Here is a 137,945-nt window from a genome sequence, read left to right on the forward strand (position 1 = left end):
GACTTCTTTGCCAATCTCTCGCTGTGGCGGATGGTGAAGTCTTGTGGTTGCTATCGTGAACGCCGTCGTGGCGGCGAAGCGACCAGCACGGGTGGGGGAGCCTCCGTACTAAACCATCATCCCTCCATATTGACCTTATCTCAACCTCGCTTGGGCAAACCTAGCTACTTTGATGGTGATTTTTTCTTTTCGCTAGCATACACCGGATCTTTTCGTTTTGCTATATCTAGTTGAGGTGGTTAAATAACTAGACCACACGTGCGCGCACCACACTCACATAGGTGCGTTGTGCGTAACTATTGAGCATCAGAATTTGAATTTTGATTCCTCTTAATGAAAAATGTGTTCAGGCATGATCATCAGAAAATAATTTGAACTTTGGTGATTGGAGTAGTACCCTCACGCCTACACCAAGGCGCCTGAGGCACCTGATAGGGGTAACGCCACGTAGCTTTGATTTGGACCTTTGTGTTTGGAACAGGGGTTGAGATAACAAGGTTGTTACCTTAGCTTATCCTCGCTTGGGCAAACCTAGCTAGGTTGATGGTACAGATTTTATCGTTTCTGCTAGCATACATGGGATCTTTTCGTGACCGTGCCTGAACACGCATACACGGGATCTTTTCGTTTTGCCATATCTAGTTGAGGTGCTTAAATAACCAGATCACAGCACCACACTCGCATAAGTGCGCTGTGCGTAACTATTGAGCATCAGGATTTGAACTTCGCTTCCTCTCAATGTAAATCATGCTCAGGCATGGTCGTTTTTTTTTTTTTTTTTGCATTTTGGTGATTGAGTAGTACCCTCATGCCTCCACGGCTCCACCAGACCACCACCAGGGCACGAGGCACTTGGCATGTTAAGTATGTTTGCTTATTTCACATTTACATAGAGCTCTGCTCCTCACTCATACATATATTGGGTCTTTTACATACCCGGCCTACTTCCATGTAATAGTAGATCTTTTACCACATGGTCCCTCCATATGTGCGTTCCCTTAATCACTACAAGCTCTAGCTAGTAATAAGTATCGATCATGACTCGCAACAATAGAACTTCGGCAGCACTACGGCCGGTGATGAGTCCGCCGGTTAGTGGTGCTTTTGTCCGTGATATGATCCCGGCTCAATGCTGGCTGTCCATCCGGCCCATACTATCCGTGTTTGGTGCCCGTCTGTCAGAAAGAGACGGCCAATTAAGCTGGCACCGCCGTGTCACCTCCTCATTAGTTGTGCGCGGGCTCCACCCTCCTCCTTCCTAGGATTCCCATTGGAGCCCACCAGGTGAATGCATTGTGCCAAATCTACTGCCATTTGCTTTACAAAGGGAAACTAAATCCGTAGAAGCAAAAGTGTATCTTTTCAATTTGCACCGGCAGTGTTACAGAGTAAAACAGTGCACACTTCCTCCGCTTGAAATTGTATATATGCCGTTTTTTATTTTTCTCATAACATTTGCTATTCCTACGCTATATCAAGATATATAGAAAAAAATATCAAAACATCTATACTTTAAAGGAATAAGTCCATTTACACCCCCCAACTTTTCAAGAATCCGGATTACCCACCTCAACTACAAAACCAAACATCTAGCCCCCCTCAACTCCTAAAACCGGGCAAATCACCCCCTGGCTGGTTTTCACGGTGGTTTCGCTGACGTGGCGGTGGCCCCACATGTCAGTCCTCCCTCTCTCCTCCTCTGTTTAGCCGCCGGACCTCTCCATCATTGCCTCTCCAGCCTTCGCCCCGCCACGCCGCCGCTGCCCGCGCACGCCGTTGAACAGCTCTGCTCCGCCGCGTCGTGCTCCGCTGCTCCCCGGCGGTGCACCGGCCGACGCGCCCGCTGAGCCGCTCCGCCACGCAGTGGAGGGTGGGTGACGGTGGCGGAGGGAGGTGCTGCGGCGGCGGATCCCGTGCTCGCGGCCCTCTGCCCCTCCCTCCCGTTCCTCCTTCGCCGGCTCCCCTGCTCCCTCCGTCCCATCCCCTGCTCGCGGTGGTCGGATCCCGCCGGCCGACGGGGGAGGAGCGGGCCGGCGGGCGGGCTGGCTCGTGGAGGCGGCGGCAGAGCCTCCCTCTCCCGCCACATGCGTGGGGCGGCTGGGCAAGGGCGGCCCTGGCGTGATGAGCACCAAGATCCGCAACGACGGCGGTCGGCGCGGCCGCCGGCCCGCTGCGGAGGCCAGGCGTGGGGGCGCAGTGCAACGGGCGGGGTGCTCGCTAAACAGAGGAGGAGAGTGGAGAGAGGGAGGACTGAGATGTGGGGCCCACCGCCACATCAGCGAAACCACCGTGAAACCCAGGCAGGGGGTGATTTGCCTGGTTTTAGAATTTGAGGGGGGGTTAGATGTCTGGTTTTGTAGTTGAGGGGGTAATCCGGATTCCTTGACAAGTTCGGGGGAGGGGGTAAAATGGACTTATTCCTAATTTAAAACGGGGAGAGTAGTACTAAGGTGGGGGATTCAGATCTGTTGTCAGAAATGGAACGCAAACCTCGCTGGCGACAGAGGGAATCGATCGGAAAGGATGGAAGGGGGTAGATATGCATGTTTTTTTTTGAAGTTAATCTTGAACTATGCCAGGAGCACTGGCCCATCATATAAGACTCGACAATGAGCACCCACGCCGATCGCACGCTCGAACGCAGGTGAGGCTGTCCAGCTATCTGGAACGCGCCTACTGAGCAACTCACTCCCTAACCCACCTAAACACACGCACACCCACTGCTCAGTCTCCACTGGGGATAAACCCCGGCGCAGCACCCGGTCGATCCCGATGGGATTCGAACGCGGGCGGGTGGGTTCCCAGCCGGGCGACCACACCGCCGGGCTATCAGCCCGTCTGCGTAGATATGCATGTGGAGATGCACATATCGATCGATCGCCTCATTCAATTCCTTCCCGACGGCGTACGTAGCTGCTGGTGCAATCGTGCAATGCACATGCTATTGATGGCTCTGTGTGATCATACGGTCGCCTCATTCTGCTCGTATGTTGGCAGTGCAGACCAAATGAGTCAACGACGTTATGTACTTGCGGGAGCCCGCTATCTGCTGGTAATCAGGTCGGGCTAGAAATCATCATGCCATGGAATCTGGTGAACCTCGTCCTCTCCTTCCCTCCTTCCTCCTCAAATTTGCAGAGGGAGGTTAGGAGGGGCTCTATAAATTTTCTAACGGTAGGAGGGGCTCAGAGCCTCAGACCCACCACTGAACCTGGTGGCAGCAAGTATGGAAGGTTGGAAGATGCGCTGCGACTGCGAGTGTTCTTTTTTCCCTGACTTTTTCATAGACAACAGGGCTCGAAATTGTGTATTATTGCCATTCGAGAGTGTCTGATTCTTGATGTATAGGCTCTTCTTATGGCGTGTAATGTAATCATATGCAAATCTCTGAGATTTAGTATATCTGTTCTGCTCAGGTTTGGATCGATTAGTCGCTCGATTATTCTCCATGTGGTCGCGGTTAGCCGGTCGTTTCCAATGGTGTGAGCTGAATGATTGAGAACTTGTCAGTTCTGGGTATTGGAACTGGACGGTAAACTTCTAGTTCAGGTGTGTTCAGAGTACGTAGCATAGCAAGCTGTAAAACTCTGGAACGATTAGTTTCCCAATAAAAAAATAAAAAACTCTGGAACGCTGTGAAAACAGGGGATCGTATCAATCAAGCCCAGCCGTGCCCGCTTGTGCTCTGCCGGCCCATCTCCCCTCCTGCTGCTGCTGTGTCTGTCCCACGTTCTATCTTATCATGGGCTAGATTTATGCCGTAGTGGTGGGCTGCATACGCATAATCTTTTGGGCCGCCGAGCCACCATCGACGACCGCCTATTCTCCGTTGCCTTGCCTGTTGCCTCATGAGAGCTATCACTTGCCGATTAAACAGCCGTGCGGCAAGAACGGTGCTAGCAAAAATTTCATTGCAGGTGGCAGCTTTTTCCGGTGCTGGTATCTTGTTTATACGGGCTAGTTTATGACCATACTCTGAACTGAACAGTGAACTCTAGTTTTTGTTTGATTCCCATTTAGTACCAGCAGGACTCAAGTTGACCCCAACAGCGAGGGCAATTGCCATGACCCAACCACCATGCACCAGCAACGTTCCGGCCGCTTCCATCACGCCCAAGGCATGCACGCGCGCACCCGCCACCGCACGTACAAATCAATCCCCTCCATCCTCTCGCGCCAATTCGAGCCCGCAATCCCCCCACCAAGTACCTATGGGCCATGCGTCCTCGCCACCGCCGTCGTCACCCGCCGCCGTGAAGGCGGGGGCGATACTGATATGCGTGCTGCTGCTCCAGCTGCCGGCCGCCGCGGTCGCGCAGCAGGCGCCCGCGGAGGCCTCGGCGGCGGCGATCAACGCGGAAAGCGACGGCAACGGCACCGCCCGAGGCGGCGGCGGGCGAGGCGGCGGCGGCGGCTCGCGGAGTAAGCTGGTGAGCAGCATCGACTGCCAGATCTGCGAGGCGACGTGCCGCGTCAAGTGCCTCATCAACAACCTCTTCCAGTGGGGCGGCTGCTACCAGCGGTGCAAGGCCGACAACTGCAACGACTGGTGCAGGTAGCGGGTAGGAAATGAAGCCCAGTAGTAGCAACTGCGCCCTGCGTGCTCACGTCCATGGACAGGGTGCGCGTACCACGAGGATCTGCCGGGCCGGACACTCTTCACTCGACAGTGGTCGATCGGTTAGTTGATCGGACGGTTCAGCCCGTGCCACGTCGTACCCAGCCTTCTTCAGCAATCTAAGATCCACAGTACATAGTATATACATAGAGTCATACACGTATATAAACGTGCCGCTGGGCACTCATCTACATGTATTTCATTATTATCCAGAGTTTGTATTTGTACTACTATTTTTGAATAACCGTACCGGTCCAGAATTATACGTACGCAATTATTTCTCTCTTTTTTAAAGAACTGTACGCAATGATTTCTACGTGACAATATTAGTGAGTTGACATTAGAGTAGTACAGACATGCCAAACGCGTGGTATCGGTCTGACTCAAGCTATATGCAAAAGCATATATAATATGCTCTATATTTATTTGTTGTATAAGATCATTTTTTTCCATTTTAAAAGAGATCAATATTTATTCTACGTTTTATTATCAACAACCACAGGTCCACAGCTAAGTATACTACATGCATCACTACTATATTCTTTTATCAGGAGATCAAGATAGTCCCACTTGTGTCCCAAATGCAAGTAGAATACTAATCTACGGATCAAGAACCGTACGTAGACCAGCTAGCTAGCGTAAATTAATCACGACAATTAAGCTGCAGGTTGCTCCATAAACTATACGGCCATACGTATGGTGATCGTTGAGCCACATCTGGCACTAGCAGGTAGCCTGCTACACGGTCTACTACTAGCACGGAACTATCGCAACAATTCACGGCCCTTCTATGTATCATCGTCATGTCAGACTTTTCTTTCCAAGACTCAAGTCTACACTAAATATTTTTAGACTTTTGCACATTGCACATAAAATATGCATGGATTTGGACAAATTTTTAATCATATATCTAGCAAGCGCAAAAGTCTAAACCTCTTACGAGACACTTATTCTTGAATAAATGGTTTGATTCAAACACGCTGGTGTCACTCATCAAGCCCAGCGACAAGGTCGTAAACAAATGGAGCAGCTGCTAGCACCACGGGAAAACTTACGTTTGCCGAGTGTCTAATGGTTTACCGAGTGCATTCTATCGGGCACTCGGCAAATAACACATTCGCCGAGTATAAAAGATAAAACACTCAGCAAAATAAAAACACTCGGTGAAGTCAAGGATTTGCCGAGTGTATTTTACACTCGGCAAAAGATCACGGATACTCCGACGATGGAGTCGATACTCCGAGACCAGACGATGCTGGTCTACACACGTTAAGCAATTGACACGTACGGCATAGATGCCAAAGCAAAGAGAGATTGCGAGGACTGACCATTGAAAGACGCACGCCACTGTCAGTGTGTACGATGAGTTCATTTCTGAAAGGGAAAACACAGTTAATGGCCGTGGCTTTTCTTCCTGCCCTTTTTTCAAAGGGGCTGACGTGGCGGCGTACACATCCCTCACTAATCATCTTGGACACAAATGATGCTTGCAGTTGGTCTAGATACTATCTACTAGTGTGTACGACCTCACCAGGGCACCTCACTGTCATATTCCCGTATCTTATTTGGAAGCGGGGGCCTAGGGGCAGCTCAAGACTCTGGACTCGAACAATGGCTAGCTAGAACGAAAAGGAAGAACTAGTATTGTAGTACGAAAAGTTAGTTTCGTAATCGTTTCTCCGATTCACGCTCTTTTCTCTTCCATTGCGTACAATATTAATATTCATTCGACTTATTATGAAACAGTATAAAATGCAATTTGGCTGGCTATTATGGTCACGAGAGCAACTTCAGCAACCTATTATGAAACAGTATAAACAGTATAAATTTGGCTGGCATGTGCTCTCCTCCCCTACTGTTGCGCCGCCCCCTCGCTATGCTGCCTCGACGCCCTCCGCCTTGCCGTGCCACACGCCCGAGCGCCTGGCCACCCTTCGCCCACCACGCGTGCGCCCTTCGCTCGCCGCGCCCCGTGCCCGAGCGGCCGCATGAACTGAGCTTCGGCCGGCCTCTGCCCGCCAATGCCATGCGAGCAGAGCTCGAGCCGCCGCGGCTCGCTTTTGCCGCCGACCCCGTCGAGGCACACCGCTACCACTGCCTGTTTCCTTCTTCTGTTGTCGGCCCTGTCGAGGCACCACGCCACCACTGCCTCTCTTGCTCAGCCAAATCTGCCGCCGCCGCCGTGGGAGCCGCCATCAAAGCGGCGGTGCCACCAGGGGGGAGACGAGGAGCAGGTCGCACGAGGAGGAAGACAAGTATTTATATTTTTAATTTGAATTTTGTTCATAAAGAAATTGAAAAGAAAAATGCATGGGGGTGAAAATATGGGGACTCTTGCTTTACTTGGATGCATTATTTGAAGACTGTGGGATGGGGCCGCCAACCCCCAAGATTATAGAGGGCTGTGATTTGAGAGCAATTGCTGGAGATGCTCTTAGAGCAAGACCCTCTAAACAGCCCTCTATCTCAAGTTTTTGAGGGTTAAACAGAAAAAAAAAACTACACTCCAGCAGACTCTCTACTAAGCACTTTATATATTTTGGGGAGGCCTCCAAATTCCCTCCTCCACCCTCGATTCCTAGGGGGTCTCTAGGGAGGCCTCTATTATAAATTAGAATTGAGGGCTATTGCTAGAGTTGGATCAAATTTGTAAGCCCATGAAAAATAGAAACAACCCCTATTTAGCATTTGAAGGGTCTGATTTATGGGTCATTGCTGGAGATGTTGAGTCCATAATGAATAATGAACCACGAACAAAGATTACATCATGGTACATTGGTACTCACTATTCGCCCCTACCGAGGATAATTTCGAATATGAGTATGTGGAATACGGAGAACCTACACCTTCTTATGTTTCTTTTTTTTTTTGAGATGAACTGTAGGAATGCTTGATCATGAATTTGAACAAATAATGTCGAGAGTCCCATGTGTTCCTCGTTGCAACATATATATTTGTATACCTAATTTTCTCCTTTTAATAATCTCCCTTGTAAATTAAGCAATAATAATTCGTTTTCCGTCTGAACTGAAACTTTTTGTCCAACCACCATGTGAAGACTTGCATCGGGACCCCCGGCACGTGCTGTTTGTTTTTGTTCTTGTGACGGCTCTGACGTATCTCTCGTGAGCTCACTGATCTTGATGTCTGACCAAACAGCCAATGGGAGTAATTAGTTTTGACTAATACTGTCTGTTTCTTTTTTCCAGGTACTTTAAGGACCTGGCCTAATCAAAACCTTACGAGAGACTGACCATTGATATGATCGTTTCAGTTCAAGTAAAACACGCAGAATTGAGTAAGTTTCTAATGAAGTTAATTGGCGGTCCTTTACTTTCAGGTCGTTTATCTAGTCGTACAGTGACAATGTGGACAAATACCAATTCGTAACAACTTGGTTGCTGAAGCATTTGAATTGAAATAATCAATTATAAGAGTAGATGATGGTTGCGGAGATTGTAATAATCTCAGTGAAAGTTTTGCTGGAATTCTATAAAGGAAATTCTATAAAATACAGAAATTATTATAGCCATGAACTAACCTGGAATTTGGCTCTCAGCCATCTTCTTCTCATTTTCCTTTCAGTGCCATACGGTTTAAAGTAAAAAAAAGAAAGAAAAATATAACCAATCCAGGTTAGTGATCTAACTACAGACTCCCGTAGTAGGATAATTGTTAAATTTCATCGATCAAGAAGCCATTTGATCAAAATTCCAAATGAACTTTTCAAGAATTCACGAATCTTATACTTCTCTGACATGAATGGATGCATGCATGCATACATCAATCATTCATTTATTATTCTCTATTTTCCTTCTCCAGCATGTCGTCATGGGAGAAACATTATATATATTGAACCAACTGTGGACGCATGAATGCTTGGCTTTAATAGAATGTCGAATCCATGAATGTGAGAGATCGTGATGAGAGAAAAATTCTTGACAAAATAGTGTACAGTAAAAGACCCGGTAGTTGATCAATCACAAGCATGCAAATGGAACCCTATTTGTTTCAGTTTGATTTCCCCCCTCTCGCTGGTCAGCATATATAATATAGATTGAACATGATCTGGTTATTTAATTTATTTGCTTCAAGTTAATTTCGTTCTGAGAGCTCAAATAGGGTACCGTATCTCAAAACTCGAGTGAGACGGTCACGGAGATGTGGTAAAAAAGCTTGTCCAAGGGTCAAATTTCAAAAGGGAACCAAAGACCATTTGGTTTTTTTATATGTTTTGGTCAGGGGTTTGTTTCATTGAATTCAATGGTGAAAAAACACCAGAGTTTCAACGTCATGAGAGAAGAACAAAACAGAACAGCAAACGAACATCCATGCCGACATGCCACCAGAACCGAGAGGAGAAAAAGGCTACCATACCAAGATGCATGAAGTCATGAGAGCTGAGCTAAAAGGAGGCGCCACTTTTAGCTACTAGTAGCTAGTAACCGGCATATGCGGCAACTTGGCTAGAAATGTCAAACAAAGATCTCGTCTTATTAACTCTTACTTGAGCCCGGTATAGTAGCTAGACCAGTCGAGTAATCCACGGCAGCACGGCATCTACAAGTAGCCGGGAGCACCTCAGGTTACAGCGACGTCTAATTAATATATACTCGTGTTCATCAAGCTAGCACTACACACTTGTGGTTTAGGGCACGCTAATTGTGGGCCGTTAGATCCGGCTCTCTCATCGAATCCAACGCGGCATGCATTGCTTTGCCACCGGAGGAGTACTCTGACAGCGTTCATCAGCTACTCCTTTCGTTTGTAGATTATTTTGGCAAATCTAGATTCATAATTTTTGTTATATATCTAGATATAGTGTTTATCTAGATGAATAGTAAAAATTAAAACGGTATACAATTTGAAACGCGCATACAATTCGGAACGGGTGGAGTACATCAAACCACACGTCCTGGCCCGCTGGCCGGCCGGATCCATGGCACTGAAGGAAGGCGCAAAGACGACGACGACCCCGGCCGGGCAGTCATCCATGACACTGGTCGACGCAAAACACCAGCGGCACGTCTCGTTAAAAAGGGTTTTCTTGGACTTGTTCTCGCGCGCGCGAAACGAAAGCGAGGCAAAACGGGCGAGAGGCACGCGCGCGCGCGGGGATGGAACGCCGTCGACTTTGACCGCCGACGAGAGAGCTGCGTGCGGCCTGGTTGTTTTTGCTCACATGCGGCGCGCCCTCTCACTGCCGCGCGGTCAAACCTACCCCTTGCGGCCAGCGGCCATGTCGTCGTCCACGCCCATATATCCAGCGAGCAACCGGGCCGGCCGGACATGACAAGCCGCTAGCGTACAGACAGCCCATTGCTGCATCCATCTCGCCATCGCCAGTATAGTAGCTGCTTGCATTGGAGTTTGGACATGGCCAATGGTGGAGGGTGCCTCCTGGCGCCGTACCTCTGCGCGGCGCTGGTGTCGCGGCGGCGGCGGGCGGCGCGGCTGGTGCTGTGGGGCGGGGAGTCCCGGGCGGCGCGGCGCGGGAAGCTGGCGGGGCAGGTGATGCTGGACTTCGCGGGCACCGTGGTGTGCCGCGCCGACGGCTTCTACCTGGGCCGCCCCGCGCCCGTGCTGGCCATCGAGGACCGGCTCGTCGCCGGCACCACCTACCTCGTGCTCCCCGTGGAGCGCCTCCCGCAGGGCTACGACGCTCTCACCGCGGCGTCCCTCGCCGCGCTTTCCTACGACAGGGCCGCCGGCGGCGGGTCGTCGTGCATCGCGGGGGGGCCCAAGAGCCCCTTCGAGTACGTCAAGGGCGGCGACGGCCGGACCGTCATCAAGGTCACGCCGGAGTTCCTCATCGGGGCCGTCACGTCCAGGGCCGGATTGGGATCCAAAGAGCCCGGCGGCGAGGACGCGGAGGCGGCGTGCGCCGGGGCGGCGCTGTGCAGCACCCCCGAGCTGCGGAAGCACTACGAGCAGCTCGTGGGCGCCGCCAGGGGCCGCGCGTGGTCGCCGCGGCTGGACACCATCAAGGAGCGCAAGGGCAGGATCAGGGGCTTGGGCGCGGTCAGCCCCGGGAGGCTGTCGCCCGTCGCCGTCAGGCTCCTGGGCCTCGACGCCAACAAGGGGGAAAGATAGCAGTAGCAGCGCGCGCGGCGGGCCGGGACAGCCACGAGATGCAAGCTACTTGGGGAAGCTTGCTCGATCGATCGCGCCGCCGCTTCTTCGATCGGTCGTCGCTGGTGAAACGAAGCAAATTGGATCCGGAGGGAAGAAGCTGGCGATGCGCGCGCAGCCCGCAGCAGCAGCTGCTGCTAGACAATTATTAGCTGGTAGTTTAGTGCGTCCTAGGCATTTGGTGATTTGTACTGTGTGCAGAGCGCAGCTGCAGCAGGCCACTCTCTCTTAGCTTGTTTCGTTGGAGGAAATTAACTGTGTATAGATGTCGATCTGAACTTGATGAATGGAACATACATACAGTACATGTACAGCCATAGAGCGAGGCAGGCAGGCGGGCATGTGAGCATGTCGTCTCTGGGATCTAGTGGAATCCCAAGTCGTGGCGTCATTGATAGTACCATCCATCCATCGAGCATTCGAACAGTACTCTGAAGCCATGCATCCGATCGACGCTCCAGTACTACTGTAGCATAAGTTTTTCTTTCTTCTTTCTTTTGATGAGAAGAAGAGAGAGGGGACGAGATGCTAGCTATATACGCGTCGTTGTACTATTTGTAGAGTAGAGTAGAAAACAAAAAGAAGGGGATGCTGCTGTTACTGGCACCGTCGTCTCGCCGTCTCGGACGCGACGGCACGAACATACGGATCAAAATGGAAGGGCAAGCAAGGTGAGGCGCCAAGGTTTGCTACTTTGCTTGGCGCGCTCGGACTCGGACTCGGAGTCGGGGAAACAGGCCAGGGGCGTGCGTCCGGTCCGTCTAGCTCCGGCGGCCAGCGTGTGGAGCCATGCTTGCATGGGATGAACAGAGCATTTCCAGCAGACTACTTATGTCTTATATTCTATATATTTTTTCTCTATTATTAATAATATTTTTTATATTTTTAATAGCAACTGCTGTAGCAGATTACTTAAAGGATAGGGTGAAAGAAGAAACTCCCTACATTTGAGGAAAAGTGAGGTATGTTTTGTCGATTGCCAAATTTTTTTTTGGTGTTGACGATGGAATTGACAGTCGGCTGGAGCACCTCATATTGCCTAAAAGGCAAATTTTTTATATTAGAGAGCACCTCATATTGCCTAAAAGGCAAATTTTTTATATTAGAGAGAGATATGTAGTCTGTTGGAGATGCTCTAACATAATACCAAACCTCCGGGAGAGTTATGTTAACTTACGCTCAATGCCTTCGAAATTAATGTAGGCCCTGGGCCCACTACCAGTGACTCTGCCAGAAGCAGCTTGCGAATAAGTGTGATACTCCCTCTGTTATGGTATGTAAGGCATTTTGCTTTCTCCTAAGTTAAAATAAATTTGATCAAATTTATAAAAAATAATATTAACAATTAACACATCAAATAAGTAAATTATAAAAAATATTTTATAATGAATCTAATTATTCTCATTTGACATTCAAAGTAGTATTACTTTTTTTATAAATTTGGTCAAATTTAGACTACTTTCACTTAGAATAAATTGGGGCGGATCCAGAGGGCTGGGCCCGCCCCTACTGCTGATGCATCAATGGAAATATGGGGAGGGTGACGAAGAAGAAGAGGTGAAAGAAAGAAGAAAAAAATGGAGAGATAGTGGAAGAAGAAGAAGAAGAAGAGGAGGAGGAGGAGGAGGAGGAGGAGGAGGAGATCAGCCTCCTCTTCAATCCTGTTCTGCATCCGCCACTGAGAATAAAGCAAAATGCCTTGAATCGAGAGAGTATATTATTAGGAGAAAGTACCAGTATCTATACCTATTACTAAAGCGAGTAAAGTTTCCACCCAATTTTTTAGTTTGGTTGTTTGGTTTGGTCCGCCTATGTTATTGACAGGTGGGCCTTAGTCCATCCTGTATGCGAGTCGGATCAACCCCCTCCGTCTACGACTCGATCACGTAGATCCTTATAAATTAATATACGGGCATCAATATGTATCCGATACTTATACTAATTTTTTTCGTAGCAACACACAGACATAATTGCTAGTATATATATTATTCGCACAATTTAGCGCGGTGGTTCCGAGAAGGCAGGAGTCGATCGAGCACCGTAGGTGCATCGGGGGAACGACCAGACCCATCCAGTCCGCAGTTAATTAAAGGCCGTGCCGTGCTTAATTAGCCCGCCGCTTGTTAGTTGCATTATTGCGGCTGTATTTCACGCGTATATGTATATCTACTCCGGATTGATTAGCACGACCTGTAGTCTGTGCGCGCGCGAGCGTTAAATGGCCAGTCAATCACCTGTGGATCGGAGCGAGCGACGACATTGTTGTGGGTTCTCCGATCCGTTTGACAACACGATGCATTGTATTGTGTGTTTTTTTTATTCTATTCCACCAATACTTTCTACACGTGGGATACATGCTCCCTCTTCTCTATATATAGGCTAATAGTAATAGGCGGTTGCTGCTATGTGCTATGGCAGGGGTAAGTAATTTGGCTGGCTTCGGGTGCAAAATACGTTCGACGTCAGCTCGTTTTCTATATGCTAAACTGCTACTCCCTCCGTTCCAAATTATAAGACATCCCAAAAATCTTGGAGAGTCAAAGCAATCTCAAATTTGACAAAAAATATAGAGAGAAATATAAAAATTTATAATATCAAATTGATGTACTATTAAAATATAACTTATAAAAATCTAATAGTACATAGTTTATATAATAAATATTATTATTCTATTATATAAATTTGGTCAAACATAAAATTTTTTGACTCTAAAATTGTTGGAATGTCTTATTATTTGAAACGCGTGGAGTAATATATGCGCACGGCCAACGCAGGTCGTCAGAAACAGGCAGCTTATTAGCAACATCAGCAGATTGAAGAGTGTGGTTCCAATACTGTTGATTAAAAAAACTTTATTAAAGTAGACGAGCGCCCCTATCGGTTCGTGCTTCTCTTGTCGCACACCGGAACTGTACGTGGCGTGCGCCACCCGCGGCTGCGGCGGTGCTAGCTGGTAGCTGCAGCCTGCAGGCTGGCCCCTTCTTGCATTGCTAGCTGCTTCATCGTCTGACTACTGTCTGAATCCGACTTGAGCGCACGCGTGCGCGGGCGAGAGAGAGCGCCTCGTGTGCGCTCGATCGTGTCCACGTAGGACCGACGCTATCGGATAACGATCTGCTAGCAGCTCATGTGAACAGAAGGTACTGGCAATTGGAATGCGCCGCCGGGCAGGAAGCTGGACGCCGAAGCACGTCTCTTTTCGCCAATAGTAATGCCATTTTGTCAGGAGGTTGGTCACCTCCCGAAGATCGGTATCGGTTGCTGTTGGCGCAGCCTCCTGCAACGTTTGATGTTTCCGACCTACGGAGTACATCGACGGGAAGATGCATCTTCCATCGGCTCTCCCACCGACTGCAGCGTAGAGCAAACAGAGCAGCACCGGGTGAGTCCGGATTCCGGAACGAACACGCACACACTTGATTCAAAAACACACACGCACACACAGCAGAAGAATAAAGGGCGGGCGCTCCACACGCGCAAGGGCCTGCGTGCCTTGCGTCACGGGCCGACCGGGAGAATCGACTCCGCCGAGGGCTGGGAGCCCATCGAGTGGGGGAAAGGGGCCCAACGGGAAAGGCTCACGTGATCATCGCCCCAACCCAGCCTGATGCACAAAAATTAAGAATCACACGGGTGACTAGCAGCTAAATTATCACACAAAATTTAATAATTAATTTTTATTTCAAAACAAATTTTTTTTGTTGCTGGAACCATTATTATTGTTCGTGTAAAAAATTATTTTTGAATAAATTTTTTTATTTCAAAACAAATTTGACTTAACCTATTTGCTGAGCCGATTTAGACCCAAACTCTAAAACGGGGAGGGAGTTGTGCGACTAGGGGTGGTAAAGGGCCGGGCTCTAATCCTATGCAATTTTGAGCTAAAAAATTTAAGAGCTTTAATGGGCTATAAAGAAACCACTAGGACCATGACCCATTACCACCCCAGTGTGTGCGACAGATGGGCGGGGGTAACGCGCGTTATCCCAGCGCCCCCCGCGCGATGACCTTCACACCCCGCTATGATGCGCGCGCACTGTAACGACCATCCGCGAGAGATACTGTAGTTGGACCAGAGTAACCAGGTCCCAGCAGGACAAGCCCTAGCTTGCTAAATCTCAGTCTAGTATCTGCACGGCTGCGGCGCCATCCATCAGCTACAACATGGCTCCAGAGTGGAGCGACCTCCCTAGCTAGCACCACTACAGTTCTACATCGTCTTCCTTCCATTCCAGGGAACTTTGTACGACAGCCACGATCTAGCAACAGCAAGGATGGGTCACTTGAGTCTCTATCCTATGTACATCATCATCCTCACGACCGCGCTCCTGGGCACTGTTCTCGTCGCTGCCGAGCGGCGGCACCACACCGGTGGGATTGGGTCACTTGTCCGTCACCTCAACGCCGATCCGCTCAGCCACCTGCACCAAGAGCGCAAACACGTGTAAACAAAGGCCAGACCAGGCGCCTTGCGTTGCTGATTTTATTTCATCCCAAAAGAAGCTAGTCCCTCCATCAAAAAATTGTAGATCATTTTGGCAAATCTAGATACATAGTTTTTATTATGCATCTAGATATATATAGTAAAAATTATGCATCTAAATTTGCTAAAATCCTAAAATTTGGAACGGAAGGGATACCTGCCCCCAACACAGAAACGAATATCTGAAGATAAGTGCGGGAAAAATGTTAATTCTTGCATGAGCAGTTATCCAGAATCTTTTTTTCCCCAAAGATAGTTATCCAGAATCTCATCAGGTGCCGGTCCCATCGGGACTATTCTTTAGGCCGTGGCAAATGGAACTCACTGGGCCACAAATGTATCCATCAATTCCCTCTAGTGTGTGACAGAGCTGCCCATTACCCTTCACCAACAGTCCAGTGGGACCTACGCCCGTACTGGCAATAATCCTTACTATCGCTACACCAAACAGCGAACTAATTTCGATACCTCTAGAACAACCGCAGGAACCCATGCCACCAGCAGAGTGGTACCAATTGCGAGACCACTTGCAAGGTACAACTAACATACCAAGAGAAGGGGGGCTACTTTGCCCAGGAGAAAAATTCAGCTGAAGAAATGGTAAATGCTGGGGGTAAGGTGTACAGAAGAAACAGAAGTACCTCCTTGAAAGAGTGAACGTCGCTGCCCCAGAGCCAGGCATCACAGCCGGCATCTCTAGCTCCCCATATATCGTTTCTGCGATCGTCACCAACATGCACGGCTTCTTCAGGCTTCACACCTAAAAGCTCACAGGCCTTCAAAAATATTGTTGGGTTCGGCTTCTCCGCCGCAACCTGTTTGTAGAGTATACAGAAATGAAGAGATTTCAACACAGAAAATTGCCTGGAAATAATGACTATACGGCAATAATATTTCAAACTGAATATACAGGTTTTTGCATAGAAACAAGAACACTACATCACTGGATCACAACAGCAGAAGGTAATAGCATATAATACAAACATGATAACTTGCAGTTGCAAGTGCATCTGTTTCTAACCGAAGCTGAGGAATGACAATAGAAGTCAACAAACCTCTGCTGAAACAGCAACTGCATCAAACCAGTGGTCACATTTCAAGGTCTGCAGAAGTGGCCGTAGACGGGTATCGAAATTGGAGACAACGGCAGTTTTAACACCAGCTCTCCTTAAAGCTTTAAATACATTTTCAGCATCAGGATCGCAAAGCTTCCAAGCCTAGTAAGCACAAAAGGCTTCTCATTAGTCTGGTTAAGTCAGAGACAACAAAAACAACATTTTAAGTTATTTCTATTTGACGACTACATAGTTAATGTAACCTTTTCTGTCATAAAGTATTGATACAGTTCCTCAAAGTATTGTGCATCTGAACAGCCTGTAGAAGAAGTTACTATGTGCTGCCAGAAGGGTCTCCCATCATCCACATACCTGCTCCATGTTGTGCAATAAGTTAATCTCTAAATGGATCAATGATAATATAGAGAACAGACATTCTATAAAAGGATAATTTAGAGAATAGCAGGAACATGTAATACTACAGCAGAACAAGTATGAAGTATAACAATAATAGTTAGGTTTGCAATGAAAACATAAAAAAATAAACAAATAAAAGGCTTGCAATGATCAGCACAGGCCCACATCCAAACATGTCTAGAAATAACATTATCTCTGGACGATTTCCAAAAAAGGGTGCTGCCCATAAGTAATCACAAAAGAACAGATGAGTGCAAGGACAAAAGAGGGCCCATTTTATCAACAAAAAAAAATCTATGTATATAAATATATCTGCAGTACCAAGTATGGGGAAACAAGAAATAAAAATGGAGCCAGATTAAATTGGTCTATGGATGCACCTTTGAGGTAAGGTTCTCATCCAACTATCTGATTGGGAAACACGGCATATAAATGTGTTTACATAGAATAAGATTAAATAACACTGTAGTCCTGCTCTAAAAAGCTAGAAGTGATGCTGGGGCACAATTTCTTTTGGAAAAGAGTAATTTTGCAGGGCTTGTTGTCTGAGGATCCATAAAAGACATGTCTAACTTTATGTGTCTGGGGACAAAGAGATATGGAAGCCTTAAGCAGCAACCCATTTTTTTTGTGAAAATAGATCTTAAGGATGCAGCTTGATACTAAAATAAACAAACCCAGAGAATGAAAAGTAATGCAATAGCTTGCCTCATCTAACCGCTTCACTATTTTAAAGTCTTCCTTTTTGCCAATTTGTCATTATTTGAGAATCTAGGGCTGCTAATAAGTAGCAGGTGAACCGAGAGCCACTATCCGTACAAGTGATTTTTTTTCTAATTTGTCGTTATTTGTGAATCTAGGGCTGCTAATAAGTAACAGTTGAACTGAGAGCCCTTGTGCGTACAAGTGGCAAGGCAGTTGTGTACTAGGAGTACTTAATCCTTGTATGAACTGAGCACTGTTAAATGTTGTTTTGCGCAACATGCATGGCACCGCACACCAATTTTCATGCAGGGTCATATGGAGTTGACAACATAGAAAACTTGCATGAAAACAAATCACTGAAAAAGGAAGAAGAGTAATCTCCAACGTCAGCAAATTGACCTTTCAGCTAATCAACTAGCATCACACCAACAAAAAGTCACTAAGTCTAACCAAAAGAGTACACAGACAGGGAACAGGGCAGTATGGCATAACCAGAAATTCCTACACAGGCTGACAGGCATCACCACATCAGAACAGAGTAAGACAAACTGCCAGTAAATGGCATATTTAAGCATCAGAAATTCGCACCTGAGACGAGATCCGCCCCATGGTTGCTCATATGCCCGCCTGTACCTCATCAGGATCTCATCTTCAGAATACTTCACTCCATACTTCTCACCAATGCTCTTATACACCTAAGCAGAGGGAACAGACAAACAATTCAGAAAAAAAACTTTTACAGACAAATTTGAACCACAGGAGCCACATTAACGCAGTATAAAATCGACACCAACAATTCAATCCGAACAGCATTGATCAGAAAGACTATCGTGCTACAAGAGCGCAGCTCAATCGCCAACCAGACTGCAAATCACAGTATCACGCTACACGCCTACATACACCCTGAGGTAAGGATCACTGACTGACGCTGCGAGTCGCGAGAACACGAAGAAGGGGCCTTGAAGAGGAAGGAAATGGCAAATCTCACCGACCTGTGCCGTGGGCTGGGCGGGGACGACGAGGGTGCCCACGGCGTCGACGAGGAGGGCGCGATGCGTGACGTCGCCGTAGATGGACTTGCGGTAGTCGTAGTACTCCCGCGCCGCCGAGAGCTCCCACCCGGTCCTCTCCTCCTCCTCCTCCTTGTCCCTCCCCCTCCCCCTCTCCCTCTCCCTCTCCCTCTTCGCCGCGGACGACGTCCCCAGCCACCGCCCTCTCGAGAGCGCCGCCGCGCGCGCCCTCGCAGCCGCCGAGCGCAGCGCCGGCGCCGCCATTTCCGCGTGTGCAGGTGGAGCTGGTAGGCGATGGGCGTGGTCGCGGGGCTCGGGCGCTCGGTGGCCGGCACCAGGAAATGTGATGGGCAGCGGCGCTGGGGATGGAGATGTGTGATGTCAGATGTGCGCGGCGAAGCGAGGGAGGTGCGGGGGCTTGCGGCGGCAGGAGGTGGCTTTTCTGTTGCTCTTTCCTTGCTAGGAGTGGTGGTGTGTACTGCTTCTGTTTTCTTTTCTTCTTGGCAAGGGTTTTCCGTTTTCGTTTGGTTTTGGACCATCACTTGGGCTCGGGGGGGCCTTCTGGAACATGTTCATCAGGCACTGCCGGTTGTTCTGCTGAACCCTTTGCATCTTTGGTAAGCTTGGAATGACAAGTTGACAACGATGACAGACTGATTTTAAAGCATTTTCTTCATAGCCAATGCAAATATTTGGGTAGAAGATTACCGGTATATTATCTTAAAATATCACCGGGTGGAAAATTCATATATAGTAGAAAAATCGACAGAAGGTAAAAGTTTAGTAGGAGTCATTGCTAAAAATATATATATTCTTGTGCAAGCAATTATGTTGTAGTTATCAAACTTTATATAATGAAATCCAATATGGTTGGAGTAAACTTGCGAATTCTATACTAAAGTACAAACGTCCCATCAAAATTTTGATTGTGATCAAATTCTCAAGAGACGGATTTCATGACTTATGGTTGACATCGCCTTAAGTGTCATTTTCAGGACCACACAATGTGTAGTAGGGCATGTCATCCTACATTTGACGCTGATGTTTAGATTTAAAATGAGGCCTTGTTTAGCATCCTTCAAAATTTCAAAACTTTATAAGATTCTCCGTCACATCGAATCATTTAACACATGCATGAAGTATTAAATGTAGCTAAATAAAATAACTAATTACACAGTTTGTCTATAATTTGCGAGACGGATTTTTTAGCCTAATTAACCCATGACGGAATAATAATTACCAAATACAAACAAAATTGCTACAGTGTTTTACACCCAAAACTTTACGCATCTAAACCAGGTCTGAATACAAAGACTCGCAGCATGAAATGCTATTACTTTTATTTTTATCGTTATTATTTTTATACTAATTAGTAGTCAGTTTCATTTATAGTAGTATAGATATTTCATTTCAGAGTCTTGATATAAATATACCTCTAAGATATAGGAGTTTTTCAGTCCAGTTTTGTACCGAATAGTTAGCTAGTTCAAAAAAAATGTGTAAAAGAATGTTAAACAATATGCAATCAATGGAAATGAATTTCTATAGAGTACCCGAAAAATGATCTAATAATCAGAAAGTAATCACTTCATATAAGACACATCTATGTACGCCATGAATATTGAAGTTCCTACACCTTGATTGGTAAAAATTGAAGCAATATAACATTTATAGGATAGCCAAGAACCATGGCTACAACCAAAACGCTTATTGTCGGTACCCTGTAAAAGGGATACTCACTCTTACTGCGGCAAGGCAGGACCCGTGTAGTTATCCATAACTGCGCACAAAGGACGGAGTAGCCAGGACCCACGGGCCAGGCTCTTTCCTCACCAGGCCAATGGCCCCGGACCCGTTTCCCGCCTGGGGATGGGTCCGAAGACACCACGTGTCCCTAAGGAAGGAAAGTTCCGAGTTGACAGCCGAGGTCTCGGACCCCCAATAGAGGTCCGGGGCCTCCTGCGTCCATCCGGACCTTCCTTACCGCGTGGGGGTCCGGAGCCGCTACGTGTCCCGGAGGCACGGGCGCGGGCTCGTGCGCGAGCCCTCCGCTCGAAGACTCGCCCACCCACCGCATTTAATGCAGATGGTTGAGGCGTGCTCTGTCGCCGTGGCACGCGGGACAGCCTTTGTCAGGCCTCACTGTGCACCGCGTATTACCAAGGTACACAGTGCAGCCGCCTGTGCCGCACCCGCGCAGAGCCCGTCTGCCGCATTAATTGGATACGATGGCACGACGCTTTTCCATCATGCCGCCTACGCCGCAAGCTACACGGCCCGTTCAGCTACGTGGCAGGCAACGCCGCTAGCTATGCCCGGCGTCGTTCCGACAAGGCAGCGCCTGGACACGCCGGACAGAGGATTCTGGGAGCAGGCAATGGAATCCAGGAGAGGGATCTCCTTCGCCTGCGACGCCATAATTATGAACAGTACGTTATCTTGTACTACATCATTGGGCCCACCTGTCGGGGTCTCAACGGCCATGTACACGTCCCCTTGAGATATAAAAAGGAGGCGCTCGCTATACACGACACACAAGCTCTCGCGGACTCTCTCGAGGCAAGGCAATACAACACACAGTGGACGTAGGGTTTTACGCTCCGGCGGCCCGAACCACTCTAAATCCTGCTGTGTTCATCGTGTTCTTGAGCGAGATCAAATTAGGACTAGCTAACCCCCGAGTACACACCCTCTGGGCTTAGGCAGGTGCCTTCCGCCACCCGGCTGTGGTTTGCAGCACCACGACACTTATGTTACACTATATTTGAGCACAGAGAAGGGAAATGATATATCATACCTCAAAAATAGAAGGATAGAGTGGAATTTGTAACTTGCAAATGTTATCATCATTGGTATACAAAGGCAAGGTGAGCTACACCAAAATTACAGTAAGTTGATCGTAGTATGGTATTGAGAACATTTTGTTTAAGACAAACAGCTATCTCATTTTTGTAATCGCTCATATTAATTCTATTTAATGCCGATGGAAGAAGATGGTTGCTAGAGGGAACATATACAATTCGGAAGAATTACACACATCCTCATAACATTTATTTAATATTACAGCCTATCTCTTGTAATATTACTACCTCTCCACTTGTCTTATGATAAGCTCCCGGACAACTAATTAAGTTTGTAAGATACTTTATCATAATACATCAACACATCTCTATATGTCCAAATTACTGTCGAACAATACACACCGATAATTTCTCTCCCTGCACTTAGAGCATCTCCAAGAGTTTACTAAATTTTACTTGGCAAATCTTGTATTTTGCCAACTTCTAAAAAGATATGCCAAGTAAAACAAGAACTCATCTTCAATAGTTTGGCATAATTCACTTGCCAAACCCAGATATAACTTACATCAAGAACTTGAGAGAGAAACAAAATTATGTTTATGCATTTCCATCTTATGAAAACTTACATCAGGAACCCTGAGACAGAAACAAAATTATTTTTCGACGTCCAAAGCAAGTTTTGTTTCTCCTGACTTGGAAATAATATCTTGGAGATGCACTTAAATAACACATGCTTTTTACTTACCGCGAAATAATATCTTACTCGACATCAAAGCAAGTCTTCTTCGACGTCCAATGTTTTTTTCTAACTACATCCGGCAAAATACACGTATGTTGGTCAACAAATACTACAGGGACTTCTCTTCTTCTGATACAGGCCGATCCTGCTCAGCGCGTTAAGTTTGGTCACACGGCCACTCATTCGCTGCCTCACTAAGAACAATTTTGATGGGGTTTTTAAATTTGGGTGAGCAAATGCTCATTAAAAGTGCACTTTTAAATTTTACTCACTCAAATATAGGCCTCCACTCCAGCAGACTGAGTAAATTGTGCTTCCAATAATTGGCAGCCCAAATAGATGGCCATCAAATTAGGAGGGTGTGGGGAGAAATTTGGAAGACCTATCAAAATGATAGCCCATTTGCTCCCCTGTTGGAAATTAATTTTTGATGTCTACCAAATAAATCTTTATATAAAAGTACATTTGTTCTTTCTACTCGAGTTGCGTTAACAGTTTTTTTTTCTTAGCCACCAAGGCTACCTCGGGTCCATTCCTCTGCCACGCCGAAAACCCCGTATAAAACTCGCACCGCCCTCCCACGGATCAAACCACCCTTCGAAAAGCCGCGGAAAAGGACAGGAAAAAGGAGGAAGGGAGGGCGGGATGGACGCGTTCATGGACTCGGTGGGCTCCATCTTCCGCGGCGGCGACGTCCTCCCCTGGTGCGATCGCGACATCATCGCCGTAAGCTCCTTCGTCCGCCCAGCTCCACGCGCCCCTCTTTCCCCTCGCTTCTCACCGGGAGACCATGGCTCGGCCTCGGCTGCCTCCCTGGGGAGGCCTGGTGATGAGTGCCCCCCCTCCCCAATTCGACCCTTTCTTCCAAATTTGGGGGGGGGGGGGGGTTGGAATGCGCGCGAATGGTTGACGAATCGGCGTGGATTTCGCTGCCCGCGCTGCTGAGTCGTTTGTTCCCGACGAACTCTGGGACAGGTTTCCGTGCAGGGACGTGGAATTCAGTAACCCCACGGTAGATGTCTTCTGTTGAGAATCAATGAATCAGCTTGCATTCCACCGTCGCGCAGCTGCGACCATCGAGGATTACTAACCAATTTCCCGATTGTATCATGTTATCTGGTCAAATTGCGTTTGATCGCCGACTTGTGGCATAATCGTTGCCCTGCATTCTTATCATCAATATTTCTTAGCAGGGTTTTGAGAGGGAGATTGCTGAGGCAGCAAATGAAGAACAGAAAAATGAGAGCCTTATGAGGCTTTCCTGGGCGCTGGTTCACTCTAGACAGCCTGAAGATGTCAACCGGGGCATCGGGATGCTTCAAGGTGATATATGCACATCCTGTTAACCTCCCAATGCATTAGTTGTTGGGAGTTTGTTTGTGAAATATGACTTAAAAATTGTTATTACTCTCAAGTGAACAATACAAGAATTTACTTAGTACGCAGTAGTTTAACCTGAATAAAAAAGCTCCGCCAAAATGGTAAAAGAAATTGTTTGCATCCCATGTTTGTTTTCTTCATTTCTCTGATTTCCGACCATTTACCCATGTGGAAGGAAAGGCCTACATGCCATGTTAATGGTAAAAGAAATTGTTTGCATCCCATGTTTGTTTTCTTCATTCCTCTGGTTTCCGACCATTTACCCCTGTGGAAGGAAAGGCCTACATGCCATGTTATAAGAATTAAGAAGGGTCTTACACATAGATTTCTGTTCAATCACTCCCCTTCCTATACTCACTTCTCTGGAGAGACCCAGTTGGCACTGTCATGAACATGGGGTTTACATTGCTGAAATTGGAAGCTGTGAAATTTGGAGGAACTAGTACAAAAGTGTTACGAACAATGAAATCTGCTATTCTTTTCAGTCTAGGCTAACTCTCATCCTAGGCTCAGAACCTTGCATAATTCAATCTAGGTTAACTCTCATCCTAGGCACAGAACCTTGCATAATTCACTTGAACCAAGTCATCCTTGACTCCTGTTCACCACAACGTATTTTTTCTTTGCTGCCCCTTTAAACTTTCAGTCTGACCTTCCTGCTTTCACCCACTGGGAGCTCATGATGTTATCTGTTGCCAGCTTCATTGGACAGGCCTAGCAGCCCGCTGCAAACAAGGGAGAAGCTCTATTTGTTGGCTGTTGGACACTACAGAACTGGGGATTATACAAGAAGCCGGCAGCTTTTGGAAAGATGCTTAGAGGTTTGATCACAAAATTGCATTCTCTGTTGTTATTCTCTTGAGATCTTCCATTTTTGTTTTTTATCTAGTCATGTATCGTTACCCAAACACTCCTGATTTTTATGCCTGCATGTTGACTAAGACATTTTCACATTTTCTTCAGATTCAACCTGACTGGAGGCAAGCCCTGACTTTGCAAAGGCTCGTTGAAGAAAAAACAAGAAGAGGTAGGTGTTGTATTTATGCTGTCCATTTTCAGGGTAGGAAAATGATTGTCCATTGATTCATTTTTTCCATTCCCTACTATAATGGCCACTATCAAGTTAGGAAAATATTTGCCTAGCATTTCCTACTGTAATGCCCATTGACAGGAGATCAAATATCAGGATAGAATTTTCAATATGCCCCAATCTGGGACCTCCCCACCCACTGTTGTCAGCTGGGGATCCAGAAAAGTTAAGATCAAGACAAAATATCTTAAACATATATAAAAGTTGCATATAGCATGTTTTACATATTATAAAAGAACGATAAATCAAAACACCTATATTTTTGCACTGTTTATTGTTCTTCTGATCTGGGCTAACATTACTTGGTTGGTATTGGATGCAGATGGTATGATTGGCATGGCTATCATCACTGGCGCCTTTGGACTTGTGGGGCTTGTTGCTGGTGGTATAATTGCGGCTGCCTCATCGTCATCGTCGTCCAGGAAGAAATGAGGATGTCTTGTGAAGTTAATAAGAAATCAAGATGGGCAAAAACTTGATGACAAGCAGACATCACTTTTGTGCTTCTTGTGAAGTTTTTTTTTTGGGTACTCTTTACGTGTCACACCAGCCTTGCATTGTGTTCATACGAGAGAGATGTATTGTTAACATGATAGTAGTCAGTAGAGGATGAGGCCCTGTGAATTGGTGATCGTATTGTTCCAACATTTGGACTGTTGTACTTTGTTGCCGCAGAACATGCTGTCACCATATATAATAAGAGAGTACAGTCATACACAGTAACTTGATCCTAGATTCGTTCATTCCTCATCGCAAAAAAATTTCCATACAGTCTTAAAAATGTAAACTAATTCTTTTTAAATTAGAAAATATCAAATTGGTACCAATTTAAAAAATATATTCCATCTGTTCATACTCGATTTGGAACTTATTTATTCAAAAATCATAGCCATAACTTCAAGCAAAAAAAAACTAGAACATGAAAAAAATGGACCCAAATAACTAACAATTAGAGTACCAACAGATAGGCTACATTTTTTTAAAAAAAATATGAGCACTCATTTAATATTTTTTTAGTTTAAAATGAAATACTTATGAACTTTTAGTTTAAACTTGAATGTTTTAAATTTCCGTAAAATGAGAAACCACCTTTGAAACCACTTAAGAGGTCAAATTTGTTCAGTTTTAATAGTTGGATAGTTCTTCTTATCCGGTTTTGTAGTTCTAGGTTGAAAATCAGACTTTTGTGATAATTCAAAGATGCAAACTGGACTTTTCTCTAAAAAATAATGTTTTGGGAGATCTGAACAATATGCACCATTTTCTAATCTTGAAAAAAGAACCGATGAATGTGCATCTTCGAAGTTCCATGTTTACAGTGCATAACAAGTCCTTAATAAACACACAGCATGAACTGTTAACCATGCACTCTGGATCTCTGATTCAACCTTTTTGTTTCGTGGTTGCGGATACATGCACATTCCACAACATGTGCCCAACCGAAGCAGGCTGCCTAATCTTCACTCTCCACCAAGGTCAGCAAGAAGTCCTTGTAATACCCGGAGGTGTCCCCGACGACATCGCTGGTCACCGTGGTCTTGAACCTGGCCTTGTACTCCTCTTTGATCCTCTCCATGCCGATCTCGGCCCCGGACACGATCGCCCTGGTAAGTGTTTCCTCGTCCGTTCCAAATCCTAAGATGGAGTATCTGATAGCCTGATGAACAAAGATCCAGTACAGTTACAGCATTTCGCCCAAGCCTATCATCAATGTCGATGATAATCTTTATCGCAGCCAGGTTTACCTCTGCAAAGTGCTTCTCCGGCGACGTCAGGCACCAGACGGCGCTCCTGAGGATCTTGGAGAACTGGCTGCTGCTGTGCTTGGCGATGTCCTGCAAGCAGGGCAGCAGGAATCGGAGCCCCCGGTTCAGTAATCAGTAGCTGCTGTTCATCGACGGCGAGTGGTTGACGGATGGGGTAGCTGCAGGTAGGTACCTCGTCGATGCCGGCGCCGTGCTCTTGCTCGTACCGCCGGAACGTGGCCCGCAGCTGGTGCTTGCTCCTCGTGCTGACGATCCGTATCACCTCGTCGCCGTGCGGCTGCTTCCTCCTCCTGATGGCCTCGGCCAGCTGCGCCGCCTCCACCCCCGCGACGCCCTCGTCGACGAGCTCCGCCTCGCAGCGGTACGACCGCACCAGGCTCACCAGCAGCTGAAGCACCGAGCGGGAGATCAGAACCGAGTCAGATACGCCATTGCCGGCAGCTGATGAGGCTTGTCTTGGAGGTTTTGATTGGTTACCTTCCTGAGCGCGTCCTGGAGCGCCGGGCAGGCGGCGGCGTCCTCCTCGAGCGAGCAGCCGAAGAGGGAGCGGTACGCGCGGCGGACGGCGACGAGGTGGTCCGGCACGGAGGCGCAGGCGACCTCGACCAGCGCCCAGGCGTGCTGGTCGCTGATGGCTCTCTTGGCGGCGGCGGCGGCGAGCGCGGCGTTGGCCAGCCGCGCGCCCCGCTCCGCCGGGTCCATCGCCCACAGCACCATGGCGGTCTGGATTGTTCGGGGGAGAAGTCAGAAGAGAACACGCATCGACGCGGATGGATGGAAGATGAGCCGTGGATGATCGGTCGGCTGGTGACGCGTTCAGAGAAGGAAATGAAGCTGCGCGCGCTCGCGTGCACGTGCGTACCCGGAAGTCGCCGGAGAGCTCGGAGCGGAGGCGGTCGAGGAGGGACTCCCGGTAGAGCCCCGCGTAGGCGCGGCGTACATCGGCGCGCTGCGCGGCCGTCCGCCGGCCGAGGATCTCGATCAGCGCCCGCTCGTCCGTGCCCCACCCGGCTCCGAGCCAGCCAGCGCCGCAGGGAGGAGCTCGATCAGAGGCTAAATAAGAACGACGAGAGATCGGGGCGAATACGCCTGACCCGTTCACCTTGCACGGCCTTCCGGAGGCCCTCGGGGTCCGCCGCCGCCTGCGCCGGGCTCGGGACGACGGCGGCGTCGGCCACGGGCGCCATCTCTTCTATCTTTTTGCGCCGAGCAACGTGGGTCCCGACGCCGGTAGATCTGTCCAGGTTGGACTTGCGCGAGACGGGGAGTTGCATACTTGCATTCGCGTGCTCTGGTCTGGTCTGGTCTGGTCTGCCGCTCTAGTTGCCGTTGCCAACCTGGCCCTGGCCGTGTTGCCAACCTGGCCCTGGCCGTGTTGCCAACCTGCCGAATCAATAAACGCCATGAATGTTTCCATTAATTTCCGCAGTGTTTTTGTATCTGAATTGATTTCTGCAGCGTGCAATTGGAAAGTTTTCAGATACGCGAGCTATCAGTATAAATGAACAGGCCCCCTCTGACATTGACCAACTCGTACCTTGACTGGAGAGCCGTGGGCGCGGCGAGCTTTGCGTAGGCGATGCCGCAGCAGGTCCTCGCGCAAGCCGGCAGCAACAGCTCGCCGCCGGCGTCGCCCCAGGCGCCGCGTGCCAGGCAGCAGGCGCCGAGGAAGCAGGATCAGAGGGAGCCGCAGCAGAGGGAGGCCAGGGAGGCGCCGCCGCCAGCCATAGCCGCCGCCGACGAGCATCAGGACCTCACCAGGGCCTTCGCAGGTTGGTTCCATGGGTTTTTGTAGGGAGATGTTCGTGTGCACGTGCGCGCGGAAATGGAAACGGCTGACACGAGTCCAAATAAATTGTACCAAGGCATGGGCGGGCTGGGCGTGGACGAGGCGGCGCTGGGGCGCTGGCGGCGGCAGCCGGAGCGGCGGGCGCAGTTCCGCCGCTGCTTCCCGGGCTTCTTCTCCGCGAGCGCCGGGATCGAGCGGTGCGAGGACGAGTACCTGCGGCACATCGAGGACGAGTTCGCGCGCTTCCGGGACGCCGCGGTGCTGTGGGCGCTGCACCCCTGAGAGCGCGACGCGCGGCGGGCGCACCAGGCCCTGCACGGCGCGGCGCCCGCGCACCCGCGAGGCGCCCTCCTCGTCGAGGTCGCCTGCACCCGCGCCGCCGACGACCTGCTCGGCGCCCGCCGCGCGTACCAGGCGCTCCACCAAAGCTCCCTCGATGAGGACGTCGCCTACGGCGTCAAGGACGCCACCGCAGGCGTGCGTGCGTCCTGCTTGATCATCGCTCCCCCTTCTCCTTCTCGGAGCGCTCGCACTTTCTTGTTTGGTTCGTGGCACGACGCTGGCATGCACGCTCACAGCTGGTGTTGGCTGCCTGGCTGCAGCTGCTGGTTGGGCTGGTGACCGCGTACCGGTACGAGGGCGCGCGCCTGAGCGAGGAGCTGGCGACGGAGGAGGCCAAGGCGCTGGCGGCCGCCGTCAGGGCCGCGCCGGCGGCGAGGCTGGTGCAGAACGAGCAGGTGGTGAGGATTCTCGCCACCAGGAGCAAGCCCCAGCTCAGGGCCACCTTCAAGATCTACAAGGAGCTCCACGGCAAACCCCTAGAATAGGTCTCTCTCCTGCTCCATTCTAATTTCTAAATTGCCCTTTTTTTCTTTGAACAAATGCTTATTTCTTACACGCTCGACCATTAATCTGGGCAGGACTTCGCCGGCGAGCCGTGCCTGCAAGAGGCGGTCAGGTGCCTGGACTCGCCGCCCAAGTACTTCGCCGAGGTGATCAGCAGGGCGTTCCGGGACGACGCGGACAAGCATGCCAAGGCGGGGCTCACCCGCGTCGTGGTGTCCCGCGCCGACGAGGACATGAAGGAGATCAAGGACGCCTACGCCAAGCAGCACGGGGCCAAGCTCGCCGACGCGGTGGCCAGGAACACCCACGGCCACTACAAGGACGCGCTGCTCGCCATGATCGGCAAGTGATGGAAGGCAAGGGGGATGTGGCCGCTAGCGCCACGCGTGAATAAGAGATGTTCCTTTGACGAAAGAGTTGAATAAGTTTCCACCCATCTTTTCCTAAAATGAGAACAGTTTGTACTCATGCATCTTCTTTATTTCGGCTGAATGGAAAAAAAAAGAACAGCATGCAGCTTGTCCATGAACCATGGGATATGGAACAACCATTGCAAGTGGCAGGCAGGAATTCATAATGCTTGCACATGAGAAGTAACCCAACGACGCAAACTGTTTGGCGGGAATACACCCTCCAATTTAACAAGTCAAGAATTTTTCGGAAACTGGGGTCCTCTTTACATTTTCGCCCCAACACCCCCTCCTTCCAATGTACCTTATACACCTCTGATGAAATTTACAAAACATCCGAAAGAATCATTCTTCCTCAGAGTACACGGGCCAAAAAAAAGCTCAGGCATTCCGTGTCAAAATATCCAAAACTGCCTTACTAAATCTCAGAGTAGATCACTGTAGAACTTGCGCACGGAGTGGCCAAAACAAAAACATGATATCCAGTTCGCCACACAAGAAAACTAGAGACGTGGCAAACGGCTAGATGAGAATGGAAGCAAGCAGTTATACATCCACTTCAGTCGTGACACAACGACCATCTTGTCTGGCATTCCCATGTTGAGCTTTGCCAGATCAAAAATGTCTTCTCTCAAGCTGCATTTAAACAGTTCCATACACATCAGATCAAAACTAACAGAAGAGGGGTGAAGGAGTTTGCACGGGGAGACTGACCTTAACCATTCGCCTGTTTCTTTTGCATGTGACTCAACAGCTTTGCATAGCCTATCAAGGGTGTAAAGTAGTAATCCAAACTTGTACCGTGCCTCTTCCTCCTAGAAGACATCAAAATCAAGGAATTTTTGTGAATGTAACAAGATGAGGCAGAAGAACTAAAGTCTAAAACGCTGTAAGTATAGTAGTAAGGCTAAATGAGCCCTACACTGAAAAATAAATATGTTAAAACTCATAAAACAAGATCACAGAGAGTTGAGAGGGCTAATTTCAGATGTAGATGAAATTACCATTCCCTTATCCCTGTAATGCTGAAACTCCATAAGCCTTCTCTCTACATCGACAAGGAGCAGCCTCCGTTGACATCGTGCAATATTACCTCTGCCCTCTGCACCATGGTCCTGTTGAACAAGTACATGATTAGTTAGTCGAATTTAACACTGTCCTTCCTAGTTTCTACCTTCCATATCCATTTTCATGCAACATAAACCATAAAGAGAAGCAACACTAACAGGTTAAAGAGAGAGAAAAAAAAACAAAATCCGGTAGGCCTAAAGCTACTGCAAATATTCCAGAAGTGAATTTGTGAACGAGAAAATGTTTTTGATGGTTTATATACATACATGCTGAATCCATGTTCGCAGTAACATAAGCAGCAGAAGCGAAAGACCAAAAGCAGGAAGAGCTGCAAGAACAGCGAAGTTTATAGCATTTGCCCTAAGAATCTGATCCATTTCCAGTAGTCCCCTGTGTAAGATCACTTTAATAATCAGTAACAGTGAATAATAGACAGGACAAAATATATCCTTATTTAATTTCATCAAAAAATTTAGACAGCGATTAGTTAAACTTACGATTCAAGATCCAGCTTAAGCTTTTGAATCTGAAATATCAAAATTGGAGATCAGTGAAACACTCAATTTCAATGAATGTACATGAAAAACAGTAAAGAAGAGAAAGAACCTGAATAAGCATGGCACGGGCTAATTCTCCACTGAACAGATTCTGAATCGGGTGGATCAATTCCTTTTCATATCTGCATAATGCACGTAAAAATATAATACACTTCATCGCTTAAAGAAAATGATCAAAATAGGGTAGTGAAAATGAATGCGGTCCCATAATTTCATCACACAACAGGTTAACAAAAATGTAAACGTTGACCTCAGAAAGAAGACTACCAAACTTAATGTGTAACTAGTCATCCAAAACCAGAGAAACTCATAGCAGCCAGGTGACGCAGTAGAAGTACAGCAGCTAAAAAAACGTACTTTCATAAATAATCCAATCTTGCAATGCCAGATATAGTTGTGCAATCATGCTAATTAGTCATAAGAAATGGCATGATTAAGACTAAAATTTGACATTAACAATCCTCTAATCATTGAAGCAATTGCATATATGGTGATGTTGGTGGTCCCTAGCTTACTGAAGTGTAACATCCCTAGAATAATTATAGGTTCATCATGACATCATATGCATCATCAAATATTTTCAAGAAAGGGTTATCCGGATAAACCCGGAGTCTCTTATACCATATTTTGGATCAATGAAGTATATGTGTCTTGTTTGTGCATGAGTTACTATATGTATCCTTATTTGCTTAGAACCTAATTGATGCATTACCAACCTTGCTTAGGATATTCCCTCATAGTTGAGTATGTTTGTTAGGTGTCACGAATTACATGCTTAGACATGCCTAGCTTCGGTACAAGACGAGGGGTGGCAAGGGCACCACCACTCGCGAGCTATAGGATGTATGTTTAATTTTACATGATTAGTCAAGAATGGATAAAAGATGAGCAACTATGAAGAATGATTCGGACTTGGGCGAGTATTGTAGGGCCATGATAGGATGGAGCTCAAATGGTTAGACTTGCCTGAGTTGGTTAAGGACCGTCTCTTTGGTCGCCGGTTTCTTGAGCACTTTTTTCGTACAAACCACATGCTTAATGATGGAATGGTAAGCTAATTAGCATGAGTCACACCTTGCCTTGATCGGATTCGGTGCGAGTTGTGATGGAGTGTGATCGGCGGTTTCGTTGCACTTGTCCTTCCCGACCGTTCGCTCATAGCCGGTTGTGTTTGTGTGAAAGGTTGAGACATGAATCAATACTTATCCTTGGCCGTGGGTATGGTCGTTGGTCTTATTCTCGTGTGGGAAAGATTGTACACCCACGCAGGGTTAATAATTTATTGCAATAGCCGCGCTCTCGGTCATGAGCACGCTCTTTGAGGTTCGCTCCAACGTAGAGTTCGTGAAGGAGTTCATGGAAAATTGAGCTTATGATTTATGAACACTTTACCTATGCAATTGTTTGATGCATGCTCTAGAATTTATAGATGCTATATCTTTTACTTATTACAACTTGATCAAAATTAGATGCTTTTATGCGAAAGTTAAATGCTTTACCCTATCCTTGCTACTAACCAAATGCATTCTCCTTGAGGTCGGGCAAGTATATACCCATATCGGATAAGACCTGCGAGTATCTTTTGTACTCATGGTGCTCTCGTTAAAGTTGTTGCAGGTGAGGCGCAGCCGGAGGCCGTGTTTGGGTACTTCTACACCGCGGACGGAGGTGCGGGTGAGGAATAGATGGCCGGTGGCTATTAGAAGGGCACTATTGGCATATAGTGTTAACTTTCTTATTTTGAGCTATGTATGGAATTGATACGGCAGGATCTTTATTTATGGAACTCACGAAGACAGCTTACAGATAGAAGCAAGTTAACCCAGATCGCCCTCCCTTGGAGGCTCTGATCTCTTTAGGGTTATCTTCTTGCTTACAGACTCCGACTCACACACGACTTATATAGATCCTAACAAACCTGATCCTGCCAACAACTAAGCAACTAACTCCCCTACTCAGCCGGCGCAGCAGCTGCTGATCCTGCAACCGATCCCGCATCCTTTGGGCGCTTGCGCCTGGAGTATGTGCGCCCAACAAACACGTCCACAACACTTCCGCCCTCCTTGCAAAACAGCTCGTCCTCGAGCTGGAATTCCGGATGCTCCTGCGTGAACTCATTGACCATCTCCCATGTTGCATCTCCTGCAGGACGTCCAATCCACTGAATCAAGACCTCCCAGTTGCCTCGGTTCAGCATGGCGCGAATGGCCTTTGCTGGAGCAGGAAGAACTCTGCCGTGGTTGATGGCCGGCAGCTGGACAATCTCCGCCGGTGGTGCACACTCGTACTTCTTCAGGAACACCACATGGAAGACGGAATGAATGCGGGAACGCGGAGGCAACTCCAACCTGTAGGCCACCGGACCGATGCGCTCCAGAACGCGATACGGCCCATAGAATCACGGTGCTAACTTGCCCGCAGACTTGTCAATGATGGAGGCAGCGAGGCGCTGGTGAAGCCGAAGCCAGACCCAATCCCGCACCTGGAACTCGACTTCCCGATGATGACGATCATGTTGTGCCCGCATCAAGTCCTGGGCGTGCAGAAGCCGGTCCCTGATGTCTGCGAGGAACTCGTCACGGTCCATGAGCTGCCTGTCCACAGCAGGCAGCTTGGCGAGCCCCGGCTCATAGGAGAGCAGCGATGGTGGGGGCCGGCCATACACCACCTGGAATGGAGTGGTCTTCAAGGCCGTCTGGAAGGATGTATTGTAGCAATACTCGGCCCACGGCAACCACCGCAGCCAGCTCTTGGGCTTGTCACAGGCGAGGCAACGGAGGTAGACGCCAATGATCCTGTTGGTCACCTCGGATTGGCCATCCGTCTGTGGATGGAAGGCCGTGCTCAGGCGCAGCTTGACGCCCACCAAGCTGAACAACTCCATCCAGAATGCACTCGTGAATACAGGATCACGGTTGCTGATGATGGAGCATGGCACACCATGGAGGCGCACAATGTTGTCGAAGAAGGCACGTGCCACCGAGATCGCCATGTACGGGTGGCCGAGGGCGATGAAGTGCGCATATTTGGAGAAGCGGTCGATGACGGTGAGGATGACGGACTTGCCACCCATACGCGGAAAGCTCTCGACGAAGTCCATGGCGATGTCCGCCCAGACCGAGCTCGGCACCTCCAGAGGTTGAAGAAGGCCGGCGGGATGGAGGTGTTCTGTCTTGTTCCGCTGATAGACCGAGCACCCCTTGATGTAGCCGCGTACCAGGCGCATAGCGTGAGGGTTGTAGAAGGACGAGCGAAGATGATGAAGTGTCTTCTGAATCCCCTCATGGCCAGTGCCATGGGCTATGGCCAGTGCCATGGGCTATGGCCAGGAGCTGGGGCCAGAGCGCGGACGACGTCGGCACGAAGATGCGGCCGTCGTGGAGCACCATGCCATCGACGATCGTCCAGGCCACTGATGCCTCGCCTTGCTCGATCTGCTGCTTGGCGGTGATGACCTCCGGTAGTTGTTCCGCCTCACGGCAAAACTCGTCGAAGATGAGGAAGGTCGGGAACGACACAGCGCAGGCGACCGCGGCGTCCTCGTCTCGGCTCGACAAGGCATCCACCACTATATTGTTCTTGCCTGGATTGTACTCCACAGTAAAATCATACCCAAAAAGCTTGCTTACCCAAGTATGCTGTGGGATGGTAGACAGGCGTTGATCCAAGAGATACTTGAGGGAGTAGTGATCCGTGCGCACGACGAACGGTCGCGCCCACAGATACGGATGCCAGTGCTTCACCGCCTTGACCAAGCCGATGAGTTCGCGTTCATACGCCGCGAGTTTCGCGTGCTGGGCGTGACAGGTCGACTGTAGAACGCAATGGGCCCGCTGTCTTGGTGCAGCACCGCACCAAAACCAGACCCGGAGGCATCACAGTTGACGACAAAGCTTTGATCGAAGTCCGGCAGCTGGAGTGCCGGCCCCCTGGTCAGCGCGTGCTTGAGCGTATGGAAGGCTGCATCGGCCACCTGCGACCAGAGGAAAGCCTCCTTCTTGAGGAGCTTTGTGAGGGGCTGCGCGCCGCCGCCGTAATTCCGCACGAATTTGCGGTAGTAGCCGGTGAGGCCGAGGAAGCCCCGCAAGGCGCGCACCGTCGTCGGGGTCGGCCAGGACACAACCGCCTCAACTTTTGCCGGGTCCATAGTCACGCCATCGCCGGTGATGATGTGGCCGAGGTAGTGCACCGCCTGCTCCCCGAAGGTGCACTTGCTTTGCTTGATGGCGAGGTGGTTCACGCGCAGCACGTTGAAGACCGTGCGCACGTGCTGAAGATGTTCGATCCAAGTGGCGCTGTAGATGAGGATGTCGTCGAAGAAGACGAGGACGAAGCGGCGCAGGAAGTCGTGTAGGGCGCCGTTCATCATGGCCTGGAACGTGGAGGGGGCGTTGGTGAGCCCGAACACCATCACCACGAACTCAAAGTGTCCATGGTGCGTCTGGAATGCCGTCTTGGCGATGTCGTCGGGGTGCATGAGGACTTGGTGGTAGCCACTGCGCAAGTCAAGTTTGGTGAAGAAGCGCGCACCATGGAGCTCGTCGAGGAGCTCGTCGACGACCGGGATTGGAAACTTGTCCTTGACGGTCTTGGCATTGAGGGCGCGGTAGTCGACGCAGAAACGCCACGTGCGAACGAGTAGCACTGGCGACGAGAACGGGGATGTGCTAGGGCGGATGATCCCTTGTCGGAGCATGTCGGCGCATTGCTTCTCGATCTCGTCCTTGAGCAACTGCGGGTAACGATAGGGGCGCACCGCGACCGGGGGCGTGCCTGGAAGCAAGTGAATGCGGTGATCTGAAGCACAGGCCGGCGGCAAACCTTGCGGAGTCGCGATGATGTCGGCGAATTCGGCGAGCAGGAGTTGCAGCAGGTTGCCGGGGTCGAGGGTGCGGACGTGGACGCCGGTTGGCGCGTTGAGGCCGTGCCACTGCACGCGATGGTCGACGCGCCAGATCGACATGGACTGGCGCTCAAAGTCCCAGAGCACGGGTCCTAGGGTGCACAACCAGTGGCAGCCCAGGACCATCTCGTGTCCTCCAAGTGCGATGATGAAGAAGTTGATGGAGAAGCGCTCGTCGCCGATGAGGACTGGAATAGCAGTGTAGACGCCTGCGCAGGGAAGCGGTCGCCGTTCGCGACGCCAACAGTCATGCCGGGTCGAGGGGTCGGAACGAGGCCGATGCGATGGGCCGCCTCTTCTGCAATGAAGCAGTGCGTGGAGCCGGAATCCGCAAGCGCACGCAGCTCGCCGGAGGACAGTGCGACGCGGAGCTGCATGGTCTTGCTGGAGGCGATGCCGGTGATGGCGTTGGCGGAGATCTGCACGTTGTCGCTGTCGGAGTCGTTGAGCTCCGTCTCGCCTTCGACCTCCAGTAGGTAGATGTCGTGCATGGTGCACTCCTTGAGATGCTCGCGCGTGAATTTGGCGGGGCAGTTGAAGCAGAGGCCTTCCTCCCGCCGCTTGGCCATCTCTTCAGGGGTGAGCCGCGAGAAGCGAGCGCCGGGTGCTGGGCATGGACGAGAGCCCTACTGCGGTGTAGGGTTGGGCGTGGTAGCCGGCGGCGAGGTGGCGAAGCGTTGGGGCGACGTTGTCGATGATGTGGAGCGTGACGGCGCGGGACGGCTCGAATCGTGCGTGGCGGCGGATGGCGCCGCGTCCGTGACGGTGAGCCGGCGCTCGAAAGCGTTGGCCCATGGCGTCTTCCAGGGAGGAAGGTCGCTGGAGTTCTACGTCGACGCCGAGAGGGTCGCCGAGGCCGGCCGTGAAGATTGCGATCTGTTGCGGCTCCGTCACGTCGGCGCAGCGGGCGAGGAACGTGAGGAATTGCTCCTGGTAGTCGGCCACCGAGCCCGTACGCTTGATGTTGATGAGCTCGCCCAGTGGGTTGCTATGTGTCGGAGGGCCGAAGCGGAGGTTGACGAGCTCGACGAAGCGCGGCCAGGTCGGCACACCTTGGTTGCGCTCCAGATGGTAATACCACTGTTGGGCGATGCCCTCCAAGTGGTAGGTGGCGAGCTAGACCTTGTCGTCGTCGGTGGACTGGGCTTGACGGAAGAACTGCTCACAACGATGAACCCATGTGATCGGGTCTGACGTTCCATCGAACATGGGGAAGCAAAGCTTGTGTGGTGCTGACGGCGAGAAGGATTAGCCGACGACGTTCTTGCCCTTGGCGCCCACCGCGGCTGATTCGGCGTGCTCCATCCGCTTGGACTAGACGTTATTGATGGCGACGTGGAGGCGGGCTTGATCGACCTTCAGCGAGGACACCTCGCCTTCGACGGCCGTGACCTTGGTGAGGACGCTGTTGATCAACTCCTTGAGCTCGGAGTTGGAGGGCTCAGCCATGGCGGCCGGGCGTGCGCAGATGAGGGTGGGATGGGTGGGAGGCGTGGGGAGGGGGGAATTGGCTCTGAATACCAAAGATGATACAGAAGGATCTTTATTTATGGAACTCACGAAGACAGCTTACAGATAGAGGCAAGTTAACCCAGATCGCCCTCCCTTGGAGGCTATGATCTCTTTAGGGTTATCTTCTTGCTTACAGACTCCGACTCACACACGACTTATATAGATCCTAACAAACCGGATCCTGCAAACAACTAAGCAACTAACTCCCCTACTCAGCCGGCGCAGCAGCTGCTAATCCTGCAACCGATCCCGCGTCCTTTGGGCGCTTGCGCCTGGAGTATGTGCGCCCAACAAACGCGTCCACAACAGGAATGAGCGCGATATAGAACTTTCCGCTGCAAAACTCAAAGACTTGATGTTCTTTCACTTGAATCTCTTTTATGTAATCTAAACTCTATGTACAGTTGTGCTTGTGTGATGATGTCAACATGTTGTGCAAGTGGAGTGTGTTTAAATCCTGGGCGGTGCTCATGACACATTCCAAGGACTACCGGGGTTGGCCTTTTTTAATCTAGTTGATCAATGGACGATGACTTAACTAAATGGGATCAACTTGGGCTGGTTCCTCACAGTGTGGCATCAGAGCTATGGTTGCATTCCATGCATGGTTATCACTAAAATTTTGGTGTGAGGCACGTTTAGGAACAAAATGGTGATCACTAATAATCAAGTACTTGTAAAATTTTGCTTTTCCTAAGGCTATATTTTTTATATTGTGTATATATCTCTTATCTTCCATAGAGCTACTTTTCTTACCTTATGGGCTGCACATTAGTTATAATAAACATGTTCACTAACTCATCTTGTCTTGCTCATGATAGATGAACAGGAACTTGGGCCAATTAGTCATGGTGACTCGGGCCGAGGAGGCGGAAGGCTTTCCTCCACTCCTGACCGAGATGCTTTGGAGAGGCAACTTCTCGCGGAGGCCGGAGTATTCGGTCTTTGCGAGGGGACTAGGGCCGGGCATGGTGGACTATGTTGCCACCGTGTTCATCCCAAGACGCTTTGTTGAAGGGGTCACGGAATCTCACAACATTTCAGCTCATGAAACTTCAATTGAGATGGCAATCCAAGAAGTGGCGTACAAGGCCATGGCAATTCTCCGCCAAGAAGTGGTCGAGTTGGAGCGTCACCCATTCACTCACTTCCCAATTCAAGCACCATTGCAAGGTGTGAATGTGTTTGAGATGGGAATGGAAGGTGCTAGCTTGTATGAAAGGCGTATGTCCGAGTTGGTGGCGGCACAAGACCGAAGCCTCCGTTGCATCCGAGCGGAGTTAAGGGAGACAAGACGTCGGTTCAATGAGCTGCAACGCGCCGTGGAGATGTATGTTCGCATGGGCCGTCTGCCTCAAGATGTGCTGTATGAACCCAATGATTACACCCCACATGAGGTGGCACCCATTGGAGCTTCGCTTTCGTTTAGTCCAAGGCATATATCTTCCTCAACATGTGGTGGGGCAAGCACATATGTCTAATGGGCTGCGTGTGCGCCGCTTCGCACCCACAACTTTGACTAGAGAGATCATCTTTGGTGGTGAACATGCACCCCTCACTCACCCGGAGAACCCCAAAGACACCGGATCCCCTCAATATCACCTCCTTGATGACTTCCCACCATACTTCGCAAGAGGCCCCTATGGTCCCTTCTAAATATTTATGTAAACCTATGGCGGTTATGAGACTCCTCGAGCTATGTGACTCATTGTAATGTACCGCCTATTTTATGTAATCGAATAGTTAATTGGTGAGACCATGTGAGACACTAGTTAGCTATATGCCTATGTAATGTACTACTATATATTATCTACGTGGACCTCCGTTATGTTAGTTGTGTGCCGTGTTATTTGTGCGTATGGCCGCGACATGTCATCATTTATCATCATTCATGCATGTTTCTTTTGAGAATATGTGGGGTACTAGATATTTGATTATGATTACTTCCTATGGGTGATTCTTAGTGCTGTCCAAAATTCTTTAGTCTCATTATTCCTTGATCCATCATATCTATGATGTCAAATTTTGTTCTCACACATTTGTGGTTGATATCTTATATAGTTGTGCAATTTTTCTTTGTGCAATTGTACTATATCAAATTTTCTTTTTCCCGGCCGCTAACCTCATTTGTGGTTGGCGGCAGGATGGTTGAAAACTCTTGTGCCAGTGCCGGTGGTGGTGATGGTGACGATCCGCCTCTCCCTGCTCCTCCTCCTTTGCACCCAACCCTTGTGGAGATCCTTAGAAGGTCGGAGGAGAGTCGACAAACACAAAATCAGATTATGCAAGCCATTGTGCAGCACTTGGGTGGGCAAGGACATGGTGGTCAACGTCATGGTCATTCTGCGTTTATGGCCACCGACCCGCCTATCTTTCATGGGTCGGAGCCTTTGGATGCTGATTTTTTGCTGCATACCATAGAGCAAAAGTTTGATCTTATCCAATGCAATGATCAAGAGAAGGTTAATTATGCGGCTCATCAACTTCGTGACGCCGCGGGAGTTTGGTGGCATGGATACAAGGCACAAGTTGGAGAAGGTCACCAAGTGACTTGCGCTGAGTTTCGTGAAGCTTTTTGTGCATATCATATTCCCAAGAGTATTCTCAACATCAAGAGGGATGAATTCCACAAGTTGCGCCAAGGCAACAAGTCTGTGATGGAGTATGTGAATGCTTTCAATTATCTTGCCCAATATGCTTTGGAGGATGTCAACACAGATGAGAAGAAACAAGATCATTTCATGAATGGGTTGTCTTTGAAGCTGCAATCTTATCTCTCTACCACGGATTTTTAGGATTTCAATGACATGGTTAGCAAGGCAATCAAGGCCGAGTACAAGATGAGTGCATTTAAAATGAGAATAGCAGAATTGAAGTGGAGAACCGCAAGCGGGCTGCCTCTTCTTCAACTGGTGGTAACTCGCAGCGCCCCCGCACAGGACTTCCTCCTCCACCTCGTGCGCCGGGTTTTGGTGCTCCTCAACCCATGTGGATGGCACGCCGTCCTCCGGCTTCCCAAGGTCAACCTCCTCGTGCTCCGGGGCAGCCAGGAGGCAGTGGTGGAAATACCTCTCGTGGGCCATGCTTCATTTGTGGCGGGCAAGGCCACATCTCTCATGAGTGTCCCTCTCCAAGAAAGAGTGGAGCCGGCAATGCTCCAAACCCACCAACTCCTCCTCCTCGCCAAGATGGAAAAAATTGTCAAAATTCTAAGCGTGGCAAGTTGAATCATATCACGGCGAAGAAGCTAGTGAGGACATGCAAGTTTTTATTGGTATGGTTTCTATCAATTCTAAACCCACTCGAGCATTATTTGATTCCGGTGCATCCCATTCCTTCATGAGTAGAAAATTTACCATAGAACATAATTTTTCTATCCTGATAGTACCTACTCCTTTTATCATTGATGCTCCCGGAGCAACATTAGTTTCTAAGGAAGTGGTCAATTTAGCTTAACTTGAAGTATCGGGGCTGATGTTCATAGTGAACTTTGTCGTCATTGATTTAGAAGAATTGGATGTCATTATTGGGATGAATTGGATGACTAAACATGATGGGTTTATTCGGTGCAATCCTCGCTCTATTGAATTTAGGCACAATTCCGGAGTGCAGGTTGATCTTTATCTCCATGAGAAACTTGGTTCTCAACTTCATGCTCTTAATGCTACCATTTTGCCGGAGTTAGAGGCAATTCTGGTGGTATGTGAATTTCCGGATGTTTTTCCCGAAGAATTGCCGGGGATGCCTCCCGACCGGGAAGTGGAGTTTGTGATTGAGCTACTCCCCGGGACGGCCCCGGTATCTAAAAGACCTTATCGAATGTCTTCCAATGAATTAGTTGAATTGAAGAAGCAATTGCAAACTCTTCTCGACAAGGGATTTATCCGTCCGAGCTCTTTTTGTTAAGAAGAAAGATGATAGTCTAAGAATGTGTGTGGATTATCAACCATTGAATGAAGTGACCGTGAAGAATAAATATCCTCTCCCTAGGATTGACATCTTATTTGATCAACTAGTTGGTGCTAAATTCTTTTCCAAGATTGATCTCCGTTTGGGGTATCACCAAATTAAAATTCGAGAGGAAGATATTTCCAAGACGGCTTTCTCTACTCGATATGGACTTTATGAGTACACGGTTATGTCTTTTGGATTAACCAATGCCCCGGCATATTTCATGTACTTGATGAATTCTATCTTCTTTGAAGAGCTTGATGTCTTTGTGATCATTTTCATTGATGACATTCTCATTTTCTCCAAAACCAAGGAAAAGCATGCCAAACATATTCGCATTGTTTTTCAAAAACTTCGTGATCATCGTCTCTATGCCAAGTTTAGCAAATGTGAATTTTGGCTTAAGGAAATAGCTTTTCTTGGACATGTTCAAGCAAGGTGAACGATGTGCTTGATTGGAAGCAACCCACAAATGCTAGTGAAATCCGGAGTTTTCTTGGACTTCAGGTTATTACCATAGGTTCATTGAAAATTTCTCCAAAATCTCAAAACCTATGACTGAGTTGACAAAGAAGGGTGTGGAATTTAAGTGGACTGATGCTTGTGACAATGCCTTTCAAACTCTCAAAACCAAACTCACGATTGCTCCTATTCTTACTCAACCGGATATCACCAAAGGATTTGATGTCTATTGTGATGCATCTAGAATTGGACTTGGTTGTGTTCTTATACAAGAAGGCCGAGTTATTGCTTATGCTTCACGCCAATTGAAGCGCCATGAAGAAAATTACCCTACCCATGATTTTGAGCTAGCGGCGGTTGTACATGCTCTTAAGATATGACGTCATTATCTTCTAGGAAATTCTTGCAATATCTACACCGATCATCAAAGTCTCAAGTATATCTTTACTCAATCGGAACTCAACATGAGGCAAAGAAGGTGGCTGGAGTTAATCAAGGATTATAAATTGGAAGTTCATTATCATCCCGGCAAGGCCAATGTGGTTGCCGATGTATTGAGCCGAAAGGTGCAATGTCATTGCTTACGTACCCATTCCGGATTCAACACACTTTGTGCTGATTTTCGAAAGCTCAACCTCTCTATGGTAGAGCATGGGTCACTTGCGTCTTTAATTATCACTTCCAACCTCATTGATGAAATCAAGAAAGCTCAACATGAGGACAAAGGCATGATGAATCTTAGAGCTAGAATCAATGAAGAAAAGCTCAAGTGTTTCAAACTTGATGAGCATGGAATTCTTTGGTTTGGGAAACGTTTGGTGGTTCCCAAAAATTCTGTGCTTAGGAAGAAAATTCTTGACGAAGCTCATGAATCTCAATTTTCTATCCATCCCGGTAGCAACAAGATGTATCAAGACTTAAAGCAAAAATTGTGGTGGACTCGCATGAAAAGGAAAATTGCAAGATATGTAGCCGAATGTGACGTTTGCTAAAGGGTGAAGGCTGAACATCTTAAACCGGCCGGAACTCTCCAACATCTTCCTATTCCTTCTTGGAAATGGGAGAATATATCCATGGACTTTATCACCGAATTACCTCGTGCTCTTCATGGATACAATTCCATTTGGGTCATTGTAGATCGTCTCACAAAATCAGCTTACTTCCGTCCGGTGAGAGATAGATATACCGTTGACAAATATGCTGAAAATTATCTCACCAAGATTGTTTGTCTTCATGGAGTTCCTAAGTCCATAGTGTCCGATAAAGGTCCTCAATTCACTGCTCAGTTTTGGAAGAGTCTTCATGATGTCATGGGAACCGAGCTCACATTTAGTACCGCCTACCATCCTCAAACCGGTGGACAAACCGAGCGAGTAAATCAAATTCTTGAAGATATACTTAGATCATGTGCCATTATCTATGGGAAGAGTTGGGATGAATGCCTACCCTTCACCGAATTTTCCTACAACAATAGTTATTAAGCAAGTATTGGTATGTCACCATTCGAAGCTTTGTATAGGCGGAGTTGTAGATCTCCTCTCAATCCGGAGAACAAGTATATTTTGGTTCGGACATTGTCACGGAGGCTGAGGAGAAGGTGAAAACCATTCAAGAATGATTACGAGAGGCTCAATCTCGCCAAAAACAGTATGCAGATCGCCGTAGGAGAGAGCTATGTTTTCAAGTTGGTGATCATGTCTATCTCAAGGTCACACCTTTTAAGGATACTCAACGATTCCAAGAGAAAGGTAAGCTTGCTCCACGCTATGTTGGTCCAATCCGGATTTTGGCAAAGCATGGGGCTGTCACCTATCAATTGGAATTACCACAGTCTCTATCAACCATTCATAATGTGTTTCATGTCTCTCAATTGAAGAAATGCCTAAGAGTTCCTATGGAAGCCACTAATTATTAGGATCTTGATGTTCAACCCAGTTTATCTTACAAAGAGCATCCCATCCGAATTCTTGATCGAGCTGAGCACAAGACTAGAAACAAGACTACCAAATTTGCGAAAGTCCAATGGAGTTGCCATTCCGAGCGAGAGGCAACTTGGGAGCAAGAAGATCAACTTCGACAATCTTATCCCGAATTATTCATGGATGAGTATGAGCACTTATGATCTTTTCTAAGGTTCCATCTTGTTTATAATCTCCTAGTGATTACATGATATATGTTACATTGAGATGTTTATTTGGATAGAACTTTCTACCGTAGATAAGACCACTAAACTGAGTTCTTTTCGGGCAATCTTTGTCTCTTGCGGACAGCCTACCATCTTTAGATCCGTAGTGAAATCTCGGGATGAGATTTTTCCAAGAGGGGGAGAATTTGTAACATCCCTAGAATAATTATAGGTTCATCATGACATCGTATGCATCATCAAATATTTTCAAGAAAGGGTTATCCGGATAAACTCGGAGTTTCCGGGCCTATACCCGGAGTTTCCGGGCTAGCAACCTAAACCCGGAGTTTCCGGGCTTATATCCGGAGTTTCCGTGTTTGGCAGGATAGGTCCGTGTCAAACGCGCAGAAACTTAGCGCCACGTGCCCCCACTCGGGCCCACGCATCAGCCCGAGCTCTCCTTCACCAGAGCACCCTCCTGCTCTCTCTCTCTCTCTCACTCCCATTCACTCCACAACTCTCTCTCTCTCTACTCTAAGCCATGGAGGAGCTTCACCCTCTCCTTCACCATTGAAGCCCCTCCACCTCGCCGGAGGACGCCGGAGGACGCCGGAGATCGACGCCGACGAGCTGCACCGCCTCATCTTCTTCCTTGGAGCTAGGAGCTTCCCCAAGCTTCACCTCCATCTTCTTCCTCTTCTTCCTCAAGCTTCAAGCAAGAAGGATGACCTCGAGCTTCACCAAGCCCTCTACACCATCTCGAAGCCCTTGCCGGTGTTCCATTCATCGCCGGTGAGCTTATCCCATCCCCGATCTACTCCCATTGCCATTTGGAAGCCATGAAGCTCTCTAGAGCATTTCCACCATGGATGACCTAGAGCTTTGAAACCCTAATGCATGCACGTTTTAGTTACCAAGATAGACTCCCCACACTCCCAAGAACCTCTAGAAACAAACCCCACCCCAAACCGTGGCCCGAATCACCGGCAATGGTCATTTTCCCTTTTCTACACAAAGAAGCGCAGAAAAACCTGGAGTATCCGGGGCTATACCTGGAGTATCCGGGCAACCCGGAGTTTCCAGGTTTTAGCTATCCGGACACATATCCAGAGTATCCGGGCACCCATAGAACACATCCCACTTTTAATTGTTTAATTGTATTGCACTTACCTAAGTCTAATACACATATGTACTATATGTCTAGACTCTTTTATCATGGTTTTGCAATGTTAACGCAAACTTTCTCATATCATTTGCATATCATTGCAATCATTCATGGCATAGTTATTTATCAAGCATCATTGCACTCGTGTAGAGACCGTGACGCCGGAGCAAGAGGAGGTTGAGCCGGAGATCGTTGGAGACGATACATCCGTTGTGAATCAAGGCAGGCACCTATGCATCTCTGATACCCTATTTTGGATCAAAGAAGTATATGCGTCTTGTTTGTGCATGAGTTACTATATGTATCCTTATTTGCTTAGAACCTAATTGATGCATTACCAACCTTGCTTAGGATATTCCCTCATAGTTGAGTATGTTTGTTAGGTGTCACGAATTACATGCTTAGCCATGCCTAGCTTCGGTACAAGACGAGGGGTGGCAAGGGCACCACCACTCGCGAGTTATATGATGTATGTTTAATTTTACATGATTAGTCAAGAATGGATAAAAGATGAGCAACTATGAAGAATGATTCAGACTTGGGTGAGTATTGTAGGGCCATGTTGGGATGGAGCTCAAATGGTTAGACTTGCCTGAGTTGGTTAAGGACTGTCTCTTTGGTCGCCGGTCTCTTGAGCATTTTTTTCGTACAAACCACATGCTTAATGATGGGATGGTAAGCTAATTAGCATGAGTCACACCTTGTCTTGATCGGATTCGGTGCGAGTGGTGATGGAGTGTGATCGGTGGTTTCGGTGCACTTGTCCTTCCCGACCGTTCGTTCATAGCCGGTTGTGTTTGTGTGAAAGGTTGAGGCATGAATCAACATTTATCCTTTACCGTGGGTATAGTCGTTGGTCTTGTTCTCGTGTGGGAAAGGTTGTACACCCCTGCAGGGTTAATAATCTATTGCAATAGCCGCGCTCTCGGTCATGAGCACCCTCTTTGAGGTTCGCTCCAATGTAGAGTTCGTGAAGGAGTTCATGGAAGATTGAGCTTAAGATTTATGAACACTTTACTTATGCAATTGTTTGATGCATGCTCTAGAGTTTATAGATGCTATATCTTTTGCTTATTACAACTTGATCAAAGTTAGATGCTTTTATGCGAAAGTTAAATGCTTTACCCTATCCTTGCTACTAACCAAATGCATTCTCCTTGAGGTCGGGCAAGTATATACCCATATCGGATAAGACCTGCGAGTACCTTTTATACTCATGGTGCTCTCGTTAAAGTTGTTGCAGGTAAGACGCAGCCGGAGGCCGTCTTTGGGTAATTCTATCCCGCGGACGGAGGTACGGGTGAGCAGTAGATGGCCGGTGGCTATTAGAAGGGCACTATCGGCATATAGTTTTAACCTTCTTATTTTGAGCTATGTATGGAATGAGCGCGATATAGAACTTTCCGCTGCAAAACTCAAAGACTTGATGTTCTTGTACTTGAACCTCTTTTATGTAATCTAAATTCTATGATGGTTGTGCTTGTGTGATGATGTCAACATGTTGTGCAAGTGGAGTGTGTTTAAATCCTGGGCGGTGCTCATGACACATTCCAAGGACTACCGGGGTTGGCCCTTTTTAATCTAGTTGATCAATGGGCAGTGACTTGATTAAATGGGATCAACTTGGGCTGGTTCCTCACATGAAGCATGCGGCAACTATTAGTGTGTGGTCACAAACTCAAAGTTGAGAAAGTTTCCACAGGACGTGTATAACCAAAAGCTTTTAAAAAAACCTTGACAGGAAGGGCAGACCGGCCCCTGCTTCGATATCAAGAGGATGCAAGTCTCGAACCTGGGTCAGCTGCCTAAGAGCGCATTCCAGTCGCCACCAGCCCGTGAGAGCTAACCCAGGTTGGATGACTAAGTTTTTTTTAACCAAATTTTAAAACAAACTAATGTCGGATAAAACTCGATAGCATAACCTTATTCTGCTATTCAATATTCAAATCTGGGATCAAATCAGCTTCAAATCGATTTTCAGAATATGATGAGGTCACGCCCATTTTGAATTTTTGATATCTTCGACATTAATTTAAATCCACTGTGTGCTTGTAACTTTCAGAAAGGAAATTATTGTATCACCAGTTAAATTTGGATGGCTAACAGTTTCCAGCTCAGATAGCACTAAAATGAGTCAACCAAGAATTTGAAAGGGGCAAGTTGTGAATTGTATATACAAGTTTCTGGTCAATTATTGGCTTTAGTTACTGAAACATACAATAATATAGGTTCATAAAGCAACTAGAACTCTAATCAGATATATAACATATATCATGCACCAATTTTTCCTTTCATAAACAAAGGAAAATAGATTCCTTTAAAGGTGGTAGAATTTAAAATTTCTTAACCAAACGTACGGAACGGTAAAATTGCTCTCTTGAGGACAAGGAAAACATAATTGAAACCTGGAGCATATGAAATATTACTGAGATTGGAAATGGCAACAGCTACAGCTAATGAGACGGGTTGTCAGGTTTGTCAAACAACATTTGGCATAATTCAAACATTTTTACCTCTTCGTGAGTCTCCAACATTGCCTGCACAGCTACAGCTAATGAGACGGGTTGTCAGGTTTGTCAAACAACATTTGGCATAATTCAAACATTTTTACCTGTTCGTGAGAGTCTCCAACATTGCCTGCACAGGTAAATCTTCTGGCAACTTTCGACCTTCTGTTTGCTCACAGAAGGCTACTAGCATCCTAAAAATGACAAGGGCACGATGTACAATGTAACTATTGAGATTAATAAATTCAAATATAACTTCATGAGAAGTAATAGCTATTAATTCACAGACAAAAGAAAGAAAGACATTAATTCAGGTGCACATGTTTATATGAACACTGTGAAAATAGGTATACTTGGCCTGAAACTGTTACAGACATACGTGCAAGTATTTGAATTGTAAACCAAAAGTACCCATTAGGCCACAACAGCAGTGGCGGAGCCACGTATCGGCCATACTGGGCCATGGCCCCCCTTACCTCAGATGAAATTATGTAGGTCTAGTTGTTCTGGTCTTCAGGAGCCCACCAAGCAATCGAGGAGTCCACGGTCCAGGCATCTAGTCCAGGAAAAGCAGCAGCAACGAGTTCCTGAATGCGGCCGTAGCTTGCTCCTTGCTGCCTCGCTGCCCGCGGCCTCGGCGGTCGGCGCGCAGCAACGCGGCAAGGCAGACTGCTAGAAGGTTGGTCCCGGTCATCGCTGTCCTCTGTGACTTCCGCGGCTCCGCGCTAGTCGGCGGCTCCGCGCTCTCCGGCTATCCGACAGTGACGACAGGCTCGTGCTGGTGCTGCAGTCTGGCTCCAGGTAACTGGTAGGTTTGCGAACGAGCCAGTGGCTCAGTGGTAGCGCTCGCAGTGGCGAGGCTGCCCACCCAGGTTCGAACCCCGTCGGGGCGTCCTGGGTGTCGCACGGGGATTTAATTCCCAGAGGGGTAGTGGGGCTCGGGTGTGTGTGGGTGTGTGTGTGAGCCCCCAGGCGCGTCCCAGACTTCTCGGCAGCCCACCTGCGTTTGAGCGCGCGGTCGACGTGGGTGCCCATACGAGTTTTTAAATGATTCCCTAGTGCTCCTGGGTGCTTTCAAAAAAAAAAGTAACTAGTAGGTAGGTTTGGTTTCTTTCTCCAAGTGTTTCTCTTTTTTTTCCTCCCAAATTCTTCTATTTCTAGATTATACAGGCCAGAAGTGGCTTTTGCCTATTGGAATGCTATTTTGTTGTTGATTTGACATAATTGTTGATTTATTTCTTTGGTACTTGTATACATATTGATTCACATTCTACAAATTGGCCCCCTCTACTATTTGGTGCAAGCTCCGCCACTGCACAACAGCAAATAAGACCAATTAGACAGAGGGAAACAACCTAATAACCTTTTACATGCAGAAAAATATAATAGTTGCTTAAAATCAGGGGTGGTAAAGAGCCCAAAATTTTAGCCTAAAAATTTCAAGGATCGGGCTCAAAAAGGGGTGGGCTGAAAAATTTTATATGCTTGTGCGACAAAAATCGATCAAGGCCTGAGTTGGATTGTGAAAGGACATTAGGGCCACGATCCATTATCAATTTATCACCCTGCTTACAATACTATTTGCCATTTTCCCCACTGTATTTGCTTAAGACATGTATGTTTGGTACAACATTGAAATGACATATACTAATAAATTGATATGCCCATTTGTAAAATCATAAAACAAGAATATAAAACCATCATAAATTTATTCAAATATTTATTTATTTATTAAAATATAACAGTTGATGCTTAAAGTAGGTCAAATAGATAGCAAGACACCAACATTGCTGTATTTTTATTTAATGGTTGAGTAAAAGCAGACATTGGCTTCAAGAAATGAGCATGTCCGTAAAAATTAGAGAGACCATTTGATGGATAACCTGCGCAATGAATCTTCAGTTAGTTGGACCTCTTGATTTTCCATTACACCTTTATCTCTTTGTTTGAATGTCTCGAAAAGCTCATCTCTAATGGAAATGATCTAATAAGTGAGAAATGCAGAGAAATCAGCCACACCGTGAGTACAGTAGTAAAACCAACTTCAAAATTTTAGAACTCCATTTTATCTTCAATTAGAAGTTAGGAATTCACAGCTAAAATGGACCAACCTGCAGGAACGGTCTCTAAATTCAATCGCACAAAACGTACACTACAACAGTTCACGTTTACATCAACTCTTCAATTAAGTTGCTTGTATGCACATATACTCCTTTAAGGAAAACATGGATTTACTGACATGTCATCCTATACCATACTAACAAAAGACTACAGCCAATAATACATAACAAAGCATGCTTCTTAGTTCTCTGAGTAATCCTCTGCATTTCCTTGTTGATATTTCCAGGAACAGACTAATACAATCTAGCTTCCTCTAGTAACTCACATAACTTCTTATATATGTAAATGTATAGACAATCAGAAAAGACTCTTTGCTGTCTTCCCACTTTTGATTTACTTTGGTGACTTACACTAGGGTACTGGGAAAAAAATACAAGTGCATATATACAAAGTATCTTACTGGATTCTCAACATACTCATCCCAAAATCCAGCCAGAGACTCCTTAGCGTCTTGAATCCAATTATCGATATCAGGACTTCCCATCAAGCTGCTATGGCGTAAAAGCCATAGAGAACATACAGAAAGACCCAATGCCCCACATGTGTAGGGTAACCAGTATATGGTCAATCTGTTTGGTTTTTAATGGCTTGAGAGCTGCAATACAGAACTTCTTTTCAGTTCAGACAGTTAATCAACAATTAAATAGATTAATAAGGAACATACATATCTAAAATTCTAAAGCACTATAAGATTTCAGGAAAAGGAACAACAGTAGCAATTTAGTGGTCAAGCCAAATTTATTTCTGGCAAGTAGCCAAGTATCACAGAATAAATAATCTATAACAGCAATAAAAAAGCAGGAGAAAGTGCTAATTAAAAAGGTCCATAAAATGATTCACTAGTATGCTAATAATGAGATACAACTATAGAAAACCGACTCAAAAGCATGATTGTCAACTTATATATTTTAATAATGGATGTTGATGTTTCATCACTTGTCCAGTGTGTTTGCTCATAGCTTTCACTGATGGACTATGGATAAAAGCCCCCACCCCTCCCACTATAACACTTGGGTTTTATGGTCGGGTTGGCTAGGTGGGGTGCGCTAACATGGTATCAGAGCCGAGGTCCCGGGTTCGAACCCACCCGGCCACGCATTTCCGCTGCACGATTTCCCCTGCGCCTCTCGTGTGCTGAGACCTGCTGCGGGCTACGCCGGGCACTAGAACCTGTTGCGGGCTACGCCGGGCTCACACGCCGTAGGGGGAATGATGGACTATGGATAAAAGTCCCCGCCCCTCCCACTATAACACCTGGGTTTTATGGTTGGGTTGGCTAGGTGGGGTGCGCTAACATTCACTTTGAATCTACCACCAATTCTAATCAGCAAAGTCATTGACTTCTGTGTTCATTTAAACATTATCTACAGGCAGAACAAACAGGTAGCGTCAAAACTCAAAACTTAGTATAACTACAGATTAAATATGATGCATTGCATTCATTTCAACAATAAAGAACACCGATCTTGAACCTAAGCAGAAGTTTCACATGTGTGGTTGTCTTAGCTTACCTGAGAGGTCAGAAAACTATCTAACTTCTGAAGGTTTTGATAGATTAAACTTAAACCATCTGTTAATAAGGACTCTGTCCATTCTTGACTCTCTAAATCAACTTCTGGTAATTTCCCAAACAGTTCATATGAGTTTCCATCATGTGTGAATAGTTCATCTTGCCCCTGGAAGTGCTTAATTAAATACAACAAGAAAGTTTGATGTATATAAAACACCAGCATATACAAAACATAAGCATTGCATACCTCACCAGCATTTCTAAGTGATACCTCCAGCTTGGAGAATGCGGTGTTTAAAACAACGAATAATGTATGTAGTGATTTATCTGAGTTTGCAGTTAACCCTTCTCTGCATCTATCAACTTCAGTGTGAATCTACACAAGAGGCAAGTAGAGTTTATTTAATCTGTGTGATATTGTATATGCCTGTAACACAATGCATTATAATACCAAGATGAACATAGTGAGTTTGAATTTCGATCAGAGCAGCACAGCAGTTATGTTTGAATGTACCCAAAAAGTTAACACTGAAATCATTTTACTCCACTAGACATAAGCAGAGCTATCAGAATTATAGGATTATTACTACTGGTCTGTTATAATAATTGCACTTGACGAAGTGAAGTAAACAAACCTCAGCAAGAAAAGCAGCCAAGCAGTGTTGCATACTTGCAAGGGCAGCAAGTTTCGTTGACACCATATCAGATGCAGAATGCAAAATGTATTGGACTGGACGTCCATTGCTCCCAAGTCTAGTGAGTGTTTGATATGTTGTGTCAACAAAGGCCCTTGGACCTCTCTCAAAGATCATAAAGTACACTTTCTGAGAATTTGTTCCCTGAGAAGAAGCATTCAGCAGGTAAAGTAGTAAATAACACAAATAATAAGATGCACCTCTCAAAATACTTTATTAAAAATACTTCAAAGGCCAATGAGTTAACTTAATGCCTCAGCCTTGGCCTGCCAAAATAGTAAGCTTTTGTGAATACTGTGCAAATTAGTCAGGGTGTGTTGCACAACATCATCTAAGATGACAAAGGCTTTGGGCATCTCCCCAGCAATCCTAGAAACAATAAATAATCAGAAAGAACTTAAGTAATCCTGCTTCATCACGGTGGCATACAAAAACATAATAGACCAGGGTAAATAGGTCAACAAATCCTTAGCTAAAGAAAAACCATGGGTTGGGTTGGCTTTTGCTTTTACTGAACAATGGCTAAGCAATCATTCCGAATTATATATGAATCCACAACCTGTAATAGCCCAAAACTCGCACAAGTTTGAGTGCCTAGTTGACACTCGACACTCTGCAGTTTAACATAAGAACACACGCAAAGTGAAATCCCACAGAAGCGACGGTCAAAGCAAAGCCTCACCTTCTTTGTTGTTGTCCCCCCCCCCCCCCCGCCACCCCGAGGGGCGACTCGGGCGGGCCGCCCCCTCCGCCGCCGCCACCGGCCTCTCAGGCCTCCCCTGCCCCTCGCCGCCGCCGGAGCAGCCGGCGGAAAGTCCGCGCCGCTGCTAGGATGGCGGCGGCGGGGCCCCTTTCCCTCGCCATCGCAGCAGCCCTCATCCCTCTCGCGGTCGCTTGCGCCGCGTCTCCTCGCCGTCACTCGCGCCGCCCCTCCTCGCCGCTGCGGTGGTCGTCGTCCCTGTGCTGCCCCCTCCCTTCGTGGATCTAGGGCCTGCGGCGCCGTCGGCCTCCTCCTCCCCCAGATCTGGGCGGGGACCCCCTCTGTGCCCGTCATGGCCGCCCCCCTTCTCTGGCACCGTGGCGGCGGGCTCCTCCTTCCCTGATCTGTGCGAGGGGCTCCCTCTCGCAGCCATGGCCACCATCAAGTCCTGTGGTGGCGGTACCAACGCCGGCACCGGGGGCTTGGAGACGGCGGAGGCGGCAAGGGGCGGCAGATCCGGCGCCCCCGGGGCCGGACCTTCGCTATGCGGTGGCCGCGGGGCGCTGCAAGCTCCTGCGGCCTGGCGTCCTCGCGCAGGCATGGCAGGGGCGCCCTTTACGGGGTCTGACGGTGTTGGGACCGCCCAGTCGCCCCACGTGGATCTGGTGGAGCAAGGCCTGCTTCGCCAGTGGCGGTGGGGCCTTTCTCTCCCCCCAACTCAACAGCAACTTTGGCTCCGGGAGGACTTCGATCCCGAGGCCGTGCAGGTGCTCAAGGAGCCCAAGGCGAAAGCCGTGCCCGACATGGTGTCGGTGCTTTCGACGGCAGCGTCCGAGGACGTCGCACACCTCCTTGGAGGCGTCGACTTAGCTCTCTCCTCCCTGCAGGCTTCGTCGCGGAGGATCCCCGGTGTTGGTTCTGGTGCAAGACTGCTTCAAGCTGTGGTCCTCTTCGTGGATCGAGTGGGTGTCCTCCATTTGGCACCTCTGCTTCGTCGACGCTCTCCCTGCTAGCGGTGCCATCAAATTTTATGCCGGGTGTTTCCACTCTTCCGCCGTCCCACTGCGAGGTTTCCTCCCCTTGTACGGTGTTGGTCGGTGGTTCGTGGGAGCCCGGATGTGCTTTCAGGTGGCTCCGTCAGCATAGAAGGGGGGTCGCCGTTTTCGGTGAGCCTGGGTTTGCGCCCCTCCCGCCACCTTTAGTCCCCGTTTCGTTGGCCTGACCCTTACGGGTGACAGCGGAGCGGCGTAGCTACGAGAGGTGGTGTGGAGGTGCAATGACTGCGGGGCCTCCGGCGAGTATGCTGTTTGGTGGTGGCTCTCATCGACGATCGGTGGCCGCCTCTCTTGCTGGAAGGCTGCTATGAATCTCTCTGCCCTGTTATCTTCCATGATACTTGGTTGCATCGCCTCATCTAATGCCGGGTTGCGAGACCATGATCCCATCTCTTGGATCTCCTCGTTTTCCTCTCCTCGGCCCTCCCCCCTTGAGGATTCCTCCCCTTAATTGGCATTGGCGGTTCGTCGATTGGATCCTGGATATACTTCATAGGTGCTGTAACCACGACCGACGTCTGTTGGACTCAACTCCAAGCTTTACGGTCGCCTGTGGAATGGAGATCGCTGGAGTATAGATGTTTGGATGTAGCTTTGTTCAGTATTGAGCGGTTTGCCTTTGTTTTGGTGGACAATTGTTGGTCTTGTACCCCATCTCCTCTTTTATCTTTTCCTTTTTCTCATCTCATTCTCCTTATGTTGTACAACCCCTGGTATGCCGGGGCGTACCTGTATTGGCGACGCTTTGCCTCTCCGATTAATATAGTAGGTGGGGACCCCCCCCCCAAATTATTCGGAAAAAAAATCCCACAAAAGCACCTGAGCGACATTGTTCAAGCAGAAGCTCGCAATATATACTTCCTAAATGATCGATCTCGGTCAGCTAATAATTCAGTCTTCGAATCCCAAGCACGCGGGTAGTTAGGAACTGTTGCATACTCTATCGCACAGTCATTCTTCAGTTAGTTTTCTTTAGCAGTTCTGTTAGTCAGTTAGAGAATAAAGAGTGGGTCAGCTGCCGCTCCAGAGCCCCTGCGCGGGCCCGTCGGGTCATGGCCATGTTGCCCGGTTCTTTCTCCTTGCATGTAGATGCACGACGCCGCACGTATCTCGCTCGTGGGATGGCACGAGCCGGTAGGAGATCGTGGCCGCGATCACACCTTGTACTTTCTACTTAAGTTGATGAAATAGAGTCAGAAAAGCTGCTACTTCCGCAGCACCAAAACTCTCTCTCGCACTAGCTCCGCCCTCGTCGCCGGCATTCTGACGCCCGGTGAGCTCCAACATCTGGCATCAGAGCCAAGGTTCCCATCGACGCCGAGCATGTCACGCAGCTCCGCACCGGGTCGCCAGCAGCAGCTGGGCCACACGCCGTCTCCACCGCGCCGCTTTCGCCGCCGTTCGCCATCGCCACCGCCACGACGTCCGCGCCACCGAGCCGACACCATCACCGAGCGCGTCATCGAGAAGTCGACCTCAACTGTGGTCTATCCGGTTCTCGGCCGCAACGACTACACCGACTGGTCACTTGTCATGAAGGGGAACCTCCAGGCGGCGGAGCTGTGGGACGTCATCGAGTCCGGCGACGGCGACTTCCCTACCGACCGCAAAGCTCTGGCTGCGCTCCTTCGAGCTGTGCCTTAGGAGATGAGGGCGGGGCTGGCCGTCAAGGAGACTGCGCGCGAGGCGTGGGACGCGATCCGTTTGATGCGGATGGGCGCCGATCGAGTCAAGGAGGCAAACGCCGAGAAGTTGAGGCAGGACTTCGCCGACATCACATTCAAACCCGGTGAGCTTGTAGAAGATTTCGCCTTGCGTATTAACACCTTGGCAAATGAACTGGGAGTTCTCGGGGATCCCGTGACGGAGAAGGAGGTGGTGAAGAAGATGTTGCATGAAGTGCCGGAGAGACTGGAGAGCGTGGCGATCTCCATGGAGACCCTCCTCGATCTGAACTCTCTGTCGTTGGAGAAAGCCACCGGACACCTGCACGCCGTCGAGCGTCGCAAGAAGGTGTCTGGAGGGAAGGACAACGCCGGCCGCCTGCTTCTCACGGAGGAGGAGTTGACCGCCCGCATGAAGAAACGTGACGGCAGCAGCTCCGGCGTAGGATCCGGTGGCCGCGAGCGACGGAACAGCGGCAAGCCGCCGCGCCGGCGTGGTCAAGACGGCGGCAAGGCGTCCGCATCCAAGGCAGGCCCAACGGATGTCTGCGACTACTACGGGAAGAAGGGCCATTGGGCTGTTGAATGCCGCAAGAAGAAGCGTGATCAGGCCCAGGCCTTTGTGGCCCAAGAAGAAGAGGAGGACCAGGCTCTGCTGATGGCCCATGCCGCCGTCCTCAACACCGATCCGCCCTCGGGTGCCCAGGCTCCAACGCCGCCGCCGCCCGAGCGCGTCGTCTGCTACTATTGTGGGAAACAGGGCCATTCAGTCGCTGATTGCCGCAAGAAAAGGGGCACCGATTTGCCCCCAAGTGCCCAGGCTCCGCCGCCGCCGCCGTCGGAGCGCGTCGTCATCATCGAGCAGAAGGTCCACGCCGATCTGGGGCCTAGGGAGGAGGGAGATGATCACCTCTGGGTCCTGGACACTGGGCCACAAACCACATGACCGGTTGCCGCCATGCCTTTGCCGAGCTTGACTCCAAGGTGTGCGGCAACGTCCGGTTCGGCGACGGCTCCGTGGTGGAGATCGAGGGGCGCGGGACCATTGTGTTCATATGCAAGAACGGCGAGCACCGAGCACTGACGGGGGTCTACTACATCCCCAAGCTCAAGGCGAACATCATCAGTCTCGGTCAGTTGGAGGAGACGGGCTGCCGCGTCGTCCTCGATTCCGGTGTGCTGACCATCCACGACCCCAGTCGTCGTCTTCTCGCCAAGGTGACCCGGAGTCCGGCGCGCCTCTACCACCTCCACCTCAACATTGGGCGTCCCGTGTGCTTGTCCGCGCGCACCTCCGACCAGGCGTGGCTCTGGCATGCATGATTCTGCCACCTCTGCTTCAGCTCCCTTAAGAAGATGGCGACGCAACAGATGGTGCGCGGTCTGCCACTCCTGGATCAGGTGGATCAGGTGTGCGATGGGTGCCTCATCGGCAAGCAGCGGAGCACATCATTCCCGGCGCAGGCGAAGTACAGAACAGAGCATGCCATCGACCTTGTGCACGACGACCTCTGCGGCCCGGTCACTCCGGCCACCCCGAGCGGTAACAAGTACTTCCTGCTCCTTGTTGATGACATGAGCCGGTTCATGTGGCTGCGCATGCTCTCGAGCAAAGATGAAGCCCCTGCTGCTATCAAGAACTTCAAGGCGGCTGTGGAGGTGGAGACGGGGCGCAGGCTGAAGACGCTCCGCACTGACCGTGGGGGGGAGTTCACGTCCGTCGAGTTCGGGCAGTAATGCGTCGAGCATGGCGTCGAACGCCACCTCACCGCTCCCTACTCTCCCCAACAGAATGGGGTAGTGGAGCGGTGCAACCAGAGCATCCTCTTCATGGCGTGCTGCATGCTGAAGACCAAGGGTCTGCCGGGGTACTTCTGGGGCGAGGCGGTGTCCACCACTGTCTTCATCCTCAACAGGGCGCCCACGCGCGTGCTCGACGGCCAGACGCCCTACGAAGCATGGCATGGCGAGCGGCCGGCGGTGCACTTCCTGTGCACGTTCGGCTGCATCACGCATGTCAAGGTCACACGCCCCAACCTGAAGAAGCTGGACGACCGAAGCCAGAAGACGATCTTCGTCGACTACGAGCCTGGCTCCAAGGCCTACCGGTGCTACAACCCCGTCAGCCGCCGCGTCATCATCAGCCGTGACGTCGTCTTCGACGAAGCAGCTCAATGGAGCTGGGGTGGTGAAGCCGGGGAGTCCTCTGTGGATGACGAGCCCTTCACCGTCGAGCACATCACCGAGGCCACGATGATGACCACCGCGCCAGCAGCGACACCGTCTCCGTCTCCCGCGCGTGCATCGTCGCCTGCGTCAGCCTCTCCATCAACACCGCACACGCCACCGGCTACTGCGCCGCATGGGGATTCTCCGGTGCCAACAACCTCCCCAGTACCTCCTGCAGTGCAGCTGGCCACGCCACCAACTGAGGTGCTCGATGATGATCTTGATGTAGAGCACGACGACGACGTTCCGCTTCGGTTCCACACCGTCGACAACATCTTGGGTACGACGACATCCTCAACCTCGCCTCTGTCGATGAACCTACAAGCTTCCGTGAAGCAGAGCAGGAGGAGAGCTGGCGCGAAGCAATGCGTGCTGAGATCAAGGCCATCGAGGAGAATCGCACCTAGGAGTTGGTGGAGCTCCTCGCCCGACATCGTGCGATCGGCTTGAAGTTGGTGTACAAGATCAAGCGCGACGAGAACGGCGATGTCGTGCGACACAAGGCGCGCCTCGTCGCCAAGGGCTACGTGCAGCAGGCTGGGGTTGACTTCGATGAAGTCTTCGCCCCAGTCGCTCGACTGGGGTCCGTGCGCACCATGCTGGCTCTGGCGGCGCACCAGAGGTGGGAGGTCCACCACATGGACGTCAAGAGCGCGTTCTTGAACGGCGATCTCAAGGAAGAAGTCTACGTCGCGCAACCGCCTGGCTTCGTCATCTCCGGCAACGAGAACAAGGTCCTACGCCTCCGCAAGGCGTTGTACGGTCTTCGTCAAGCACCCAGGGCCTGGAATGCCAAGCTCGACGACACCTTAGTGTCCCTTGGTTTCCAGAGGAGCGGCGCTGAGCATGGCGTCTACACGTGCAGCAGAGGCGGCCGCCGGTTGATCGTTGGCGTCTACGTCGACGACTTGATCATCACCGGTGCCAGCGGGGACGACATTGTGACGTTCAAGAAGGAGATGAAGACGAAGTTCCAGATGAGTGATCTTGGCCTTCTTTCCTCTTATCTTGGAATCGAGGTCAAACAGGGAGCCCGATGGCATATTTCTGTGTCAATCGGGCTACGTCGGCAAGGTGCTCTAGTGCTGTGGGATGGCATCTTGCAACGCCAGTGCTACGCCCATGGAGAGCCGCCTCAAGCTCAGCAAGTCAAGCCCAGAAGAGAAGGTGAATGCCACGGAGTACAGGAGGGTTATTGGCACCTTGCGATACCTGTTCCATACCCGGCCAGACCTTGCCTTCTCGGTCGGGTATCTGAGCAGGTTCATGGAAGACCCTCGTGAAGACCATCTCACTGGCGTGGAGCGTGTGCTGAGGTATGTTGCAGGCACACGGGGTTATGGACTCCACTACACCAGGCAGGGAGAAGAGAAGCCTAAGTTGGTCGGGTACAGCGACGCTGATCTGGCCGGCGATGTCGATTCGCGCAAGAGCACCAGCAGCATCATCTACTTCCTCGCCGGCAACCCCATCACCTGGCAGTCGTCCAAGCAAAAAGTTGTGGCCTTGTCTTCGTGTGAATCGGAGTATATCGCTGCATCTGCCACGGCTTGTCAGGGAGTGTGGCTCGCTCGACTCCTGGCCGATATGAGGGGGGGTGAGTTTGGCGCGCCAGAGCTCTTGGTGGACAACCAGTCTGCCATAGCTCTCAGCAGGAACCCCGTCTTCCACGACCGGAGCAAGCACATTGATGTCCGTTACCATTTTATCCGGGAGTGTGTTGATGAGGGCCGGATTGTCCTCAGTTACACGGAGACAGAGCAGCAGCTGGCTGATGTCCTCACTAAGGCGCTCGGGCGTGTTCGTTTTCAGAAGCTGCGGGACATGATCGGCTTTCAAGTTCCAGGTGACCGTGCTCAAGATTAGGGGGGAGAAATGTTGCATACTCTATCGCACGGTCATTCTTCAGTTAGTTTTCTTTAGCTGTTCTGTTAGTCGGTTAGAGAATAAAGAGCGGGTCAGCTGCCGCTCCAGAGCCCCTGCGCGGGCCCGTCGGGTCATGGGCATGTTGCCCAATTCTTTCTCCTTGCATGTAGATGCACGACGCCGCACGTATCTCGCTCGTGGGATGGCACGAGCCGGTAGGAGATCGTGGCCGCGATCACACACCTTGTACTTTCTACTTAAGTTGATGAAATAGAGTCAGAAAAGCTGCTACTTCCGCAGCACCAAAACTCTCTCTCTCGCACTCGCTTTCTTTCGTACTCGCTCCGCCCTCGTCGCCGGCATTCCGACGCCCGGCGAGCTCCAATAGGAACCAGCATCAAGCGCAACTGCGCAAGCCAACCGTCGCAGGGAATTCTCACCGAGCAGAGTGCGCGGCCGCAGGGCGAAGCGGGAGCGGAAGAGCTGCGCATCTACGCCGGCGGCGGGGGGGGGGGACGCCGAAGTAGAGGCGCTGGAGGTCGGAGACGGCGGCCAGGAGACCGGAGGTGTCCGGGAGGGAAGGGAGGCGCGAGACGAGGGATCTCCAAGCGCGCGCGGGCATGTCGAGCGCTGCGGCGGCGAGGGTGGAGGCGTCGGAGGGGTCGCCGGAGCTAGGGTTCTGCGGCAGCGATGTCGCCATCGGGGTCGGGGATTCGGGCGACGGCAGTGGTGGACTGGTGGCCAGTGGGATTCGGGTTTGAATTTTTTCCTTTGGTTTTTGAGCTTGATGTTTTGGTTTTGGTTTCTTCTTGCTGAACAAGTTTCTTTTTGTTGTTCCATCTATAAAGAACAAGTTTTGTTGCAAAATGTGAAACTTTTTTTGAAATAAAAGCAAATATGAAAATAGCCGGCAACAAGTCGAGGACAGCTGAGTTTATTTTGAATTTATATTTTATATACAAAATAATAATTCAATTCTTTTTAAACAAGTTGTTATGAGATTATTGACCTTTATAAAATGATATAATATCTCAGTAACATTCGCTTTTATTGTTTGCATTACATTCGGGTGATTCTTTTTTCTTTTAGGAAAAAATTAAATTACTCCTCTCGACTATAAAATTGAACCAAGTTATAATTTATGGAGTTATCCAGACTTTGGTCATATTTGAGGGGAGTAAATTGAAATTTTTCCTTTCTTTTAATCACTCATGCAATTCTTCACTTCTTGACGCAGTTGCTCACAAGACATCGATAAAGATCTATATTTGTTGATATGAGTATATATGATTGTACTCCCTCCGTTCCGAATTGTAAGTCATTCCAATTTTTTTGGAGAGTGAAATATTTCAAGTTTGTACAAATTTATATATAAATTACTAATATTTATGATACTAAATAAGTATCATTAGATTTTTGTTAAACATGCTTTCATGATATATCTATTTTGTGCTATAAATATTTATAATATTTTCTAATTTTGGTCAAACATTTAAGTAGTTTGATTCCCCAAGAATGTTGGAATTGCTTACAATTTAAAACAGAGGCAATACAAAACTACCAAATATAAATATACGTGCAACAACTTTAATTAACGATGAGGGTGTATGATGGTACACCATTATCAAAAATTTGGCAGATACCTCATCAGTATAGAAATCTTTGGCTAGAAAAAAAAGTTCCTCGAGAACCATTTATGGACTTCTAAGCTTTTTTATTTGGATTTATTTTGTGAGTAGTCTACAATGGGGAGACAGATATCAATGGATGGAGCAAAGGATTCACCTGGCACCAATATTGAGAATTTTCTCATATGGAGAGGATATTATTCCCATCATCCTAAAATATAATGTCGAATGCTAGTTATTTAAAGACAAATTAACTAGGTCAGCAAATGACTATCCTGATTAATGCCTTGTTTGGCAGTTAGGTCATTTTTAATGGAAGTTTTATGGACACAATTACCTAGAGTGACACATCATTTAAAACTGTTTGAAACTAGGATGAAATACCCCTTCCTCAATGCGTTTCATAATATTCTGTTCTGCTAGCTGCTTCTTCAGTCAATCTACAATATTTTTCTCTCACACTAAACCAGCACCAGCCACCAGCCAGCCAGTAGTCATTTTCTCTCCCAACAAACCAGCACTAGCTACAAGCCGCAGCCAGCAGAACAGAGATTGTTGTTTCCTAGGTTACATGCAAGACATAACCTGTCTAGGTAACCGTGTACACAAGGTTTCATCCTCATAAAATTCATTTTAGCTCTCTCTTCACTAATACACTGCCACATCATAAAAAATGCTGACATGACAACATATTTAATGGTCATAAAATTTCCACTGAGAATATGGCCTTATAAGTCGTTGAATTTCCTGCCGTTGTTCGGTTGCCGCAGCAATGCCTTGTGCTGTGTACAAAGCAAGTTCGGTTGTGTTTAGAAGAGAATGTTTTGAAATTTTTACTGCTACACACATCTTCGAATTTTATTACAAATGCTGCTTGCTCGCTTGAACGGGCAAAAAATAAAGGTGGCCCTGGTGGCTACCAGCTGGTTACATGCCACCCAGGTAATGCGGCCATGCGGGCAATCTCAGTCCTTGGCGTCGGCGACGCGTTTTTACACGGTTGGCGAGAAGGACAAGGAGGCCGGCAACATTCGTAGAAAAAACACTTGGACCGTTGAGTCCACGGCACAAGATTATTAGTCAAAGTTTTCCCACGAAGGGGACAAATCGACTGTTTGCTTGCAGACCATGTTTATAATCTGGAAAGATTATCCAAACGACTCTCTTCGTTGCCAGAGTTTGAACACATCTATCGGATTCCGCAACCATCAGTATACTGTACGTGGTTAAATGATTGTCTAGCAATTTTGTTTGTTTGTTCCAGTCTCATTCTCAATGTAATTCTATAGTTTCATTGCACAATTAACAAGATTAAAACTTTGACAAAACCAAAAATATTTATAAAGATGAAACTCCTTTCTCATTTTACAAAACTATATTTTTCTCTTCTCATAATGATCCTACCATATTAGTAAATTTTAAGATCCATGAAACTTCTATAAAATTTCACTATGACATTCTTTGCTTTTGGCCCATCTTTATGAAAGTGTCATGAGCTTGCTACGTAGTAGAGTTATCATCAAAATTCTAAAGAGAGAGGAAAGGGAGTACTATGAGATGTGAGCTATGAAGCCAGTGACAATACAAAGTTTCGTGACACGATTATCCAAATTCGAAACTAGATAATCGTGTCAGTTAAGTTTTATGGGATGAAACTCCTTTCTCATCTTATAAAACTCTCTCATTCTCTTTTCTCACTGTCAATAAAATTGATGATATAGTATAGAATTTAATGTCATGAAACTCTCAACGATGGCATGTACAACAATTTAGACAACTGATGTCTATTTAACATACATAGACAGCTAAATAGATAGTTTTATAATAGTTTAGACAACTGTCTGTTTAGTTTTCTATGTGATATTTAATATGTACTCTAATTGATATTGTTTTGCATGAGAGCATAATCCAAAGCAGCAGACGAATAAGTAAACAGCAACACACTCTTTTTTCATTTAATGATTATCACATCAACTCATTTTGCTTACGCAGACTTATATAAATGGTTGTTGTCTAACTATTGTACATGTCATGATACTCATTTAACTTGGCTATGTAGTTTATTGTCTTGTCAACTACTATGTGTGACAACTGACAAGGTGGTAAAGTGACTTGGAATTTAGTCTAAAGGATTTAAGGGGCGGATTTTAAAAGGCCCGGACTCTAATTTCATATAATTTTGAGTTAAAATATTTAAATGTCATGCTGAGCTGTAAAAAGGTTTTTAGATTCATGGCCCATTATCACCTCCACTAATTATTTAATACTGTATGTAATATTGAAAAAATATTATAAAAATAAGTGAATGGATAGAAGGGCGAGTCCCGAGGGCCGGAGGATCCAAACAAACGGCGCACGGAACGAAAAAGCTTCACGACTTTCACGAGAGAAACACAACCAGAGCAAGGATACAAAAAACGAGCAGAGAGAGAGACAGAGCATTCATTCGAAATCCCTCCCTCTCTCCTCTCTCATCTCGGCCGCCTCCTCACTTTGCCAACCATCGCCGCCGCAACAGCAAGAGGGCGGGATCAGGTCGGCCGAGCCGGTCCCATTCCGTCCCCTCTTCAGCTGAGGTAAAACCCTGCTCCAAGTCTTTGCCGCTTCATTTTTTCTTGGGAAATTTTCGTGGTTTCTGGGTGAAAGTTTGGATTTTTCGGGAGGGAGGGTGGGGAGGAGTTCTCCGAATTTCCGAGACGACTCTACTCGAGCGATTCGAATGTGGGCAAGCTGAAGGAAGCGAAGGGGTTGAAGTGTTTAACTGCGCGCTTGCTGGTTGCCAGGATTTGAGCAGGGAGTTTTGGTTTTGTTTCTCGATCTGATGCGAAAAGCTCTGCGATTTCGTGCCGCTTGGATTCGCTTCTTTCTTATCTAAATCTCCTTGCTTCAAAGATTTTGAAAAGGGTGAAGCTTTGGTTGTTTACCATACAAGGCCACGGGGTTCTTGACATTGGCAGGGCTTGGGCAGAATCCAAACACGCCCTTTGTTCAATTCAAAGGCACTGAGGCACAAAAACGAATGAAAAATAAACATCACATCCTCGCTCTCAAGGTGTACAACCTTTTCTTCTCGTGAAAGCAATGCTAATAAAAGCTTGATATGAGGTGTACCCGAGAACTTTGAACAAGTCTACGAGACTTGTGTGGAGATATTTGTTGCGTAAGTAGGAAGACCTGCCTGGTCAACACTTGAAAGCGTCCCTTGAAGCCCTAGATCCTGTGTGCTCCATCTATTTCAAAATCTTTTAATAGTGCACAATCATATCGCTAGACTGTATGGGAACTGTAAAATTGTGCTTATCCTCGAGAAGGTAATGAAATTATTTGTGTTAAGAGTAGCGTTATCTACATACTACTGACTTGCTGAATGCATCTTTCCCGTCCTTTTTAAATTGCATAGTATAATTGAATATTTTTTTTCCTTTTCCTCCTGCCAGGACAACATAATTCCAAGACCCTGATGATGGCGACAGCTGGTTATATTGATGATTCCTGTTCTGAGATTATTGATCCCCCAAAGACTGAGGTACTGGATGTTACTGAACTCACTGACGACCATATTCAGCAGCCACCAAAACCAAATGTGGTGGTGTCTAGCAGTGTGCGCGATCTTCTGGAATGTCCAGTCTGCTTGAGTGCCATGTATCCTCCTATTCATCAGGTGCACATTCATACCGACCCATTTCATGTTTATATCTATGCTTGTATTAAATTAACCCTGTTCAAATCTAGTCGTTTGGATGAAAATTATGGTCTACTGGTTTAAGAGTTGCTTTCAGTATCATGAACTGCTATCGCAATTTTTGTCTGGTCCATTTCAGTTTTCTGGAGATGTTTAACGTACATTGTTTAGAAACTACAAATCGCTCTTCTGCATATCTTTATCCAACTATTATAATCTTATTTCATATGATACTAATGCCATCTTTTATCTATGCAGTGCTCTAATGGTCATACATTGTGCTCGGGATGCAAACCAAGGGTTCATAATCGCTGTCCAACTTGTAGGCATGAACTGGGTAACATAAGATGCCTTGCTCTCGAGAAGGTGGCTGCATCTCTTGAACTTCCATGCAAGTACCAGAGCTTTGGGTGCTCAGGCATATATCCTTACTACAGCAAGCTGAAGCATGAGTCTCAGTGCCAATATAGGCCTTATAGCTGTCCATATGCTGGATCTGAATGCACAGTTGCTGGTGACATTCCGTACTTGGTAAATCACTTGAAAGATGACCACAAAGTTGACATGCACAATGGCTGCACCTTCAACCATCGCTATGTCAAGCCAAATCCTCATGAAGTCGAGAATGCCACCTGGATGCTTACGGTATTACTCATTTACATCAACACGTTGATTAACAATTTCTATTGGGTAAAGATTTAAGTTAAATTTTTATAACTTTTTGTGTGTGCTTCCAAAGCGAAGGTTTTTGTATATTTGTCAAATATTAGCGTGGCATGCGCTGATCATCACGAATTTATTGGGCTGAAGATAATTTCTCATACAAAGACAGTGCATGTACAGATCCATCATCATCCAATTTTAACGAACAGTCTTTGACTGTTTCAAGTCAAGAGTGCAAAACATTTCAAATTGCTTCTTGATCTGCTATCTTCTCTCACTGATTTCATCCAGTGCAATAAAAATGTGATGTTTCCTATTAATTTTGGCATTACCATTGAACAAACAACTAACTAAACAAACTTATTATAATTATCTCGTGCAGGTGTTTAGCTGCTTTGGCCAATACTTCTGCCTACACTTTGAAGCCTTTCAGCTTGGCATGGCACCTGTCTACATTGCCTTCCTGAGATTCCTGGGAGATGATGCAGAAGCAAAGAACTACAGCTACAGCCTGGAGGTGGGAGGCACCGGGCGCAAGATGATCTGGCAAGGGGTGCCACGGAGCATCAGAGACAGCCACCGTAAGGTCCGTGACAGCTATGACGGGCTGATCATCCAGCGGAACATGGCTCTGTTTTTCTCGGGAGGGGACAGGAAGGAGCTCAAGCTGCGGGTCACTGGGAGAATCTGGAAGGAGCAGTAGGATAATCAGGTAGCCCTCTTCGTGCTGTCCTGACCACCTGAGGTCACAAATCACATTAGCAAGAGCTGTAGCCGCATGCAGGAACCGACGTTTGGTATTTTTATAGCATGCTCTAGTTTGCTTTTGTCTTTTGGCTTCTGTAGCCTGGTGCCGGTGGATGTAGCATCTCATGTAAACCAGGACGGTACTGATGTAGAATTGGTAGAGATCTCTTCGACTTGAACTGTCTAGGAGCTGCCATTCTGTGGTATAGGAGAATCTAATGGTAACTCATGAGATGCGTATGATATATGTGCTTCTGGAGTTAAATGTTAGAAAGGATCCCTTCTGGAGTGCTGAGTGCCACTCTGTTCAAGATTTTTTTTAAAAAAAAGATGGCTTGAAGATATGAACACTCAGGGTCTCCTGGCATCTTCCGGAGGCCGGAGTAGAGAGGAAATGAAGTGCTAGTAGAGGAAAGGTTTCAAACAGGTAGGCTCAAGAGTTTGAAATATATATAATGCCAAAATTTTGAATTATGCATCGCACTAGAACCCCGGGAGAAACAAATAGCACTACTACAAGCAGTTCCTCAGTACCGTCTGCCGTGCGTTCATACTTCCGTTCAAACTCTTTATTGATTTTTACATCCATCTTGCGTGCACAATAAAGTTTCTGTCTCAGCAACATCAATGTGATCATATCTCATTCTACAGATCTCGTTCGTGTAATCAGCAGGCTGGTTTTGAAAAACAGAGCATATGTGACATAAGCATAATCACTAGTGCACCAAGGAAAAAAATAAAAAATGCATTTATTTATATGATGCCATAACAACTACACAATTGTCAAATTCAAACTTTCAGTTTATTCACATATGAAATACAAATGACGCCCTTATAAGAAATACTATCTGGAGATGTGATTTCTTTTATGTACAACCAGAAATTATAATATTCAAACAGGTGCAGCCATTACAGCCAAAGATGAAACAAAACAGATAAGCTTTTTATTTCATACATAAACCATTTCTTTATAAGTTTAAAATTTCTTCCATTAACTTACAAGATTCGCTCACTGGCAATTAGGTGATTCAAGCTCATCCAAACTTTCAGTTGGAGAGTCACTACAGAGAGTTTCATCCAAGCTGGTTTTATCAAATTGTAAAACAGAGACTTGAAACATAGAGTTTCATCCAAGCTGGTTTCATCAAATTGTAAAACAGAGACTTGAAACATAGTCTCCTTCCTGTGAATTGCAATAAAACAACACCTAAATAATGACGAGATTATCGGTTCCTTCTATCAATATGATTAGTGGGTGGCTGCATCTACTTCAGTCTTCAGACATTTTACTGACTCAAATTAGTACTCTGGGAACATACGGAATCATAATACTGATCTTTTGCTAGTTCAGTAATCTGAAATGTTGAGCCATCTATAAGGGTTTTTTTTTTCTCTCAAGCTTTTCATGTGGACAGAACATTTCTCAGGCTAATGGGCTGGCTCTGTCCCAACTCTGGTCCCAAACCACTACACAGCAAAAGTGATACTAGTTCCAAGCCAGTTCTTAGGTTACGAAGTGATCTTGCATTGCTGAAAATACCAAGTTTCGCAACGCACACATGCCACATTACAAAGCACAGCACTAGGATTCTTCAAGACAAAAGTGTAGTAGTACTGCAGACTTTGTGGTTACAGAGTTCTCGAATATTCAATTTAACTATTGAACAGCAAGATCGTAGTATTGCAAACCACAGCAGCTAGGATTCTTTAAGAAAAGCAATGCTCCATTGTTTGCGTAGGGCTAGTTGCAGCAGTCCGCGAACGTGCGGCGCACGCCGCGGAGCGACGTCGTGTAGAGGACCACCGACCGCGGGCGCTGCGGGTTGGGCGCCGGCGACGGCGGCGTCGTCGGCGGCAGGTGGCGCCCCTGGTACGGGTGGTAGGTGAGCGACCGGGCCAGGTGCCGTGGCTTCTTGTTCTTGGAGCCCGCCCCCGGCGCGCCACCGCTGACGTCGTCCATCTCCGGCCGCCTCCTCCGCCGGGGAGATGGCCGGTGAAGTGTACTGTGAAGGCCGGCGACGACTAGAGGAAAGGGAAGATGAGGTGTGCGGAATCAGAGGAAGGCCGGTTTGGTGTCTCAGTTCTGACCAGGGTTTACAGATCCGACGGATCCGGTCAAATCGCCGGCCTCCGATAGCGGTTTACCGGACCGGTTTGACCGGAAACCGATTGAATTCAAATCCAAATTCAAAATCGCATGTGCAATCGGTTCCGACCGGTATACCGATCGGTTTGACCGGTTTACCGGCCGGTATGACCGATTTGGGATTTTTTTTCATTTTTTTGAATTTAAATTTAAATTTTAAATTGGAGCCGGTAGACCGGTTTAACGGTCGGTATGATCGGTTTGGAAATTTTTATTTTTTGAATTTAAATTTAAATTTTAAATTGAGACCGGTTTGATACCGGCCCAAACCGTAACCGAGCCGGACCGGTTTGACCGGTAACAAACCGGACCGGTTCCCACCGGTTTCGTTAACCTGGTTCTGACTTGGGTTATTGGCGTTGATGACAACGAAGCTTTCTGCTAACGACAGATTGGCAGATTGCTCTTGAAACAGATGCACGCATGCTTGACAGCTAATTACAACTAGCCCCTCATTTGAATCGCGATTATAAATCACGGTCCATTTGAGGGGGTCATGTGAAAAAAATACAAATCCAGTTTTTGCGTTTGCCACCCTAAATTGGATAACTATTAATAATCGCGCTCCAAATAGAGATTTTGTGACAAATTTGGTCTAACATTTTTTTTCATATAGACCTCTACTTTCGTGATTGCAGATTGTGATCCTAAACTTCTGTACAACAGTTCTCATACGCCGAAGCAGTTTTTTTTTTTGAAAGCACCCAGGAGCACTGGGAAATCATGTAAGAACTCAATTGGACACCCACGCTGACCGCGCGCTCAACGCAGATGAGCTGCCGATCCCTCTGGGGAATTTTCCCCGTGCGACACCCGGTTGAATCCCGATGGGACTCGAACCGCGGTGGGCAGCTCGGCCACTGCCGGAGCTAGCCACCGGACCTTCACGTGTTAGTAATAGTAAAGGTGCCAATGGATGATTTTTATGGGCACCTTCAATCCTTTTTAGTTTAAAATATTGTACTAATTTTTAAAATAATTAAAAAATAATACAATATTATGATCTAAAGAGAATTAGAGGTGCAGCCCTAAGTGATCGGGGCCAATTCACCAAAGACTCGTCCCATCTTGCTCCTGCTATCCTCCGTGCTATGGCTGGGGGTCTCCCCCGTCCGGCGCCAGCGACGGCAGCGACCGCCTCGCCATCGTGAATGAACTCCGGGTACTTCTAAGATCCCCTCAACCGCATCCGTTGGATTCTCGCGGAGGCGCTCCTACGCGGGATGTTCTCCAACCTCAAGGTACACGTGCTGCACCGAGTGCTTGTCCTGTTGATAAATCTGCAATAGATCCATTCCTAGTGCTTCTTCACCTGCAAATCGAATTAACATTATTTTTTGAGTTAAATACACACTCCTCAAACTTGTCTCGAGGGTATAGATTTAAATGGTACAACTTAACAAGTTCAGGTGCCAGTCGATTTTGCGAGTTCGTGGATCTCAGTGGCACCTTAAGACAAATTCGAGGCTCGTTGGTGTATTTAACTCTTTTTTTATAAAAAACAATCAAACTAACATTTGATTTTAGGCACGCTTCCTAGCAATAGAAGTTGGTTTTTCGTCTAGCATTGCAGGTCAGGCTTGCCATTTTTTCTGAACTTTCTTGTACAGATATTGGCTTGTATTTGAATTCCCTGGCTCTTTGGTGGAAGCTGAGAAATGCTATTTGTTTCCTGGTGCAAACATGAACCGTTTATGTCTAACTTCATTACAGGCTAGCATTTTGAATCCATGGTCCTGTGGTGGAATCTGCGAAATGCTGCTTGGTTCCTTTGAGTTTTATTTTAAGCTCCGTCACATCGGATATTTGGACGTTAATTAAAGAGTAGTAGTAAACATAGACTAATAGCAAAACAAATTCCAAACCCTAAACTTTTTTACGAGGCGAATCTATTAAGTCTAACCATGATTAGCTCATATAATACTACAGTAAATATACACTAATTATGGATTAATAAGGCTTGACAGATTCGTCTCGTGAATAAGTCTTAGATTTATGCGGTTCGTGCACATCTCGTCAGTTTCGTCAGTCAGGAGCAACCAGAGTTTTTTTTTTGAATAATCAGGAGCAACCAGAGTTGATGCTGTCCAATGCGCATCTAACGATCCACACTGACTGGTTGTTGTGGAGCCTCCTTGCTTGCAGTGCTCGAGTTTACTGGTGCCTATACGGGCTGAGCCCATATCTGCGGCAGGCTTGGCCTGAGCCCAGCCCAGTAGTCTGACGGCTTCGCTTCGTCTCTTACACTGACACACCGCACACTGGATAATAGAAGAACCGGTTGTGACTTGCGAGCTCCGAGCGTCAGGATAAGAAAACCGCCCGGGCTGCGCGGAGGGCGACCGACCGAGCGGAGGCAGCTCCTCCGGCGACTGCGAGCGCCAGGCTATGGCGTCCCTCTCCCCTTCCCTGCACCTCCCGTGGTACGCCCCCTCCTCGGCGTCCCCTCTCCTTCATGTCTGCGCCCCTCGCTGCCTCGGGCACGGGCTCGTAGTCGAAAGATAAATCTTTCTGGCTTTCTTCTCGCCCCGCCCCTTCTTCGTCGACACACGCGAAGTGCTGCCATTCCACCATCGTGGGTCGAGGTCTCGAGGATTGCTTCCGTTCAACAATCAGTCTAGCTTTATAGGAAGATCCCGTTAAATGCAGTCGGTCGCATCTTCCTGCATTGCCGCAAGAAGTTGCGGTCTCCGAATGTCCGAATGGAGGTCCTGTATCTCAACTTCGACAGCAATTTGGATGCGTTTAGTGTTCTGTCCTGCATAAATGTTCGGTTTGCCTATAGCATGGATGTTGTAGGTCCTTGTTTTGCTTCCACGGCTCGATGATTGATATTCTACTGCTAATGTTTTTATCCACCTGATATCTGAAGACTGAAGCCCCGTAAACTTACAAAATATGGTACCATTCAGTATGTTGCCCTTCTTAACATCCCTCCCTGGTAACCTCATGAGTCATTAGCTTGATAGATATAGGATTATAGAGTGTCTTGGATCTACACTTGCAAAGTTCAAGGTGAAGGCACAGTTTAGCAACCCAATTTTGGGGCTTGATAGCTTTTACTGCTTGGACTTTAGAAGTTTAGATCCCATCTTTCTAGTCAGTAGCAAATGCTGCGCTGAGGAGCTCATGTTTTAAATTCATTTTTGTTTGATCAAGTGCTTACTGCAAATGGATCCATTGCTGCTTAATAGGAAGGAGGTGTTTTCTTCTAAAATCTAATGTGGAAATTTTAATGGAGATGTTACTTCTCTGAAATGAAACAGCAATTCAAGAACTGGCTTCCTTGGAAAGACGCAAGGGATTCGTCCTCGTGTTACCCCTGTTGGCAGAGTTGGGTTTGTCAGAACAGTAGTGGAATGCAAGGAATCTAGAATTGGAAAGAAGCCCATCGAAGTTCCATCAAATGTTACTCTCACGTTAGAGGAGCAGTTTGTCAAAGCTAAGGGTCCGCTAGGGGAGTTATCACTGAGCTATCCAGGTGAAGTGAAAGTTGTGAAAGAAGAATCTGGTAAGCTGAGACTTTTTAAGACTGCAGAGACCAAGAGGGCGAATCAGATGCACGGACTTTTCAGGTAAACGTCAATTGGAAATTAGAAAATGAGTTTGCCCAGATCATTTTTGCTGATTTACTTCCCATAAGTCATAATGCGTTTCACTGAAGATTTTTAAGATTAAACCAATTAATATTTTAAATGAGAGTACCCCGGATATTCTTCCATAAATCAGCCATCTCCATTTAGTGAGGATATTCCTTAATTTTTAGTTTAATATATTTCCGCTTGCTATTCCTATTGTTATCTGCCAATTTATGGGCTCTAAGCTCTTGTCACAACTCTTATAGTTGGGAAATCACTTTCTACAGTCCAGAGCAGTTTTGATTCCCATTAGTATTTCATTGTGATACCACCGGTGGCTCAAGTAAGTTGTATCACACATGCTATTTTTAGTATACAAGTAGATAACCAGTCCATCCTATTAGCTCATACAAAGTTACAGATTCTAGAGAGCAATAGTCTGGTTCCTGCTCGTACCTCTTCTCTTGCCAAGAACCAGTAGCCTTGATGGCCTTGATTTATTCTAGACCTGAGAAACAACATTCTGGTTAAAGCAAAATAGCCGCATTCTGGTTGACCTGATAAAGATTTGAATATGAATTGTCTATCTTCATGTTTTTACCATTCTCTGGCTATGCTATTGTTTCCATCTGGTGTTCAAGAACTATGAAATCTGTTTTGTCTATAACAGACATCATCTAGTGTCTGTACCAATTGGGCTGTGATTTATCTTGGCGCTATCTTAATGAATAAAAGGAGCAGAGATATCGTGGGGAAGGTACCCACCTTAGTTAAGTGACACACATGCAAGTATTTTATGCACGGTGTCGTGGTGCTGCAAACCACAGCCGGGTGGCGGATGGCACCCGCCCTAGCCCTGAGGGTGTGTACTCGGGGGTTAGCTGGTCTTAGATCGATCTCACTCAAGAACACGACGAGCACAACAAGATTTAGAGTGGTTCGGGCCGCCGGAGCGTAATACCCTACGTCCACTGTGTGTTGTATTGCCTTCCCACGAGAGTGTGAGAGTTGCGAGAGCTTGTGTCCGTCTCGAGAGCATGTGTTCTAGCGGGCGTGCTCTCCCTTTTATATGTCCAAGGGGAGCACGTACACTGAGCGGGGCCCCGACATGTGGACCCGGCGATGTATTATAAACTACATTTTGGCCTTCAATGCCTCAGATCCGGAGATCTTGTCGTCGGCTTCTGTGCGTAGCTTCTGACCAGGGATGGTCTTGAGCTGTCCTGTCAGAGTAAAGTCTAGCCTTTGCAGCCGCGCGTCGAGGTCATGATGAAGCGCCGAACTACTGACTCAGTCCACTGTAGCAGCGTGCACTGTTGCTCCAGTCAGTAGCTAGTCATCATGACTCGTCGCCCATGGGCGCGGCGCTGCGTCTTTAGTGCTTGCCTTGGTAACTGACGAGCCGCCTTGGTAACTGGCGATCCACAGTGTGGACTGACAAAAGCTGCCCCGTGCCCAGCGGCAGCAGAGCCTGCCTCAACCACTCGCACTTAATGCGGGTGGGTGAGGGAGCTTCCAGCGGAAGGCTTGCGCCCGCGCCCGCGCCCGCGTCTGCGTGACACGTGGCGGCTCCGGACCCCTCCCGAGCAGCTAGCTGAGCCGAGAGCTCACGGGGGGTCCGGATAGGCACGTGGAGGTCCCGGACCCATCTGCGGGAGTCCGGATGGTACGTGGAGGTCCGGACCCATCTGCGGGAGTCCGGATGGCACGTGGAGGTCCCGGACCCATCTGCGGGAGTCCGGATGGCACGTGGAGGTCCCGGACCCATCTGCGGGAGTCCGGATGGCACGTGGACACAGGTGCTGAGCATTTCCACCTCTGGGACACGTGGTGACACCGGACCCGTCCCTGAGCGGGAAGCGGGTCCGGGACCGTTGGTCCGGTGAGATGGAGTCGGAACCCAGGAGTCCGGCTGCTCAGCTCCTTAGGGCGTAGTTACGGATAACTACGCGAGTCTTGGCACAGTAGGAGTGGGTACCCCAGTTGTAGGGTACCGACAGTGGCCCCCGGGCCCGCCTCGGGAGAGGCAACGAACCCGCAGGTGGGGCCACTACTGTGAGCAACTTGGCTGCTTCTGGCACCCAGCGGTGCGCGCCGCAAGGGTCTTGCCCTGCATCGTCCATCCTTTGGGTCACCTGCTGCATCATCACGTTTGGACCTGCACATGACTCAAGGTAGATGTTTAGTAGCGTGCCCACGGGTCCCAAATCCTGTTGGCTGTAATCCTTTGAGATGGACAGCTAGGTTCAGTGAACGGAGCTCAAGGGGCCGGCCTTTAGGTTAAGAGAAAGTCCGGACCTCCAGGTTCCCAGTCCTAGGTAATACGGCACTCATTCACAGGAGGTGGTGCGTGCAGGCTTAGGGTACGGAACCAGGCTAAGCGGCTACACGGCTCCGGACCTCCCCGGAGAATGAGTGCGCTTTCCTGAACCTGCAGGTTCCCAGGGGTCCGAACCCCTCTCTTCCATGAGGGGTCTCGAGCTAAGTCACTAACTAGCCAACTCAATTCGGACCACAATCACCGTACAAGAGTAAGAAGCCACGTGGGGGTTAGCGCAAACAGAATGCGTAGATTGAAATTGGAATGTAACATCCTTAGAGGCGAACTGAGAATAATTTTTTCCTTTAAAACTAGATGTATATGAGATGTGCGATGTAAGTCAGAACACGGGTTTATGAGGCCGGAGCTGTCCGGACCTCCGGGCCCCCAGTCTTAGGTACTACGGTACTCGCCCTAGGGAGGTAGAGTATGCAGGCTTAGGGTACGGAACTAAGCTAAGCGGCTACACGGTTCCGGACCTCCCCGGAGGGTGAGTACGCTTCCCTGAACCTAGTTCGCAGAGGTCCGGACCCCTCCACGGGGGAGGCTCACCGGACTGGACCACACGAAAGTACTACCTAGTTACAAAGAAAAATGTTTTATTCCCTGCTGGGCCTCTAAGGGTAGGACTTACAGAGATATAGAGTCGGGGGTGCGACCGGAGTCGGCTTTCCGCCGGAGAGAGCCACCAGAGTCGGCTTAGTGCGACCGGAGTGGGCTTCCTCTCATGAGTGAGGTATGTTGCGAGCTGGTATTTGTCGCTCCGCCGCTCGCAGCTTGTGAGGGGGCCCTTGACGGGCGTCCTGACTCTTGCCGACGTGCAGCGCGCGCCGCTGCCGACGGTGGCTGCTCCACGGGCACGGCTGCCCCTGGCGCAGGAAGACGAGAGGCGTGTGGCGCGGATGACGCCACACCCTCCGTCATCTCCACGTCGTCGTGGTGGTGGGAGTGCTCAACCACCCGAGCCATGGAGATGGGCAAGAGACGAACTGCGACCAGCTAGAAGTCCCCTACCTGGCGCGCCAAATGTCGTGGTGCTGCAAACCACAGCCGGGTGGCGGATGGCACCCGCCCTAGCCCTGAGGGTGTGTACTCGGGGGTTAGCTGGTCTTAGATCGATCTCACTCAAGAACACGACGAGCACAGCAAGATTTAGAGTGGTTCGGGCCGCCGGAGCGTAATACCCTACGTCCACTGTGTGTTGTATTGCCTTCCCACGAGAGTGTGAGAGTTGCGAGAGCTTGTGTCCGTCTCGAGAGCATGTGTTCTAGCGGGCGTGCTCTCCCTTTTATATGTCCAAGGGGAGCACGTACACTGAGCGGGGCCCCGACATGTGGACCCGGCGATGTATTATAAACTACATTTTGGCCTTCAATGCCTCAGATCCGGAGATCTTGTCGTCGGCTTCCGTGCGTAGCTTCTGACCAGGGATGGTCTTGAGCTGTCCTGTCAGAGTAAAGTCTAGCCTCTGCAGCCGCGCGTCGAGGTCATGATGAAGCGCCGAACTACTGACTCAGTCCACTGTAGTAGCGTGCACTGTTGCTCCAGTCAGTAGCTAGTCATCATGACTCGTCGCCCATGGGCGCGGCGCTGCGTCTTTAGTGCTTGCCTTGGTAACTGACGAGCCGCCTCGGTAACTGGCGATCCACAGTGTGGACTGACAAAAGCTGCCCCGTGCCCAGCGGCAGCAGAGCCTGCCTCAACCACTCGCACTTAATGCGGGTGGGTGAGGGAGCTTCCAGCGGAAGGCTTGCGCCCGCGCCCGCGTCTGCGTGACACGTGGCGGCTCCGGACCCCTCCCGAGCAGCTAGCTGAGCCGAGAGCTCACGGGGGGTCCGGATAGGCACGTGGAGGTCCCGGACCCATCTGCGGGAGTCCGGATGGCACGTGGAGGTCCGGACCCATCTGCGGGAGTCCGGATGGCACGTGGAGGTCCCGGACCCATCTGCGGGAGTCCGGATGGCACGTGGAGGTCCCGGACCCATCTGCGGGAGTCCGGATGGCACGTGGACACAGGTGCTGAGCATTTCCACCTCTGGGACACGTGGTGACACCGGACCCGTCCCTGAGCGGGAAGCGGGTCCGGGACCGTTGGTCCGGTGAGATGGAGTCGGAACCCAGGAGTCCGGCTGCTCAGCTCCTTAGGGCGTAGTTACGGATAACTACGCGAGTCTTGGCACAGTAGGAGTGGGTACCCCAGTTGTAGGGTACCGTCACACGGTCAAAATGAACATATAGGTGTCATATATCACCATATTGTCTATCTGCCTCTACTCGTGAGCCTACGTTTTATCTTTCATGCTTCAGCTATCATTTGATAGTTGACTCACAGCAGCATTCTATTTGCCTTAAGCATCAATGATCTCTTTGCTGAATGATCTTTGGTATATTTTTTTTATTATAGCTCAGTTAGAGAAATCACATTATGGATTATTTATACTGTCTCACCTATCCTGCACATCTTCCTCTAAATACTTGGGTTGCAAATATTCGATGCAGAACATTGACAGACAACATCATCGTTGGTGTATCGAAAGGATTCGATAAGAGGCTTCAATTAGTGGGTGTTGGATATCGTGCTGCGGTGGAGGGCAACGATCTCGTGATGAACCTTGGTTTCTCGCACCCTGTTCGGATGGCTATACCCGAAGGCCTCAAGGTCAAGGTGGAAGAGAACACCAGGATCATTGTGAGCGGCTATGACAAGAGCGCAATCGGTCAGTTTGCTGCTACCATAAAGAAGTGGAGGCCACCTGAGCCATACAAGGGAAAGGGTATCCGATATGCTGATGAGGTTGTAAGAAGGAAGGAGGGCAAAGCTGGGAAGAAGAAATAGAAACCGTTTCTTTGTTTTCTGTGGGTTTCACACTTCATTTATTTTTCCACTGTAATGATCATCATGTACTAAGGCTGACCCTAAGAAAATTATGTTCTTTTCTGATCATGGCTTGTAGATCTACACTTTCAGGCTATGATTCTGAATTTGGGAGGTTTATAGATTTTGCTGGCTATGATTCTGAATATGGGAGCACGAAAAGTGCATGAACATGGCCTCCTATCTTATCACCCTATAAATGTGATGGATTATCCTGGCTATGATCCTATAAATTTGCTAGCAGGAAGAGTGCATGAATAAGGCCTCTCTGATCATCCTATAAATGTGAAGCGAATGACTGACTGTTCATTGCGCAAAGCTCTATCGATTATGCGGATGCTCTAGGAAGCTTTGGTAGATATGATAAATAGCATGAGCTTATTGATTTTTGGCAGGCAACGGGGGAGCAGGAAGGAATTCAGGTGTGTGCTTTTGATGTGGGACTGTGTACCAAGAAAATTGGATACCAGGTGACGAGGAACCAGTGGCAGATCCAGGAATGGAAACTAGGGTAGTCCTGGTAAAAATTTTCAAAGCGTAATCCGGTATAATCTAATAACACTTTGGCAATAATATGATATATAATGATCAAATTTACAATAACATAAGTAAAAATGTCCAACAATACATTCAATTCAACAAATTTGTTCAGAACTCGAATATTTTACAATATAAAAAATGCAACATCAATAAGATCTTACATAAATACTCCCTCCATTCAATTTTGATTGATATATTTTCATATGACACAATAACCAAGGGCACCAAGTGTGCTTATCAATCTAGCAAATACAACACTTTTTTTTGTTGGTCCTTCAATGTTTTAACTGGGAACTCCTCATTGCTAGTGCTATTTATTGCCACAGCCCATGCTAATAGCAAATATAGCTATAATTTTTTTAACATTTGAGTTTTTGAAATATAGCTATCAAAAGTGAATGGAGGGAGTAGAAGATTACAATCAGTAGATTCAATAACTTGGCCACTAGGCATTGAGAATAGGATGTCTCATACAGCAGACACATACGTTGCAACATCACACCATCGAGAATACACAAGTAACACAATGACAGGCCAATTCAAAGTGTACATAATACACCAGGAACATAGGGGCTATCCGAGTCTGTTGGCTCATGGCACACACAACATACTGCCAAGTGCCAAAACACATCATATTCTAGACATAGAATGAAATTTTTACAACAATAAGCACCGATAGATTTACTTAAACAACACAAAATGTATATAAAGAATAAATAAAAAAACGAACACAAGGAAGAGAGAAAGAAAGAAAGGTATAAAAATGTTACGGAAACGAACACAAAATGTTTAAAATGTTAAGTATGAGCAATCAACAATTTGAACATCCCTCAGAACGCCAGATCTCAACAGTGCATATGGAGATATTGGTTCCTTCAACCCCCCATAAGAGTGACAAGGAGGAAGCACCAACTGGATGAGCGCTCAGATTACTAAAATGTTCATCACCGGGATATATGGAAATTGCATGGCGAACATAGGGGGAAAACCGTCAGAAGGAAGCAAGGAAGCATGATGCATCTCAATGTATCAGTTTTCTGATAACTTGTCATGTTTGAAAATGTTCCAATATAGTAGGCCAGGGAGAGATGGTCCAACGTGGCTAGTTGCTTATGTAGTAACAGATGTCATTTATTCGAATTAGAACTTATGCTGTAAGAGCAAATTAAGTTTCCACAATATCAACAGCTTTTCTCATGGGCTCATGCATGTGCATAATAGAGCACAGCCATCCATATAGCATCAAGCCATTAAGATTGTTTTTTGAGGTCAAATACTACCATCAAAAGAAGAAAAATGTACAAGACCAAATGAGTTTCTTGTTTGCCACATCATGTCATGTACGCATACATTATTTTTTATGATGACAATTGGCTGATGTCAAACAATAATACCTAGTCGGCCAGTCCAACTAAAACCTGCTACTACCACTGACCTGATGCCGCTCTATCTTGAAGCAACATATCTCTCTCCTCTTTCATCTTATTTGCAATCTCAATTACCTTTGGGTTATAGAAACGGTCCATAACATATTTCTTTTCCTCTGCTTGTATTTCTTTGATGGCACTTGGGTATGGGTCTGGTGGCGGTTCCTTCCCTTCACTGCGGGCGATTTCTTTCAGTTCCTTGTATGCTTTCTTCTTTGCTTTCTTTTCCTTGTGATACTCAAACTGGAAAAAGGATGTCATCGAATAAAACTGACAGTGTTTAAACTTGTACATTTCTATAACTTGCAAATTTAAACAGGGTGGGCTCATAATAGGATTCTGTGTTAAGGATTTGATAAAATTAACAAAAGGACATCTTCAGAATAGGATTCTTACATCTGCTACAGCCATCGCATAATCTTCACTGACTCCTTGCTCTTTCAACTCCAAGACACGCCATGCAAAAACTCGTGCTGGTGGCGGATCAAATCCGCTTATCCTGAAATGATCGGATATGTATTAAAATTCATATTCAAAACGAGACAAATTTAGACAAGAGCACCATTTGCATGTGCAAAGGAAATAGATAAACAATAGAACATTTCGCCCTTCCCTTCAAAATTTGGAGTCTTAAATACATGTATACTATTTCAACTGTACAGTGTTGAAGTGGTAAATTTTTACAAGGAAATCACAAAGCACATGATAAGGAACTTACTTGATTGCATCGTGGTAGAGAGAATCTGGATGCTTTTTGAAGAACTTCTTGACGTACACATCCTCTGGCATCTCAATCTTCTTGATCTTTCCATCCACACGAGGAAATGTCACTGGAGGTGCCCTAATCAACAAGTCTCGTGTTTCAATTGACCAGCAAACAATATGGCAAACAAAAGAAGGGCATAGCAGTTTCAAAAAACCAGCAAAGCATGCATAGATTCAGCACACCTCCAGTTTACTGTTTACAAACTTCTAGGCTCACAACACAATTGAACCTCACTAAAAAATGTTGCAAACCATTTGACAACAGAAACAATATAATGCATCAGGAGATACACAAATCCCAGTTATACGCAATACCATGGCATTCAGGGTGATTGATGAGATAGTGATTAGAAATCAACCTTGTTTCAGCACATAATCATGCCATTTTAAAACATCTCACTTCATAGATCAAAGGATGAGCAACAAAATGAACCATCTATGATTTCACGTAGAGCTTTTCTCGACATAATCAGCAGGATGCAGCATAGTTTACATGTGGATCTGATCCCAACCGCAGCGCCAAAGGCAGGATAATGGAGAAATGCAGGCGTAGATGCACAGACAAAGCTAGGGACACGGAGATGCGGGGGTGGGGTAGGAGAACACTTACTCTTCCATGGCCTCGAGCCATGTGGGGGCGGGCTTGGCGAGGCCCTTCACCAGCTTCCGCGTCTTGGTCAGCAGGTCACCCCGCATGTACGACATCTCCCTCCTCCCGTGGGCAAGGACCTCCTCGTCGGAGCAGTGGCGGACAGGAGCCGCGAGCGGGCGGGCGTCAGGCGTCAGCCGGCGAGAGAGAGGCCCGGGTGGCGGCGGCCGGTGGCGTTTAGTGGCGCCTTCGGGAAAGCCGGGGCGCGGGCAGTCGCAGGGGCGGACGGCGACCGAGAGTGGGAGACGGGGGGAGAGTTGGGCCGAGGGAGAGGTGACCAGCTTGTTGCGCTAGGGCTAATTGTTGGACTATTTGTCGAATTTAAATTTTACTTTTTTAAGTACTAAACAAATTTTAGGCTAAAATAAAATTTAGGGTGGTTCTAAATCTACCGGACTTACCTTTTGAGCCCGCTAGAAGTAGGAATTCAGAAGTCAATAAGGCAATAACCAATATGAAAAATCACTAAAATATAGCATATGACACGCCAAGTATATGAAAATTAATACTCGGCGGTGATTGCCGTTAGACTCCACAAGACAATTACAGTTTATACGGACCAGTGGAGATGTGACAAGTATTTAATTTTTCTTTCATCAAGCAATAATATTATTTATTTTCTTTTTAAAAATAAGATATGTCTTTCTTTTCTTTTTATAAAATAATGATGTCAATTATTATCTTTCGAAATAAATAATGACGCGAGTTATGAGTGAATACATGCGCAAAGAAAAGTAAAATATTTGCCAAAGATAAATAATAAGCAGGTGCAAGAGATCGGTGTAGGAATTTGCTGGTTTGGGTATAGAAAATTGCTGGTAAAAAAACATTAGAATTTTGATAGAAACACTTTCCTTCTACCAGAAAATGTGAAAGTGATCTAGGCCCCTAAGTGGGTTTTGGTGGTTAATGACAAAACACATGTGCATTTAATCGTGTAATTGAGCATGTGTGCAGGTGGTGAACAAATATAGGTGAATCAAGTGACGATATACGACCCGCAAAAAGGAAATGAAAAAGCGGAGTTCAAGTTTACTCAAGAAATTAGTTTTTTAATTTGAAATTTGAGTATAGGAACGCCGTACTATCAAGAGGGACTTGGTTCAAGGGTTTCGATTTAGATCCTGTGCTCAAGAGAACCTATACAAACATTTGTGAGCCACAAAACAACTCAAAGGAGCCATAAACCGAAGTTTTTCCCTGCCTTACCCGGATACTCCGGGTATAGGGCCGGATACTCCGGACCCCATTGCCCGGAGCGTCCGGGTGCTGTTTCCGGGCTGAAAAATTAGGGTTGCCCGGAGTCTCCGGGCATATACCCGGAGTCTCCGGGTACCCTTTCGCCCAACGGCTATTTTTGAGCTGAAGACTATAAATACTCACTCCATACCCCTTCAGCCCTCTCTCTTGCCCCTTTGGACGAACAGAACTCAAACCTAAGCCAAAGAGAGCTCCTTCACTCTCCCTTCTCCATTCTTGAGTGATTCCCTTGAGGGATTTGAGTGAGAAGCAAGCAAGAGCAAGGATTCAAGCGAGTGAGCCTCATTCCCATCTCTTGAGCGCTTGGTTTTGGTCAAGCCCGCGGATTCAAGTTTGTTACTCTTGGAGCCTTGTGCTCCTAGACGGCTAGGTGTGCTTGTGATTGCTCAACCAAGGTTGTGAGCTGCACAAGAAGTTTGTAATCTTCATTCCTCGCCGAGGAATCCATAGTAAGTAACCTTGGGCTTGAGAGGTGATCTCGCCCTTGGGAGAGGAGCATAGGGGTTCTTGAGCACCATCTCTCGAATCCTTCCTCAACGGAGACGTAGCACCTTCGGGTGTGAACTTCGGGAAACAATTCCTTGTCTCCTTTGTCTTAGTTTACTTGATTTCGTTGTCATTTGCTTGTAAGACTTCTTTTCTAGGGTTTGAGCTCGATCTACTCACTCACGAGTTTCTAGTGAACTTCGTTTGTTGGAAATCAACCTTAAGGAACCCCTGGTACTCTTTATCTAGCTCGATCTACTTTTCTTACAGAGATACTTGCTGTTTCGTTTCAGGTTGTTCAAACCCGGAGACTCCGGATATAGCTCCGGATACTCCGGACCACCAAACCCGGAGTATCCGGGATAGTCTGTGTCTGACTCTTTTGTTAAGTGTTTTTAAATTGCAGATTGCCTATTCACCCCCCCTCTAGGCATCTTAAGATCCTTACAAAATGGATCTCCACCCCTTTTCGTCAAACCTCTGGATCTGACAAGTAGGACCTTCGTGAGGAGTAAGGTGGGCCTAATCTTAGTGAAAAATATTTTCAATTCTTTCAACTCTATATAAGAGATATATAAGACTAGTGGAGATGTACGTGCTACATGTATATATTTAATTTTTATTCCATCAAGCAACGATGTCATTTATTTTACTTTCAAAAATAATACACATCTTTCTTTTCTTTACATAAAATAATAAAATCAATTATTATTCTTCTAAAATAAATAATGACGCTAATTATGGATGAATGCATGCGCAAAGGAAATATAAAGTGAGTGACAAAGGAAAGTATTACGCGGGTACAAGAGGTGGATATAAAAAATTGCTGATGTAAAAAATATTAGGATTATGGTGGAAAATATTAATAAAACCAAAATTCCCCTTTTTTGTCAAATATTTTGTCCTGACAAATGAGGTCTCTGTGAGGAGGTACGTTAGGCATAATTTTTGGTGTTTTTCACTTTTTTTATAGATTGATTGATGATGATGACGACAAGATAAATTATAGAATAGGTAGATAGATTCTTTGTAAAAAGGGATTTCGATTCTTTAAATATTTATAATTTTTTATTTATAGAATAGATAGATAGATATGGAAGCTCAGCTGCTTTTTTTAAAGATGAAGCTCAGTTGAGTCTCGCGTCTCGTCAAGCCATTGGGTGCAGATTCAATTACATTGTCCCATGATATTTCCGTGACATTGAGTCAATAATATGTAAAACTCATGTATCCACAGTGACTTAGGTGCTGTTTGGTTCTATGAACTTTTTTAAAGTTTATGTCACATCAAAAAAAATCTTACTATTTTAGAGTATTAAATAAAATCTGTTTATAAAATATTTTTGACAGCTGAGTGCTAATTCGCGAGACAAATCTAATGAACTTATTTAATTTATAATTTGCTACAGGAATGCTACAATACCATCCGCTAATCATAAATTAGTATACTTTATTAGATTCGTCTCGCAGTTTAGTCCTAGGATTATGCAGTTAGTTTTATAATTAACTTTTATTTAATATTTCTAAATACTAAAATTTTCTTTAATGTGACATAGACTAAAATTTAGCCCTCAAATCAAACAACCCCTTAATATCACGGGTGCAATGTCACCGAATCAGAGCCACTCACCCTAACGGCCCCACCGGGGCGTCCAACGGCTGGCTGGTCTGGGGCCAGGTGGCCGCCGCCACGTCGCGTGGCTCGCGTCGCCGCCCCCGCCCCGGCTTCCCTTCCGATATCTCCTCCCGCCGCCGCCGCGCGCGCGCTCTCGTCATCTCGTGCTCCCGTTGGTTTCTCTGCCCGGTGTTGCTCTCGGCCCCACGATGGCGGTGGCTTGCTTCAACCCCATGCTCTCGCCGCTCATCCCCGCGCCGCCGAGTGGGCGCGGAAGAGCGGCGTTCCTGCGGGTGCGTGCGGCCTTCCTCGCGCCGCTCGCGTGCGGCGCGGTGGTGGGTCGCGGCAGGTGGCGGCTCGCGGCGGCGGCCGATCCGCAGGCCGTGCAGGAGCAGCCGGCGCGGACGGAAGTGTCCGGCGAGACCGGCGCCGCGGGGGCCTCCGAAGCGTCCTCCAAGCTGGTTCTGGTCGTTGGGGGAACCGGCGGCGTTGGTAAGGCAGCAATTTCTCTGCTCTATGTTCCAGCATTGCTAGTATTTTCCTGATCGGAAGTAAGATGTCGTGGCAAATTTTAGCTCTAGACCGTAAAGCTGCAGAGCCCTTTTTATCTCTGATGAATTTAACAATATCCTAGTGTCCGTTACCGACTTTGAATAATGTAATGCGATATACCAAACGTTGTAAGACGATGAATGGTGTGTTTGTGTTGCATTGCATCTTACACTTTTTCCGGCTTGTGTTGCTGTGTCCTCCAGCAGTAGTTCTAGTGTTGCTTGCTACATCAGTTGGCAAAATATTAAATGAGTACATCTTGCAGGGCAGTTGGTTGTAGCATCATTGCTGAGCAGGAAGATCAAGTCAAGATTGCTCCTCAGAGATCCTGAAAAGGCAGAGTCTCTATTTGGCAAGCAGGATGAGAGTGTGCTGCGGGTACATTGGAGCTTCAGCATTGTGTCATGACTTGAGCGATAGTGATTCCTGCCAAAGTGCTAATACAGGTTTATCTTTTATGACAGGTTTACAAAGGGGACACAAGAAATCCTAATGATTTGGATCCACAAATGTTTGAGGTTGGACTCCTCTGTTTCTTTGAGTTCATACAGTTTATCTGTTTATGAGCGATATCTCTGCGATGATTGAATAAATCAAAATATAGGGGTCTCTTTTCATAGGGAGTTACACATGTGATATGTTGCACTGGAACTACAGCATTTCCGTCAAAGCGCTGGGATGGAGATAACACTCCAGAACGTGTAGGTATGTACTGCCTGATATCATGAGCATGAGCATCAGTAGTTTATTTATGTAATCAAACACTATGTACCCATGATATTGCTTCTCCTGCTTAAATGACAGGATAGTTCTACCATTTCTTTAAAAAAATGTACTGCCTGGTATTCTGCAGTTGAAGTTAAATCACCCAAGATGCTGCAGTAATGCTAAAATAAGAACCTGCACTTAAAATTCTCTTACTTAAATACTCTCACAAAAATTAAGGTATCTGTAAGAATTTTGGGGATAATCTTGATGGAGCTTAGAAGACTTTCAATTCCAGACGAGGCAAATAAAAAAATAACTGAAATGTTTCTGTGATACAGGGTTAATGAGTTCTTTGCTTGTCTCAAGTACTAAGCATCCATTTTAGTTTTTTTAATGTACATTCTGCTGCTCAGATCATGCATGCATATTGATGACTATTGCTATACCCATGTTTATCACATATATAAGCAAACAAAGTCAGTGATTAATTAGTAGGCAAGACACTGTCTTACTGCTCGTTCACTGATTACACACACATTTCCTGTTCATAGACTGGGATGGCATCCGAAATCTTGTTAGCGCCCTTCCACGGACCATCAAGAGGCTGGTTTTCGTGTCATCCATCGGTGTTACAAAATACAATGAAATACCTTGGAGGTATACCTTATAATTCTTAGGAAGAATTCCAGTATTTACAGTTGAACTTCACGACATCATAGTATTCTAAATGATATGATACCTGTAAAACAATATGCAACACATGTCTTATGCGTAAACCTCTTGTTTTAAAAACAGCTTATATGTGCAAAATCATACTAGTTTATTTTGCAATTAACTTTCTTTCAGCAAGTCAAACCTAATATTCTTTGTGCCGACTCAACACTCTGGCTTGTTAATTCCACTGTTTATGTCTCTGTGCCTTTCACCCTGATATTTCTGTATTCCACTGGGCCCTATGTTACATTGAATCGTAACCTTGGTTCTTAACCAATCATGCTATGCATTTTTCAGTATCATGAATCTCTTTGGTGTGCTCAAGTACAAGAAGATGGCAGAGGACTTTGTCCGCAATTCCGGCATACCATTCACCATTATCAGGTTCATCTCATGCACAGAAAATTGTATCGGTGGACGCATCATTGATATATTATTCTGATGTGATACGAGCTGTTTGCAGGCCTGGAAGATTGACTGATGGGCCCTACACTTCGTATGATCTTAATACACTTCTTAAAGCTACAGCTGGAGAGCGACGAGCAGTAGTCATAGGCAAAGGTTATTCCTTTTGTTATTCACCTGCATCTTATGATGATTTTTTTAAATAAGTTTTTTCAGCTCTTCTAACACTTGTTCATTGTTAACCTACTAGGTGACAAGCTTGTGGGGGAAGTTAGCAGACTGGTGGTGGCAGAGGCCTGCATCCAAGCTTTAGATATTGAATCCACAGAAGGACAGATATACGAGATTAATTCAGTGAAGGTATTCATTTTTTTCGATCGGGTACAATTGGTTATCGATGACTATTTTGAAAGACAGATATCTGAGAATTCATGTGATTCAATTGCACAAGTTAAAATTCAAAGCTACTAGTTAGCATTTTAGATGGCTAATAAAGATTGAAACCGTGGCTTAATCACAAGGGCGCTGTACCAAACCATGGCTACCATAAATTTTGCTCCCTTCAGACTAAAATTTTTAGCAGAATTGCATGCCAAAATGGACCTCAGTAGATATGCGTCTTTGCTATTTTTTTCCTGGTAATTAATTGCAATCTGTTGTATCTTCAACTGAGATGGACACAATGTACTTCAGGGCGAAGGACCTGGGACGGACCCCGAGAAGTGGAAGGAGCTATTCAGTTCTGTCCAATCAACGTAGTGGCACCCGGTGAATCTCTATTATACATACACTGTATACTAGTATACTGTAGCGTACGTAATTCCGTAGAAGCAGCACATGTAATCCCATTGGCCATTGAGCATTATTATAGCCACCGTGGACAGAGATTTGTATCATCAATCAACTGCGAGTAGCAAAGAATATCTGGTCGCTTGTGTACATTGTGCTGGGGCTGAGCCATGCAGGTGTGGCGAACTGGCGATTGCCTCTCGAAGGGGATCGCATTGCATCTGCGATCTGCCATGGAGGGAGGGAGTGGGTCAGCGAGGAAGGGAGACCTCGCACTCGCAGTCGCGGGCCGCAGGAAACGTGCGCCGCGCGAGACTCCAGATCGGATCGGGTCGGATACATAAGCCGTTGGATTCACCGACGCCGACGACTCCGACCGCAGGTGAGGAGGGAGAGAGCTAGCAACCGCGCCGCCGCCAAGGCAGATGCTGTACATCGTGGGCCTGGGGCTTGGCGGCGAGCGCGGCATCACGGTGCGGGGGCTCGACGCCGTCCGCCGCTGCGCCAGGATCTACATGGAGGCCCGCACCGCCCTACTCACCTTCGGCGTCGACGGCGACCCTTCCAGCAGGCTCACCAAGCTCGTGCGTGTTACTTTCTCCTCTCGATGACCCAACGGCTTGGTCGCCGCGAGGACCCAACTACTACTACTACTACGCCTCCGTTGATTTCTCGTGCTCTGCAGGAGAACCTGTGCGGGAATGCGGTCACCGTCGCCGGCCGGGAGATCGTGGAGGGGGAGGGCGGCGACCAGATTCTGCGCGAGGCCACCGGCGCCGACATCGCCTTCCTCGTCGTCGGCCACCCCTTCGGGTAACGATCACTATGCTCAGCTCCTTGTATGCCGATGAGTTGATGGTCGAATTGGCTGCCGGATGGCGACCATGGATTTCAAGTTGTGTTTGGTTTGTGAGTCGACTAGTTTCCTTTGATTCTCTCCTTATTCGTTCAGTTCCGACGAGCCCTCCTGCAAGGCCACATACACTGATCTGGTTGTTCAAGCCAAGGAGCTGGGGATCGTGGTGAAGGTGATCGACAGCGCGTCCGTCCTGAACGCAGTTGGAGCCTGTGGGCTGGAACTCCACCGCTACGGAGAGGCCATCACCATACCATTCTTCACAGAGACATGCAAGCGAGACCATTTCTACCAGACGATTGTGAACAACCGCTGGCTCGGCCTCCACACGCTCTGCTTGCTAGGTTCGCTGTGCTTTGCTTTCTCGTTTCACCTTTTCATCATTGTCGATACTCAGCATTATTGAGAAAATACGCAGTTGACCATGAACATCTATGTGTGTTATCAGTATAACCTTCTCCTCTACATGTGCCTGATTCAGTGTTATTATCATTATTAAAAGGGGAATAAAAGAAACACTGATCGACCATTATTCACTGCAGATATCTATGCAAAGGAGCCGATATCCGAGTCTTTGATCAGGTAACTTCGCATTTTTTGTACTGGCCATTTAGCATGTAGTATTGTTTGTTTCCCACGGTTCTCACTACCAAACAGTGTACAACTACATTTCTCTGAGCTTGTGCACTACGAACAATTAGCTTGCACTTACTTTGTCCCAAAGACATTCTCAATGCCATATGCGATAAAAGAAACTGCCATTTGTCTCGTTTTATGCTTCTATTTGTGGGAGATCTTTCAATTCCATTCTATGTAATTTGGTCTTCACCTGCAGGGGAAATAAAGTGTACGAACCCCCAAGATTCATGACCGTGAACACCGCAATCAGCCAGCTTCTGGAGGTGTTAGAAATGCGTGGAGAACCAGGTAGACTCTCTAAAAACTGTTTTCCTCTTTTATCGATCACTGGTCTCACTGTTTGGTATGCTCTTTTTTTTACAGAGCCGGCATATGATGAGGATTCACTATGCATAGGCCTGGCTCGCCTTGGAAGTGATGACGAGAAGATCGTCGCTGGACCTATGAGGAAACTCGTCGACGTAGATTTTGGTCCACCCCCTCACTGCCTCGTCGTAGTGGGGGAGACCACCCAGGTGGAAAAAGGGATGCTACAATTTTACATGATCAGGTCGTAGCCAGCGATCTACAGCCTACACTGTTTCGACTTACTGTGGAACGAATTATCTCTCGAATCAAGTGCTTTCTTCGGAAAATTACAGCATCCCATCTCAATCTGTTGTAGCTTTATTTTCTCTTAGTGAAACTTCTTTGTCTGGATGACTGGATGGATGGATCTTCTTTTCTAGTATGTTGGTTGCTTGGTGCCCTGGAGGCTGGAGCCTCGCCAGAGAATGGCAATGGCCGGGCGGTGCTTCACCGCTTGCAGTCGGAGAACTCGGAGGAGCGTGTATCCCCCTCCCGTGAGCCGTTGGATCGAAGCCCGACGGCCCGAATTCGAATGCTTTAGTTAGGGCTGTGAAAGCACACGAAGCTGACTAGTCGGACAAACCCACCCCGAGCACGCGAGCCGCCGCCGCCGCCGGCGGCTGCACACCAGAGCAAGGCAGCGCAGATACCTTGCTGCCGATCCTCCTCGCCTCCTCCTCACAATTCGCTGGGTTCAAAGCCGTATACGGCGAGGCTTGGCTCCTCCGGCCGCGGCCCCGTCCTCCGCCGCCATGCTGTACATCGTGGGCCTCGGCCTCGGCGACGAGCGCGACATCACGGTGCGGGGGCTCGACGCCGTGCGCGGCTGCTCCAAGGTCTACATGGAGGCCTACACCTCCCTCCTCTCCCTCGGCCTGGACCCCGCCGCGCTCGCCAACCTCGTACGGGCTCTCTCTCTCCCCCTCTTCTGTCGTCCGCCCGCCACCTGTTCGAGCAAATGCCCGCGTGGCTTGTTCGGAGAGCTGTTGCTCACAGTCACTGGCGTCGTCGCTCGCCCGTGTGTTGCGTGCAGGAGAAGCTGTATGGGAAGGAGATCACGGTCGCCGACCGGGAGATGGTGGAGGAGCGCGTCGATCAGGTGCTGCTCGAGGCTGCCGACACAGACGTCGCCTTCCTTGTGGTCGGCGACCCGTTCGGGTAACAGTTGATTTGCTTCTTCTTTCTTCTTCTTCTTCTTGAGTTGGTTGTGCCAGAGTGTCTGTAGATGGTTGGTGCGGGCTCATCTCTCAAATAAAGTTCTGGATACAAGTGTCTGTAGATGGTATGGTAGGTGCCCAGGAACATGAGGATACCAATGATGGAGCACAAACCGAGCACTGTCATGCCATAATCGTGCATTCTCAGATGTCACTCAATAGAAATGTCTTTTAGGCTTAGAACTGGTTGGTTGTGTCTCCTTGAGGCTTAAAATCTGTTCACCATGCCAGTTCCATATCTATACATGCTAAATTTATGTGCACATATTTACACCTAGCTTTGTTTGAGTGAACAGGTAGGCAAGTACTTCTTTGTTTTCTGCTTATATGTACATATGTACAAACACAGGTATGCCATTGCGCATGCTTGAAGTTTGATTGGGATTGCTTGTAAAGCTTTTGTTAGTGTTATGAGCTGATCTCTTCTCTGTTTTTCATTGGGATGAGATTTTCAGGGCAACTACACATACCGATCTGGTTGTTCGCGCCAAGAAAATGGGGGTACAAGTGAAGGTGATTCACAATGCATCCGTCATGAATGCAATTGGAGTTTGTGGGTTGCAACTTTACCGCTATGGAGAGACTATCTCAATACCATTCTTCACGGAGGAATGGAGACCAGATAGCTTCTACGAGAAGATTCAGAATAATTCCAGGCTTGGGCTGCACACGCTTTGTCTACTTGGTTTGTGATTCTTGCTCGACCTTTTCAATGTTATCTTAATTCATTGTTAACAAGAAAATAGGCAAGTGGTCATAGTTTATGGCCATGTGTAATGTGCCTTCTAGGTAAATCGCAGTACATGATGTACTGATGAGTGATTAGATCTTGATTCTTGTAACTGGTAAGCAACGCTCAAACTATTAGACTGCCAGAAAATTAAGGTATAGTTTTGTTCAGTCCCTCATCTATGTTATTTAAAGCAGAAGATATTTCTTATTATGTTTGTTTCGGTTGTCTCTATAAGAGTAAAATGACATACATCGAACCAAAGCTTGAAAACCTCTACTTTCTCTTTTTTTCTTGTACTGCTATAGATTTTTTCTTGTAACTAGAGCCTAGAGGGCTTGATTTTGTGTCATCATTATTAAAATAGCTGATTGTGTGAATGTAGATATCCGTGTAAAGGAGCCAACATGGGAATCTTTAGCCAGGTAATATAGCTTACTTTTTTAGGCGAAAATATAGCATACTTTGCTATCTCTGGATTATCATTCTCACTACCTCGGAGTGCATAACTGCATCCTAGTGAGGATCAATTTGGCACTGAAAATGTTCTGTCAATACATTTCCTCTCAAGGCTTGCTCAATGTTCAGTGAGATGCAATGCAAGCGGCCCTTACTTGCTGTTGTTTGGTTTGTATTTTTCTATTGGATAGATGATAGATACATCTTTTGCTCATAAATTTACTTTTGGTGTTCACTTGCAGAGGTAAAAAAGTCTATGAACCACCAAGATTCATGACTGTAAACACTGCAATAAGTCAGCTTTTGGAGGTGGAGGAAGCGCGTGGGGGATCTGGTAGAATATCTGAACCTCCTTTTCTTTAGCTGGCTTTCTCTGAGAAGACCTTTTTTTTTGCCAAACAGTAGCTCTTATGCCTGTTAGAAGAAATGATGTATATATTCTTGCTAAACAAATATAGTACTTTTCCTTGGTGCCCCATTAATTAACAAAGATCATTTGCTTCCAGCATATGGCAGGGATACACTGTGCATAGGAGTGGCACGCCTAGGAAGTGATGATCAGAAGATTGTTGCTGGGCCTATGGAGAAGCTACTAGACGTCGATTTTGGCCCACCCCTTCACTGCCTGATCATAGTGGGAGAGACTCATCCATTGGAAGAAGAGATGCTAGAGTTTTACAAGATGTAGTAGTTTCAGAAGTTCTTTCATGTGCGTTTGACACTTCGTATTGATGGAAGGGAGTCATTGGACAATTTCCCTGTCAAAATTGTTCGATCAATAGCCATTCTGTCACTTGTTGTCGAACTGAGTACTTGCATCCAGATGGATGCCCTCAAACAAAATTTTCAGGTTTGCTCCATCTCTACAATTGGGTGCAGTAGTAGTTTGCTGCTTCGATACAATTATACAAAGAACAAATGAACAAATATGGCAGGTGGAATGCATTTTCTTCTCAATGCAAAATACTTTTTGACTGCTCATATAGTATCCGTTCTTACATCATGGTGCTGGTCACCTGAGTTTGTAATTCATGTTACGTTGTTGCATTCCATTACTGAATACTTGAACAGTTGAACCCTTCTGTCAAGAAAGGTGAACAAACAAAAGAATGGGAGCAGGGAATTGTATCTTCACAAAAGAGGAGTGTAACGAAGCAAGGCACTCTCTGTAGTCTTGTTCACCGGACTGGGGTGTAGTGCTCCATCTGCAGTTGGTGCAGCGCGGCCTCGGAGCCGAAGCTGTGGTGGCTTGGCGACCTCCGTGAGCGCGACCGCGCCGGCGTCATGGGGCCCTTGGCCGCCACCCGCAGCGCCCTCTGCGCGGCGGGCGGCCTGGTGGACCTGGCGAAGCCCATGTCGCTGGCGATGGAGGGGATGGGCGACATGGACGGGATCGGCGAGAGCATGCGGTCGGCGAACGGGAAGCAGTGCTCGGAGAAGGCGTCGGCTCCGGCGAAGCGCTCCTTGGGCGTGCTCATGGACCGGAACTTGGCCTTGGCGGAGGCCGTGGACGCCATGTACCCCGGGAACGTCGCCGGCGAGCACGGCGCGGCGTCCTCGTAGAAGTAGTCGCCCGCCCGCGCCGGCGCGCGCCTCGGCCGCACGAAGGACCGCCGCGCCGAGCAACCGAGCCCGTCGGCGTCGCCGCCGCCGAGGCCGGCGAGCGGGTCGACGGCCCGGCCCGGCGTCTGGCGGCCCCTGGTGGCGGCGGCGTCGTCCCTGCTGTAGGGCGACTGGTGCGCCACGGGGACGTCCTTGTCGAAGGGCGGCTGCGCGCCGACCCACTCCTCGAGCCAGCTCCAGCGGCGGTGGAGCGCGTCCGCCTCCTCGTCCCTGGGCAGCGGCGGCCGCCGGACGCCCAGCCGCTCGCTCTGCAGGGACGCGTACTGCAGCGCGCGCACGCGCTTGAGGGCGGCCTCCTCCCGTCTCCGCATCACGGCGCGCATCTCCTCCTTGGCGAGGATGCTGCTGTCCCACCCTTTGCTGCCCGCCTGCTGCTGCTGCTGCTGCACCAGAGAGACCAGCCAAATCGTCAGCCTGGAGAATGCCATACCAACAGTGCGCACGCACACCGAGCGCAATCCACCACTGCGCACGCGTCCGTCTTGCTGCAGCACGTAAACGAGCACCCGCGGCCGCGGTCCACAGCTACTGCTACCAATGCCAGTACGAGGCCGCGGTCCACACCCTGCCTGCACAGAGCCAGAGCCACAGGCACAGAGAGAGCGGCGGCGGCAGGCTGGCCACGACGCAGCACGGCTGGAACTACTCCGGACGCGTCGAAAAAGGCCTGTACTGCTCGCGGCCCACGTGCACGGCGACCCATGGCGAGCGACGCCGCGCCGGCAGACGTACGCGGCGCCCACGCGGGGGTAGGTCCGGTCCCGGGACACGAGGCGTCCTCAACCCCGAGAGGAATCATCAATCGTCGCGCGCACATCATACGCGCATGTGCCGTGCGCTCGCATCGGGCGGCACGCCGACGGGACGTGCCGCGGGCGCCGGCGCGATGGATCGCCCGCCGCCCGCTAGCCAACCCATCCTACTCACATGCCGCGCATGTGCGGCGCCAATCATTCGCACGTTGGCCGCCACCGGCGGCCCCGCCGCTTCCGGCAGCCAGCGGAGAGCGGGGGAACCGCCTGGAAGAGGAGCTTCCCAGCTCCAGCGACGCAGGGCAGGACAGGTGTGGGACTTACGTGGACCGCGGCGGCGTAGAGCTCCCGGCCGCGCGGGAGCAGGAAGGCGTCGTCGTTGCCGTCGAGCGCCGCCGGGTGGTCGGGGCCGCCGGCCCGGGAGCGGTGCCGGGCCTGGATCCTCATCAGGGACTCGAGGCCGCGCAGCGTGGCCGCCGTCTGGCGCCGCACCGCCTGCCCCCGGATCAGCGCCTGCAGCCGCACCAGACCCTTGAGCGCGCGCAGCGCCCGCCGAGCCTGCACCCGCCGCGCAGAGCGACCCACAGCGTCAGTCGGTGGCATCGCCACCACCAAAAGCATGGCAAAAAGCGGTCCAATTCACGTAGTAGTGAAAAATGCGCTGAATTCGCCAAGATCAAAGGCTAAATTTTCACACGGATCGAATTTCCAAAATGAGAATTTGCATTTGCTGGTTGCTGCACGAAACAAGAACCGGTCAACAGGCTCGGGCACGTACCAGGTACCCGCGGTACGCCGATTGGATCAAGACGGAGGCATGCTCCTCCTCCAGCTCCCGCTCCCGCCCGGCCGGCGGGGCCGCGGCCTGCTGGCCGGTGAGGCGGACGACCTCGGCGGCGGCGTGCGCGGCGGCGACCGCGGCCTCGGCAGCCGCCGCGGTGGCGAGGGCGACGGCCACGGCGTGCTTGCTCTGCTCGTCCTCCGCCTGCCTGATCTGCAGGTCCGCGGCCGCGGATGTCGGCGCCGGCAGAGCGAACGACTGCTGCGTCCTCAGCTTCCCCGGCAGCCACCGCTTGCTCTTCGCCTTCTGCGCAGGAAACGATTCATCATGCGCCCGCCATTGCCACGGATACCAATCAAACAAGCTTGTTTTTTTCGATCAAATAGAAGGCTAACACGCTGAAATTTCTCAACACAGGAGGCGTGATCGAACCTTGTCAGGTTTGGGTTTCTCCTTGCGCTCGGAGGAGGTGAAGAGCCGCCTGATGCGCTCGAACCAGCTCCTCCGCCTCTTCTCCTTCTCCATGCCGCCGGGGGGAGTGAGAGTGGCTAGTACTACGCTCTGTCTGCCGAGTGACGACTATCTGAAGCAAAGACGGACATAGGCATCAGCACCACACACCCGACATGCAAAAGAAAGCTCGAAAAGGGAGGGAACGAAAAAGAAAGAATCAAGAAGCGGTGGTTCGCACGTCTCGATCGCGAGATCCACGGAAATATGGACTGAAAGTGTGGCAGGACGACGACGCTTTGCCGGGAACACAATCCACACCCTCCGTGCCCGCACGAATCAAGAAATCGGTAAGGAATTTCTGTCCCAAAACCCAACCAAAAAAAAAATCAAGAGGGTCTCGCTGGATTCAGGATCTCTGTGGTGCCCTAGCCAGACGCCAGTAATCTGAACGACGAACACCTCTGAACGAAGCAGAAGAAACAAGCAAGCAGTCAAACATGACAGGAACTCGGCGCCCCTGCATAAGCTGCTCCCCATCCGGATCGAGAGGGATTGGGAGACGCGACAGAAGAGGAAGAAATCGCCGTCGGGACAAGAAGAAGCCGAAACCCATCCATCGAGTACCTGCTTGTCCAGACTCCCGTTCGGGTCTCGAGGGGATCCAATCCAAGAGTCCCGTCGCTCTCGGTTCCCCGCGGAGAGCTAGCTGGACAGCTGAGGACACGGGATGTCACGGCGAGGAGGCTCAGATAGCCACCAAGCTGTCGCGCTCGCGCTCACTCTCGCTCTCGCCACATCTAAAGACTGAGAGGACAGAGGAGAACAAGGAGGCCAGTGGGAGGCCAGCAGGCCGTGCTCCCCATCTGAGGGATAGATAACCCCACACAACACACATCCACTCGAGAATCTCTCGCGTGCCCAATTTATACATGGGTGGCACGTTTGCAGAGAGCGAAAGAGAGAGGAGCCCTCGAGATTGGGCAACTTCGCGAGGCGCCCTTCGCCTTCCGCATGTGGGTTTGCCCCGCTTTGTTATTTGACTGACGGTATGGGGAAAGAATACGAGAATGCAGGCGACCTATTAATGAGCTAGTTAATATGAATGGCAGAATGAGCATTTCGATGAGTCTTCGAATTCCAGCAAATTCAAAGGGTTTTTTTGATTGGTGAGGCCAGTAGTACCGATGAATGTTATTGTACAATTACCAAGGGATTCCATTACTAAGAGTGTAATCTTGTAAACTGGAGTACTTTCATTTCATGAAACTCCCTCTCTTTTCTCATTATAAATTACTCTGTCTTATCACCAAATTTACAAATGTACTCCTTTTAGGACAGCCTCAATGGGAGTTTCATAAAGAGTTTCATGACATTAAATACCATCATTTTTGCTGACATGACAAGGAGAGATAATGCTAGAGTTTTATGGGATGTGAGGAGAGTTTCATCACCATGAAACTCATCCGGCACAGTTACATAGTTCTCAGTCTAGGTAACTGTGTCCATGAAACTCCCACTAAGACTGTCCTTAGGATTGGAGTAATATAATATTTAATACTCATGACACTCCTATAAAGTCAATCTCAGTGCATAGTTTTATGGCATAATTACCTAAACTGAAAACTATGAATCTCATTCTTGTCATGTCAACAAAATTGATGATGTGGTATAGAATTTAATATCATGCAATTCTCTATAAAACCTTCGTTTGAGATATACTTTCATTGAGAGTGGGAGTGAGATCTCTCCCCTTTTGGGCGGCAACGGCCAATGCAGTGACAGTGAGCTAGCGGTACAAACAAAACGGGGCCCGCTAGAGAGGAATAAAGAAGGAAAAGCAAGCAGAAAAGGGCCTGAAAGTCGTTGCGGGCGCAGTGGCGCTGCATGGGGGAGATCTGATCAAAAGCCGAGAAACATGTCACTCGCTCTCGCGCAGGGCGCCATCCCGGGTCCCCCGTGCACGTCACTCGGCAGCTCGATTAGCCCAAAGCATTATCGCATAGCAAAAGACTGAAGAGCAAAGCATAATGATCACAGATACTACTCCATAAATCGATGGAACATCAGCAGTGTTTTTTTAAAAAGGAGCATCAGCAGTGTTTCCACTAAGATCGTTGCTCTTCCATCTAACGCACAGCGACTCAGCGAGATTAACCCTGAAAAATTTAGGGCGAGAAGGACATGGTTATTGATCCTTTCTTTTCGGCCAGGGCTGGGATGCCCCAACCCGGATAAAAGGGGCATTTGCTCCATTCATGTCCAGGAAAAGTGCCCATTTGACTCGCTTTCCAACGGGCAAAGCTGGGCCTTCAGATCCAATCCGCCACGGCGCATGTCTGCGCGAGCAGGCAAAGGCAATAATGCCATCAACCATGTGGCAGGCCATGCTCCTCCACTGAGCAGGAGGCCCAGGGCACAGGGAAATGAATCGTCAGATGACAGAGCACAGCAGCCTCCATTCACACGAACACAGGTCCACTGAACAAGCTTAAACATGGAGAAAGGGAAGAGGCAAGCTCTGACATGATTCCATGCCGGATTGCCCTGCCACAGGCTTCCTCTAATGACCACTGATCAAGTGTTGAGGTTGGAATTGCCGAATTGGGTACTCTATTGAAGAACGGTGACAATGTTTCGACTATTTAGGTGCTGTCCTGCTGATCTGCAGTACTACTTGAGTATACCGATTACTGCCGAAATGGAGGATAGCAGTCATTGCATTCCCAGTTTCCCACACATGAAACATGCACCACAGATCATGCGGGAGGGCTTATCCCCATTCCCTGTTGAGATGCGAGGTCTCTCACTCTCTCAGCACATGCTGAGACCTGCATATGCACCCAACTTGTGGTGTGAGCATGTGGACAGACTCCTACAAACATCCTCACAACATGTTGCAGACCCTGCTGCTCTCTGCGGCCAGTTGTTCAGGACTTGGGGGTCCCTGCTAAAGATTCTGGCGCCCAAATTGTTGCGTTTTAGCAGTGTCGGTTCGTTACTGGTTAGTTCGGTGAACTGAAGTGGAAATGAAGTCGAGTTGATTTCTGAATGCAGTACTTACCCCAGTTATTGTAAATTAAGGTTGTCTGGCTCCAAGATCCAAAGGCCAACTTTGGTTGACTTTGAGCTGAACTGAGAAATCAAACTCCCTACTGATATCTTAGATTTATTGGGCAGTGGTCATATTCTCCGGTAAGTACGAAGTATTGAACATTTGAAACCAAGTGGTGTTTAGTTGGCATAATGTGCACTTCCATTTCAAAAGCGTAGAGTGTAATTTCTGCGTTGCAAATCAATTCCTGCATCATGCACATTTCATTTCAGCAGGCGAAACTTTTTTATATCTTGAATTCTTGACTAACATTTGATAAAAAGAAATATACATTTAGATTCATGTTCTAACAGTGGCGGAGCTAGCATTGAATCGGGGGAGTGCTACAGTGCCGAGCACGGAAGACATAGAGTTGAAGAACCGCCTCCTGAACAAGTACAGCGGCTACCTGAGCAGCATCTGGAAGGAGCTCTCGAGGAAGAAGAAGAAAGGCAAGCTGCCGAGGGACGCGCGCCAGAAGCTTCTCCACTGGTGGCAGCTCCACTACAGGTGGCCCTACCCCTCGGTACGTAATCGAATTATTCACACGTCGGTCGATCTCGATCATGCCGGCCGGCCCAACGAGATCATGTACGTCGTTGCAGCAGCAGCTTGGAGTATCACGGCCTCATTGTTTTTCCTAGGCCAAGGGGGGCCATGGCCCAGTTTGGCCTCCACAGCCCTCTGCCACTGTGTTCTAAGACGCTTTTCGCTGCACGATGGTGGTTTCAAGCTACAGATTACATTTTTTTTTATAACAAATCACCAATCGAAACCTAATAAGTTTGATGACTATATGTCGAGATAAAAAAAAAGGCTGCAGATTTGTATTCTTGAACCGAGGGGTAGTATGACTTTACACACATTAGCAATCAAGGTTTCAAAAGCGTAACACCGCAATCCTTGTGCATCTCAATCGTACGGAATGATTCCGGAGAAACAGTTTATAGAAATCCTTCAGGTCGATTGTACATAGTTGCCAGGTACAAAAGTTGATAGTGAGGTTATTAGTTGCTGTCCACATTTTCACGGAAATTAGTATTGCTAATTCTCGTCTCGCGGGCACAGGAAAAAGGGTACAACAGGCTGGACTTCCCTTGGTTGATCATCAAGGAGATGATGCTGGTAACTACTAGTAGGACGCAGCAATGCTATGTGGTTTCTCCTGCTCCGATCCATTCAGGTGGCTGCTTTTTTGAGGAAATATAGCAGGTGCTCTGCTTTTGCATTAAAGTAGGAGAAGTTCAAAAAGTTTTCAAGAAAAAACAGTAGCTAAAAGGAAAGGGTTAGTTGGATTCATGCCACTCCAATTTCTTGAAATTGGATCTCATGTTGAAAATCATGCCATTGAGTGGCATGATTTTCAACATGACACTCAATTTCACGGAGTTGTGGTGGCATGAATCGAATTTTCCCAAAAAGAAAAGGTCAAAGAGTTACAACTTTGCACACAGTGTGTGCGTATTTAAACTAGACAGCCGGATTTGCATGAGCTTGGCGGTAAGCTGCGACGTCCTGCAAAATTACTTGAGCCAACTGATCTGCAAGTATTGCCTTGTTCTCAAACACTCGCCGGCATCGTTCCTTCCATATGTAGATTGGATTCGAAGCTCAGTGCCTTTCCTGTCTGTGAGGAATATAGTCAGAGACAGGGGTCACTTGCTAACAATGCTTAAAGGGAATTTGATTGTACCAGTGATCCTTCCTTTCTGACCAAAAATTTTGCTTAACCAAGGGTACCTACCTGCTAATAAGGCCGGCTAGCAACGACCACTTCGTACCTTTTCATGGGTATTGCAATGAAACCACATAGCATGCTCTTCAGATAAGAACATCAAGTGAAGAACACTTTGTAAGTGCCAGCTAAGCTAACTCCTGTGCTCTGAAGATAAGATGTTTGGATGACCGATGCCGCATGCCACGGCGCATGCGCAGGTGCTTCTTGCCTTCTTTCTGCCATGCGCCCATGCCCTAAAGAAAAGTTGAACTGTTTTTTAGATTACACATTATAACTCAGATACTCGTAACACACGCATATTCACACCCCTATGAACACACGTACGCAAATTGTATTTCTATGAGCATCTTCGAAGACTGAGCCGGTAAATTCTCGAGATTGACGAAATCATCACAGGCGTCTCGCTGTCAACGGAAATGTCGCCTACCACATAATGCACAACGCCGTTAAATTTCAAAATATTTGTTCTCATGAGGAGTCGAACTCAGGACCTCAGATACTACTGAGATTTTTATAACCACTAGGATACATGAGCTTTCGCAGAAAAGTTCTGCTGGTGCCACACGAAGTGTGGAATCGGGGGCTGTTATGCGCAACGCGCTAGTCGCAGAAGCGACCTCGCGGACCAGCTGGTTCTTTTTTGGGCTGTAAGTTCAAGGGCCCAGGTTGATTTATTAATGAACGCATGTAGTGAATTGGACGATCGAGTATATTTCAGGCCGGTTACCTAGTCTCCACTCTCCAATTACCTAAAAATAACGAAGTGAAAAGTGTCTCCGGCCAATAGGTGTTTCTGCCCGCTCCGTGTGTCCGCCCCTCCTGCTCCGCGCCCGCCCCAATCACATGCCGCCTCGCCTGCCTTCTCTCCGCGCAACCGCTCGGTACTCCACCTCCCAATCGTGACTCCGCCCGGCCGCCGCACGCTCGCCCGCTTCCACCTGCGTCGGCATCCACGCGCTTGGCTGGAGCGGCGGCGCCCGACACCACCGACTCCCCTCCGTCCGGGCGCCGCACGCTCGCCTCCTCTCTCGCCGAGCGCACTGGCCGCCGCCCCGCCGCGCTCCAGATCCGAGCGTTCCGGCCGCCGCCCCGTCGCGGTCCAGCGCCAATCTCCTCCGCGCCTCTCCAGCTCCGGCCTCCCCATCGGGGCGTGCCCCTCGGCTCTGCGACGGGTTCCAACGCGTCCGCCGTGCCCCTCGGATTCCACCGCGGCCGCCGTGCGCCTCGGACCCGCGTGGCGTGCCTCTCCGCACCGAGTCCGGCCTCCACTGCGCGGCGTGCCTCTCCGCCGCGCCTCGCTCGCCGGAGACCCGTCTCACCCGCTTGCCGTGCCTTCTCTGCGCTGGAACGGTTCCGAACCTACGAACTGCTCAGACCAAGCCCCTCCTACGCCTCACCGCGCGGCAGCTCCTCGCCTCCCCGACGATCTGCTCCGGCTTGAGACCCTTGCCATCGGCTCCACGTCAGGTGAGCCTCCCCATGAAGTTCATCCCTGTGTTTGCCAAATAGTTTCCCCATGAGGTTCAATCAATTGAGTTCATCCACACAAAAGCAATATCTCAGGCATCCGGAACCCCAAGCGTGTCGTGCGCCTCCGGCCCCCACCGCGCCCGTGCGCGCAGTTCCAGCTCAAGCGCGAGCAGTTCTGATGCTGACTACCATATGCTCCTTCTTCTCCCGCAACAGCAATATCTCAGGCACTGGTCTGTGTGCAGGCTGAGGCTCATCTTTGCGAAGCTTGGTGCTGGACGATGCTTACACCAACAAAGGTATGTTTCTGGACACCCTTGAGCTGCTCGATGAAATGACAAGGACAACTGGTACTAACAGGGAACCAAGGTTATATAGTGTCAACTCCTGATAAACTTGATCTTGTTTGGTTGCTCCAATAGTATAATTTTGACAAGCTGTATTAGTGAGGTTGTTCTTCTGATAATTCTAAAGTATGTTCCCAAATGCAAAGCATCTTTGATGATTAAACTATTTCTGGATACTGGAATGTTTTCTGTGCCAATAGTACTTAAGGAAGCTGGCTATCTTTCAATATATTTTGCTTCAAAAGATATAGCTTTCAAATAGAGGCATAAGGACTATAGTTGTAACTTCCTGCCAAATTCAAAACAATAGTCTTTTGAACAGGCATTGTAAATAGAACTCTATAACAGAAACAATATCCTAGGCATGTAGCTCCGGTTAGACAATAATACATTCTACGTCATCTCAGGACGTATCCTACACTACACATAAGATAATTTACTAAACAAGCTCAACACATCAGGACTAACAATCAAAGGTATGGTGTTTCCTTTGTCCAGGAACCTGATGACTACATGTGTTTGAGCTCATTCAGAGGGTCAAGACACCTGAGCCTCTTAGCCAAGTCGAGCTTCATGTTAGTGTTCTGATGCATCCTGTCAAGTTTTTAAAGGAATTTTATTTCCTTTTGTAAGGTTGGGCTATTCCAAAGAGTTAGCTGTGTGCCTGTGTTAAATATTTCTTCCCTGTATCTTTCGAGGACCACGCTCTTGGGATGAAGGAGGGTGTACCTGATTATAAAGTTACCAAGAATCAACGTGATCTTGGTCTTGCCAAAATTAATCTAAGGCAACCAGAAAGTTACTACTAATTTGCATGTTTCGGAGGGGGGCTACATATTTATCCATACTAGTGTGACACCCTGATCCAGGGGTTAATAGGATTAATAGGATACTCATATCAACAAGTTGCAACTTCTTTTCCGGAAGCTAGTCTTCAAAGAACTCTGAGGTTAAGCGTGTTTGGCCCGGAGCAATTTGGGGATGGGTGGCCGACCGGGAAGTCCTTGCCGGGTGTGCACGAGTGAGGACAAAGTGTGCAGAAAAGACATGTATTGGTCTGTGAGGATAATTTGTGTCCTAGTTAAGCTGCTAGATGTAAGCGGGCCCGATTTTGCGGAGGCGGGACGTTACAGAATGGTATCAGAGCTGACTCTCGCGGTTTCACGGGCACGTACGGGCGTAAGTGCGGAGGCATGAGCACGGGTGCGTGGGGGCGCAGATGCCACCAGCATGTTCACGGGCGTGTGGCGGGTCAGTGCGCGGGCATCTGGGATGCACCGTTGGCACTGGACGCACGGATGTGGCATAGGGACCGTTGGCACTGGACGCACGGACGTGGCACATAGGCTGCTGGCACTGGACGTACGGGACGTGGCCAAGAGAGGACATTTCTGGCTTGGGATTGACCGATGAGGACGTCGGTCTCTTAAGGGGGTGAGTATGTGACACCCCGGCTCAGGACTTAATAGGATTAATAGGATACTCATATCAACAAGTTGCAACTTTTTTTTTCTGGAAGGCAGTCTCCAAAGAACTCCGAGGTTAAGCGTGCTTGGCCCGGAGCAATTTGGGGATGTGTGACCGACCGGAAAGTCCTTGCCGGATGCGCATGAGTGAGGACAAAGTGTGTAGAAAAGACATGTGTTGGTCTGTGAGGATAATCTATGTCCTAGTTAAGCTGCCAAATGTAAGCGGGCTCGACTTTGGGGAGCCGGGACGATACAACTAGGCAATCTGAATTTGAGTCATTCTAAGTTAAACTTACCTATACACCACGTAAATCATGTGTTGCACAACCAAAGATCAGTGAAGTAGGCTGGACCTGCTTTTGCAAAATGGCTAATATTCTAGATTTTGGATTAAAAAAATTTTACAACTTGTTTTGGTGCGATGGTTTCTTTCTGTTGACATTTCTTAGCGCAATCACTAGGAATGGATAATACTTAGCAACAGCGCCAGAAATACCTGTTGGCAGTCCTTTGTGCAATCACTAGAAATGAGAGCGCCGAACCCATCCTAGCAACTGCACCCAAGGGGTGCCACTCTCGTGGTATAATCAATACGATTACAGACGGATCCACAAGCGCACGGATATACCATTGTAGCATTTCACCCGGAGAGTAAGGGTATCATCAGCAGTGGCAAATGTATTGTACTCAACATTAATCATGACATTGTGTCTCAAGCAATAGGCAATACTCTAACAGGGATAAGTACAGACAAAGAATAAGCAAGGGTAATGCGACACATCACACATCCACACTTCAAGAGGAAGGAATAAAGGAGAGAAACTATAAAACAAAGAACTACTCTATCCTACGTCAAGTCAGCTGGTCCAGGTTAGGTGTCCTAGTGCTTCTATCCAAAGCTGGGGTCATGTTAGATCATGGTTAGGACTGCAGGTGCCAGGAAAATGGGATAGCAGGGAGAAAGTCCCGCACCGGAGTACATCCAGTCCCGTTACCTCTTTGCATGAACTCTTACACCGAACCCGAACATCAGGGAGTACGCTAAACGCAACACCGCTGTTACGCCGGACGGACAAGGCTGTCACCACCTGCCGTCTACCCCAGTCACACCGTGGAGCATGGTCATATCCTAAGGATCCCGCATATCCGAGCACCACGCTCGTGTATGAAGTCACTACTCTAGTGCCCCCAGGTCTCCCACCCTTCGGATGGACGAGTAAAACACTAGAGCAAGCCCGAAAGCACAACGAACCTCTATCCGTACTCGGATCATTTGGCCTAACCAAGACCGTAGCATAACTTATGAACGATCTAAGCACGGATTGATAAACTATGTAAGCATTATGAATAGAAGTCTGACGAGTCGGATACAAAGCCATACCAGGAGCCGAGGATTGCTCAACGACCCCGAGGACGACTTGCTCGCTAAAGAGAACTAGCCTAGCTCCACTACCTAGCTAAGAGAGAAAGAGAGAGAAGAGCCTTCTTGGAGAGAATGGAATGAAGTGTGTGTCTGTGAGAGGGGTGAGAGGGGGCCCTATTTATACTAGTGGAGGTCGGTTCCCGCCAAATGCACGTATGGAAGGTAATCAGGAGACTTGTGGCCGACTCCTCCTCGAAATGCACCTGGACGGGAGGCCGGCCAAGTTCGGCCGACCCAAGGGGTCGGCCGGCCCCACCTGGCCGCCTCTCGTCCTTATCCTTCTCTGGCAGGCTAACATGTGGGCCCTGATATCTTTCCTTGTATGCATTGTGCGTGGCGCGCCCGTTTGCTCTGCCAGATGTGCCCTCCTTGTCAGTGGGTGACGCCGGACGCGATATTCTGCGTAGTTGTATGGCGTCTGCTATGTGTTTTCGTCTTATTCCGCTCCTGCTCATCTGAAATGTACAAAACTTGAAAACAACTGTGGAGCAAGGTTAGTGATACAAATATGCGAGTAAGACATGCAGTTTTTCTTTATTGTTGAGTATAGTTGACGGGTGAAAATGGCACTTAAGCACCGTCAACAACTCCCCCAAGCTAGCCCTTTGCTCGTCCCGAGCAAAGTTTTAGACTTAGGTTGTTGATCAGGAGTTGCTACAATGTCGCATTCCTGACTTATGCCCAAGGCACAACCGAGTGTTCTTACCTTTATTTTGAACGAGTTGGCCTTGTTCGCACCTTTTACCTTACTCCTGTGGGGCTTATAGCATCATCCTCATCTTTGGCGGTTGAGGGTCAGAACGGCTTGTAGAGTACCACTTACCACTCTTTTGTTCAACCGTCAATCCGGAGGTTTTATAAAGTTTTTGAAAAGAAATTTGTAAGTTCCTCGGGTGATCTCTCGGATCGCTCAAATGTGATTCATTCCTTACCAAGGCTCTTTTTTATGCGTCTTTCTTTTTCCACCCTAGTTCTAATGGCTTCTTTTTGGTGGATCTGTAGGTATGGAGGATATGATGGCAACCTTGCTTCTCATATTTCGCTAAGTCAAAAACCGGATTCAAAGGAGAAATAAGTCATAAGTCTTGATCAAGATGTGCAAGTGTGTGGATATTTTTGGTGGATGATGGATGAGAACTCCTTTATATGAATTCTCTTTCCCTTGTAATGTTTTTGGTATGGACTATATTCTCTCTTTTTTTCTCTTTGTTTTGACACATCTTGTGGGTGTGTCACATACCTTCTTTGGGTATGCATTTTTTTTGACATGCCTTGTGGCCATGTGGCATACCTTCTTTTGGGTATGCATCTTTTATTTCTTTTTTATAGCCCATACATTATGATGATAATTTTGGAGATAGATAAACATGGCACATCTTGGAGTTTTATTTGTGGATGGATGAGGGATGTACTTGCTATCTTTCAGGTGTAGAAGTATAGCATGTGAGTGGACGTGTACGTGATCTTGATCATGGGCGTATGAAGTGATTCTCATAAAGAGTCACAACAATTTGACAAAACTCAATGAGAAGATAAGTTGCATATATAAAAAAGGTTTTTCAAACTTGTAACTCATATGGCTCTGGATAGGAATTGCATATCACCGAGGAACTTTATTTTATTTTTATATTTTTGAAAAGAAATACTCCGGATAACAAGCATCACATAGGAGAAGATCATAGCAACTCTTTTCAGTCATTTCATAACCCACAACAATCTAGATTCGAATTCTGCTTTTTCGCTACCCACAATTTTTAAGCTCAAGATTTGAATAATTTAGCCACCAAACTCAAAACTTAGCCAGAGCACAAGTTTGTAACTAGGTATATGAAATGAACTAACAGAGCAACTATTTATCATCTCAACAAGAAAAAACTACACATGCTTACTACACATATTGGAAAGCAACTAAATATTTTTTGGGTTTTTAAAGGTTTTGTCAATTTTAATTTGATTTTAGTTATGCAAATTTTTATGGATTTTCATAATTTTGCAAATTTTTGTTTGGTTTCATGCAAGGTTTTGAAAAGTGGTAAAGGTAGAGTTTAATACAAGGTACCTCTCCTGGGGGTCCTCTCCCAAGCTAGCTTCAGGTTCACTGCTGCTGGTTGGGATTAAACCCAGCCCAACGGTAGTAGGCCCTCCACTCCTCCTGGGATTGCTGCTGTTGCTGCTCTAGGTTGCAGATCCTCTCGCCAGTGTATCGCTGCCAGTTTTGAGTTGACTCGATGTGCTGGCCCAGCGACTCGTCGATGTTGGTGGTGTGCATGTTCAGCTCGCCCATCTGTCGAGTCAGAGTGGCAAAACCTCTGGACGAAGCTATACGTCGCGGGGGTCCGCTGGAGCTGGAACTGGTGGACCGGTGCCCTGAGGCCTGCCGTGCCCACTCGGTGGAGCTGGCACTCTGCCATGACGAACCTCCAGCCTCATATTGCTGTGGTTGAGGCTGAGGTTGCTGCTGCATGAATTCTCCCTTTTGGCCTTGCTTCTTGTAACCCTGTTTTTTTTCGAGAAAGTCCGGATCGAAGGCTCTGGTATGACCAAAGCTTCGATTCTTGATCATGGCATAGGCTTGACGCTCGCGGTCATCTTGCAAGTCGAGGTATGGTGCATCATCTTCATCTATCTCCATGTCCTCGGCTTACGGTTCTACAGCTTGCTCCTCGAACTGTTCTTCTTGTTCATCTTGCTCATAATACATCGTAGTCGGTGTTGGTGCAGGTTCGGGAGAATAATGAGAGCTCGACTCGCCCTACGAACGGGACGAGCCCAACCTCGTCATCCTCTTGAGAGCTCCGGAAATTTTCCGTCCTGCACCTCTCATGCTTGCTACAAGAACGAACAAGAACGAATGAGAACAACTCGATTCGGGTTATGTTAGTGAAATGAAAATGAAACTCTTACCCAAAAGTTGTTCCTCCAAAAAATGTGATCAATCTTGCAGCAAAGAAATGAGAGAGAGTGTGTGTGTTCTTGCAATCAAACTTGAGTCAAAATCCAAAGGAAACCCAAGCAAGAATGTGTGAGAGGGAGTGAGAGTGGATAGAATGAGCATGAGAGCTCATCACCCCTCTCTCGGCCTCTATTTAAAGAAATTTGGGCGAGTGCACCCGAGGAATAGCCAGGCACAACGGTCAGGTAGCCGTTGGAGAAGGTGGGGCCCAGGAGCCGTTGGTCCTGGGTCGGCCGACCTGTGGAGTCGGCCGGCCCCAGGGTGGGCCCCCTGGTGCCCCCCTTTGGCCAGATGATTCCTTAACGGTTATGAACTTTGGAAATATGGTGCACGGCCAAAAGTTTGGTCGAAAAGATGTCCAAATTATTTTTCCCAAAGGATTTTAAAATTCAAAAAATATTTTTGGTCTTTTTGTAAAAAGGAAAAAATGCTAGAAAATTCCAGCATGCAGAAAACAATTTTGAAAATTTCAAACATGCAGTGGAGAAAAACAAATAAGGTGCAAAGAAAATGTTGAAAAACGGAGAACAAATATGAGATAGATACCAATTTACCTTTGGCAAGGGCGTGTCGTTTAAAATCCGACGTGCACGACTCCTCTTTGATTATGATTGAGCACCCGTCCTGAGAGGAGTAGTGACGGATTGCTGTGCTTTCTCTGCTTTTTTCACTCTTGATGAGGAGGGTTGATCTTGTGGAGTAGTCTGGACTGGTATTACCACCTCTTTATGCTTACCCTCCTTTATGACTTCTTTCACGAGGCTGACCATGTTGTCCTTCCTTCGTGGTGTTACCACGACTTCTTGTATGCATCGTGAATTTGGCCCAAACTTGATTTTGATCATAGAGCATTGCTCAACCTTGGGCTGAAATGGGAACCTTTCTTCCTTGCCGTTGATATTGAAGCGGATTTCTCCGACTCCAACATTGATTTGTGCCCCCGAAGTGCTTAGGAATGGTCCTCCTAGAATAAGTGGTGTATCCCTAGAAATGTCCATGTCCAGCACCACGAATTCGACAGGGATGAAGTAGTCCCTAACTTTTACCGGTACGTCTTCTGCAATCCCCTCTGGATACCGTACCGAGGAGTCTGCCAGCTGGAGATGCATTGATTTATTCTCAAACCACATTGCCACAAGTAACAAGGTCTTAAATCTCGCGAGTGACAGGAATCACTCGACTTCTACCGAGATCCTACTTAGCAGAGCATTTCTATCAACACCTGCATACTAGTATAGACCCTCAGGTACCTAGGGAGAACATGCATACTAGATTTCCATACAACTCCTAGAACGAAAATGTACAAATACTTAAATAAACATTAATATACTGAATTTATGGGTTATGCTCCGGGGCTTGCCTGATTGTAACATCCCGAAAAATTCATCCAAAGAAATCACTCGCTAAAAATAATTTTCAAAACTTTTTCGTCGTTGAGCTCAAACCGTTCCTAAATCTTTTACCGTCCGAGCTCCTAATCTCCCAAAACACTTCCCGACGTTTCGCCGTCCGACATCCAAAATTAATCGCCATCTTTTCTCCTTCTTTTCCTCGACCCGCGTGTCGTGCCGCATGCTCGACCAACCCCGCCGTCGCCGCCGCGAATCCCGCCATCCCGCCATCAGTACCAGTTACCGTCCCGTCTCTCTATTTCTTTTCTCTCGTTCCGCGTGCAGTCGCCGACCGGCCGAACACCGCAGCACGCGCTCGCGACCGTCGCCGCGAATTCTGCCGACGCGCCCCCTCCTTTTCTTTTTCCCTCTCTATTTTTTTCCTTTTTTTCTTTCTCCCTTTTTCCCTTTTGTCTCTTTGCTTTTTCTCCCTCCTTCCCTTTCTTCCTTCTCCCTCCTCCTCCTTCCTCCCACGCGCGGCACGAGCAGAGCAGCTCGGCGCCAGCCGTCGCCCCCACCAGCGCCCCCTGCCTACCCTCCCTGTGCAGCCGTGCCCGTTGCCCGCCTCGATGCGCGTGCGCGCCCAAGCAGCAGCAGCAGAGCTCGCACGGAGCCGAGCTCTCGTGCAGCACCGCGCGACACCTCACCGTTGGCCGCCGCCCCTCCACTTGCCCCGCCCCTTCCAGCACCTCTCCCGGTCTATAAATAGGGCCTCCGCGCAGCTCTCGGCCGCCACCACCACCCTCGCCACCGCGCGTCCTCTCCCCGGCCTTGCAGCGCCACCGCCGCGGCCGCCTCTGCCCGCCGCCGCCGGCCCTCGTGGCCCCGCATCCTCACGCCGCATCAGCACGTGGTGAGCGGGGGAATCGAATCCCCTAAGTCCCCTCATGCTCTCTCCCTCCTCCATGGCCGCCGCGGCCGCCTCTGCCCGCCGCCGCCGGCCCTCGTGGCCCCGCATCCTCACGCCGCCTCAGCACGTGATGAGCGGGGGAATCGAATCCCCAGAGTCCCCTCATGCTCTCTCCCTCCTCCATGGCCGCCGCCGCGCCCCCAGGGCCGCTGACCGGGCGCCACCGCCGCCAAACCCTCGCCTCCCCTGTTTCCTGCCGAGGGAGGAGGAAGAAGGGCGATCTTGCCCTGAGCCCCTCCCCTTTTCCTCTTTTTCCAGAAAAGCCCTTCCATCCTTTTAGTCTTTTTCAAAGAAGCCCCTCCTATTTTTCTTTTCCAAAAATAAACCCCTCCACCATACAAGCCTAATTGCATAAAGGCCCCTGCTCCTTTCTAGAGTGGCCCAACTATTTCTTGAAATTACAACTAAGTCCTTTCCTCTTCTAAAATCATTTTCCAATAAGTCCCTCTCTTATTCTTTTTAATGAATAAGCCCTCCCACCATATAAACATAATTTCAAATAGGTCCCTGTCCCTTTCCGGAGTAACACAAATATTTTTAGAAATTATAATCAAGTCCTTCCACTCTCAAAAATAATTACAAAGAAGCCCTTGAACCCCCGTTTAGCCCCTAAACCCCTCTTCGGCCTATCATTTCATGCACCAAAAATCCTCCGTTTGCCCCGAAACTTTACCACGCCATTTCTAACATAATTCCAGCCATGTCATTAATAAATCTCCCAAAAATATTCTTTCTACCATCATTTCTTAAGTTATTCCTGATTCGAGCTCAACGATAAAACATTTATTTCTTTTTATTTACTGTGTGTTTGTTTGTGTGCGCCGTAGAACACGGAGTGACCGAGGAAGAACCCATCGATGAGCAGTACCACGAGCAGGTGTGCGAGGACTAGTACTGCGACCCCGAACCCGAAGGACAGTACCTTGATCAGGGCTTCCCGGAAGGCTTTGCGAACGGCAAGATCAATCTCATCCTTTGATTGCATATTTCGACCCAGTTTTACAAACACAACCTATTGGCCTATTTTACAAAATTACATATGCTTTTACTGCTGAAACATGGTTGGATAGACACCCCTTGATTTGTTATAACCACCCCTTGACCACCTAGATTAACGTCTATATATGATTTATTCTTTATGGATGTTAATCGCTGGTAAAGCGCCGCTTAGGACCCGGTACTCGTCTTATTACACTCAAAATGGTTACAACATGCTTTATAAAAGGGAAAATGCGTGAGTATGAAGAAAAGGGAAGTTGGGTTATAAAGAATAAAATGTTAAGATGGGATGGATGAATGACATTCCCTAGAAGGATTGTCATGCGTCGGAGGCTCGTACCGTTGTGGTAGAGCAAGAAGGTTGGGAGATATCCATCTCGTCCCAATTACGGACCGAGTTGATGTGTCATCTTGCCTAACTCAACTATCGTGCAAACCACTCGACCGTTGTGTGTGGCAACGATTTAGCATAAACCCCACTAGTTAGTCTGATAGCCATCAGGAGAGCTGAGAGCAACGGGTGACCAAGGAGAAGGGATAAGGTCGTGGTGACTTATGCCCCGGTTAAACCTCAGTGTTAGGTCAATGGCCCCTTGGTGGAGTCTGTGTTGGCTAGCCAGGTCTAGTTAAGGTGGGTAATGGCTTTGATGGGATCTGCACCGACACTAAGGTGATCGTGCTGTGGTACTCCACTTGTGGGTAAAGTTGCACACCTCTGCAGAGTGAAAAACCTATTCGAATAGCCGTGCTCACGGTATTGAGCGGGTTACGGTTTTGTCACATAACTAGCTTCTGGGATGAATGGTTTCATGGTGTGAGTTGTTTTGGAAGGTGTCCGACAGTTGTGCCGTGAGCTACTGCGGATGAGGAGTCCGGTAGCATTTAAAACTTGGATCCTTTGTGTAGGATCAACCCCACTGATTACTCGGTTACTAAAGAATTGCTTTGGGAAAAACTCTTTTCAAAAATAAACCCTTGCATGTGTAAAATCTAGCTTTACTGCAAATAAACCTCAGCCTTATCCTTGATTTATCCTATGCATATCTGTGTTACCCCCTCCGTGGATGGGGTTAGACTTGTTGAGTACTTTTGTACTCACCTGATATATATTTGTGGTTTTTCTTCAGAAAAAGATCCGGATTTTGTTGTTGAAGACATCGAGTAGAGGTTGCGTCCGCACCCAACTTTGCCTGTGGTTTTGGCCCTCTGCAAGATGCTTCTACTGACGCGATACTCTGAGCCCGAGCTGGATCCCATGTGGGTCGTGCTTTGGTGTATCACCGTAGCCTTATTACTTCTTATTATCGTTTGTATCGAGTGTCCGCCTCCTCGGAGGTTTGTACGGTGATGTACCATCTGATGTAATAAATGTGTATCAGCCTCCTGGGACTGGTATTTGTATAACATTTAAGTCACCTCTTATGAGGGGACGCTTCACTAATAGTAACACTAAGTTAGTGTTGGTTAGATGATACTCGCTGGGCGAGCATCTTCCTTTGGTCATGCACCTCGGGTCCATCCGTCCATCTTCTAGATGCGTCCACGTCCACCGTTACACCATCTTCTGGCTCGGCTCCAACCTTGCCCTTCAGATCCACGCGTCGCACATCTAGCATACCTAGGTGAGATGCAACGATGCAGGGGCATGAACTTAAGAAAAACACCACATGATGCATTTAAAAGGCATACAAAGCAAACATAAGGTCACAATTGCATGGGGCTGATGATGCAATGCAATGCAATGTGATTAAAAAGAAAGACATGACTGGGCAATCATTTATCGAGTAAGCACCGCATACACACTCAAAAGGCAAACTAGGTTGGTGCTACAACACGAGAGTTCATTCAAGTATTTTAGCCTGGAGTGTTTCCTACTAAAAAAACATTAGTAAACTCATTGAGAAAAGTCAAGTTATAAATCAAGAAAGATTAACTATAGATTTTATTTGACTTAACAAGCAAACATAAGCAAGGTGAATAAACACAAACCATATTCTGGTCCTAAAAGGGTTAATAAGATTTACACAAGAACAAGAATTAGCTACTGAAATTAATATGTAGGAAAGCACCTCTTAGCAACACACAAAATGAAAACTATATCTAGGAACCAAACAAATGCAACAACTTGACATGCAGCAAGGATCTGATAGCACAGATTAACTCGCATGATAAAATACTGATAAGGAGTGTAAAAACAATTTACCAACATTTATTGCTAACATAAGCATTTATTTTAGCCTCAACAAGACAAACTGAACAAAAATAGATTTACAAACATGCACATAGCTTATGGTTCTAAAATTTTTGCAGTGAACTAAACATGCAAAAAGTAAGCTACTGCATAAGTTTAATAATTTTTGAACATACAGAACTGCAGATACAAAATAAACGAGCTTAACAAGCATTAAGCATGATTAAATCAATACATCATAAAAACATTAAACAAACAGCAGGTTAAATATTTTTCCTAAGTTCTACATGCCAAAACAAAACTAACCCAACTGGTTTTATATTTTTCTCATTTTTCTACTATTTACTATGCATTTTCACGGCTTGCAACCACTTAAATTAAAATTTAAACTAGAGCAAAAACTATTTAGAAACAGAAGATCAACCTGTAAGGAAAGTTGTAGATCTTAGAACAAGAAATCCAACAAATTTTATTTTGCATTTTTAGCATTTTTCTACTATTTTATACGGACTTTCAAATATTGCAGCTAAAATTTCAAAAAGGTCCAGCGCGACACTATTCATCTGAGTCTATGACTTCGCAAAAAGACCCCTGCACTTGTTTCTATTGTTGTCTGGGGTCCCCCACGTGAACTGAAACAGAGGAGGTGCCCGGGAGCTCGATTCCAGCGATGGGGTGCTTCCCGGCGGCGAGGAAAGGGTGGGGGAGCACGAGGGAGGCGAGGGCTACCTGAGGGTGGTCTCGGTTCGGGCTGGGACGGCCAGAGGCGGCGACTCCACGGGAGCAGGCGGCCGACGGTGGTGGCGCACGGTGGTGGCAGCGCTCTGGTGGCGGATTCGAGGCGGGCTCGGGCCTGGGAGCTTCCTGGGAGCGAGGGGAAGGTGGCAGGGTGGCCGGTTTGGAAGGAGGACGGCCCGGGGTAGGGGCTCCACGGAGCAGGGCCGACGGCCGACCATGGAGGTGACGGCGGCGGCGCTTCTGGCGCAGGGGAGGGGCTGGGGCTCGGCTCTTTGGGCGAGAGGAGTGGAGAGGGGTGGGGAAGAGTGCTCGCCCGCGAAGCAAATGAGAGAGGGCTGAGCGAGGGAGGGGCGAGGGCGCAAGTCGGCCGGCTCGACACGTCGTCGCCGTGGCGGGCGGCGGCAGGAAGTGGTGGCCGCGTGGCGCGGGCACAAGACGCCAGGGAGGAGCGGTATTGGCAATACCGGGGGTGCGGAGGCGGTTTTGGCCGGAGGCACGGCGCGTGGCCGGCGGCCTTTGCTCGGCCGGGCGCGGAACAGGGGAGGGTGAGGGAGAGGAGAGAGAGATAGAGAGAGTAAAAAAATGGTTCAACAAAACTTAGCTCGATTTTGACCGTCCAAAACTCAAAACTTCACATAGAAATTTGAAATTTGGCCAAAATAGAAGTTGTAGAGGAAGAGAAGATCTACAACTTTGGTTTTGGGCGAAGGTTGATTTGAAGCTTGGATTAGGGAAAAAACTCTGATTAAGCTCAGCTACATTGAAATGTACTTAGCATACGGATTAATGCTAATTATAGAGTTTCTGCACATGATTAGCAATTGATGCAAACGATTAACACCCGGGGTGTTACAATAGACTGATTACCACTCGGTCCACAAACCTGTAGACTGACTTCGTAGTACAGCTCCTCTATTGCCCCAATCCGGGATGCAGTTTCACTGGATGGCAAGGGAGCCGCTGGAGTGTACAGATTCAATTGCTCTTTTTCTCTGTCATTGGTGGGCTACATGTCTGGGGAAGCAACACTTTGAATATTTTATATGTTGCCTTCGTATGACTGTGATAACATGGAGCTTTGATTTTTATGATGCATTATATTCTCTTGCGACCGATTTTTCTTTGTTCCACTTTTCTAACATGTGTTAAGTGTTTTGGTATATGCTTTTTGTGTGTAGAAGCAGAAAAGGAAGTAAGACAAGATAACAATCTAATTGGCAGGTTAACAAGCAAACAATGTAAGAAGAAAAAATATGGAGAGGGAACAATCAGGAACTGACTTGATTGGGGCCTAGGGAAGACATAAAATTGTTGGAACTTGGAAGAGCCGAGTTTCAGTTTGGTTCAAAATTCTGTGTGTAAGAGTTGCCTTTAATTTCTCTGTTTCATGGAACTTTGCATTTACTGTATTAGTGACAATGTGTAAAATAGCTTGTTTATAGTGTAGGAGGATTCCAATAGATTGAGATTATGGAATAAATGGTCGAGCTCATGTATTCAAACATTTGTATAGATTGAGAATTTGTAAAACATGCATTCGTATGTCACTTAAATTGATTAAGATGAACATTTGAGGTCCTTTTACATAATATGATGGGATCAACATATTTGTTTTACCCGTAGCAAAGCACGGGCACGAAGCTAGTAGTGAAAAAAAGTTCATCAAAACATTTCCATATGTTTGGTAAAACTAACTCCGTGGGTGTAGGGCCGAGATGGCGGACTAGAGCGGGGGCGGGGGGGGGGTGAATAGTCCTTTCTAAAACTAATTGCGCCGGCTAACCGAAACTTATGCGGAATTGAAACTATTCGCTTAGCCAAGACTTCACCTCTCTAACTATGACTCTAAGGCACCTCCAAAAAGATCCTACACAAAGCAAATGGAGTGCCAAGCTAGCAAGAGCTCTCCTAACAATTCTAATGCCAAGCCACACAAGCCTAAGCACTAATACTTCACAAACAAAGGGAGCTCCTACACAATTCTAATGAGCAAAAGCACAAAGCCAAACCTAAGCTCACTAGATGCTCAAGGACAAGGATACACAATCCAAACCCAAGAGCTCAACTTGCTTAGCTATACCAACTAAGCAAGAGCAACTAATTAAGCTACACAAGCTAACTAGTTACACTAGGATCTCTACTTCTAGCTACACAAGCAAGAAGATGATTAGCAAGCTACACAAGCTAACTAATCACTAGAGAGAAACTACACAAGCACAAGGTATATATGAGTGTAAATATAAGGCTTGTGATTTGGAGAATGCAAACCACCGAGAAGAGATGAACACGTTGATACGGTGATTTTTATCCCGAGGTTCACTTGATTGCCACCAAACTTATCCCCGTTGAGACAAGCTCCAAGGTTGCCGCCGATCCTCTTGCTAGTGGTGACTCTCAAGTCACACTCTCCCACGTGGAGTGCTCACACCGAGCTCTAGCACATGATCTGGCCGGACCACTTGTTGCTCTTCACGTCTCGCTTAACTAGAGTTACTCTTCGCGGCTCCCGCGGGGTGAGCACAATACCTCTCACAATTACTTCTTCGGAGCACCGCACAATCTTCTTGCGGGCTTCACGACGGAGACACGCCACCAAGCCGTCTAGGAGGTGGCAACCTCCAAGAGTAACAAGCACAACGAGCTTGCAACTCGATCACCTAGTGCCACACTCTTGCAATCTCTCAATGCAACACACTAGAATCGCTCTCTCACTTAGCGAATATGATTAGCACTAACCACAAGTGAGTTGGAGGGCTCTTAAGCACTGTCACACATGGACACCAAGTCCCCAAGGTGCTCAGCAACCTCAAATGGCTGGCCACACCCTCTATTTATAGAGGGAGGCCCAGCCGTTACACTCAAAACCCGTGAAAACAGGGCTTTCACGGACTGTCCGCCTCATAGAGACCGGACCGTCCGCCATTTAAAACCAATAGCTAGAAACACAATGATTACATGTCAAAGTCGACCATTAGAGCCCTTCGCGGACTGTCCGTGACCTAGGGGCGGACCGTCCGCCGTTCAGATACTCTGAACACTCAGAGAGACAGCGTCTCTGGGCAAACTGAAAGTTGAGGGGCGGACCGTCCGCTCCCCTTGGGCAGACTGTCCGCCCTTCACTTCGTGCAAACCACCAGAACCTACAAGGTTTCTGTCCCAGAAATTTCAGTAGGAGGCGGACCGTCCGCCCCCAAAAGCTGGACTGTCCGCAGTACAATTTGGACACCCAAGACAGAACTACCAAGTTTCTGCTCCCGTTTCAGGTTTTAAAGCGCCCCCAAGGACCGGACGGTCCGCGGTTCATTTTGAACCACCATCTAGTGCCAAGAATAGTTCTGTTCGAGCTCAAACGAGACAATGGCGGACCGTCGGGCCCCCAGGGGCGGACCATCCGCAGGTACATTTCTAAAACGGCCATAACTTTTATCTCCGATGTCCAAAATAGGTGATCTTGGACTCTATGGAAAGCTTATTCAGAGGGTTACATAACCCAACTGAATATTTGATCCAAAACACAATGGATCAAAGCAGTATTTCACTCCAAGAGCAACCTAATCTCCGAAGAACACCGAAAAGTCTTTCTTGCTTCCCCAAGTTGATAAACATCAACTCCAATTCTTTCTCCTTTGCAAATGTGCCAACAACACCAAGTGAACAACACCATGTGCATGTGTGTTAGCATTTTCATAATCATTTTCAAAGGATTTTCACTTGATCTCACCACGCCACTCGATCCTATCAACATCGCAATGTTAGATCGGTGAAGTGGCAATAGATGACCGATATGCAAGCAAGTTTGCCCCTCTTGATAGTACGATCATCTATCCTAAATCCGGTCATGCACTTCTCTACACAACCTTTGACCGGTGAAATGAAATACCCTACAAGTCATACCTTTGCCTTGCGCATTCCATTTAATCTTTTCAAATGTTGATGCCACACAAGCACCAAACTCCATCAAGCCTTTTGATTATCATCATGAGTCAACACTTGGCTTGATCTTTCTTAAATGATATGATCCACTCCATATCATCACATGACCTCTTTGGTCCATCAATCTTGACCTTGCTCGCACTTCACCATCGCCTTGAAATGCCACATGCAGGTCACTTGTAGGATCCTTGACCTTTATACCCTGTAGTGGGGCTCCTCCCCCTATGTCAAAGCATTTGTCAATCCACTTGAATCTTGAGCTCTTCTTGGTGAGGGTAGCTTTCTTGATTTGAATTGATCACTTAAAGTTGAGGATCACTTGTGGAACCACCATTGTTGCACTAGATCCACTTGAATGAATACCACTTGTATGACCATGTATATCACTTGTAGAGATACCATGATATATCTTTTGTTGAATCTAGTATCACTTGTAAAATTATGATGGACCACTTTGTTGAATTTGACATTGATAATCAATCCTTGAACTAGATTGTTTCCATGAGCTTCTTTCTCTTCAACTCGGTTTGAACCAATGATAAGTTTCTTCACACCTCATTCTAAGGGTTATCTTGACAATGTTGAGTTAAATACTTGAAAGCTCATTTTCTAGATCAATTACTTGGGTTTACTAGCTCATGAACATGTCATAGTTACCACTAGATCATATCAAGCATAGAAGCAATAGTGCCACCATAAAACATTTAAAATCATTTTATTTTTCATGAATGATCACTATATATGACTACATGCACTAATCATGTCCTTAGCATAGTATGAATGCATATGTCAATCAATTTCACCTTGCTATGTTGGAGTAGAGGATAGTCATTAGATTCCAATTTAGCTCTCTAACTAGCATCATGAAGTCCAATTATAATAGCTTGGTGAAGACAAAGAATGCCAATATGAGTACCATGCTTTCACCCATATGAATTGAGAATTATTTATGATCAAGTGCACTATCTTGCTGTGGTTGGCTTGCTTCTTCTTTTTGATCTTTGCTTGCTTGAGAGAATACCATTTGAATATCACTTGAATTATCATGAATATCTCTCTATTTGGATGTTGCTTTCTTTTCTTGATCAACCCATTAGATGGCTTCAACTAAGCATCTCCTTGATGTCCTTTAGATAGCCACTTCCTTGGAACACATGCATAAAAGCCTTCGGCTTCCTGGCCCTGCTCGAAATCCGCTGTGGCGGACTGTCCGCAATCCCCTAGCAGAGCGTCCGCAAGTGACCTGTTGGCACCTTTTGTTCCACTTACTGCACATCGGAGTAACCGATGCTTATCGGATTGACCGACGCCAGGCGCGGACCGTCCGCATGACCTAGGCGGACAGTCCTCCAGTGCCATGTCGCAGTTAAATCAATGTGCCGATGCCCCTATTCCGATGTAACCGAACCCATGCGTATCGTCCGCAGATATGGAGCGGACCGTCCGCCTTACATTTCAGCTGCCAACACCGTTTCTGCAGAGCCTCTAACTAAAATCCTTCACACTTGCGGACTGTCCGCCTCTTACCCGCGGACTGTCAGCATTACACTTTCCAGACAGCCTAGAATTCCAGTGAAAGTCCTCGAGTTGAATTTGAATTTGGGATCATTGCTCATAAATACTTCCAAAAATTGCAAAATCAGCATGAATACCATCCATTAATCAATAAAAAAATTCATGACCATAGGATATCTGCAACTTTGAATTTTGATTTATGCTTGTTTAAATAGTGTGAGTAAAAGTACTTGAGTTGCATGAATGAATAAAAGTTTTGAAGCTCAACCATAGTTTCCTGTAGGAGCTAAATCATATTAGATAATACTCGATAAACGATTGCCCAATGTTTTGTAAATGAGATGCTTAACAACTGAACTTGAGTTGTTGGATTACAACTCTATAGTGAAGAAATGAATAAATCGTTACCACTAAAGTAACTCATGCATGTGCATTTCATATAGATACGACTACTCTCGCTGACGGTACGTACGAGCTAGTGCTGGAGTCCGAGAGTGAGCAGCGTGAAGCTCAAGTGAATCTAACTGAAGCCACTGAAGACCCGAACCAAGTTTCGTAAGAGCCCAAGGCTAGCTACACTCAAAAAGGCAAACCCCGGAGCATGACCTATTACTTTCAACTTTATGCCACTTATTGTTTCTATATACTTGTGCATTTAAGTTTACAGGAGTTGATTGAAACCTTAGTTGCATGATCCTAGGTACCTATGTTTGAATACTAGTATGTCTAGGTCGCTAGATAGCTATGCTAATGATTCGGTAGAAGTCGAGTGATTTCCTGTCACTCGCGAACTTATAGGAGTTGAATGTCTACTACATGCTGCAATCATAAGGTCTATGAGCGGGGCTATGGTAGTTATTGATGCCCCGTCTATTTAGTGAAAAATGTTAAGGCTGCAGTCTATTTAGTGGTGGTTAAGCATTTGAACGTACTAACCACATGCCGAGAAATATGATAATCGGTAAGCTTAAGTACCTGATGGAACCGGCCGTGGAACATACTCCCCACTGTCTGGTCTTTGTTCACGCACGGGTGCAAGGCACCCCGGGGCGGTGGGCCTGTTCTATACCCGAGGAAAAAGGGGAAAAGTCGCGTGGGTGACTTCATTCCTCATGCGTGTGTTTAGGTCTGCCTGGCCAGGTTAACAAATTCGATTCGAATCGTTCGTTTCTCGTGGTTATTGAGACTGCTTAACCTTTCGCCACATAGAGTAAGAAGTGGAATAATGATGATGATGAATATGGTTGAATGATGAAAAATAATTATTTTCCACCATATATGCTATTGGATAGATGCTCACTTAGATTGGTGAATTGAACTAGAATTTTGAATTTAAAATCGGCAATTAAGGATTTACTCTTAGTTGCTTTTCGGCGAAACAAACCCCTCCAGCCAAAAGTCTTGCATGTCTAGGTATTGGGCTACGTATACCCATAGCCGGGTAAACTTTGCTGAGTATTAGTATACTCAGCCTTGCTTGTGGCTCAACTTTGTTTCAGGTGATACGTTTGAAGATCAGATAGCTAGCTTAACTTGGTCGTGTACTTTACCTCCTGGTTGGTTGGTGGAGTGGGGTCCGACTCCGGCCAACGATGACAATACTGAGTGATGTCATGTACGGGCTTCATCATGACATCTTGTATCATCGTTTAGAACTCGCTTTATTTTCGCTGCAGTTGAACTCCGAACTACTTTCTGTTTAAATTTCAAGTACCTTTCTGAGATTTTAAACTTGGTTTGTAATATTTAAGTTAAGACTCTGTGATATAATATATTTGTGAAATATTGTACTCTCTGGACTCACATTCGTGTGAGTTGCATGTAAGCTTTGGGTTTCGATTGCAGCTCAGGTGGTTTCATCGGGACTTTACCCGACTGGACTGTCGGATTACTCCGTTTGAAGTGCGTGTTAGCCGGGATTACCTTTATGGTGATGTTGAGTCGAATTAATTCGGGCGGTTCTGCCACAGAATGATTTGTTAGATAGGAACAAATGGAAATATGTTGTCAGGGAACAATTAAAGGAAATAATGTTCCAAAGGAATAAAGTTTTTAGAATAAAATATATAGGGAATATAAACATAAATAATTTGTTCCAAAGGAACAAAATTTTAAAAAAATGTAGCAAAAGAACAACATCTATATATCAGTTTTTGGAAATTTAAATGATTTGTTCCATTGGAACAAATGCAAATACGTTGCCAAGAAATGATTAAGGGAATATTGTTTCAAGGGAACAAATTGTTTGGAATAAAATATATTGGGAACATAGACATAAAATATTAGATAAGGGGTAATATGAAACAAACATATGAAATGAATAGAAAGGAATGGAATAAGAAAGAAGAGAACAGAGTGAAAAAATAAGAGATAAGGGTAAGATAAAACAAACATATGAAATGACAGATTAAAGGGAGAAGAGAGAAAAGACAAAAAACAAGAACAAGAAAGAAATATAAAAATACCAATTAAGAAGAAAATAAATAATATATGAAGATTAGGAATGGAAAATAAAAAGAGCATGGAAAATAAGAAAGAAACGAGAACTAAGAACTAGGACGAATTAAAATATAAATACGGGGAGAAAATAAAAACTAAAAGCAAGAAACAAAAGTTAAAAAAAGAGAAAAAGGTACTACCAAGTGGTATACTAGAGCTTTTTTTTTTAGAATCAGTGGTATACTAGAGCTTCTTTTTTTTGAGATTAAGTGGTATACTAGAGCTAGCAGACAAACATTGATATCAGTGAATAAGTGATAGCAAAAAAAAGCCGCGAGTGCTCCCAGACGCAAAGCATATGGACGGTTTGTCGGCCCAAGTAGAAGCAAAAGACACGACAGTATACAATCGGCCCATTTAACATGCCTGAACACTTCTGCGATGGAACCAATCGCAGTCACGCGCGCGACTGCGATTATTTCCGCTGAAATCCGCTGCCAATTGCTGTTCGTAACTCGTGTCTGCCCACGCATGATGACAAGCGCTTTTTTTCATTTTTATATTTTTAAAAATAAAAATTTCAAAAATATATGTCCGTTTTGAAATATTTCAAAAATATCCCCCGGTCGCCCCCATAGGGCGATAGGCTCTAAGTGTAATTTTTTTTCTTCAAATTTGCAACGATGTCCCTGGAAAAAAAAGGGGACCTGTTGCCCCCACGGGCGACAGGGGGGCCTGTCGCCCCCCCTCGGGCGACCGCTGGGCCTGGCCCACGGGCGCGGCAGGGGGGCCTGTCGCCCCCCCCCCCCCGCGGGCGAAGGGGGGGCCTGTCGCCCCCCCCCCCCCCCCCCCCCCGCGGGCGAAGGGGGGGCCTGTCGCCCCCCCACGGGCGACCGGGGTAACCCTATATAGCTCCAACCCCCCTTCCCTCCTCATTTGAGTCCGAAAATTCCAATAAAAATCCAGGAAAAAAGAGAGAGGTGAGGAGAAGGGAAGCTATAGTAGAACCATTTAAGTATGAGTTTAATGATACTTTAGTTTGTAGTTATGTAGTAGTAAATTAGTTTAGAAAATTAGTACTACGCATTTATTATTACAATTGCAGTACTATTAGAGACGTGTTTATAAATTAATTATGATTTAGAATAGAATTTGGCATATGCAGTATATAATTTGAGTGTCATCACGTAGTTATGAATACTTATACATTGTAGTTGAATTTCATACTTAGTTTTTACGGATTATTGAATAAAGTAGTCAAGTAAAGAGTATAACTCGATAAGTATTATGTGATATACAGATATGTCGAGCAAGATGCAGTTTCAAGTATTTTATGGTGACTACAATGTTATGTATGCGCCAAATGGAGTAGATCTTTCTGCCTTTAAGTGTACATCTAGCGCCATAGATAAACCTCTGGAAAGGAGTTTTGGTTCCATATGTAAGTGGCTGTAGCGTGGGATCCGCTAACGGATCCAACTTCTTACTGATAACAAGATGAGTCATGATATCAAATATTATACTAGATTTTTCTTCAATCCATGAAAATCCTCCACAATTGGAGGCAGCAATTGCCTTATGCTGCAATATCAATAAGGTACTTTCATAATTCTATTCTAATTCATAATTAATTTAAAAACAAGTATGTAATAGTACTAAAATTGTAATACTAAACGAGTGTTCTAAAGCACCGAATCTAATTCAGCTAATCCGCTAATTAAATTTAATTGTTATACAATATCAATGGATTCATACGGAAGTTACCGGTAGATCACAAGTACGCAAATTCGGCAGAGCTTCGTCGTTTTTCTTCTCCTCACCCCTCTCTTTTTTCCAGAATTTTTTGGCTCAAATGACAAAGGGAATGGCGGCATATGGCGGCCAGAGCTTATATAGGGGAGGGGACCCTGTCGCCCCCCAACGGGCGACAGGCCCCTGTCGCCCCAGGGGTGGGCGACAGGCCCCTGTCGCCCCAACGGGCGACAGACCCTTTTTTTCCAGGGAACTCGTTACGAATTTGAAGAAAAAAATTACACTTAAGACCTGTCGCCCTATGGGGGCGACCGGGGGTATTTTTAAAATATTTCAAAACGGACATATATTTTTGAAATTTTTATTTTTTAAAAATATAAAAAAGAAAAAAGCGCTGATGACAATGTGGGCCGGCCCATCGCGCGCGTGTGTGTTGTTTAGTGGAAAGAAAGGACCCAGTTTTGGGAGAACCGGGGACCAAAAAAAAAAGAACTAACGGGAAACAAGAATTTTTTTTTTGAGAACAACGGGAAACAAGAATTGTGACGGCCCAATTGCATCAACTTCGCCAATATTTTTTTCCTTTTAGCTTCGGATTTCAGCTCTAGACCTCTCGCCGTTTAGCATTTTATCGGTGTACCAGGGAACAATGGCGGGCTCAACTGTTGAAACTAAGAGCGAGCGCTTAATTCTTAGCAACTTTTCAATTTTGTTAGTCTTAATTAATCAAGTTTTGGAAACCGTCATGAAAAATGATGAACGAGACCACCAGTTATAATAGACACTGCCCAAACTAACGAAATCATGATAAAATAAAGTTCAAATAAGGAACGCAAAATATCACACTTATGTCTAATTGTTGCTTTTCGAATTTTTTGAACCGAAAAATAAAATACAGGTTTTTCTTTGAAAGATATTGAAGCCGGAACCTTCAAATACAGGTCTCGCGCTTAAGGTCCCGAACCTAAATAATGTGATTTTCTCTTTGAAAGTCATATCTACATATGAAACTAGGAGTAGGGATATTATAGAAAATTCTTTTCGAAATTCATTCAATCGCTTTTTTTAGATTTGAAATTCATTCATAGCAGGCACGTGAAGATTACGAAAGTCATCAGGGAAGAAAGAAAAGAAGACGAAACTGATTTTTAGCGGCACGGCAACAGCCGATCAGATCTCCACCGTCGTCGTCGTCGCCCCCCCTTCTCCCTCCCGATCTCTCGAATCGACAAAAATCCCCCGAACTCCTTTCCAGCCTCTCCCCCGCCCCCTCCGCACCCACCCGCCCCCGCGCGCGAGATCACGCGCCCCAGCACCGCGGCGAGCGGTCGTCACGCAGCGTAGGCTCGGCTCGCCGGGGCGGGCAAGATGAGCGGGCACGACTCGAAATACTTCTCCACCACCAAGAAGGGGGAGATCCCCGAGCTCAAGGAGGAGCTCAACTCCCAGTACAAGGTGCCCACCCCTGACTCGCTCTCGTTCCGTGGCCTGCTACGCCTGTGGATTGGTTCCTCTGCTCCTGGATCCAGATCTGGACGTGGCGTTGGGGGTTCCAGTCGCGGCCACTCCTAGATCTGCGGGTTTCTGTTGGTTTCTTCGTGGGGTTTGGTCGTGCTGGGGGATGGGATTTTGCTCCGGAAAGTGCACATTTCGGTGCTATGTTGGGGACGAAATGAGCTGGAATTTGCAGAATTCAGCGCTGAAGCGGGCTGCTCAAGCTGCGTTGGACCTGTTCGGACAGAAATGGGGTTGGATTAGAATGATATGAATGGATTGATCTCTGATCCATCTGAAGCTTGGACTGTAACCACTCAGTAGGAACTTGTTTGGATCATCCGATCGTTCAATTTATGCTTGGATGAATTAATGGGAGGTTAAACTGCTCATTGCTCCATCGCATTGGATTATTGTAGAAATTGCAAAGTATGCGCGTGGGTTCAGAGTGGTTCAATTTTGTCTACCATGTCCGGACATACTCTTTTTATACCCATGTACACATCTTCTCATTTCATATAGCGTAAATGATGTTTATAGCTGGAAGAAAGAAAAAGATATCCAATAGAGAACCAGTCACACCGCTTGTGTCTGCACTGTGTCATAAATAAGTTGGCTCAAGATGAATATCAAATGTCACATTTCTATCGTGGTACCAATTTATGTACTCTTTAGGCTTGTGTTGTGAGATTAGTTGAGGATTTGAAATGTGCTATGTACCGAGGTAGTTGGACCTTGTACACTGTTAATGAAAAATAAGTACCTTTGCTGAGTTTATACTATAATTATAATTGTTATTGCAAACATAAACAAATTTAGGATTCTACAATTTGTGCTGTTTTATGCCACCCATGTTTCTTGTTTTACTTTGGTTTTCAGTAGGCAAACTGTAGTTTCTACAATTTCTGATGTCTGAGCTTCGGAATGTGGCTTGCAGGACAAGAGAAAGGATGCTGTTAAGAAAGTGATTGCTGCTATGACAGTTGGAAAAGATGTCTCATCGTTGTTCACAGATGTCGTGAACTGCATGCAGACTGAGAATTTGGAGCTCAAGAAATTAGTATATTTGTATCTTATCAACTATGCTAAGAGTCAACCTGATCTTGCCATACTTGCTGTGAACACATTTGTTAAGGTTTGAAAGTATAACCATACTTGCAATTAACATTTGTGCTGGAAAAGAATATTGCTGTATTCAAACTATGGGACCTAGAGAGATCATCTAATCATTTGCTGGATGACTTCTGCAGGACTCGCAAGACCCAAATCCATTGATTCGTGCTCTGGCTGTTAGGACAATGGGTTGTATTCGTGTGGACAAAATTACAGAGTATCTTTGTGATCCACTTCAAAGATGCCTCAAGGTCTTTCTTCATTTCCTAGAACTTTGTTGAATCAAACTGAGTCCACTTCCATCTAATGATCTAAATGACCATACATGTAAATTGTTCCCACAGGATGACGATCCCTATGTGCGGAAGACTGCAGCTATTTGTGTTGCTAAGCTTTATGATATAAACGCTGAGCTAGTGGAGGACAGAGGATTTTTAGAGGCCCTTAAGGATTTAATATCTGATAATAATCCTATGGTTGTTGCAAATGCTGTTGCTGCTCTGGCAGAGATCCAAGACAGTAGTGTTCGGCCAATCTTTGAAATTACCAGCCATACACTGTCAAAGCTTCTGACAGCTCTGAATGAATGCACGGAGTATGCGACGCTTCTTGCTATATTGTGTTTCGAATTTCTTGGTAATTTTACTAAAGCAGCCCCCTTAACCTGTTGGTAAATACACAGGTGGGGCCAAGTCTTCATTTTGGATTCTTTGTCAAGATACAAAGCAGCAGATGCCAGGGAAGCAGAAAACATAGTGGAGCGAGTTACACCCCGTCTCCAACATGCAAATTGTGCGGTTGTTCTTTCTGCTGTCAAGGTACATTATATCCTGATTTCTGGAATATCGTAAGGTTTAGGCAATCTCTTGTGCACAATGTTTTACAGTTGTCCGACTAATCGCGATTAGTCGTGATTAGTCGGGCTTATCGTTCCTGTAACACCGATAAGGAGTAACGACTAGGTCTGGGCGACTAGAATTCTAGTCGTCCGATTAGTCGCGATTAGTCGGCCGACTAGGCTGAAAAACGATCAATTTTTCTGTAATGGGCCGTGTTCACTGGGCGTTTGGACTACTGGGCTGGTATTAGGCCTATTAGGTTTTAGGTATTCTCTGAAGAAGGAGATGGAGCAATGCATATTTTGCAAGAAGGTTGTTCCTTCAGGAATTAAAAGGTTCAAGCAGCACCTTGCTGGGGGTTATGGGGATGCAGTGAAATGTCCGGAAGCTCCAGAGATGGTCAGGAAAGACATGCATGCTTACTTGAAGAAGAAATCAAGAACTGTGCTTGTGCAATTAGATGAAGGTGAACAAGAGCAAGGTGCTGAAGCTGCAGAGGGTGAAAGGGGTGAAGCTGCTGAACAACCAGGAGAACAAGGAACACCAAGAGTACCGGTACCAAGTTCTGGGACAATGGTCAAGCATGCCAAGATGAAAATTGCTCAAGCTGCAATCACTTCATTCATAGTTTCTGGTCCAGTAAAACCACAAACACAGAAGTACTCCAAGTCAGTAAGTTCCATGCTTTGTGATCCACCAGTAGTAGTAGTAGCAAATAGGCATCAATCGAGGACTTCTCAACCTACTCTAAAGCACTGCATCATTGCGGTGTTCATGCTTGATATATACAATGTAATGTATAGTATACATATCATATCGGTCCTGGTATGATAGGATGACTATACAGACGACTAGGCTCGACTAATCGGCCTGATCGACGACTAATCTCGACTAATCACCTTATCGGTGCCATGGCGACTAGGTTCGACTGGACGACTGTAAAACATTGCTTGTGCAGTAACTGTAACTTAATATGAGACTGACTAGCAAGGTCCATATAGAGGTAGTTCCCAATCCTCATTACATGGTAGCTGAATTGGTAGACTTGTTTCTTTTTTCAACTTGAATTTATATCATGATGTTCCATTGCAACCAATGAACCTTGCCCTGGATTTATTTTTTTTCTCTCTTGACCTTTGAAGTCAACCAGACTACTGCTAGACTATCATTAAACTGTTGATGTCATGTAGCTACTAACAAAGCACCATTCCCTTCTCTTTTTTCATTTTGTTCTTTTTTAAAAAAAAAATTAGTCTATTTTTTTTCTGTTCTGTCCCAGATGGGAAATTTTGTAGTTTTGTTAATGCTCTTTTTCTGTGTGTTTTAAGATAATCCTTCTACAAATGGAGCTCATTACAAGCACGGATGTAGTCAGGAATCTCTGTAAGAAAATGGCGCCTCCTCTTGTTACTCTTCTGTCAGCGGAGCCTGAAATTCAGTATGTGGCTTTGAGGAACATTAATTTGATAGTTCAAAAGAGGCCTACAATACTTGCTCATGAAATTAAGGTGACATTTTTTGAGCTGTTATTCTTCGATCATGTCACAGTGTGTTCCTTAACCCAATAGTGTATTTTTCTATAGGTGTTCTTTTGCAAGTACAATGATCCTATATATGTTAAGATGGAAAAGCTGGAGATCATGATAAAGCTTGCCTCAGATCGAAACATAGATCAGGTACAGAATCAAATCTTATTTGCTTGTATGCTGCTTTTGATTATTGCTCATGTTTAATTGAAGCCAAAGATCATTTTACCTTCAGTTTTAGTCTAATGTTCCTGTCCTTGTACACAAGAGAATACAATAGAAAGCATTCTGGAATTATTCAATACCTAGACTTTAAAGTTTAAATGGTAAATTTATTGATCATATTTATGTTATTACAAAGTTAGAGTTATCTTGGTACTAAGTGATTTCTATTCATTAAGTCTACGTTCAAGCGCTTACAGAGCTTCTTGTAGGTGCTCTTGGAGTTCAAGGAGTATGCCACAGAGGTTGATGTTGACTTTGTGCGGAAAGCTGTTCGTGCTATTGGGAGATGTGCAATTAAATTGGAGCGAGCTGCTGAAAGGTGCATCAGCGTTTTGCTTGAGCTGATTAAGATAAAAGTTAACTATGTTGTTCAGGAAGCTATAATTGTTATCAAAGACATCTTCAGACGCTACCCTAACACGTGAGTCGCTTCTGCATTGATTTATGTTATACATTTTGGAACAATCAAACTATCAGAAGTCCCCTTTTTGTTCTGCACAATAAATGGTGTGTTATAATAATGTTTCTCTTTCTGAATATTTACAGGTATGAGTCTATCATTGCGACACTTTGTGAAAGCCTGGACACTTTAGATGAACCAGAGGCCAAGGTCTTAGTCAATACAAATCTTATTGATTTATTGTATTTTTGTAAGGAAAACTTATTTTATTTTTGCTCACTGACATAAATTCTCTAGGCATCAATGATTTGGATAATTGGAGAATATGCTGAAAGAATTGACAATGCTGATGAACTTCTTGAGAGCTTCTTGGAAACATTCCCTGAAGAACCAGCATTGGTTCAACTGCAGCTGCTAACTGCTACTGTTAAGTTGTTTCTTAAGAAGCCAACTGAGGGGCCACAGCAGATGATACAGGTTGCGATTTTCAGATGCTACTTTGTTTTTTTACTTATGTGTGCAATATTTCCACTTGGTTTAAGGTGTGCCTGAATATTTACTTATTTGCTATCATGGGCCCTTAACCTATCATGGATGACATGGTGGTGTGTTTGAGAGCACTGATAATAATGTTGATTGTTGTTGCAAGTATTTTCCTTTTCCTATAATGCCTTGCTTCTAAATGTTTTGGATCATCTTCAATGTTGTGATGAAAAATCACATTCAATGCCTACCACAGTTCACTGCTAAATTGGATAAATATTGCCTGTAGGCTGTTCTCAATAATGCAACAGTTGAAACAGACAATCCTGATTTGAGGGATCGAGCTTACATATACTGGCGACTTCTTTCTACGGATCCTGAGGTATTTCATGTTTGCAATTTTTGATCCAATATTTATGAGATATCCACCCAGCTGCTGAGCTATGTTTGGCTTTCTGCAGGCTGCAAAAGATGTTGTTTTGGCGGAGAAACCTGTGATTAGTGATGACTCCAACCAGCTTGACTCATCACTTCTTGATGAGCTGCTAGCAAACATTTCTACCCTTTCGTCAGTTTATCACAAGCCTCCAGAATCATTTGTCAGCCATGTTAAGGCAGCACCTAGGCCGGATGATGAGGAATTTCCAGATACAGCTGAAACAGGGTATTCAGAGTCACCATCACAGGGAGTTGATGGGGCATCACCGTCCTCAAGTGTCGGCACTTCTTCTAATGTACCTGTGAAACAGCCCGCAGCTGGATCCCCGCCTGCTCCTGCTGCAATGCCAGACCTTTTAGGTGATCTTATGGGCATGGATAATGCTATTGTCCCTGTCGATGAACCTGCAGCTCCTTCTGGGTAAGTAAAATTTTTATAGTTTTTTTATGTGATTTCTACTCTGCCACCTATCCATTTTGTGTCTTGTAAAGTATCTAACCGTACTGATATGTCATTTCTTTTTGCAGCCCTCCGCTACCTGTTTTGTTGCCTTCGACTACTGGCCAAGGGCTGCAGATTAGTGCACAACCAACACGACGTGATGGCCAGATATATTATGATATATCCTTCGAGAATGGAACCCAGGGTGTCCTAGATGGATTTATGATTCAGTTTAACAAGAACACATTTGGTCTTGCTGCTGGCGAAGCACTTAAGGTGCCACAGTGTTTATATTCAATAAGTTACACCAGTAACCTTTTAGTTTTTGTTTCATGGACTGAACTTGATGTCTTTCTGTGATTAAGGTTCCTCCACTACAACCAGGAGCATCAGCAAGGACACTTCTTCAAATGGTGCCGTTCCAGAATATCTCCCCTGGTGCACCAAACTCGCTACTGCAGGTGGCTGTGAAAAATAACCAGCAGCCAGTGTGGTACTTCAATGACAAAATTCCGCTGCATGTTTTCTTCGTTGAAGATGGAAAGATGGAGCGAGACAGTTTTCTCGAGGTAAAAAACTAAAACTTTGTGTGGTTTTCCTTTTTCCTTTTTTTTTTCTTGTTTGGGCATTGCTTGCAGTGGTAATTGATTTAAGTCAGTCAACAGTTGGTTCAAGTCATCCATGTTTTGATTCTTTCAAATGACGTTTGAAATGATTTTTTTGCTGGCTGTAGGCCTGGAAATCTTTACCTGATGACCACGAGTTTACAAAAGAATTCCCTGGCTCGGTCATCAGCAGCGTAGATGCAACTGTCGAACGCCTTGCAGCAGCAAATGTGTTCTTTATAGCCAAAAGGAAAAATGCAAACATGGATGTTCTGTATCTATCGGCCAAGATGCCCCGTGGAATCCCCTTCCTTATAGAGATTACAGCAGTGGTGGGTGTTCCTGGTGTAAAGTGTGCAGTCAAAACGCCGAACAAGGAGATGGTCCCTCTATTCTTTGAAGCTATGGAGGCTCATACCAAGTGAGGACAGTGTTAATTGATCGGTGTGTCTACCAAAATCTTGATCAGTTGATGAGCTGCTACAGGCCTTTGGATGCGGGAATTTTTTTCACGGAAGCTGGTGTGAAATGGATTTGTTGTTTTTGTATTATTAGATTACAGTATTCAAACTGCTAGTTTCCTGGTTCCAAAGTTTTCCCCCATAAATACTGGAGATGTTCTTTTCTCAGCATGATTTGTATATTTGCCCATTTGGGCTCGAACTTGTTTCTTCTTGTTATGCATAGCATATGAATGAAATATGACTAGTTTTCAACTGATAGCTGATGTAAAAGGGATACAATGTTGTTTTGCTTTACCCTAGACTAACTTCTGCTATCTCATTCTCATCTTCAATGTAATGACCAACTAAGAGCAGCTGAGTAAGAACTGAAGGTGTTTTCTTCCGACAAGCGCAATGCATGCTTCTGATAAGCATTATTATTAAACCTGAACCTGGCTTGTACTGAAAATCAAGGGGAACATGAAATCTGGTATAAAAAAAAAGAAAACAGCTCAAACATCAGATGCTAGTATGCTACAAACACATCAAGCCAGAATTAAAAGCAGCCCCACTGCTGCTATCGCCAGGCGCTCGTCCCTACCGGCTACCGTCCTGTGCGCGCATCTGCGGCGGCAACCCCCGTGTCGACGCTGGCCGCTGCTGCGGCGGCGTCCCGGACCGCAGCCCCTGGTCCAGCATCACGGCGCGCGCGACACTGGACACGGGCGTGCCACCGTCCACCGCCCGCTGGTACCCCTCGTCGCCCTCCACTTCCCCGCCGCTGAACGCGAGGCGGACGAGGCGCTGCACGTCCCGGGGCGTGAGCTCGTGCTGGTCCCCCGGCTCGGGCCCGTCGGCGCGCGCCTCGAAGCCCGACAGCAGCAGCGTGCCGTCGCTCGGCCCGCCCGCCCGCGCGAGGGCGCCGTCAAACGGCCGCGCCGAGAACTGGCCACAGCCGTCGTCTCCGTCGTCGTCGCCGAGGTCGTGCCCGTGCTGCCAGTCGCCGCCGTCCGACTTGCTGCGGTTCCAGGACTCCTCGTCGAACTCCAGGTCGCTGCCGGTCTCCTCGCTGCCCGGCTCCAGCTCGGGCTCCTCCTCGTCCTCCTCGTCGAATGAGTCAACGAACAGGATGCGGAGGCGGAACTCAACGCCGCCGAGCTGGCCCCCCTCCTCCGCGCACCTCTCCCGGACGCGCGCGGCGGCCTCCCTGGCCTCCGGCGCGACCTCCGGGCGCAGCGTCGGGTGGTCGAGCCCGGCCAGCAGCTCCTCGAACGCGCGGTCGACCGCCGCCGCGTCGCGGAGGTCGGCGAGGGGGACGCGGCATGCGGCGTCCTCCATCGTGTCCACCTCATCGGCGCCGGCGCCGGCGCCGCCGCCGCCGCAGCGGTAGCTCCGCTCGACAGTGAGCCGGAAAGTCACCGCCTCAGCCTCCGCCTCGGATGCGGTGATGGGCGACGGCGTTGTGATCGCCGGGATCACGACCAGGGACACCGTCTTGTCGTCTCGCGCGAGCAGCACGAGCTCCTCCGCCGCCATCGTCGTGTAGCTCGCGACAGCCCAGCGCTGTTAGCTAGCACTCTAGCAGTCTAGCTGACGAGGGAGATAAGCTTGCACCGAGATCTGGTGCAGTTGCCGGTTGGCCTGACAAGCCTAGAGTTTATAGAGACGGTTTCCCCCCGAATCCGATTCAAATTCACCTCCAACCCCGTTCGAATTGCTTTCCGATCCATAGCAGTTCTCCGTAGCAGTTAGCAACGTTTCGGTCTAGCCGACTACGATACGATAGCCGGCTGGAATTAGGGGTGGTTTCCCCCATTTAATTCCGAGAAAAAAAGAATGGCGTACTAGCTTTTCAAAAAGAACTGAAGAACGTGACGGTTAGCTTACGTCGGTTGCTTTATCAAGTTGTTTGCATCATATGTGTGGATGTCAGTGAGCGGGTGTTCCTGACCCCAAACTCCAAATTAGATTGCAGCACGACGGAGATCTGCGCCGTGTTTAGTTCTAAAAATCAAAATTTCAAAAAAAAATTCCGACACTTGTACGAAGACATAAATCTAGATGAAATAAAAAACACATTGCACAGTTTGCATGTAAATCACGAGACGAATCTAATAAACTAATCAGACCGTAATTAGACGGTAAATTGCTACAGTAATGCTACAGTAAACAATCTCTAATGACATATTAATTATGCTCATTAGATTCGTCTCGCGATTTACAGACGATTTCTATAATTTATTTTATAATTAGTCTACGTTTAACACTTCAAATATAGAAAGATGCTATTTCGAAAACTTAAACACGGCCCGTCAAAACGTACATCACCTGGCAAAATCGGAGATGGGACCGGGGGGTCGGGGTAGGGGTGGGCAAAATATAACCGAAACCGATTAACCGAACCGAACCGAACCGCTTTAATCGCAAAAGTCGGTTAATTCGGTTAACGGTTAATTTTGCGGTTAAATTTTTTGAGATATTCTTTAACCGCATATTATTTCGGTTTTGATGTGCCACTAACCGATTTAACCGAATTAACCGATTTAGCAAGTTGAGTGTAATATGTATTTATCTTATGTCTTAAATATATGTATAATCATGTGAGATATCAAGAATTCTTGTTTTCATAATTAAGATATCTAAGTGAGGCTACATTAATTGTTTTTCTAGCTTTCTAAGCTTATTTTAGTGGCCAATAGCTTGTAGTTGATGTCATAATTTCATTCTAATTTGTTTGTTATTTATGTATTGTATACATTACGGTTAACCGCAAAACCGAACCGATTTAACCGCAACCGAATTTACGCGGTTAAAAAATTTCTAGCTACAATTTTGGTTAAAAATTTGTCATAACCGAAATATTTCAAAACCGAATTAACCGAATCGATTTAACCACACTAACCGAATGCCCAGCCTAGGTCGGGGGGGGGGGGGGAGATGCTACGCACTTGCTTGCCGCAGTCAGTGATGCGGACACCGTTGACCGAACAGTACGCATGCCAAAAACACCGAGCGGGCCCAGTTGCGCAGCGATGTAGGCGTGGGCTGTGGCGTGCGGCGTGCGCGAACCGGCGCGGGAATCTGGGAGACGCGCAGACCCCTCAAAAAAAAAAAACTGTGAGACGCGCAGGATCATATGCGAGGGCGCGGACTCTAGCGTATTTTCAGTCTGTTCGTTGTCCTGTGTCGTGGTTAGTGCTGATGTGTTGTGAGAGAAAATCACTACTGTTTGGTTGACTGGTGGCTGCTGGCTAATACTGATTAAGTATGAGAAAAAAATATTATTGGCTAGATGCAGCGAACGTGTTTTGTGCGCATCCGGGCCGGAGGCATCCCGCGCCCGCCGGTACGCCTCGTTGCCCTCCACGTTGGCGTCAGCTCGTGCTGCTACCCCGGCCCGGGCCCGTCGGCTCGCGTCGCGAAGCCGAGAACTGGCCGCCGCCGTTGCTGAGGCAGCCTGCCCGTGCTCGTACTGCCACACGCCGCCGTCCGACTCCGACTGTGGCCGCACTGCACGAGTGCGGCGTCGGCGTCGAACTGGCCATCGTCGCTGCTGGGGGCGACCTGACCGTGCTCCTACAGAGTGTCGCCGGCGCCCGACCTGCCGCGCTCCCGCACTCCTTGTCGAACTCCAGGTCGCTTCCGACCACCTCGCCTCCGACTCTCTCTCAAACTCCTCCGGCGTCAGGTGGCGCTGCTCCGGCGAACTTCCACGAAGATTCTGACGAAGATAGTAGTATTTACTAATAACATCCTGAGTTGAATCTAGACTATTGATCGCAATCCAAAATTTTACAAAATACATCCTATAATGTAAAAGGTCTCTAATTTGGGATCGTGATTATGGGTCCCGAACCGAATATTTACAAAAGACTCCACATATTTTCATTTAACCCCTAATTTACAAAATGCCTCTAATATTTAGGTATCGGGTTCTCCTCTCACCCCGTTCAGCACCGCACGCCGCCGCCGCCGTTCTCCGTCCCCGCGGAAAGGCAGAGCGCCAAGCCTCATCTATCAACCCACCAAGGCACCAATCACCACCCGCTCAAAACGAGCACCCCAAAAGATCCCTAACCATGCGCTCTCGCAGGTCCATCTAAGCAGAGACATATCTGTGGAAGTGTGGAGACATCAGGGCTGCTGCGCCTCCGATGGGGGCGGCCACTGTCTCTGTCTGCTTGCTAGCCACACAAGCGGCTCGCTGGAATGCTGCAGCCGTGGTGTTTGCAATTGCAAAGTTTCACTCTGTTCACTACATCCAACTAATATTATTTTTTTCTCACACCAAACCAACATCAGCCAGCAACCACCAGTCAGTCAACAATACTTTTCTCTCACAATAAAATAGCACCAACCACAGCACAGCGAACAGAGTCTTTGCGGCGGGCGGCTGCAGGGTGGTAGTAAAAACTCTACCAGAGTATTTTAAGGACTAGAGAGGGAGCCCTTCCATCCAGGTACGTAAAAACTCTCTAAAAAAAAACTTCCAGGTACATACTACTACACAAGAGTAAGACGGTGTCTGTCTGGTTCAAAAAAACGAAAAAGAAAAACAACAAAAACGGTGGGCTGCAGGCTGGCGCTGGCCTCTAGCAAAGTTGGCCCGATCCGTTGTCGCCCAGACCGACCGTTGGGCTGGCTGAGCTCAAAGCGAAAGGACAAGCCGCCGGTTCTTTCCAGAGTGGAGCGGAGAAGCCGCGGCTTCTTTTCCTCCGCATCCCCCGGCAGCCGCTGCCGCTGCCGCTGCTTTCCTTCCCGTCTCCGCTCCACTCTCCCAGTCTCCCCTCCGCCTCGCTGCTCGCTCTCCGCCAGCGCCAGCCGTCTCCTCGATCCCGGCATCACCGGCGTGGGAGCGTAGGCTCGCTTGCCTCAGGGTTGGGCTCCGCTTTGGGATTGATTTGGTTCCGCCGACCGGCCTCCGGATTCGAGGCCGAGCTCCGCTGTGGCTTGCCGGCTCGTCGCCAGCGATTCGAATTCGAATCCAGAGGAACGAGATCGACGGCGCCGCCGGGACCGAGCGAGTTCCGGCCGCCAATGCCGCCGCCGCTCCTTCTCCTGCTCCTCCTGCTGGCCGCGTCGACGGCGCCGGCGCCGGCGCGGGCGGGGGACCCCTACGCCTACTACGACTGGGAGGTGTCGTACGTCTCCGCGCAGCCGCTCGGCGTCAAGCAGAAGGTGCCGTCCATTCCCCTCTCTCCCCTAGCCCTCTCCCATAGCATAGCAGCAACAGCCAACGGTGGCCATCGACACTGACGCCGGCGATGGCGCACCAGGTGATTGGCATCAACGGGCAGTTCCCGGGCCCGCCGCTGAACGTGACGACCAACTGGAACGTGGTGGTGAACGTCCGCAACGCGCTGGACGAGCCGCTGCTGCTCACCTGGAACGGCGTGCAGCAGCGCAAGACCGCGTGGCAGGACGGCGTGCTCGGCACCAACTGCGCCATCCCCGCGGGGTGGAACTGGACCTACGCGTTCCAGGTCAAGGACCAGGTCGGCAGCTTCTTCTACTTCCCCTCCACGCCGCTGCACCGCGCCGCCGGGGGTTACGGCGGCATCACCATCAACAACCGCGACGTCATACCCATCCCCTTCGGGTTCCCCGACGGGGACATCACGCTCTTTATCGGTGACTGGTATAACCGCGGCCACAAGGAGCTCAGGAGAGCGCTCGACGGTGGCACCTTGCTGGGCGCCCCAGATGGCGTGCTCATAAACGGATTGGGACCCTACCAGTACAACACGTCTCTGGTTCCGCCGGGGATCGTCTATGAGCGGATCAATGTCGAGCCAGGTTGGCATTGGCATTGGCATTTTAATTTCTATTTGCTGCACTAGATGGAGAGTGGATGGAATCAATAGTATCATCTCGATTGTCATTTCAGGGAAAACTTACAGGTTCCGGGTACACAATGTTGGCGTTTCCACAAGCCTCAACTTCAGGATCCAGAAACATAACCTGCTCCTTGTGGAGACCGAAGGCTCCTACACCTCACAGCAGAACTACACCAATTTGGACATCCATGTTGGCCAGTCATACTCCTTCTTGGTCACCATGGATCAGAATGCCAGCACTGATTACTATGTGGTCGCAAGCGCCCGCTTTGTTGGTGCTGCCGTTGTTGATAAATTGACTGGCGTTGCTATTCTACATTATTCCAACTCCCAGGGTCCTGCCTCCGGCCCTCTTCCAGATCCCCCGAATGATCAGTACGACACATCATTCTCTATAAATCAAGCAAGATCCATCAGGTACTTCAGTAGATTTTGCACTATCCTATTCATGAGTTCGTAAATGGGTTTGCTCACACAATATATCCTCCAACTTTTGTGCTGTTTCAGATGGAATGTTACAGCTGGTGGTGCTCGGCCCAATCCGCAAGGTTCATTCCATTATGGTGACATTACAGTGACAGATGTGTATCTATTACAGAGTAGATTACCTGAGCTCATCGATGGGAAGCTGTGTTCTACTCTGAATGAGATTTCTTACATTGCTCCATCGACTCCTTTGGTACTTGCTCAACTATTCAATGTGCCAGGAGTCTACAAATTGGATTTTCCTAACCATCCAATGAACCGACTACCAAAAGTTGATACATCTATTATAAATGGAACCTATAAGGGCTTCATGGAGATTATATTCCAAAACAATGCCACATCTGTGCAGAGTTACCACTTGGATGGCTATGCATTCTTTGTTGTTGGGTAATGCAGAAGTGATACTCCCCTCTTTTTTATCCAGATCTGCTTTGATTCCTTACGGTTGTTTGTTCTCAGGATGGACTATGGATTATGGACAGAAAACAGTCGTGGCATCTATAACAAATGGGAT

General features: G+C 47.5%; 15 protein-coding genes and 2 pseudogenes across 21 annotated transcripts in view; 11 read left to right on the top strand and 6 right to left on the bottom strand.

The window, feature by feature from the left end:
* The first annotated feature begins 4,127 nt into the window (after window positions 1–4,127).
* Window positions 4,128–4,903, top strand: LOC120648803 (zinc finger protein ZIC 2-like). The gene has a single exon (XM_039925456.1). It carries the CDS (start codon window positions 4,212–4,214, stop codon window positions 4,557–4,559), a length of 348 nt encoding a protein of 115 aa, XP_039781390.1. The 5' UTR covers window positions 4,128–4,211; the 3' UTR covers window positions 4,560–4,903.
* Window positions 4,904–9,697: 4,794 nt separating this feature from the next.
* LOC120652314 lies at window positions 9,698–11,285 on the top strand. The gene has a single exon (XM_039930095.1). The coding sequence runs from the start codon at window positions 9,995–9,997 to the stop codon at window positions 10,709–10,711; it is 717 nt and encodes a 238-aa protein (XP_039786029.1). The 5' UTR covers window positions 9,698–9,994; the 3' UTR covers window positions 10,712–11,285.
* Window positions 11,286–14,812: 3,527 nt separating this feature from the next.
* LOC120652315 (haloacid dehalogenase-like hydrolase domain-containing protein 3) lies at window positions 14,813–18,886 on the bottom strand. Its single transcript, XM_039930096.1, has 6 exons — window positions 18,403–18,886; window positions 17,999–18,105; window positions 16,552–16,660; window positions 16,289–16,450; window positions 15,875–16,048; window positions 14,813–15,171 (listed from the first exon to the last, which is right to left on the bottom strand). The coding sequence occupies exons 1-6, from the start codon at window positions 18,682–18,684 to the stop codon at window positions 15,133–15,135; spliced, it is 873 nt and encodes a 290-aa protein (XP_039786030.1). The 5' UTR covers window positions 18,685–18,886; the 3' UTR covers window positions 14,813–15,132.
* A 3,637-nt stretch (window positions 18,887–22,523) lies between these two features.
* On the top strand, window positions 22,524–25,163 carry LOC120652316 (mitochondrial fission 1 protein A-like). The gene is made up of 5 exons (XM_039930097.1): window positions 22,524–22,686; window positions 23,154–23,283; window positions 24,040–24,161; window positions 24,304–24,367; window positions 24,753–25,163. Exons 1-5 carry the CDS (start codon window positions 22,606–22,608, stop codon window positions 24,860–24,862), a joined length of 507 nt encoding a protein of 168 aa, XP_039786031.1. The 5' UTR covers window positions 22,524–22,605; the 3' UTR covers window positions 24,863–25,163.
* A 499-nt stretch (window positions 25,164–25,662) lies between these two features.
* LOC120652320 (annexin D3-like) lies at window positions 25,663–27,499 on the bottom strand. The gene is made up of 6 exons (XM_039930098.1): window positions 27,262–27,499; window positions 27,059–27,209; window positions 26,674–26,919; window positions 26,369–26,584; window positions 26,176–26,265; window positions 25,663–26,087 (listed from the first exon to the last, which is right to left on the bottom strand). Exons 1-6 carry the CDS (start codon window positions 27,468–27,470, stop codon window positions 25,884–25,886), a joined length of 1,116 nt encoding a protein of 371 aa, XP_039786032.1. The 5' UTR covers window positions 27,471–27,499; the 3' UTR covers window positions 25,663–25,883.
* Window positions 27,500–27,552: 53 nt separating this feature from the next.
* LOC120652317 lies at window positions 27,553–29,245 on the top strand (annotated as a pseudogene).
* A 125-nt stretch (window positions 29,246–29,370) lies between these two features.
* Window positions 29,371–60,063, bottom strand: LOC120652319 (annotated as a pseudogene).
* Window positions 60,064–63,299: 3,236 nt separating this feature from the next.
* Window positions 63,300–66,349, top strand: LOC120652321 (E3 ubiquitin-protein ligase DIS1). 2 transcript variants are annotated; one of them, XM_039930100.1, is made up of 4 exons: window positions 63,300–63,538; window positions 64,400–64,623; window positions 64,903–65,289; window positions 65,690–66,349. In XM_039930100.1, the coding sequence occupies exons 2-4, from the start codon at window positions 64,423–64,425 to the stop codon at window positions 66,008–66,010; spliced, it is 909 nt and encodes a 302-aa protein (XP_039786034.1). In that variant the 5' UTR covers window positions 63,300–63,538; window positions 64,400–64,422; the 3' UTR covers window positions 66,011–66,349. The 2 variants fall into 2 exon arrangements, with proteins under 2 accessions (XP_039786034.1, XP_039786033.1); XM_039930099.1 differs by lacking the exon at window positions 63,300–63,538 and adding an exon at window positions 63,722–64,273.
* A 4,110-nt stretch (window positions 66,350–70,459) lies between these two features.
* Window positions 70,460–77,154, top strand: LOC120652322 (50S ribosomal protein L6, chloroplastic-like). The gene is made up of 3 exons (XM_039930102.1): window positions 70,460–70,623; window positions 71,467–71,775; window positions 76,598–77,154. Exons 1-3 carry the CDS (start codon window positions 70,589–70,591, stop codon window positions 76,932–76,934), a joined length of 681 nt encoding a protein of 226 aa, XP_039786036.1. The 5' UTR covers window positions 70,460–70,588; the 3' UTR covers window positions 76,935–77,154.
* A 1,548-nt stretch (window positions 77,155–78,702) lies between these two features.
* On the bottom strand, window positions 78,703–80,630 carry LOC120652323. Its single transcript, XM_039930103.1, has 4 exons — window positions 80,316–80,630; window positions 79,659–79,781; window positions 79,337–79,439; window positions 78,703–79,183 (listed from the first exon to the last, which is right to left on the bottom strand). The coding sequence occupies exons 1-4, from the start codon at window positions 80,408–80,410 to the stop codon at window positions 78,938–78,940; spliced, it is 567 nt and encodes a 188-aa protein (XP_039786037.1). The 5' UTR covers window positions 80,411–80,630; the 3' UTR covers window positions 78,703–78,937.
* A 3,141-nt stretch (window positions 80,631–83,771) lies between these two features.
* On the top strand, window positions 83,772–87,033 carry LOC120652325 (sanguinarine reductase-like). The gene is made up of 9 exons (XM_039930109.1): window positions 83,772–84,207; window positions 84,533–84,645; window positions 84,732–84,785; window positions 84,888–84,972; window positions 85,527–85,632; window positions 85,987–86,073; window positions 86,153–86,250; window positions 86,345–86,454; window positions 86,788–87,033. Exons 1-9 carry the CDS (start codon window positions 83,925–83,927, stop codon window positions 86,851–86,853), a joined length of 1,002 nt encoding a protein of 333 aa, XP_039786043.1. The 5' UTR covers window positions 83,772–83,924; the 3' UTR covers window positions 86,854–87,033.
* A 102-nt stretch (window positions 87,034–87,135) lies between these two features.
* On the top strand, window positions 87,136–89,105 carry LOC120652326 (probable diphthine methyl ester synthase). Its single transcript, XM_039930111.1, has 6 exons — window positions 87,136–87,467; window positions 87,569–87,696; window positions 87,836–88,083; window positions 88,282–88,321; window positions 88,575–88,666; window positions 88,742–89,105. The coding sequence occupies exons 1-6, from the start codon at window positions 87,309–87,311 to the stop codon at window positions 88,933–88,935; spliced, it is 861 nt and encodes a 286-aa protein (XP_039786045.1). The 5' UTR covers window positions 87,136–87,308; the 3' UTR covers window positions 88,936–89,105.
* Window positions 89,106–89,238: 133 nt separating this feature from the next.
* Window positions 89,239–91,998, top strand: LOC120652327 (probable diphthine methyl ester synthase). Its single transcript, XM_039930112.1, has 6 exons — window positions 89,239–89,628; window positions 89,760–89,884; window positions 90,399–90,628; window positions 91,059–91,098; window positions 91,375–91,466; window positions 91,639–91,998. The coding sequence occupies exons 1-6, from the start codon at window positions 89,479–89,481 to the stop codon at window positions 91,818–91,820; spliced, it is 819 nt and encodes a 272-aa protein (XP_039786046.1). The 5' UTR covers window positions 89,239–89,478; the 3' UTR covers window positions 91,821–91,998.
* Window positions 91,999–92,068: 70 nt separating this feature from the next.
* On the bottom strand, window positions 92,069–95,622 carry LOC120652324 (protein IQ-DOMAIN 14-like). 5 transcript variants are annotated; one of them, XM_039930107.1, is made up of 5 exons: window positions 95,366–95,622; window positions 94,721–94,871; window positions 94,286–94,591; window positions 93,832–94,065; window positions 92,069–93,138 (listed from the first exon to the last, which is right to left on the bottom strand). In XM_039930107.1, the coding sequence occupies exons 2-5, from the start codon at window positions 94,811–94,813 to the stop codon at window positions 92,311–92,313; spliced, it is 1,461 nt and encodes a 486-aa protein (XP_039786041.1). In that variant the 5' UTR covers window positions 94,814–94,871; window positions 95,366–95,622; the 3' UTR covers window positions 92,069–92,310. The 5 variants fall into 5 exon arrangements, with proteins under 5 accessions (XP_039786041.1, XP_039786042.1, XP_039786040.1 ...); XM_039930108.1 differs by having other exon boundaries at window positions 92,069–93,132; window positions 94,286–94,594; XM_039930106.1 differs by having other exon boundaries at window positions 92,069–93,135; window positions 94,286–94,594.
* Window positions 95,623–124,230: 28,608 nt separating this feature from the next.
* LOC120652328 (beta-adaptin-like protein C) lies at window positions 124,231–131,441 on the top strand. Its single transcript, XM_039930113.1, has 15 exons — window positions 124,231–124,555; window positions 125,532–125,729; window positions 125,845–125,958; window positions 126,052–126,302; window positions 126,390–126,525; window positions 127,875–128,054; window positions 128,130–128,222; window positions 128,507–128,718; window positions 128,844–128,907; window positions 128,995–129,174; window positions 129,470–129,562; window positions 129,642–130,039; window positions 130,147–130,336; window positions 130,426–130,629; window positions 130,794–131,441. Exons 1-15 carry the CDS (start codon window positions 124,469–124,471, stop codon window positions 131,088–131,090), a joined length of 2,697 nt encoding a protein of 898 aa, XP_039786047.1. The 5' UTR covers window positions 124,231–124,468; the 3' UTR covers window positions 131,091–131,441.
* LOC120652331 lies at window positions 131,284–132,931 on the bottom strand. The gene has a single exon (XM_039930117.1). The coding sequence runs from the start codon at window positions 132,642–132,644 to the stop codon at window positions 131,706–131,708; it is 939 nt and encodes a 312-aa protein (XP_039786051.1). The 5' UTR covers window positions 132,645–132,931; the 3' UTR covers window positions 131,284–131,705.
* A 2,893-nt stretch (window positions 132,932–135,824) lies between these two features.
* The window catches only part of LOC120652329 (monocopper oxidase-like protein SKU5), a 3,450-nt gene continuing 1,329 nt past the window's right edge, over window positions 135,825–137,945 (top strand). Inside the window, exons 1-5 of one of the 2 annotated variants that reach the window (XM_039930115.1) lie at window positions 135,825–136,286; window positions 136,385–136,904; window positions 136,996–137,362; window positions 137,453–137,624; window positions 137,891–137,945. The exon at window positions 137,891–137,945 is cut by the window's right edge and continues 24 nt beyond it. In XM_039930115.1, the coding sequence (XP_039786049.1) occupies window positions 136,146–136,286; window positions 136,385–136,904; window positions 136,996–137,362; window positions 137,453–137,624; window positions 137,891–137,935 (1,245 nt within the window). In that variant the 5' untranslated portion in view covers window positions 135,825–136,145 and the 3' untranslated portion in view covers window positions 137,936–137,945. Of the gene's footprint in view, window positions 136,287–136,384; window positions 136,905–136,995; window positions 137,363–137,452; window positions 137,819–137,890 lie in introns of both variants that reach the window. The other variant, XM_039930114.1, reaches the window with a different exon arrangement.

Source organism: Panicum virgatum, chromosome 9K (genome assembly GCF_016808335.1).
Source record: "Panicum virgatum strain AP13 chromosome 9K, P.virgatum_v5, whole genome shotgun sequence".
Lineage (NCBI taxonomy): Eukaryota > Viridiplantae > Streptophyta > Magnoliopsida > Poales > Poaceae > Panicum > Panicum virgatum.

Excerpts from the sequence above, each read along its gene's own strand:
- LOC120648803 (XM_039925456.1), top strand. The coding sequence starts at position 4,212 with ATGGGCCATGCGTCCTCGCCACCGCCGTCGTCACCCGCCGCCGTGAAG.
- LOC120652314 (XM_039930095.1), top strand. The coding sequence starts at position 9,995 with ATGGCCAATGGTGGAGGGTGCCTCCTGGCGCCGTACCTCTGCGCGGCG.
- LOC120652315 (XM_039930096.1), bottom strand. The coding sequence starts at position 18,684 with ATGGCGGCGCCGGCGCTGCGCTCGGCGGCTGCGAGGGCGCGCGCGGCG. Across the intron at positions 18,106-18,402 it reads CCGCCCAGCCCACGGCACAG|GTGTATAAGAGCATTGGTGA; the intron begins GTCGGTGAGATT and ends CCCTCTGCTTAG. Across the intron at positions 16,661-17,998 it reads TGGGGCGGATCTCGTCTCAG|GTATGTGGATGATGGGAGAC; the intron begins GTGCGAATTTCT and ends AACATGGAGCAG.
- LOC120652316 (XM_039930097.1), top strand. The coding sequence starts at position 22,606 with ATGGACGCGTTCATGGACTCGGTGGGCTCCATCTTCCGCGGCGGCGAC. Across the intron at positions 23,284-24,039 it reads GGGCATCGGGATGCTTCAAG|CTTCATTGGACAGGCCTAGC; the intron begins GTGATATATGCA and ends ATCTGTTGCCAG. Across the intron at positions 24,162-24,303 it reads TTTTGGAAAGATGCTTAGAG|ATTCAACCTGACTGGAGGCA; the intron begins GTTTGATCACAA and ends CATTTTCTTCAG.
- LOC120652320 (XM_039930098.1), bottom strand. The coding sequence starts at position 27,470 with ATGCAACTCCCCGTCTCGCGCAAGTCCAACCTGGACAGATCTACCGGC. Across the intron at positions 27,210-27,261 it reads ATTCGCCCCGATCTCTCGTC|AGCCGGGTGGGGCACGGACG; the intron begins GTTCTTATTTAG and ends TGGCTGGCTCGG. Across the intron at positions 26,585-26,673 it reads TCCAGGACGCGCTCAGGAAG|CTGCTGGTGAGCCTGGTGCG; the intron begins GTAACCAATCAA and ends TCGGTGCTTCAG.
- LOC120652321 (XM_039930100.1), top strand. The coding sequence starts at position 64,423 with ATGATGGCGACAGCTGGTTATATTGATGATTCCTGTTCTGAGATTATT. Across the intron at positions 64,624-64,902 it reads TGTATCCTCCTATTCATCAG|TGCTCTAATGGTCATACATT; the intron begins GTGCACATTCAT and ends TTATCTATGCAG. Across the intron at positions 65,290-65,689 it reads ATGCCACCTGGATGCTTACG|GTGTTTAGCTGCTTTGGCCA; the intron begins GTATTACTCATT and ends TATCTCGTGCAG.
- LOC120652322 (XM_039930102.1), top strand. The coding sequence starts at position 70,589 with ATGGCGTCCCTCTCCCCTTCCCTGCACCTCCCGTG. Across the intron at positions 70,624-71,466 it reads CCTTCCCTGCACCTCCCGTG|CAATTCAAGAACTGGCTTCC; the intron begins GTACGCCCCCTC and ends GAAATGAAACAG. Across the intron at positions 71,776-76,597 it reads CAGATGCACGGACTTTTCAG|AACATTGACAGACAACATCA; the intron begins GTAAACGTCAAT and ends TATTCGATGCAG.
- LOC120652323 (XM_039930103.1), bottom strand. The coding sequence starts at position 80,410 with ATGTCGTACATGCGGGGTGACCTGCTGACCAAGACGCGGAAGCTGGTG. Across the intron at positions 79,782-80,315 it reads TGGCTCGAGGCCATGGAAGA|GGCACCTCCAGTGACATTTC; the intron begins GTAAGTGTTCTC and ends CTTGTTGATTAG. Across the intron at positions 79,440-79,658 it reads CTCTACCACGATGCAATCAA|GATAAGCGGATTTGATCCGC; the intron begins GTAAGTTCCTTA and ends CGATCATTTCAG.
- LOC120652325 (XM_039930109.1), top strand. The coding sequence starts at position 83,925 with ATGGCGGTGGCTTGCTTCAACCCCATGCTCTCGCCGCTCATCCCCGCG. Across the intron at positions 84,208-84,532 it reads TGGGGGAACCGGCGGCGTTG|GGCAGTTGGTTGTAGCATCA; the intron begins GTAAGGCAGCAA and ends TACATCTTGCAG. Across the intron at positions 84,646-84,731 it reads AGGATGAGAGTGTGCTGCGG|GTTTACAAAGGGGACACAAG; the intron begins GTACATTGGAGC and ends CTTTTATGACAG.
- LOC120652326 (XM_039930111.1), top strand. The coding sequence starts at position 87,309 with ATGCTGTACATCGTGGGCCTGGGGCTTGGCGGCGAGCGCGGCATCACG. Across the intron at positions 87,468-87,568 it reads CCAGCAGGCTCACCAAGCTC|GAGAACCTGTGCGGGAATGC; the intron begins GTGCGTGTTACT and ends CGTGCTCTGCAG. Across the intron at positions 87,697-87,835 it reads GTCGTCGGCCACCCCTTCGG|TTCCGACGAGCCCTCCTGCA; the intron begins GTAACGATCACT and ends TTATTCGTTCAG.
- LOC120652327 (XM_039930112.1), top strand. The coding sequence starts at position 89,479 with ATGCTGTACATCGTGGGCCTCGGCCTCGGCGACGAGCGCGACATCACG. Across the intron at positions 90,629-91,058 it reads GCACACGCTTTGTCTACTTG|ATATCCGTGTAAAGGAGCCA; the intron begins GTTTGTGATTCT and ends GTGTGAATGTAG. Across the intron at positions 91,099-91,374 it reads ACATGGGAATCTTTAGCCAG|AGGTAAAAAAGTCTATGAAC; the intron begins GTAATATAGCTT and ends GTTCACTTGCAG.
- LOC120652324 (XM_039930104.1), bottom strand. The coding sequence starts at position 94,813 with ATGGAGAAGGAGAAGAGGCGGAGGAGCTGGTTCGAGCGCATCAGGCGG. Across the intron at positions 94,595-94,720 it reads AGAAACCCAAACCTGACAAG|AAGGCGAAGAGCAAGCGGTG; the intron begins GTTCGATCACGC and ends TTTCCTGCGCAG. Across the intron at positions 94,066-94,285 it reads CGGCGTACCGCGGGTACCTG|GCTCGGCGGGCGCTGCGCGC; the intron begins GTACGTGCCCGA and ends CGGCGGGTGCAG.
- LOC120652328 (XM_039930113.1), top strand. The coding sequence starts at position 124,469 with ATGAGCGGGCACGACTCGAAATACTTCTCCACCACCAAGAAGGGGGAG. Across the intron at positions 128,055-128,129 it reads TACTTGCTCATGAAATTAAG|GTGTTCTTTTGCAAGTACAA; the intron begins GTGACATTTTTT and ends ATTTTTCTATAG. Across the intron at positions 128,223-128,506 it reads CAGATCGAAACATAGATCAG|GTGCTCTTGGAGTTCAAGGA; the intron begins GTACAGAATCAA and ends AGCTTCTTGTAG.
- LOC120652331 (XM_039930117.1), bottom strand. The coding sequence starts at position 132,644 with ATGGCGGCGGAGGAGCTCGTGCTGCTCGCGCGAGACGACAAGACGGTG.